Source organism: Rhinatrema bivittatum, chromosome 1, assembly GCF_901001135.1.
Source record: "Rhinatrema bivittatum chromosome 1, aRhiBiv1.1, whole genome shotgun sequence".
NCBI classification, from domain to species: Eukaryota; Metazoa; Chordata; class Amphibia; order Gymnophiona; family Rhinatrematidae; genus Rhinatrema; species Rhinatrema bivittatum.
In genome coordinates, this window is record NC_042615.1 from 511,341,501 (window position 1) to 511,485,679 (window position 144,179).

The 144,179-nt window shown below is 45.9% G+C and overlaps 1 protein-coding gene and 2 long non-coding RNA genes across 3 annotated transcripts; 1 reads left to right on the forward strand and 2 right to left on the reverse strand.

The window, feature by feature from the left end:
* Window positions 1-30,754: 30,754 nt before the first annotated feature.
* LOC115098463 (extracellular calcium-sensing receptor-like) lies at window positions 30,755-57,160 on the reverse strand. The gene is made up of 5 exons (XM_029614974.1): window positions 56,903-57,160; window positions 53,802-54,617; window positions 41,030-41,239; window positions 36,738-36,861; window positions 30,755-31,674 (listed from the first exon to the last, which is right to left on the reverse strand). The coding sequence occupies exons 1-5, from the start codon at window positions 57,158-57,160 to the stop codon at window positions 30,755-30,757; spliced, it is 2,328 nt and encodes a 775-aa protein (XP_029470834.1).
* A 48,139-nt stretch (window positions 57,161-105,299) lies between these two features.
* On the reverse strand, window positions 105,300-106,268 carry LOC115081247. The gene is made up of 2 exons (XR_003853761.1): window positions 106,185-106,268; window positions 105,300-106,101 (listed from the first exon to the last, which is right to left on the reverse strand). It is a non-coding gene; the product is annotated as an uncharacterized LOC115081247 (long non-coding RNA).
* A 518-nt stretch (window positions 106,269-106,786) lies between these two features.
* Window positions 106,787-108,015, forward strand: LOC115081258. Its single transcript, XR_003853764.1, has 3 exons — window positions 106,787-106,839; window positions 106,925-107,548; window positions 107,755-108,015. It is a non-coding gene; the product is annotated as an uncharacterized LOC115081258 (long non-coding RNA).
* The last annotated feature ends 36,164 nt before the right edge of the window (window positions 108,016-144,179 follow it).

The window sequence follows — 144,179 nt, forward strand, 5'->3', positions numbered from 1 at the left end:
TTTATTGTAGAGAGTTGTTCAGTCAACCACAAATACAAAACAGTAGTGTAAAATACAGTCCAATCATTTTTTTTAAAGCTTTTTTGCATCAATTTCAAAAACTCCATATTCTTTTTACACTCCTTTCTCTGTGGCCTACCCAGGCTCTGTTACTGTCCATACACCCAAACTTAGTTACTCACAGGGTCCTGATCAGCTCAAGGAAGAAATCCCTCTGTTTCTGCAGACAGGAATCAACCGAGCCCCATGGCAAGTTCCTGCTGGTTCAGTTTGCCTCCTGGTCCAGGCAAGTTCCCACCATAGCTACAATACACAAAATCATAGCTCTACTTTTACCCTCAGGCTTCCTGAGTATCTCTGCCTGACTCCTGCTTCTTCCTCCCTGTAACTCTTGGAGAGGATCACAGCCACATGCTCCTGTTTGCCTGTTCACTTTGGAGAAGCCACAGACTAAATGTAGTCAGGGTTTTTATAACCTTCCTAACCCCAAGCCCATAGGGAGTGGGACTGTACCAAGCTGTTTGTCAAAAAGTGTGCATAACACCCTCTGACCAAAAGATGACCTTCAGTCACTGGAACCTTCCCAGCTCCATTACCTCAACCCTATAGGATTTCCTTTAGGAGGAAAATCACCACCTTAACACAACACATTCACATTATGTGAACTTTACACACTTTCTGAAGCACACAGACGTTACACTAACAATTACCCTGACTTTATGTATCTGCCTCCATTTCCCTCAATGCCCCTCTATTGGTACGGTGTTAGTTCCCTAAATATGGTTGGAATGAAAGTTAGAGATGCAGCCTTAGGCAGAGGTGGGATGCTTACATTTGCAGTAGTGAATATGTGATGCAAGCTGCACATAAGTAGATAATGGTGAAACCTCCCAGATGTGACTTAGGTGTACTTACCTCTGACCTGCTCTTATCTGTTGCAGAACAGCTTCAGCCAGTCCTCTTAAAAGTACCAGAGGTCCCTGGCCTTCTTCAAGTCTTCAATCTGTGTAGATGGAAAGATTGGAAGATATGGAATTACATCAGACATGACGCGCAAAGGCCATCTACACTTGCCCATTTACTTTGCAGCCACCTAATCCTACACTCCCATTGTTGTGGGACTTTTCTGACCTTTAGGTATTTTTGAATGCTCCTTGCTTCTTGGAACTGATTTAGTATTTTTAAGTAGAGCTTTTTCCATGGAAACCCATTCCATACAGTTACCACCCTTTTCTTTGCCACAGTGACATAGCGACTTTATAGATGTTAGCAGAAAAAGACCTTCTTTCCCCCTGCAGGTTGTCCAGATATACAGCTCCCACCATTTTGGATATTGCCAGGCTGCCAAGCATGTTTGCTGTGGGGGTCCTTTGGACTAGGCCTGTTTGTGGTGCTCCAGGTTCAGAGTTGCCTACCCCAGGACTAAATGATCAGTTCTTCCAATGGAAAGAGGTAAATAGTGGAGTGCCTCAGGGATCTTGTCATAGTTCTAGCTGTTATGCAGCCTCCCCGCCAGCAGAGGTCATCATCAAGCCTCACTCACCACCTGCTCTAGCCATCTCCTCATTGATCATGTGACACAGCAGTTCCATCCCTACTTAACTCAGCCTGTCCATTCCCTCCTTGCATCTTCCTCGAGACACTTCGGCTCCTTGACCTGGTCATCCTTGTCTTGTATCCCTGCCTTGCCTTGTGGCCCACCTTGGCCTTCTGCCTTGCCCTGTGGCATTCCAGACCTTCCTGACTTTCTCTATGACCTTCCAGACTTATTTTGTGGCCTTCCAGGTCTTCCAAGCCTTGCTCTGTGGCCTTCAAACAAACTGGATAAAACTCTTTTAACTGCACACACAATTAAGCTCTGGAATTCATTGTCAGAGAATGTTGTTAAGGCAGTTAGTGTAGTAGGATTTAAAAACAGTTTTGACACATTCCTGGAGAAGTCAAAAAACTGTTATTTACCAAGTAGATTTAAGAAATAATTAGTAATTATCACTTTGCGATAGCAGCATAGGATCTACTTAGTGTTTGGGATCTTGCCAGGTACTTGTAACCTGAATTGGCCACTCTTGGAAACAGGATGCTGGGCTTGATGGACCGTTGGTCTGGCAAGTTCTTATATTTTAACCCACCCCAAACGGTTAGCAGGCAAAGGAGACAAGATGGATGGGAGGGCTGGAGGCGGTATGGATGAAAAAAAGGAGTCAGTAGACTCCAGGAGCCAATAGGAGCTGGAGAAACTCTGAACCAGTGAAAGAGGAGAAAAAGGATGGCTTAGGAGCTTTTGAGTTTTGAATCTCCAGTGCTGACTGAGAAGAGGAAGAGAAATCCAGCAAAGGGGTAAAACTCAGAGGGGAGCAGTTTCCTGTCTTGCAGGAACTAAAGAAGCAGTGCAGAAGCCGCTCTGCCAACTGGAGGGGAGTCTGCACGTCACTTACCCACAGCTTAGACTGGAAGAGGATCTGCCTGTTACTCCCTGCCCTTCTGGAAAACATTTAAGTGAACTGAGGTTTTGGAAGGTTGGACTAGAGAAGGGAGATCTTGTTTCCCCACCCTTTCCTACTTAAGAAAGAAAGAATTTCAGCTTGTGAAGAATAAAAAACAATAACGCTCACCAGCTCAACCGGGTCTAAGCACTGCTGCTTTGTCCTGTATTTCATTTCCAGGTCTGTGCATTGAACCAGGATTCATTGCCAGAGACTAAAGTGGGGTTTGAGAGCTTGGAACAAAGGAACATAAAATAAAACACCAGCTTGATCAATGCCCCATTTCAGACGCGCGCAACCCCCGAAAACCTACCTCTGCCTCCCCCTGCACATGCCAAGCCTATCTTGCATAGGCTCTGTGGCATGTGCAAGCCCCGGGATGCGCGTATGTCCCAGAGCTTGCAAAAAGGGGTGGGCGTGGGCGGTCCGGGGTGGTTCGGGTGGCTGGGTGAGGCATAGCCTGAGCCTCCAGGCACAGCAGCGATTTGCTGCTGTGCCCGGGATCGCGGGCCGGCCATTGGCTGGCGTGCGTAACTTTCTCAACAAAGGTAAGGGGGGGTTCTAGGTAGGGCTGGGGGGCGGGTTAGGTAGGGGAAGGAAAGGGGGCGGAAGGAAAGTTCCCTCCGAGGCCTTTCCGATTTCGGAGCGGCCTCGGAGGGAACGGAGGCAGACTGCGCGTGCTCGGCGCGCGCAGGTTGCACAATTGTGCATCCCCTTGCGCGTGCTGACCCTGGATTTTATAACATGTACGCGGCTGCGCACGCATGTTATAAAATCGGGCATAGATTTGTTCGCGACGCGTTGCGCGAACAAATCTGCACCCGCGCACAGGTTTTAAAATTTGCCCCATACAGAGAAAGTCCCCACAGTGTTTTGTGCACATTATTTGATTTTGGACTAATTTTCTGGGTACCCAGTTAGGCCATAAGTAGAGAGTTTTCAATTTTACTTTGGCTGGGAATTTCAACAGTATAACAAAAAAAAAATAATCAGTAGAAAAATGACTTTGATATAACATTCAGGAGAAAAATGAGTGAAAAAAGCCATTTTCCTACTGATTTCTTTTTGTTCCAACACTGAAATTCCAAGGCAAAATAAAATAAAAACTGAAAATGAAGGTCCCTAACCGTAAGATAGATAGATAGATAGATAGATAGATAGATAGATAGATAAACTGTCTAAAGTTTGACCAGTTGTTCAGCCAGTTGCTAAGTGTGATTTGAAAATATTGCATAGGTAAATAATTAAAAAATTGTATACCAGTGATTGTTTGACTTCTCTCTTAGTTTATGTTGTTTTGTTCCTCTCCTTTCCTTGTCTCAAAATATTTGCTTGCTTGCCAGTAAAAATCATAAACACTTAATCCAGGCACCAGTGTGTTTGGATCTTTTAAAGGGAGAGAGAAATACTACTCTTCAGAGAATCTGTGCAGAGAGACCTGACTAGTGGCACTGGGGAGGCATCTGGGAGACTGTTTTATCCCTTTCCAGGGGAGCAAACCTGCAAGAATTCTTCTATAGTAGCTCCTCCTCCCTTGGGCAACAGGTACTCCATACTGCCTGGGAGAGGGGCTATAGGTGTCACCACCCAGGAAAATGATCTTGGTGTCATTATGGACAATGCATTGAAATCCTTAGCTCAGTGCATGAAGGAGGTTCAAAAAGCAAATAAAATGTTGGGGATTATTTGGAAATGAAAGGATAACATAACTGAGAATATCATAAAGCCTCTGTGTGACCGCACCTTGAGTGTGGCATCCACTTATGGTCACACCAACTCAAAAGCGATATCGTGGAACTAGAAAGAGTTTAGAGAAGGGAAGCAAGGAGATGGAATAGCTGTCTTATGAAGAAAGGCTAAACAGGTTAGGGCTCTTCAGCTGGGAGAAAAGATGAATGAGAGGGGACATGAGAGAGGTTTATAAAATTATAAGTGGGGTGGAATAGATAAATGGGGAACGGTTATTTACATTTTCAGACAGTACGAGGACTAGAGGACACTCCATTAAACTAATGGATAGCAGATTTACAACATATCAGAGTAAGTATTTTTTCACTCAATGTACAAATAAGCTATGGAATTTGTTGCAGGAAGATGTGGTCAAAGCATGCAGCATAGTTGAGTTTAAAGAGGGTTTTGACAATTGCCTGGAAGAAAAGTTCATAAACAATTATTAGCTAGCTGGACTTGGAGAAACCTTCCACTTAGGCCTGAGAGGGAGCAACAAGAAATGGATCTACTCTTTGGGAATCTGCTGGGTACTTCCTAAAGATTTGGATTGGGCACTGTTGGAAATAGGATACTGAGCTCGATGGACCTTTGATCTGAATCAATTTTATGGCAAATCTTATGTTCTTATGATCTTATGTTACCATCTGCCTTATCCTTGATTACCTTTTTCCCTACCTTCTGTGTACTACAGGAAGTTGAATGGAAGAGCCTCCAAGTTGGCCACCTAGTTTGCTGCCAACCCCCACTTTTCTATTTCTACAGAGTAACTTTTGCATCTATTTCCCTCAGATCACTTACCTCCCAATGGTTCGAAGGTCTATGAATATCAGGCCTGTGTAGGGCCTGCCAAGCCTGTACCATCTTCTTGGCATTCCAGTGGACTCCAAGGAAGGGGATTAAAATGACAGGTGATGTTGTTCACATCCCTGTCATGTTAGGCTTTTGGGTCCTCGCTGCCATTTTGCTGATACGTTCACACTTGCAGAAGCAGAAACAGTAAACATGGCAAGTATGCTCATATTTTTTGCTGCATATGAAAAGTATGCACAGAATTTTTAACATACAACATAACTGCGGGGGTTGATATATGCATATCTTGTAGACAGTGTGACTGGAGCCCCACAGTTTATAAACCATGGCTGTAACTTTAGACGTACCAATTTATGCCTGTATATGCTGACTTAAGCACGCTATTGAAAATGACCCTCAATTCAATTTGTTTCCTACATTTTTATACTCTTTTTGAATAGAAAGTTTGCAACTTCTGTTATTGTTACACTTACTTAATTAAAAAAATCTCCTTTCAGGAGTCAGCTCAACTGCCAGGCTTGTGTACATGATCAGTACAACAGCTCTCTCCTATTTACTAAAATTCATATTAATAGGAGCTGCTAAGAAGGAGACACATGCAAAAATTATAAACTTAATATCTCCTTAAAATTAAAATTCAGAATGAAAATAATTGAAAAGTTAAGATCTTAACTATTTCATTTAGCTATTTGCTGAATTATGTAGAACATATTTTTGTTAGTGTAGTAAATTTTACAAAACTTACAATGGATGAAATAAAACAAACAATTCTTACTTGTGACAGGTTCTGGGAGTGGGAGATTCAGTGAAGCTGTGAGCAGGAGCCGATGTCTCCAAGTGCACTGGAACCGATCCTCCAAAAACAATATCCCCATTCCTGGAGTAATCCTGGAGATGCAGACTGGAAAGGGAACAGCCGTCTTGGGTGGGGAGGAGATGACACCACTGAAGGAGCAGCATTAAGATGAAAAAGATTTTCTGAGGTCTAGCTGTTCTGCTACAAAGAGTTGGTGATCCAACCAGGCCATAAGGTTTAGACAAAGTTAGGAAGTGCAGAGTGAACTGGATGCCGTCATGGGATGCACTGGTGACCTCTGTCCTAATTTGTTGGACATCCCAGTCTGGACTCTCCATAGAAGCTAAAGAGGACATGCCTTCTTGCAATTTGTGTCTCTCCTGTAAAGAAGGCATTTTATAGATCATCACCTGTGATTTTTTTAGGTATTCCGTAGGGGGTAGGATTTCAAGGTCTATCTTTGGACTTGTGAAGATGTGGCACAGGCTATATACTTTAATTATTTATGTCCTGTGAGAGGTACACTGCTGATGGGATAATCATCAGCTAGAGAGTATAATTCTTTTAATGATGGGTTATGCAAATTAAAGTGTTTGGAAACACTGTTATTAGGGAAGATAATGGTGTGGGAGTTTCAGTTAAGGACCCAATAGAGTTGCTAACCTTCCAGAATTTTCTGAGAGTCTCCAGGAATTAAAGATCAACTTCAAGCAATCCTGGACAAAAAAACCTAGAAGAGGCCAATATTCAATAGGCCGTTTAGTGTATAAGTTATCCAGCTAAAGTGGGATAAACATCCCGCTGAATATACTTGTTTAAAGTTATCCGGCTACATATAGCCAGATAAGTTTTACCCTAACCAGCCACTGATTGAATATGACTGGTTAGCCTTAAAGTTATCCAGCCTGATGCCCACCCCCTACCATTATGTCTCTATTCCCCCTCTCCCCCACTGTCCCAAAAAATGTGCCCCAATCAAAAAGACAAGCTAAAGTTAAGAAAGAGAGCCCCTGCCCTGGGCCTCCACCCCCACACACATTCACTACTATAACCCTTCTGCCCTCCCCTACCAAACAGCCATACAACCCCCCTCCCATGCAGATGCCCTCCAACCCACCAATTACCTTGAACGTCTATCCTTTCCTCCTGTTGGATGGTTGGCTGTTTGAGGTGAGGGTAACAGCGGTAAAATAGTGATTTTTTTTTTAGCTTGTCTTATAGATTAGGGCACATTTTTTTGGCACTGTGGAGGAGAAAGGGGGTAGAGACGTAATGGTAGGGAGGTGGGCATTGAGCTGGGAGGCCCGCGACTCAGAGCTTTCTTTTTTTTCTTAGATGCGCTATTTACCCAGATATTTCTAAAGATATCTGGGTAAGTAGTGAGTTATTCGGCCACACGAGGCTGGATAACGTTAGACCTTCTTCCTAGCAGGTCTAAAGTTATTCAGCTATCTTAGCCGGATATACCTAATATTAGACTAAGCTAGCCAGATAATGGAACCCCACCACAGAACGCCCCCAGAACATTGCTTTTATATCTGGCTAAATTATAGATGCATAACCACTTATCTGGCTATAATTTAGCTGGATAACTGGCTGAAATTGCCATGTTAGCCATTTACACAGATAACTTTTCAGTAGTCCGTTTAAATGGCTGTTGAATATCTGCCCCAGAGAAATCATAAAAGAATACTGAATGATGTATCATTTTTATCTGGATATCACTTTCTCATTAAATTCATATATTCATTTTGATTATAACTAAAGGAGTATTTTCATTGTTACATGTGAACACAGTAATATAGTAAATGAAAGCAGCAAAATAAGACTACTTGGTTCATTCATTCTGCCTGTTATTCCTGTCTACACTGTAAAGATATATACCATATGTCACCAGCTTGCTGGCTTTGTGGAGGAATTGAGGTGTTATGAATCCCAAAGCAATTGTCACACTCAGGATTAGTGAACCCTTGATTTGCTGTGTAGATGGCACTGCCCAATTCATGGACCAGGCCTGCAGAGGCAGACAAGCCACAGGCTGGAGTTGAGTAGGAAATCTTCACCTGTGCCAATCTCTTCCCCTGCGGGTTCTCCAGCAGAACTTACAGGAATGTCCACAGACCTGAGTAGCAGCCTGGAGTTGATTTCCACGCAAAGTGTCAGGATAGGTGGCGGTAAGGTAAGGTTGATATCCAGCTACACGGTCCAAGTTGGCAAAGAGATATCAAGCAGCAAAAGACAGAGAAGGTAAAGAAAGCAAGGAGGGAAGGCAAGCAGGACTGTGCTGGGAAAAACAGCAAACAGAAGCAAAGCAGAGGACTGGAAATATGGTACAGAGCAGGAATCAGGAATTGGCAACACACACCAGCAAGAGATGCAGGAGGACCTATTACAGAGGCATCTGAAGGGAGCAGCGCTGGCCTTTAAATGTCCCGGGTTGCATGATGTCATAGGGGTGCACCGGAGTGAAGTTTCCACCATGGGGTCTATAAGAAGAGAGCGCATGCGCCTAGGGAGCAGCAGCATCCTCGGCTGTGGCAGCGTGACGATGAGTGAACACCGGTGAGAACTTCGCTGAGGATGACTTCAGCTGAAGATTCTTCGTGCTGAGCCAGACTTTATCTACCGGCTTGAACTGGGGTGCTGGGCAGCACTTCCCTTCTCATACTACTCTGCAGCTGTATGGAGGAGCAGGCAAGTCTTTGACCAAACCTCACAGATATGGTGCAGATAAATGTACTAGTAATGGAATCTTGGGGTGTCACCCATATACTATGGGAAATGATGAAAATCCTGCCGATTTGTTTATATGATTATTGTGGCAGAACTCTGCCCAGGGTAGTAAGGAGACCCAGTTGTCCTGCCTATATTGATGTAGGCCCAGATGAATGCCTTCAAAATGCATTTAATCCTCTCACTTTGCCCATTGGACTGGGAGTGATAAGCAGGGGAGAAATCCAGGGTGAGGTCAAACTTCTTACACAAGTTTTTCCAGAACTTGGTGTTGCATTCGTGCCTGTTCTCGCCCTCGCTCCACCCTCTCTACCTTAGAGGCAACTCCCTTCGGGTCTGACAGTCAGACGGGATCTGGTACTCGCTCCTCGAGGGCCTATGTCTCTGAATGCTCAGAAGACTCCTTACTACCTGGAAGCGATCACAAACGTGAACACAGTGAGTTCTATTACAGATAGGAACCGGTACTCACTCCACGAGGGCCTATGTTCCTAATCTCCGAAGACTCTCTTCAGTCTAAGATGTTATCGCAGGTACGGAGATCGTGAGTCATTATTATAAATTGCAGATAGGAACCGGTACTCGCTCCACGAGGGCCCATGTTCCTAAATCCCTTCTCAACTCTCTTCTATATCAGAAGCTATCATATATCTATATCTGTGCATTGCTATTATAGATTGCAGATAGGAACTGGTACTCGCTCCACGAGGGCCTATGTTCCTAAAACCCTCCAAAGACTCTCTTCTATTGCATTTATCTGCACAGCAAAGGCTACATGCCAGAGAGCTGCAGAAAATCATCAAGAATCATTATTTCATCACCAGAAGAAAAAAAGCACAAGTCAGCCTGGGGGACTTAGAAAAATTAATAAGTGAAATAGCTTGCCGTTGCCCTTGGTATTCGGAGGCGGGAACTCTGAATATCCAGGACTGGATTTTAATAGGCAATAGTCTTCATATGGTCCCCAGAGCTCCTATAAAGCAATTATTAATCTGGCAAAAATGTACAGAGGCCATAGAATACATAGGAAAAAAAAGTTTCAAGACAGCATTTCCAAACCATGTGCTTTTAGAAGCAGGTAGACTCAATCAGAATACCCTTCCCCCATCTTATGCTCAATCTCCCTCAGAGACAGCAAATTCTTTGTATCAGCTCTCCATACCCACACCCAAGCCCATTCACACTTCTCCGCCTTCTTTAGAAAAGCAGTCCTTGAGCACAATTGAACCACAACCTGGCCTGGGTGGGGTGATTAGCATTGAATGTCAGCAGAAACAGCAGAAAGAAAACTTTACAGGAGAAGAATTATTAGAAGGACTTCGAGCCTTTCCCATCACAGAAAAGACCCATGAACTAGGGGGGACAGAATATGAAATAGAACATCTGGGGGGACACACTCACAAGGCACAGTCCCCTACCATGGCTCCTGTGGCTTCCTCTGCATCCACCTCAGAGAAAAGGCCCCAGGAAACTGAAAACACTGAGGTCAGAAAAACTAGCCTCCCTCCATCTTGCCTGCAAGCCCTTCCCCCACCAATCACCGACTCCCTGTACCCCCATTTGCCATTGCCTGAGACAGTTATTGATTCTGCATCACCAATTTGTCCAGGTAAATTACCATCTCAAACCGCTGCTCCCGGTAACAATTTATGTGCCGCGGTCAGCATGGGATTTCACCTGGAACATGGAAATCTCACAAGGGAGGAATTATTGAAAGGGATTCAAGCCTCTCCCATTACAAAAGGGATTAAAGAGCTGGGTGTGGCAGCAATAGAGTTGAGTGCCGCCCGGAGTGTCGTGGGCAGTGGCTATGCCCCCAGGTATTCAAAGAAATCAGCGTATAAGACCTTGGGCCAGGCAGCTGCACTCCTGCGTTACAAGCAAAGAAAATATCAATATGAAAAACATGATTTAATTAGACTCCTGCGTTACAAGCAAAGAAAAAATCACTATGAAAAAAATGATTTAATTATACACTTCAATGACCAGATTAAACAGAGTAATTGAACAAACAGGACAGATTTGGAAAAAATGGTTTCTCTTAGTCTTTTAATTCAGTTACAAAAAATCTGCATACTTTGAGAGTATTTCCCCCACAGAAAGTGTATGCACAGCCTTATGTTAAAACTGTACGGAAATTTGAACAATATACTGTGTAAATTTCATGTGAAATGTTCACTTTTTGCAAAGTTAATTTGACTCACATTTAAAATGACTCCATTTCTCTGAGATTTAAGTTTATAGCTTGAATTGCCAGTGCACAGAACTTGTATTCTTATTGTAATTTTCCCTATAGGAGAAAGATAGTATCTGTCTGCAAGAAATCAGCAAGTCCACAAGAAATCAGCAAATCCTTGCCAGCCATTGTCTCTGGATGATGCAATCTAGATTGTTAAACAATGCTGTCTCAACAGTCCCTATTGACTGAAGGATTGGTTCATTGAATGAAGTTCTCTGCTCTGTTTGTTTTCTTTTGAGAAACACCTCCCCCTCTTACTAACTCTTGGTAGCCATTCATGGGGGGGAGGGAGAACTTTTGAAAAGAAAAAAAATGGACTTAGTACTGCAGTTTCTCTCTCTAGTTTCTATATGTTATAACTCAGACAGATCAGATCTCCTGCTGATCCAAATCTTTTCCCTCAACCTTCAATGCATTCCTACCTCTGTCTTTCTGTTAATCTTTTTAATACTTTCAAACTTCTTTCTGAGGTTACTGACAAGGACATTTAATAGTAGTTACAGTCACTTTAGCGTGCAGCAGACAGAGCTGAGCGAACAGCATGTTTAATTTCCTATTCTAATAATTATAAGAAGAAATTGTATTCTGATATTGCACATTGAAAGTAAGCTCAGAGTATTATTGATTTCAACCTGGAACAATAGTTGCAATCTATAAAGTAATGATGGTGTCTCCACTAGGAGGCGCTATGCTATTCTACAAGTTATATTATATTATTATTTTAATAATTCTGTTGTATAATAGTTTTTATTTTTCAGATCTGCGGTCCTCATGTCTTACAGAAACTTCAGTTTTATTTTCTTTTTCACAAATTTTTACAGAATTCTGAACCTTAAAATTTTTACTGATAGAGGTTGCTACATCTAAAGCAATCCCTCCTCCCAAGCCTTTTCTTGCAATTCCAAATTGATTTTATCAAATTGAATGATGGAATTGATTTCTCCAAGGTTAAAAAAGTAAGAATTTCACTTTAATCCTTACGTTAGTAATTTTTTTGCTGTATGCCAGTTTTTAATATTTTCCAGATTGACACTGCCATGAGAGATGTGAAGATGAACACTTTGCAGCTTATTTTAACATTTTTCAAACATTTTTCTAACACCTTTTGACTTTTGATTTTTGATCCTTGATCTAATTTTGTTTTTGATACCTTTTTGATAAGATTTTTAGCTCATATTATGTGTTATCTGTTGTCTGTCTTGATGCCAAGAAGACTATGAATGAACATTTGCAGGATGGATGAATATGTGTCAGTTTTGTGTAAATGAATATTTGCAGGATGAATGAAAATGAATATGTGTCAGTCTTGTGTAACATATGTTTAATATAATGTTTAAAATACTTGTTATTTGTGATTCAGCTTACTACAAATGACTTTTCCTTTAAATGATTAATTTACATTTATGCTATTTTACTGAATGAAAATTGATCACTGCATAAAAACTTTCTTGATATTGGGGTTACCCTTTGTTCTGAAAACTGATAATGGCTCTATTTACTGCAGCCATTCCTTTGCATGAATTTTGTCAATAATTGAACATTAAATACGTATTTGGCATCCCCTACAACACCACAGGGCAAGCCATTGTGGAGAGAGCCAATCTTACCCTTAAGACAGCTTCCTGACAAAACAAAAACAAAAAGGAGGGAATGCCCCTGGACTTCCCCCTAAACAGGACTGGCTGAACAAATCATCTAAACATATCAAATTTAAGACCACAGCCATGAGTAATCATTATGGGACTAGGGTTAGTCACCCACAGCCATCAGTTTTGTATAGAATATTTAATGTCTGGTATGGTCCCATTCCCTTAAAATGGGGAACGAGGATATGCTTTTCTGCTTACTCCCACAGGTCCACTTTGGATGGGTTCCAAGCCATTATATCAAGCCGTGGAAAGATGGAAAGGTGTCCAGGTCTACAGGACCCACTCACCAACTTCTCCATGAGCCTCCACAGCCCTCAGAAGGACAGAGACCGAACTCCTCGCAAAAAGCAGCACCACATGACCTGGGGACAGATCAAGGCTCTATCCAACCAATCTGCACAACTCTTGGAACAGCAAGGCCTTGAGAAAACTCCAGAGAACTTATTAGCCGCCTTTTCTTGCCTGAATGCCAACTCATTAACAATTGTGTTCTGCACCCTTTTCCTTTGCCTTATTTCTCCAGCTATGGTGATTTCAGAACAAGGACTCTGACAGGACAACATGTACATCCTCGATGCACAGAACTTTTCACACCTGTTGAATCGACTGATACATGCTGTACCATTTAACCTTACAGTATGAACTAATTATCCTTTACAGAGAGGTGTTTTCATTAACTCTCCAGTTAATAATACCATACTACACATTGGTAGCTGTATTCAAGAGACTGCCGCTCTTTGTTGGGACTATGATACAGGGGATGGGAAGGAGATTCGGATGGGAAAATATCCATATTGTAGCCAAACCATTGTATTAGAAGAAGTCATGATCAGGTCGTACTCTAATGTAACAGCATACCCTGAATTCCAAGAAAATATCACAGAACACTTACATAATTATACCACATATGTATGCAATTGGCAGATTTCAGGATGTGCAGTGGGAGACCCAAGCAGGTGCAGAAAGTATAGAGGGGACGAAGGATTTACCCTTTGTAGTTATATAACCCAAATGATATGAATTACAGAGACTTACACATCCTAGCTAACTGGACTACTGCCCTATTCAATCAGACAGTCCATGAATTAAAACTACTCACAACAGAAGTTTCTCAGATTAGAGAAGTAGCATTACAGAACCGCTAGTCTTAGACACCATTTTAGCTTCAAAGGGTGGTGTTTGTGCATTAATTGGATCTCATTGCTGTGTGTACATATCAGACTATAAAGCAAACCCCACACATACCATAGAGCAGATAGAAACCATGGTTGCTGATGCACCACTTTCAGGCAGAATACCAACTTCTCCATGGGATTGGCTATGGTCCTGGCTCCCTGATATTTCTGGTCTCAAAACGGTGATTTCTATTATAATGACCATAATTGTCTTAATTATCTGCCTGTGATGCTGTATTCAGTGCATACCCAACCTCATATCCATATTGAAACCTTGCTCTCAGCCCGGATACAAAGATGTCTTGTAAGATGCCTAATAGGGAATCCTGAGCCCTGCAGCCATTGGCACACCACGCTGCACCAGCTCTGGGTGATATGGAGATTCAGGAGCTCATCGGCAGCTGGCACACCACGCCGAATCAGCTTTTTTCTCTCCATATCCTCCTTTTCCTATTTCCAGCCCATACCAAGACATAACAGAATTCCGTAGGGGTCTAAAAGCTTTATTGAGCTGCCTAAACAAAAACAGAAAGGGTGAGATGTGGGAAATATAAGCTTTGCCAGCAAGCCATTTCATCAGGGTTTTACACTATCTTCCCTTCTCCCTGGCCTATGCGCTGAATAAAAGCATCACTTGTGCTTAAGCCTCTCTGCCTAGGAAAGGATACCTGACTGTCATGTATTTCTCTAGCTTATAATTAATCCTGATTGCCTGAAATAAGGGCTGCGTGTTCCCTAGTCAGAGGCAGGACAAAGTCAGGAGGTATAGATTTCAGCAGCCAATGAAATGATCCGTATACACCCCCTGAACCAAGCCAATGGTGTAATGACTCGTCTGTTGCTATGGGGAAAGTAGCCAATCATGTAATGACACATCATCTGCCTTTGTATGAATGTACAATAAAGGAGGACTCTGAGGTGTGCTCAGTCCTTTTTCTGCCTGCCATGAAAGCTGCCTGATGCGTATTCATTGCCTCCATATTCTACAATTAATCAATTTTTTGTCCCATAAACGTCTTCTAAAAAATAGAGATACATTTGTTGGCGTCCCAACATACAATGCACTAATAGAGCTGTGAAGAATAGTGACTTACTCAGGCATCCAACACTTCAGCAAACATTCCTATGCTAAGTGAAATATGTCTGCTCTACATGGGTTTTTAAACATTTCACGTGACATCACGCAACTGAGCATGATGTCGTATGTTATTTATATCCACGGAAGCAGCGTGACTAAGCGCTAATTACAAAAAAGCAGTCCATTTGATTTCTTTATTGAGACCCCACGGATGCACGGTGTTGAGCCGATAGATCCATTTTTGTTCCTGTTGGGCCAATCTCAGAATGCAATCCCCACCCTGCCAATATGCTGCCACTTTTTCCAGAATGGTCCATCTGCAATCATGAAAATCATGATCCTTTTTAAGAAAATGGTCCACAGTGCCTCCTCTTTATGAGTTTTGAGGTGGCATTTGTGTTTAGTCATCCTGTCTTTAACAATTCATTGTGTCATACCTATGTATTTTAAATTGCATGGACAGATGATGTAGTACACTACAAACGTTGACCTGAAAGAAAGTTCCAAGGGAGATAATACTTGATAACCATCAAATAAGGATGGGTCAGCAGTAGAGAGTTTCATCTGACATAAATTATACTGGCACAAGTTGTTTTCAACCAGTGTTGGAACTGGGATGTAATCACTTGATCGAACTACTTGATCTCTTATGTTCCATCCAGGTGTATAGGCTATATGTAGACGAGAAGAAAATACTGAGTTTATATTCTGAAACATACACCAGTGTTTTCTAATGGCTTGGCTGATTAATGCAGCCATTGGCAAATGTTTTAATACTAGCGTCTGCTGGTTCAAATCCCCACTAGGTGCAGGTTGCAAAAATAAGTGTTCTCGATGGTTATATAAAGCTCTTGGGTATGCTGTCCGAATACATGAAGGAGGGTAGCCTCTGTCCAAAAAAACAATTAGCCCGTCTTTTGAATTCATCCTGTTCAGAGCATAGGGAACGAAATCGAAGGAATTGTCTGATGGGGAGACTGTGTTTAAAAGCTGTTGGGTAGGAACTACCAAAACGAAGTAAATTATTGCTTTTGGTTGGTTTACTATAAATGCTAGTCCTTACAGAAGTGGTGTGCTTGGTGATCAAAATGTCCAAAATGACAATCTCAGACTGATCATAGGTAATGGTAAATTTCAAACACGATGACAATGTATTCAACCATTAATAAAAGACCATTAGAGTGGATAGTGACCCGTTCCAAACAATAAAGATGTCAATGTATCACTTCCAGCAGGCCAAATGCAGTTTCCATTGCATGTCTGTCAGGTATGATTGCTCAAAATATGCCACAAAAACATTGGCAACTTTGGGGGCCATGGCCGCCCCCATATCCGTTCCACATGTTTGAAGATAAAATTGACCATTATACGCAAAATAATTTTTCCCCAGTGCTAATGTCAATAATTTGATGATGTACTCTGAAGGGATGCGTTGTGGAGGTGATCTTGAAAGTAATAGAGATGTGAATCGTGTCCTCGATCGTCTTAACAATCGATTTCGGCTGGGAGGGGGAGGGAATCGTATTGTTGCCGTTTGGGTGTGTAAAGTATCGTGAAAATCGTTAAAATTGTGAGCCGGCACACTAAAACCCCCTAAAACCCACCCCCGACCCTTTAAATTAAATCCCCCACCCTCACGAACCCCCCCCCCCAAATGCCTTAAATTACCTGGGGGTCCAGCGGCACACTAAAACACGGCACACTAAAACCCCCTAAAACCCACCCCGACCCTTTAAATTAAATCCCCCACCCTCCCCAAACCCCCCCCCCCCAAATGCCTTAAATTACCTGGGGGTCCGTAGCGGCGGTCCGTAGCTTAAATTACCTCCGTAGCCTTAAATTACCTCCGTAGCGGCGGTCCGTAGCTAAATCGGGGGAAGGGGGAGAGCAGGAAAACCGGCACACTAAATCGTGTAGTCTTCAGCCGGCGCCATTTTGCAAAATGGCCGCCGCAAAATGGCGGCAGCCATAGACCAAAACGATTCGACGCAGGAGGTCGTTCCGGACCCCCGCTGGACTTTTGGCAAATCTTGTGGGGGTCAGGAGGCCCCCCCCAAGCTGGCCAAAAGTTCCTGGGGGTCCAGCGGGGGTCCGGGAGCGATTTCCTGCCGCGAATCGTTTTCCGTACGGAAAATGGCGCTGGCAGGAGATCGACTGCAGGAGGTCGTTCAGCGGGGGTCCGGAACCCTCGCTGAACGACCTCCTGCAGTCGATCTCCTGCCGGCGCCATTTTCCGTACAGACAATGGCGCCGGCCATACGCGTATGGCCGGCGCCATTTTCCGTACGGAAAACGATTCGCGGCAGGAGATCGCTCCCGGACCCACGCTGGACCCCCAGGAACTTTTGGCCAGCTTGGGGGGGCCTCCTGACCCCCACAAGACTTGCCAAAAGTCCAGCGGGGGTCCGGAACGACCTCCTGTGTCGAATCGTTTTGGTCTATGGCCGCCGCCATTTTGCGGCGGCCATTTTGCAAAATGGCGCCGGCTGAAGACTACACGATTTAGCTACGGACCGCCGCTACGGAGGTAATTTAAGGCTACGGAGGTAATTTAAGCTACAGACCGCCGCTACGGACCCCCAGGTAATTTAAGGCATTTGGGGGGGGGTTCGGGAGGGTGGGGATTTAATTTAAAGGGTCAGGGGTGGGTTTTAGGGTGTTTTAGTGTGCCGGTTTTCCTGCCCTCCCCCTTCCCCCGATTTACGATTTTTTGACGATAAATCGGGGGAATTGGTATTGTATCGTGGCCCTAACGATTTTTGACGATTTAAAATATATCGGACGATATTTTAAATCGTCAAAAAACGATTCACATCCCTAGAAAGTAATACTTTATTAACTGCATTTATTGCCTGGTCCTGAGGTATAACAGTATATAATGATTGTATGTCAAAGGTGGCTAAAATAGAATTCGGTTCAATTTGCAAGGTTTGTAGAAATTACATCATGCTTGAAGTATCCTTTATGAACGATGGAGCCAAAGGACTATCGGTTGAAGAATTGTATCTAGAAATATTGAGACAAGTTCCAAAACCAAATCATTTGTTGACATTATGGGCCTCCCGGGAGGGTTACTAAGTGATTTATGAATCTTTGGAACAATATACAGCACTGGTATACGAGGATGCTTGTTAATGAGAAATTGGGATTCAGAACGAGTCAGATTGTTGTGGTCCGGACGTGGATCCTTGGGCAGATCGACATTGAAGGACGGTCGGGAGGCAGATGCACGCTGCTGGAGACGAGTCTTCACCTGGAAACCCGTGACTCCCCCAGAGGAGCTGTTGGAGCCCGGGTCGCTAGGGCTTAGGTGGCTTCACCCTGGAGATCCGCGGTCCCCCCAGGAGGAGCCCGTAGGGACCCGGACCACTGGGACTTAGGAGATAAGCCGGTGAGGAAGAAGACCTGGAGCGGAGCAGGAGCAGGAACAGGACGGACCACAAGAAGCAGCAGAGACAGACGGGCCGAGGTCAGGGCAGGCAGCAGAATACGGAAACGAGGAACCAAACCAGAGTCAGGGCAGGCAGCAGGAATCGAAGCGATGAGACAAACCGGAGTCAAGTCAGGCAGGCAGGCAGGCAGGGAGGCTGGCAGACAGGCAGGCAGGCAGGACGAGTAGGCAGGCAGGCAGGCAGGAAGGCAGGACGAGCAGGCAGGCAGGCAGGACGAGCAGGCAGGCAGGAACAGCAACTCGAAACTTCAAAGAAGCGACCGTGTTGCAAGGCAAGGAAGGACATCAGACGCCGGGTTTAAATCCCCCTCGGTGTCTGACGTCAAAAGGGAGCGTGTCCGGCTCTTCGCGCCAGAGGGCCTTCAAAAGGCCTCCCTCTGCGCGCGCGCGAGCCCTAGGGGCGGGGCCGAAGACTCCCGATGGCGTCTCCCTCGTGGGAGCGCTGCGGGTAGGCCGCAGCGGCGGACCTGCGGGGATGGCTTGTTCCCCTGAAGCGGCGCCGGAGGAAGGTAAGGGGCCGGTCGCAACGAGCACGGCCGGTACCGCAACAATACCCCCCCTCTTACGCCCCCTCCTCAGGGGTCCAGGTTTACTGGGGTTGTCGTGATGAAACTGGTGTAGCAAGGACTTGTCCAGTATATTCCGAGCAGGTTCCCAAATGTTCTCCTCAGATCCGCATCCTTCCCAAGCCAGGAGGTATTCCCAACGATGGTTGTGGAAGTGCACATCCAACACTTCTCGTACCTGGTACGTGGGTTCTTCGTTCGAGGAAGCTGGCACTGTATCAGCACTTGGTTGGTGGAAGCGGGAAACTACCACAGGTTTCAACAGGGACACATGAAATACATTGTGAATGCGGAAGGAGGAGGGCAGACGGAGCCTATAGGACACTAAGCCAATCCGTTCTGCCACCCGGAAAGGCCCACAGTATCTGGAGGCTAATTTCCGTGAGGATGCGGGCAGGTTGAGGTTCTTAGTGCTTAACCATAACTTGGTACCGGGCAGGAAAACCGGTGCCGGACGCCGATGGCGATTGGTGACCCTTCGTGCTTTGTTAGCCGCCTGTGAGAGTCGTTGCTGGATAACTCTCCACCACTGGTGAAGGTGGAGAGCCGATGTTTGCGCTGCAGGTGAGAGAATAGCAACAGGAAATGGTACTGGCGGTCTAAGGTTCCGACCGAAGACTGACTGGAAGGGTGATAGCCCAGTAACCGAATGTGTGTGATTATAGTACGCAAACTCGGCCCATGGTAGAAGGGAGACCCAGTTATCCATTTTTTTGGAAATGAAGCTGCGGAGGAACGTCTTGAGGGAGCGATTCATTCGCTCGGTCTGTCCATTGCTCTGAGGATGAAATGCTGTGGACAGATTTAGTTGTACTCGGAACCTTTTGCAAATGGCCCGCCAATACCGTGCCGTTAATTGTGGCCCCCGATCAGACACAATACTCTGAGGAGTCCGTGGGCCCGAAAGATGTGTTGCGTGAAGAGAAGAGCCAGCTCCGGTGCAGAGGGTAGTTTAGGCAAAGGGACTAGGTGGACCATCTTAGAAAAACGGTCTATGGTGACCCATATTACGGTGTTACCCTCAGAGGGTGGTAGATCAACCATGAAGTCCATGGCGATGTGGGTCCACGGCTCGGTAGGAATTGGTAGAGGCCGTAATAGGCCCCAAGGTCGACCGCCGACTGGTTTTTGTCGAGCACACACCGGGCAGGAATCAACGTACATACGCACATCTTGACGTACCCTGGGCCACCAGTAGTAACGATTCAGAAGGTCTAACGTCCTGTCTCTGCCGGTATGGCCTCCTGTGAGAGAGTCATGGGCCCACTTGAGTACTCTAGTGTGGTCCCTACGAGGAACCACCACTCTTCCCTGAGCGGAGACGTTGGTACTGGCTAGGTAGATTTTGGCTGGGTCGATGATATACTGAGGAGGATCCTCTTTTTCTTCAAGAATAGTGTTGCGGGACAAGGCGTCTGTCCGCACATTCTTCGATGCAGGCCGATATTTGAGGACGAAGTTAAATCGACTGAAGAATAAGGACCAGCGAGCCTGCCTGGGGTTGAGACGCTGGGCTTGAGTGAGGAATTCCAAATTTTTATGGTCAGTATAGGCAGTGACTGGGTGTTGAGCCCCCTCCAGCTACTGCCTCCACTCCTCGAAAACCAACTTGATGGCTAACAACTCTTTGTCGCCTATTCCATAGTTGGCCTCGGCAGGGGTGAATTTCTTTGAAAAATAAGAGCATGGTAGAAGGTGTCCGGTACTGGAGCATTGGAAGAGAACGGCTCCGACGTCCACTTCGACAATGAAGGGACGCGATGGATCGGGATGCCGCAAACAGGTGTCCAGTAGGAAGGCCTCCTTCAAGTCATTGAATGCTTTACAGGCCTCGGGGGGCCAGCGTCGAGCGTCTGCGCCCTTTTTAGTTAGAGCGGTCAGAGGAGCTACTAGTTGCGAATACTGTGGTATGAAGTGCCTGTAGAAATTTGCGAATCCTAGGAATCGCTGCAGTGCTTTTAAGCCCATGGGTTGGGGCCACTTTCTGATTGCAGATACCTTATCTGGGTCCATGGAAAACCCTGTGGCTGAGATAACATACCCCAGAAAGGGCAAGGTGTCCTGTTCAAATAAGCACTTCTCCAGTTTTGATTAGAGATGGTGATCGCGAAGAATCTGAAGTACTTGCCGGACGTGGTACCGGTGGGAGTTCAGATCTCGGGAAAAAATGAGGACGTCGTCCAAATATATAATTACACAGGAGTATAATAGTTCTCGAAGTATTTCGTTCATTAGATGTTGGAACACAGCAGGCGCATTACACAAGCCGAACGGCATGACCAAATACTCGTAGTGTCCGTCCCGGGTGTTGAAAGCGGTCTTCCATTCATCCCCGGGACGGATCCGGACCAGGTTGTAGGCACCTCTTAAATTCATTTTCTTAAAAAGGATCATGATTTTCATGATTGCAGATGGACCATTCTGGAAAAAGGGGCAGCACATTGGCGAGGTGGGGATCGCATTCTGAGATTGGCCCAACAGGAACAAAAATGGATCTATCGGCTCAACACCGTGGATTCGCGGGCTCTCGATAAAGAAATGGAATGAACTGCTTTTTTGTAATTAGCGCGTAGTCACGCTGCTTCCATGGATATAAATAACATACGACATCACGCTCAGTTGCGTGCTGTCATGTGAAATGTTTAAAAACCCATATAGAGTAGATGTTTTTCACTTGGAGTAGGAATGTTTGCTGAAGCGCTGGACACCTGAGTAAGTCACTGTACTTCACAGCTCTATTAGTGCATTGTATGTTGGGACGCTAATAAATGTATCTCTATTTTTTAGAAGACTTTTATGGGACAAAGAATTGATTAATCAGTGAGAATGGCAAAAGTATTCACTACAAATTGATGCCCCTGAAGCAGCTCTAGTGAAACATGATATCGTGTCGGGCTTGGCAAGATGACAGGATACAAAAGGGGAAGTAAAATTATTTCTTTTGCTTTGGTGAAAGTTATCATGTTTAAAATTGGTAGAAAAAAACAAACAAAAAAAAAAAGGACCGATGATTATACAAGACCCTACAGGTTGTTAATGTGAACAATACCAGGTTCCAAAAACCATAAGGGTGGTATGAAGGTCCCACAGATATATTCAAAGTCTCTTTCTCATTTATATTATTGCTATTTGCAATTCGTGTTTACCTGTTATTGTATGCCTTGGCATAGGTGGGATATAAATTAAATAAAAATAAAGAGGAGGGCTAATCAATCTGTATAGTGATTATTACTAGGTTAGATTTTTGTTTAAAAATGAGGTATAAGCCCATGTTTTAGAATGCCTATACCAGATGTAAAGCCTATTGTGATTGGTGTGCATAGTCATGATAGATTCTCTTTATGTCTATGTGGTGTTATGGTATACCTTGTTTGTGAGGTAAATTTGTGACTGCTTTCCAAAACACTGGGGAAGGGTATATGGAACCATAGGGGTAGATTTTTAAAAACTGCGCGATCGCGTACTTTTGTTTGCGCAGCAGGCGCAAACAAAAGTACGCTGGATTTTATAAGATACGCGCGTAGCCGCGTGTATCTTCTAAAATCCTGGATCGGCGCGTGCAAGGCTGCCGATTTTGGGCAGCTCGCGCACGCCGAGCCACGCAGCCTGCCTCCGTTCCCTTCGAGGCCGCTCCGAAATCGGAGCGGCCTCGGAGGGAACTCTCTTTCGCCCTCCCCTCACTTTCCCCTCCCTTCTTCTACCTAACCCACCCCCCCGGCCCTATCTAAACCCCCCCCCCACCTTTATCCATGGATTTATGCCTCCCGGAGGGAGACGTAAATCCACGCGCGCCAGCGGGCTGCCGGCGCACCGAGACCCGACCCGGGGGTGGTTCCGGAGGGTGCGGCCATGCCCCCGGAACGCCCACGGGCCGGCGCCACACCCCGGGCCCGCCCCCCAAACGCCGTGCCACGCCCCCAAACGCGGCATCACTCGGCGACGCCCCCGACACGCCCCTTTTCAGAAACCCCGGGACTTACGCGAGTCCCGGGGTTCTGCTCGCGCCGGTGGCCTATGGAAAATAGGCGCGCCGGCGCGCAAGGCCCTGCTCGCGTAAATCCGGGCGGATTTACACGAGCAGGGCTTTGAAAATCTGCCCGATAGGATTCCTTATCAGTAAGATTTGACCAAAATTCAGGGGAGGTAGAGAAAGATTTGTTCGGAATCCCGGCCGCAGCAACCTGCTGTTGGTCCCTCTTACCCGCAACGGCAGGCACTCGACCCAGACTCCCTCCTTGATGGCCCGGGGCGGCTAGGTCCCGAATCCAGCGACAGCGTCTCTCTCATGCGGCCCCGGATACCGCCGACTTCCTCTCAGTGTGCGCACCCCTAGGCGCGTGCACGTGGGGCTTGCCCCAACTTAAAGGGGCAATGGCAGGAAACCTTGGCCTGGCCCCCGAAGATGACATCACAGGTCAGGGCTATTTAAGGTCGCATCAGCTTCCTGTACCTTGCCTTGGCAACAGGTCCTACTCGTGAAAGTATGTTGTTGCTGCGTTCCTGAGATCCTACTTGTTTCTGATCATGAGTTCCTGCTTGTTCCTGATCCCAAGTTCCTGTGTGTTCCAGACCTCGAGCCACTGCTTCTTGGATTATCCTGCTGGTTCTGACCTCGGCTTGGCTTCCTGACTCTGCTTGTCCGCTGCCCGTCCTGATCTTTGGCTTGTCTCTTTGTACTGCTGGTTCATTGCCTGCCCTTACCCCCGTTCCATCCACGGCTTCCTCTGACTTCCGCCTGCCTCGAACCAGACCTCCAGATGCCACCTCTTAACCTCTTGGACCCTCGTTGAGAGAAGACCTGCACCTAAGTCCTGCTGGCTCCGGCACCCAAGGGCTCAACCTGAGGGGAACATGGTTTGGTGTAGGTGAAGCTCCAGCTGGGTCATCTTCTCCAGTACCGCTTCCTGGAGATGAGGACCACTGGAGGCCGTCTCTCAGTGATGGCTCCATGCCTCGTCCTGGTTCAAGGGTCCACACCACGAACAGTTTGCCAAGGCCATGGACCCGGCGGACCTGACTGGTCTCCAAGCCATTCCTGGCCTGGCTCAGCGACTCCATCAACAACAGCAGTGCCTAGATGCCCTGGCAGCTACGGTTGAACGTCTGGCCAATTGACTGGACTCAACTCCAATGCCCGGGATTTCCCCACCGTAACCCACAGCAGCACAAGCCCCTTCTGCTTCTCTCACCTCCAAGTGCCTCCTCGCTACTCAGGGGACCCGAAGCAGTGACGCAGGTCCCTGAACCACTGCTTCATGTACTTTTCCTTGCAACCGGCACAGTTTACCAGCGACCAGGTCAAAACCACCTTCATTCTGTTGTTGCTCGATGGCAAAGCTCTGGCCTGGGCTTCTGCCCTATGAGAGCATGGGAACTCCCTAATTGGGGACCTCTCCTGCTTTGTTCAGATTTTTAAACAGGTCTTTGGCGAACCTGGCTGGAAGTCGGGGGCCACCTCGGACCTCCTTCACCTCCGCCAGGGTTCTTGCTCCTTGATGTACTAAGCAGTGGAGTTCCGTACCCTGGCATCTGAGGTAGGCTAGCATTAGGAAAGCCTTCATAGTATTTTTCTAGAGGGCTTGGCCTCTAGAATTAAGGATGAGCTAGCTGCCCAGGAACTGCCGGAGGATCTGGAAGCCCTTATTGACCTGACCAGGTGAATTGATCGCCGCCTGCAGCAGCGCCTACAGGAGCTGAAGCCAGGGTGCAGAACCATACCCTTGGCTCAATCTTTCTTATGGCCCCTGGCCCCGCCTCCACCTCTGGAACCAGCTCCCATACGGAGTGAAGACACTATGCCACTCGGCCGTAGCCACCTCTCACTGGAAGAGATGCAGCGATGCAGGACACTAGCCCTCTTTCTCTATTGCGCCGGTAAGGGCCACATGTTAGCCCAGTGTCCCGAGAGGCCAGGAAACTCTAGAGCCTAGGCATCATGGGGGAGCTGACCCTAGGCTGTGTAAACCCCACTCCCCAGTGCACCACTCCAGTAACTCTCCATTACCCCGACGGCTCCTTTCCAACTTTGGCCTTCAATGACTCCACAGCTGGGCGAAACTTTATCCTGTCGGACCTTGTTAAGCAACTATAGTTCCCCGTTGTTCCCAGGATCCCACTGTTTGTGATCTCCTCGATTCAAGGAGACACATTACCAGGTAGAGTCACCCACGTCATCGCCCCGGTGAGACTCTGCACCCGAATGTTCTACAAAGAGGAGATCTCATTCTTTGTATTTGAGAAGGCCATTCACCTAATGGTGCTGGGACTCCCGTGGCCCCGGAGGCACACTCCCTGCATCAACTGGGAGACGCTGCAACTCATCTCCTGGGGGCCCAAATGCTATTCCACCTGTCTCCATGGCCTGCCCTGGCCCAGACTCCTGCTGGCCATGACCTCACCAGCCCTGCTGGCCAGGTACGCAGACTTCGCGAATGTATTCTCAAAGGAGAAGGCGGTGAAACTCCTAGAGCACCATCAGTTCAACTCTGCCATCGACCTCCTGCCAAATACCACACCCCCTTGGGGCTGGGTGTACCCGCTGTCTCTCCCTGAGACTCAGGCGATGTCGCAGTACTTCTGTGAGAACCTGGATAGGGCTTCATCCATCCTTCCACCTCTCCGGCAGTTGCCGGGTTCTTTTTCATGGCGAAGAAGGATGGCACCTTGACTCCTTGCATCGATTATTGAGGCCTTAACGCCATCACCCGGAACTGCTTGACCATCTTCAGGGAGCAAAGGTCTTCACTAAGTTGGACCTCTGAGGAACCTACAATCTGGTCCGCATTTGTTACGATTGTCGCTGCCCGTCGTCTCCACTCCGCCCACCTTACCTTTTTTGCGACTCCTCCCACGGTTGATGGACATCTGGCTGCCGCAGCGTCTGCCTGCCATCCTCTCCGGCATCCCCGGTCCAGCTTTGGCGTTGCATCCCGCCATGTTGTCCAGGTACCATAGGGCGCACCCGCTGCATGGCCCTGCTTCTTATTCTCTCTTTGGCGCGAACCTCAGGGGTGTCCCCCTGTGATGACGTCATGCATCCCGGATACAAAAGCCTACACTTTTTGCTAGCTAATTGAGTTAGCAAGGGAACTCCTTACGGATGGGATTTACTCTCCATACCTAGCTACTCCAGCTCTCCAACCTGGACCAAATTGGAAAAATGCCTTTTTGAACGTGAGTCTCTCCCCTTCCTGGGCTTCATTGTTTCCAATACAGGATTCCATATGGACCCCGAGAAGGTCGCAAGTATCCGGGACTGGCCACGACCCATGGGGGTCCATGCCCTCCCCCGTTTCCTTGGCTTCACCAACTTCTACTGACATTTTATTCCCCATTACTCACACCTAGTAGCACCCCTTACTGCTCTCACAAAGAAGGGGTCCGACGCCAGACATTGGCCTCCCGAGGTGCTCCAAGCATTCGAGGAATTAAAACAGGCCTTTCTCTGTGACCCCTGCCTCCGTCACCTCGACCCCTCACGTCCATTCGTGATGGAGGTAGATGCCTCTGATGTTGCGGTAGCAGCAGTATTCAGCCAGCATTCCAGCAACAGGGCCTTGTTACCATGTTGCTATTTTTCCCACAAGTTCACACCAGCGCAAAAGAACTATGGCATCGGGGACAAGGAGCTCTTGGCCATCAAGATGGGCGAGGGAGGAGTGGCAGCAATGGCTCGAGGGAGCCCAGTACCCCTTCACGGTTTATACTGATCCTAAGAACCTCAGTCAAACTCAATGCCTGAACCCCCGCCAGGCCCACTGGTTGCTGTTCTTCAGCCGTTTCAATTTCTCTCTGCGGTACCGACCAGCCTCTAAGAATGCTAGAGCCGTGGCCTGCCCTGGCCCAGACTCCTGCTGGCCATGACCTCACCAGCCCTGCCGGCCCAGTACGCTCTACAAAACAGGCTCTACGAAACAGAGGATGTGCAAATTGCGCCCCAATACATTTTGGATCCTGGCAAAGTTCTTCTAACCGCCACCTATACGGTGTCCCTGGGGAAAACAGTAGTCCTCTTTGCCTTCATCAGAAGATCCTTGCATGGGCGCATGACTCCCTCACCGCCGGTCATCCCGGCAGGGCTCGTATACTGAAGCTACTATCCCGCCACTACTGGTGGCCACAGATGGAACGTGATATCCGGGCCTACGTTGTCTCCTACCCAACCTGTGCCCAGCAGAAACCTCTGCCCGGATGCTCCTGGGGTCTTTTGCAACCATTGTAGGTGCCCAAAGAACAGTGGACCCACGTCTCCACGGACTTCGTGGTGTATCTACCCTCATCTAGTGGAACCAAGTCATTTGGGTGGTCATCAATAGATTTTCAAAAATGGCGCACTTCATCGCTCTTCCCAAGCTATCCTCAGTGCCCGAACTTGTCCAGCTGTTCACTCAGCACATCTTTCACCTCCATGGTCTCCCGTGACACATAGCTTCTGACCGTGGGCCCCAGTTTATGGCGAAATATTGGTGCTCCCTGTGTAAAAGGTTTGGGATACAGCTGGATTTCACATCAGCATTTCACCCTCAGGGGAACAAGCAGGCTGAACGAACCAACCAGACCCTGAAAACCTTCCTCCACTCTTTTGTCAGCAGCAGACAGTACGATTGAGCCGCCCTGTTTCCCTGGGCAGAATTCTCCCATAACATCCACATCCATTCCGTAACGGGAGCTTCTCCATTCCAACTGGTCTTTGGATGACAACCGGTGCCACCGCTGCCCATGCCACTCATGGTATCCTCTCCTGCGGCCCAGCTCACTGCCCAGCAACTCCACTCACTGTGGGACACCACCCAGGCTAATCTCCTGCGAGCTGTTGATGCAGCCAAGAGAGGGTCCTACAAACACCTCTGCCAGCTCCCCTCTTTAAGCCAGGAGTTTGAGTATGGGTGAGCACTCGCCATATCCATCTTCAAGTGTCCTTAATGAGGTTGGCACATAAATACATTGGTCCGTTTACAGTAAGCGAACGCCTGGGCCTGGTCTCCTACCATCTTTGCCTGCCCTCTAGTTTGAAAATACACAATGTGTTCCACATCTTCTTGTTGAAGCACTGGTGCTCTCCTTGTTCTACTGCAAGCCACCAGAACCCCCAGACATTGCCTCAGAAGAAGACCAGGTCTACCAGGTCAAGGACGTATTGGATGTGAGACGCAACCACAGATGCTGGGAGTACCTGATTTCCTGGGAGGGATTCAGAACAGAGGAGAACACCTGGGAACCCGCCTCGAATATCCTGGACAAATCCCTTCTCCAGCAGTTCCATCGGGCACACCCCGGCAAGCCTGGTCCTTCTGTGAGGGGGCATAAAGGGGGGGGGGGGTACTGTTGGGAATCCCAGCCGCGGCAACCCACGGTCGGTCCCCCTTACCCATACCGGCAGGCACCCAATCCAGACTCCCTCCTTGACGGTCCAGGGTGGCTGGGTCCCGAATCCAGTGAGAGTATCTCTCTCACGCAGCCCCGACTCCACCTACTTCCTCTCAGCATGCGCTCTCCTAGGCACATGCGCGCGGCGCTTGCTCCTACTTAAAGGAGCTGAAGAGGGAAACCCTGGCCCAGCCCCCGAAGATGACATCACAGGTCGGGGCTATTTAAGGTCGCATCAGCTTCCTGTACCTTGCCTTGGCATCAGGTCCTACTCATGAGAGTGTGTTGCTGCTGCGTTCCTGAGTTCCTGCTCATTCCTGATCCTGAGTTCCTGCTTCTTCCTGATCCCAAGTTCCTGCATGTTCCAGACCCTGAGCACCTGATCCTCCTGGTTCTGTCCTCGGCTTGGCTTCCTGACTCTGCTTGTTCCCTGCCCGTCCTGACCTTTGGCTTGTCTCCTCATACCGCTAGTTCGCTGCCTGCCCTGACCCCCGGTCTGTCCACGGATTCATCTGACTTCCGCCTGCCTCCACCCGGACCTCCTGACACCGCCTCTTCACCTCTTGGACCCTCATCAAGAGAAGACCCGCACCTAAGTCCTGCCAGCCCCAGCACCCAAGGGCTCAACCTGAAGGGAACGTGGGCTGGTATCGGTGAAGCTCCAGCCGGGTTTTCTTCGCCAGTACTGCCTCCTGGAGATGAGGACCACTGGGGGCCATCTTTCAGTGGTGGCTCTAAACCTCGTCCCGGTTCAAGGGTCCACACCGCTAACAAGATTAGAGAATAAAAGCTGGGATAGGTGTTCCCCTATGAGGAAGAAGTAGATGATGTGCTCTGATTGTATAAAGAAACCTTGTAACCATCTCAGTGTGTGGATATTTGAGTTGGATTTCCTGAGTTAATCTCCTATAGAGTATCATGGCATATGCTGTTCCATGTTTGTTATTTTTCTTGGGTTAGGAATCTGGGGTCTCTCTGAATTGAGATTGGTATGAGTAAGGAGCTAGAGCACCTTATCCCTACATTTTGTCCATGGTTTGTTGGAGACCTTTAGTTGATTGAGGAGGGAGTTTTTTTTCACCCTTTCTGCTTCTTATTTGGTTTCACATTTGAGTGACACCTTTTTGTCATTTTTATGTTTATGAGGACCAAAGGGCCTGGGGACTCAAAGTTTCAGATGACTGAAGAAGGAGGTACCTTTTTATCTAGAAAGGATATGAGAAAAAGAGGTGTCAGAGGTCAAGAATTGACTCTCTTCTATACTGGAGAAGTATGATTTGAGATCTTATGCTACGGCTGTGTTGGAATTCTGGTGCCCCAATGGTACTGCAGATTGTGAAGATAAATAAAGACGAATGCAAGAGAGGTATGAGGAATGGGTCTGTGTTTAGTAATGGAAGTAAATTTGGATACATTTCTACCTATTCCAATGAGGAAGAACTGGAAATGAAATGGTGATGTGAGAAAAGGTGAAAGGCCAAATTATCCACAGAACAGGCTGGGAGTAATGGGAGAATTTCTTGCTAATGTTCATTTCATGAAGATCAATTGGATTATTTTCAATTTCAGCTATAAGGGACCATCAATTTACTTTTACATCCTATTAGTAAAATTAATTAGAACCCATCCAGTTTGGTAATTGTGAAGTTATTTGGGGAGATCTTCATTCATTTATTTTATATTTTGCCTTTTCAGTCACATCAAAGTGGAAGATATTTCCCTATCCCCCCTGGGCTCACAATCTAAGTTTCTACCTGAGGCAATAAAGGATAAAATGACTCACAGAAGATGACAAGGAACAGTATTGGGATATGAACCTTGGTTATCCTAGTTTACAACACACTGCTCGACCCACTACGCTAGTCCGCCACTTTGTCAGTGATGTTGACAAAGGGACAGAAAGAGAGAGATTGGAGGTATTTATTTATTTATGTATTTAATGGTTTTATATACCGACATTTATCAATGATATCACATTGGTTAACAGTAAACAATAAACTATGCTTAAGTTGCGTTTGACAAGAAACAGGAAAACAAATATATGCAACACCATGAACAATATATATGTCAGAATGATTAACTATATATGGATATATGAAGGTTCAAGTTAACTATACATGGAAATATAAGGGTACAAGGAAACAGTCAGGAGGATTAATTAAAGCTGGAAATATGAATACATGAGGTGGGAAATATATACACAGCACAAAAATTACTTACAAGATTGCTTCAAGTATACTAAGATTCTTCAAGAATATTAAGGGGAAGGTTATCAAATACTTGCAAAGTTGCTTGCATTATACTGAGAATTTGGGAAACTTGAACATGTATCAAGGAAATAGAATCTAGGAAAGGAATGGGAATATTGAACAAAATGTAAAAAATGTAACAGGGTCTTGAAACTGAGCTTCCCCTGCAGGGGATCATGGACTGTCGGAAAGGTGTATTAAGTGTGTGAGAACTGTGCAATTAAGGTACACAACTAGGTGTGAGACTTTAGATCCAATATCTTGTTTTTCCCACCCAGGAATAACACTATCGTCACTATGACACTGCTTATTCTTTTTAGCCTCTTGGGAAAGTGGATTTCTGGAGGCTGCCAAATCTGGAAATATTTTGAATAATATAATATGAAAATTTTCTTTTCAAAATCCGTTCAGGTGATGCAAATGGTCTATCATATTTCTTTCCTGCTTAAGGCCTGTTTCTTACTAAATGTTGTCACATTGCCAGATCTCCATGTTAGCAAAATGATGTAGCACTTGGGCAGAAATATGCAGGCTAGGACACCAGTGCTGGAGGACAAAATCGCGAATATCTCCACAGCGGCCATGTATTTCCCATGAGTGCTCAGGTAGGCTGGTAGGAAGGAGGTCCAGACACTAAGAAACACCGTCATGCTGAAAGCAATCCACTTGGACTCATTGTAGCGGTCTGGAAGTTTCCGGGCTTGAAATGCTACCAGGAAACTGATGCCAGCCAGCAGGCTCAGGAATCCCAGCATGCAGTAGAAGGCGATCCGTGAGTTCTCATTGCACTCCAGGAGGATTTTGGCTGGAGAGTCCTTCCAGTTGAACTCTGGGAAAGGGGGATACATACATATCCAGGTGAAGCAGATGATGGCCTGAATTGACAAACAGCTTAGGATGACAGTGACTGGGGTTCTGTAACCTAACCACCTTCGGTACATGCTATCTGGGGACCTGGCCTTGAAAGCTACCACAACCACAGTGGTCTTGGCAAGAATACAGGCCACACAAAAGGAGAAGACTAGGCCAAATGCAGTCTGGCGTAGGACACAGCGGAGCTCTACAGGCTTCCCAATAAAAATGAGAGAGCAGAGGGGGCAAAAGATGAGGGAGGCTAGGAGAAGGTAGCTGACACCTCGGTTGTTGGCCCTCACAATAGGGCTGTTTCTGTGTTGGATAAATATCAACAGGAGCACAGCAGCAATCACTGAGAGGAAAATGGCAGCAGCTCCCAACCAAGCCCCCAAAGTGTCACTGAAAGAAAGGAACTCCACCACTCTCCTGATGCACCGATCTTGCTTCTGGTTGCTCCAATGGTCATCAGGACACTTGATGCACAAAATGGCATCTGTAAGAATATAAACAATAATTAGTGCTGTTTCAAATTATAGATTTCTAAAATCCATTCATGGATAAAAGACATGAAAAGTTAGAATCTAAAAGAATATATCTGGATTCTTAAATACGGGAACAAAACCAAACTAACCAAACAAGTTTCCTAACTTCAGAATGATTGATTTCAAGAAAATTAATGGTTATATACTAAGGAAGCCCTATGAGTGCTAGAAGGCTATAAAAGATACATCAACAGTCCCTGGTGGTCTAGCAGGGTGCACAGGAGCGCCGGCCACCTTTTGCCCCATCATGTGACAGGGATTATTGGTGCCACTGGACAGCCACTCTCACATGGTAGGGCAAAGGGTGGCTGGTGCCAGTTTGACTAATAGCAGCTGCCAAGTCCCCTGCTCGGTACAGCCAGAAACCCCCATGCCTCCAGAGAAATAAAGAAAAGGAAAAGAAGTTTGTTTGAAAGCCTGAGTGCTTTAAACGTTCTACAGAGCAATGCTCAAGCCTCCAGGGGAGGGAGAGAGAGGAGAAAAGAAGCCGAACATTTTTCTCCATTGTTTGTATTCTTCTGTTAATAAAAAAGATACGGCTGAGTTGTGCTAGAAAAGCACTAAGAGAAAAAGAAAAATTTCCCGGGCCTGGCTTCAGAGGTAGTTCAACGTTTTAAATGTAACAGACCAGCGAGTAGTGCTGCCTGTGTAGGAAGGGAAAAATTAATTCAGTTAGTGCTGGATAAGTCAGGATTTTATTTTGTATTTTCCCTGTGAAAGAAAAGTTCTGCTGCCAGTGGGACTATAACAGGGTGTGTCAAATGGCTATAGCTGGTGACTGAGAGAGAAGAGATTGCAACATGTGCATTAAATGACAGAGACGAGGAATGAACATCAGGGCCAGGAAGACCCAAAGCAAGGGAGCTCATGTCTGAGGGAGGCAGCGTGCACTGGCATGAAGGAGCCAGCACAGAATGGTCTGAAGGAGACAGCACAGTCTCACTAGAGAAAGAAGATAGAGAAAAGACTGATACAGAAGGGGTTTCCTGGCTTCGGGTTAACCAGCAGGCTGAGAGAGTCTGCACCAGGGGAAGAGCTGGTGGACATTCAGGAGGGAAAAGCATTGCTTCCAGCTGGAAAGCAGTGGCAATACCTTAGTGATCAGCAGCATGACCTTATCATGGCTGAATCACTCCCCATGGACTGCGCAAAAGGGGGAGCTGAGACACCGAGGCCAGAGATAGAAGGCAAGGAGCTCACTGGGACAGTGGTAGCTGCCTTGAGCCAGGATGACCAGTTGGCTGAAGAAGAGTTGGATTGTGTTCAGGAGCTTTGCCCCACTAACCCCCAAAAGGTGGCGGTGGCAGAAGAGGCCAAAGTTGAGGGCAAGAAAGGGACAAGTATTCTTGGAGCCCAAGCTAAGAAGGATGGGGAGAAAATGCAGGTCCCAGTGGTCCAACTTGGAGAGGACAAGCTGCAAGATGGGACTAATGAACTGGACATTATAAAGAGTGGGACTCTGAGACTAACCAAGGAGGGTTGTCCAGAGAAACAAAAGGACCCCAGTTGAAGTGGATTCCTTTGAGTTAAAAAGCGAGGTAGTCCCTGATTTAGGACCTTGTAAACTAATACTGGCAAGGAAGTAAAGAGAAAGCCCCAGGGTTAGCGCAACAGTGAAGTAAAGGAGTAGGGTGTTCCTACTGCGGATCTTGGCCCTGGTAGGAGTAGCCACTCAATTTGACATGATTGATCTGAGGGGGAGTGTAGGTGATGGAGTATGCCTGAGAAAACCCCTAGAACAGTGTGTAAAGGACCAGTCCCAGCCATCGCTAGTCCCGGTCCACCTTAAGACAGAGCATAATGAGTACCAGTGGTTCCGAGAGCAGGATATAATGTAGCCTCAGAGGAGAGCAGGGAGAAGCCTGGGAACCAGAGAAGAAGCCAGCTCCTTCCCAGAACAGTGAGTAAAGACAGGAAGCAGCCTAAATGTTTTGTGACTTCCAGTCCAGCCTCATCCAGCCTTGCCTTCTACTTCAGCCTTATCATGACTTGTCTCCCAGCCCAATCTGTCCAGCTTGTCTTCCGTATGACATAGTGAGGGCAAAGGTAGCGCCGGCGCCATTTTGAATATTGGCAATACAGCTCACGTGCAGGAAGTCGCTCCCGGACCCCCGCTGGACTTTTGGCAAGTCTTGTGGGGGTCAGGAGGCCCCCCCCCAAGCTGGCCAAAAGTCCCTGGGGGTCCAGCGGGGGTCCGGGAGCGATCTCCTGCACTCGTGATGGCGGGTGACAGGAACCAAAATGGCACCGGCGCTACCTTTGCCCTGTCATATGGTAAGGGCAAAGGGCCACCGGCGCCATTTCTATTAACTCAGCCGTGGCCCGAGAGCGGGAGATTGCGCCGGGACACCCCCACTGGACCCCAGGTAATTTAAAACATTTTGGGGAGGTTTGGGAAGGTGGGGGATTTGTTTTAAAGGGTCGGGGTGGGTTTTAGGGTTGTTTTGGTGTGCCGGTTTTTCCGCCCTCCCCCGATTTACGATTTTTTACGATTTAAAAAAAAACCCAAAAACCATGACGATCAGATTTCCCTTCCCCCCAGCCAAAATTGATCATTAAGACGATCGATCACATGATTCACATCCCTAATATTCTTAGCCATGAAGACATAAGAAAATGTTGATATCCCTGGAAGTGAGTACATAAGATCATAAGAATTTTCCATACTGGGTAAGACTGAGGGTCCATCCAGCCCAACATCCTATTTCCAACAGTGGCCACTTCAGATCACAAGTACCTGACAAGAACACAAACATTAAATGCTTCCCATGCTACTAATTCCAGTAATAGCAGTGGCTATTCCTTAAGTCAACCTAAGTTACTAAGCTGAAGACAGCAGACTTCTTTCATGGTTGGTTAGAATATTTTGGAATTGCTTGCACCACTACAGTTCTGGAAATGGGGAAAGAAAAATGGCAAGGCCAAGCAGTGCCCTGTACATGGTTGTAAAACCTTGGTCCCCATAGCCACAAAACATGGAAAATCTACATACTGTGAACACAGAACTCCCAGTCTGGAGTGGAAGAGTTACTGGGGAAATACTTGGAGCTATTCAACATAAAAATTTAACTTTGGTAAAATGTCCCTAACAAACCAAAGTACTTTTTAGCTAAAAAAAAAAAAAAAAGAAAAGAAATTGTAAACTTAAAATAAAATTGTCAACAAAACCAAAGTAATTGGAAACCAAATAAAACTAGTATATAACATTCTGAAGAAAAGGTGGGAGGCAAAGGGTAGGTGGGTGGGATTTAAAGGACAATCCAAAAAGGTGTCTTCTGTCTCTGACCCTGTCTCTATTGCCCTCCCCTGAAAGATAAATGAGCATTTATACTTCTCACATTGAAGTGATCACCCAGGCTCCCCTTCTGCAAGTCTTGTTACGAGAATTTCTAATCACTGGTCAGTGACAGGGATCATATGAGTCAGAAAGAAGAGGTTTTGCTGGTAAAAGTTTGTGTTTCTCAGATTACAAATCACACTGCTTGAGAGAACCAATTTTGGGAGATGAGGAAGAGGAAATAGACCTAATTTATTAGATATGCCAGGTATTTGCAACCTAGATTGGGCACTGTTAGAAACAGGAAGCTGGGCTTGATGGATCTTGACATAACACGGCATAGCAATTATGTTCTTATGTACTTATGAGAGACTTACAAGTGAAGGGCACCATTAAACTTATATAATGACCATCAGAAAAATGGTCACAGATGCACTGACAAAACTTTGGTCCCGAGAACACCGCTGGAAAGAATGAACACGAGGGACTGATTATTCAGCCATCGAGAAGGGTTATTGGACGCCCGATAGCAAAAAGATCACCCCCCTTGTTCAGACAGTAAGGGGTTTATATTCCCTGACTGGGTCACCAGTTCCCATATGGGAAGGGATGAAACTGTAAATGTTACCCAAATAGGATATAATCTTTATTAATAGCCTGTCTGAGTCTCCATCTTCCTCCTGCCTATTGTATCTGGTCACACCAGCTCAGTTCCTGTTTACAGAACCATATAACTGTGCATATAGGGCCAGATTTTCAAAGGGTTACGTGCGTAAATTCTCAGGATTTACGCACGTAACCGCTCCTGTGCGCCCCGAGCCTATTTTGCATAGGCCTGGCGATGTGCGCAAGCCCCGGCTCGCGCGTATGTCCCAGGGCTTTGTGAAAGGGATGGAGGCGGGGGAGGGGCGGGACCGAGGCCTCCAGCACAGCGGCCTCGGAGGGAACGGGGAAAGCCATCGGGGCTCCCCTAGGGCTCGACGTGCGCATGTTATAAAATTGGGCGTACATTTGTGCGCACCGGGTTGCGCGCACAAATATAGGCCCACGGTTACCACTTAAAATCTGGCCCATAATGTTTATTATTTTTCTATCCCCGTTTCCCAAGTAAAGAATCCTTGCATGCTGCTACAGAAGAAAACTCATTCATTTGTACTTCACAGTTAGTGTTTCTCTTGGAAACATGAGAGTCCCAGCTGCACATGCCCAATTCTGTTCCTGAACAAGATTGGGACAAACTGGTATCATAGGAAAAACCCATAAGCACCAACAGCATCCAACAGAGCTGGTGCCCATGCTCCAGAACTAATATGGTTACTCTATCTCTTAACTACTGGGAAACAAAAGCAGAAAAATTGAACACAATAATTATTTTCATCAATTAATATATTAAAATGATAATGATAAACATTTTCCCATTCCCTTTATCTCTCACTCATTCCTTCACTTTCTTTACCACTATTTATATCTCATTTGTTTCTCTGTATCTCTTTATTGTTCTTAATCTAATATTATGTTGGTATAAATATTTGCATTAACAAAATAGTATTTGGGAGCTACAAATCACAAAACGTTGTCCTGACAATAGGAAAGACAAGACCTGAAGTTTAAGAAAAGGTGACCTCCACAGTGACATCTCATGATTTTCATCACTGGTTAGGTGCATTTTGAGGTTTCCTTGAGGCCCCTCCCCTCCCCCTCCTCTTTTCTCTCTCCCGTCACTGAGGTAGGTCTCACCGGTTTGGTTGGAGATCTCTCCCTCGGGACAGGGGGTGCAGTGGAAGCAGCAGACAGGTCGTCCTTCCTGTGGAACTTTCCTGTACCCCGGGGGACAGCTCTCACTGCACACGGAGCGTGGGACCTGAGAAAGAAACGAAAGAGAGCATTAGTGCTGCCTAATGGTGAAGAGAAGATTATGGAGTCTATTAGTTAAGTGTAGTGAAAGCCGCATCAGCAAGTTACCCCCATGCTTATTTGTTTTCCTAGCCTATAAAAATTGGGGCCCTTGTTGGTTGCTTTCTGAAACCAATTCCCCTTTAGCTTTTGTCTCCCTGCCATTGAAGTAGAGAGCAATGATGAAGTTGCATCAACAGTATGAAGGTTTATTGGTTTCTTTATTTATTTATTTTATTTAGAGATTTTTATATACCGTCATTCTAACTCATAATCATAAAGGTTTACAATGTTAAAAAAGTTGAAGGGTAGTAACCACTAGAGATGTTATTCGGCCGAAACTTTTGGTTTGGCCTTCGTTATTGGCCTGCCAAGGGAAATTTCGTTTTCTTGCGGTTCGGGCCGAATTTATTTTGTCTGCCCCCCCCCCCCCCCCCAAAATGATGCCCGAAACCGCCCCAACACTTCAGATTAAAAAAAAAACAAACAAACCCCCAAACCCACCCAACCCTTCAAATTTAATTAATTGCAATCCCCCAACCTCCCGACCCCCCAAGACTTGCCAAAAGTTCCTGGTGGTCTAGCGGGGTCCCAGGAGTGATCTCCCCCTCTCGGGCCGTCGGCTGCCACTAATCAAAATGGTGCCAATGGTCCTTTACTCTTACCGTGTGACAGGGCTATTGGTGCCATTGGCCGGCCTCTGTCACATGGTAGGAGCAATGGATGGCCACTGCCATCTTAAAAATGTTTCCGGGCCATCTATTGCTCCTACCATATGACAGGGGCCAACCAATGGCACTGATAGCCCCTGCCACCTGGTAAGGGCAAAGGACCATTGGCGCCATTTTGATTAGTGGCAGCCGACGGCCCGACAGGGGGAGATCACTCCTGGGACCCCGCTGGACCATCAGGGACTTTCTGTAAGTCTTGGGGGGGGGGGGGGGTCGGGCAAGTCTTGAGGGGGTCGGGAGGGTGGAGGGTTGCAATTAATTAAATTTGAAGGGTTGGGGTAGGTTTGGGTTTTTTTTTTTTGTTTTAATGTGCCCTTTCTCCCCTCCCCAAAAACGATAAGCCACACGAAATTTCATGGGGTTTTTTTTATCATTTCATTCCCCCCCCCCCCCCCCAGAAATGCGATGAAATAGGAAATATTGTCTCTATTTTACATTTCGTCGCAAACAAATGCACATCCCTAGTAACCACCGCACCAGCAAGTTACCCCCATGAACTCTTTTCTTCATTCCATCCTCTAGCCTTTAGGGATCCACAGTGTATATCCCATACCACTTTGAATTCTTTCACTGTTTTTGTCTTCATCACCTCCTCCGGAAGAGCATTCCAAGCATTCAGCATCCTCTCCATGAAGAAATATTTCCTGACGTTGGTTCTGAGTTATCCTCCCTGGAGTTTCATTTTGTGACTCCTAGTTCTACTGATTTCTTTCCAATGGAAAAGTTTTGTCAATCGTGCATGATTAAAACCTTTCACTTATCTGAAGGTCTATATCATATCTTCGCTGCACCTCCTCTCTTCCAGGGTATACATATTCAGATCCTTCAGCCTCTCCTATAAGTCTTCTCATGCAGACCCCACACCATTTTGGTCGCTCTTCTCTGGACACCTCCCTCCTGTCTTTGTCCCTTTTGAGATACGGACTCCAGAACTGAGCATAGTACTCCAAGTGAGGCCTCACCAAGGACCTGTACAAGGGGATTATCATCTTCTTTTTCATACTGGTTATTCCTCTCTCTATGCAGCCCAGCATTCTTCTGGCTTTAGCTATTGCCTTGTCACATTACTTTGCTATCTTCAGATCGCTAGACACTATAACCCCAAGGTCCCTTTCTTGATCCATGCACAACAGTCTTTCACCGCCCATCACATACAGCTCTTTTGGATTGCTGCACCTCAGACGGATGACTCTGCACTTCTTGGCATTGAATCCTAGCTGCCAAATCTTCGATCACTATTCAAGCTTTCTTAAATCATGTTTCATTGTCCCTACTCCTGGTGTGCCCAATCTGTTGCAGATTTTAGTATCATCTGCAAATAGACATACTTTACCTTCTATCCCTTCCGCAATGTCGCTCACAAAGATATTGAACAGAACCGGTCCCAACATCGATCTTTATGGCACTCCACTTAACACTGTTCTCTCTTCAGAGTAGGTTCCATTTACCATTACATACTGTCTCCTATCAGTCAAGAAGTTTGTAATCCATGCCACCACCTTGCCACTCACTACCAAGCTTCTCATTTTATTCACAACCCTCCTATGCGGAACCATATCAAAAGCTTTGCTGAAATCCAAGTAGACCACATCAGGCACTCTTCCTTGATCCAATTCTTTAGTTACCCAATTAAAAAAATGAATCAGATCTGTCTGACAGGACCTGTCTCTGGTGAATACATGCTGCCTCGGGTCCAGTAATCCCCCTGACTGTAGATAATTCACTATCATTTACTTCAGCAGAGTCTCCATTAATTTTCCCACCCAGAAGTGAGGCTAACCAGCCTGTAGTTTCCAGCCTCCTCTCTGCTCCCACTCTTGTGAAGTGGGACCACCACCGCTCTTCTCCAATCCCGCAGCACCACTCCCAGTCCCGGGATCTATTGAACAAGTCCTTCAGCGGACCCGCCAGCACATCTCTGAGCTCCCTCAGTATCCTAGGATGAACCTCATCTGGCCCCATGGCCTTGCCCACTTTCAGTTTTCCTAGATTTTCCCATACATTCTCTTATGTAAACAAAGTTTCATCTACCTCATCTCTATCTGGTCTTGTCAACAAGTCCGGTCCTTCTCCAGGTTCTTCTTTAGTGAACACCAAACTGAAGTATTTGTTTTATATTTCTGCCATTTCTTTGTTACTCTCCACACATTGCTTCTCATCACCTTTCAATTTCATATACTACTTCGGACCTCCCTTCTTGCTCTGATATATCAGAAAAATATTTTGTCACCTCTCTTTATCTCTTTGGCAATTTTTGCTTTTGCTTGACGTTTTGCTTTCCTGATTTCTTTCTTCGTCTTCTCAGTTTTAACAGATATTCTTCCTTGTATTCCTTCTTTTGGGATCCTCTATACTTCTTGAATGCTGCTTTTTTTGCCTTAATTTTTTCATTCACCACCTTTGAGAACCAAATTGGTTTATTTATTCTCTTACTTTTGTTTACTTTCCTAACATATAGATTTGCTGCCTTTGTAATCGCTTCTTTTAATTTGCCCCACTGTTGTTCCACCTTGCCCATTTTCTCCCAGTCTTCCAGTTTTTCCTCCAGGTACATCCCCATTTTGACAAAGTCCATATTTGTGAAATTCAAAACTCAGGTTTTCGTGTGACCTTCTGTATCCTATTCACAATGGGGCAGATTTTAAAACGTATGCACGCGGTGAACATTTGTGCGTGCTAGCCGGCTATGAGCAGGTAGTACTTCTGAAAAGGCAATAGTCTTTGCCATGTGTCTAATTTTTCCCCTAGATTTTAGAAATCCTTCTGTACCCTTTGGCCATTGTTTTTTGGTCCCCAGATGGATGATGAAATTGATATAAAAATAACCAGATTCTATTCTTTTCTGTATTTCATTCTGCTCTAGTGAAGGATGATATTTAAAGCGATTTCACCTGGTCTGTCTAAAACTTGCCCTCTTCAGGACGTCTATAAAGCATGCGTGGAGTTCACAGTGAACACATTTAATGGGGTTAGAAAGAGGCATTCCTGGGGGCTGTGTTTAGATGGGAGGAGTAAAATATCCTGCACACACAGCATTTTCCCAAGTCTGCTCGCTATTTTACCCCCTTCTGCCACCCGTACAAGTGGCAATTGCAAAGTGCATGGCTGTTTTAGAGCACATCCTTTTTATTAGTTAATTTATAAAAAGAAACTACCCGGGCAGCTTCCCTTTGGAAATTACCTTCGAAGTGCAATAAAGGAGCCCTCAACTACTGGGCTTTACTTGTAAATTGCCCCCTTACTATTCTCTCTCTTCCTGTTTCTATTCTATTTTATTCCAGTCTACTCCATTCTGTCCTGTCCCGCTATCTATTTTCTTTTTTTTCTGTTCTATTCTTGTTTCTATTCTATTCTACCTCCCTAAATATAATTTGTTTTGGAGGGGATGGGAGGGTGGAATGTTACCTGGGAGTATCCCCTTCCCCATTGAATTTGGCTCTCATTTAGGCTCAGCTTCCTGTCTGTTGATGTCAGGGGATTATAGATGCCCACTGTCAGGTATCTGTTGCCACCATCAGGGGTCAGGTGCCAGTTCATGATGTCAAAGACAGAAGAGGTCTCCCCACGCTCATTGAAGTACAGCTCTTCTCCCACTGGGTTCCGAAAGCGGACTCGCTGTAAGTGATGGAGAATCTGGATCAGAGCAAGGTGAACAAAAAAAGGACAAGTGAATAAAATCAAGGACATCTGTCCAGTGACTCCTCCAGCACCCTTCCTAGCCTTATCATGCAGTGCTTTACAATGAAAACATCAGCCAATCAGAAGTCAGCATCCTTTTTGGTGGGGTACCCTCTTATTTTTATAAGTGTGTCTCTTATACTGGAGACTGATTTCAGACAGTGTCTGTGCTGTAAAACAAACTATTCCTTTTTTAAATTTAAAAATAAATGTTTACTCAATTTCAATTAATAGAATAACAATGAAATCTTACAACAAAGCATTTTCACACGACATTAAAACAAATTACTCACCTCTCTCCCCACTACACCCTCCCTTGCTACTGTAATTGTGTTGCAGAAATGAAATCACACTTGTCATTTGTCTGCAGTTTTTGGTTGGGAAGACTGGGTTAAATGGTGGTGGGAACAAAATGAAGTGATGGAGGGTCTAGGTGAACTGGTGGAAGTGTGGATGAACTGATAGAGGTGTCAGAGAACTGGTGTTTAAAAGTAAGCAAACACATTTTCATAAAGAGAGTATGTGCATAAAACATCTGCATCTGCTGTTGTGAATCCTGCCCACTGCCGCAGGCATTCTCCCCACATACCTCAAATGTGGCCAGCTGGGCTGCGGCTGACGCCATCCCTCGCAGCAATCCAAGCCGTGCCACTCCAGGCTCCTCCGCAGACCTGGAGCGGCCGGCAGGAATCTCTCTTCACAGCACGATGCCTCTCCTGCAGCCTGTCTCTTCTCCCAGCCTCTGCGGCTGAGGTTGCCGCTTCTGCTTTGTCTTCACGGCTGAAGCCGTTCCTGGGGTTCTCGGAGAGCAGGGAAGCCGTCCTTGCCACTGCCTGTGCTCTGCTCCATCTTCGTGGCAGGGAGCTGCTCCTCTTCGGGCCTCCCACGCAGCAGGGACACTGCCAATGTGTCTGCCTTCTCTTCCTGCTTTCCCTTAAGCAAGGACGCACGCCTCACCTCAGCATTTAAAGGGACAGTGGTGGGAAAAGCCCTGCAGCCCTCAAAGATGATGTCATCTATCAGGTTTGCTTCAGCCCTATCAAAGGGCCCTTTTGACAGTTCCTCATTGCCTTCGCAAGGAGCCAGTTCACTCCTGGATGTTCCAGTCCTTCAGTCCAGGAGTCTTCTGAGGTCCATCTCTTCTTCAAGGTCCTGTGTTTCCTGTTGGAACTCCTTTGTCTTCGTCTTAGCTTTCGTTCCTAAAGGTCCATGTCCAGATATCCCGCCGTCCTGTGAGTTTGTTCCTGAAAGCCTTGATGTTCCAATTCGCTTGATTTGTGATTCTGTCCTGAAAGTCCCTTAAAGCCCTGTTGTTCCACATCCTGATGTTCCAGGCGCTCCATGTTCTTGTTGCCTTGATCCTGTCGCCCCTGTTTTCTCTTCTTCATCCAGTTCCCAGGTTCCTTGTGCCCACCTTTCCTGGCGTGTCACGTCGTGGTTCGTGACCATCCAACAGGATGGCTGTGTAGGGCACTTCGTGGTACAAGACCTCCTTCTCTGCTGCAGCACAAAGCCTCCAGGAGACTTCTGTTCTAATGCCTGGTTCCAGTGACTCTTGTTCCCGGTCTATGGAGTTCCCTTGCTTCTGCTCCGTCCATGTCTAAAATGCTGACAGAACCTGCCCCGCTTCAGTGTGGTCCACGACCAGCCACAGGCGGCTGTGTAGGGCGCAACCCGGTGCAGGCCTCTTCTGTATCTTCGCCATGTTCCAGTCTCAGCTTCCATTTATCTCGTCTGGAGTCTGCTTCGAGTACAGCATGGTCTGCACCAAGCCCATGGGATGGCTGTGTAGGGCGCGCTGCATTGCAGTGCTCATCCAGTACCTTGCCTAACTCCTGAATCCTTGCTTGAAACTCCTGAGTAACCCGAACCCTTGCTTGAACACCTGATTAACCTGAGTCCTCACCTGAGTCTTCATCTGTGCATCCAAGTCCTTGCCTAGTATTCAAGTCTACGTCTGTGTCTTCATGTTCCTGCCCTCAGCCTCTGTCTGGCCTCACGCACTCGTCGTTCCCAAGCGGCGAGTCCGAAAGGGCTTTCAAGTGGCTGGAGGGTTACTCTCGTGACCAGCATTGCATTGCTGGGTCACACTGGTGCGTGCAGGACCAGCGGAAGCCGGGTCCAGTCCAGTTCCTGTTCCAGATTCCATTGCTTGTCTTCAGTCCTGCCTTGCTCCTGTCCTGTCCATGCTCGTGCATGCCTTGCCTGCTCGGCACCTCTTCGGAGTTCCTCTGGGGTCGAGCCGTGGCCCAGGAACACACATTCTCCTCAGAAGTGGAACCGCTCTCCTAGCGTTTCCCAACATCTGCGGTAAATACGCACACATTATATTTCCTTTGCATGTACAATGTGCGGGTACTTTCACAAAATAGATATAGAAAATATATGGCTCCCTGCATCAAAATAATATGCGCATTATCAAACATCCATGTGTACATTTGAGGCAGAGATGTGCAGTATTTTATAAACACTCAGGCTCACACCACACATTTTATAAAATACAGGCATAACTTTGTGTGCACATATGTATTCATATATATGCTGACTTACACACACTGTTGAAAATTACCTTTTAAGTGATCAATTTTAAAGAAATTTACCTGGCTAGAATCCAGTTTTAGGCAAATAAATATGCCCAGTATAAAATTTGGCCTCTTAACTGACTAAATAAAACTCCCAGACCAGTGAGACCACAGGCAAGCTGGAGGCATTCTCAGGGTTCAATACTGAGCGATAACCAGCTAAATTCCCTAAATTTGATTGGTTGCTGCTCTGCTACCCTCCCCTGAGCCCTGATATATTTTTTTTAATTCCTGGGCCATGATTTACTCCCTCCCTCTTCCTTCCTGGCACCTGACAACTTACAAAAAGCCCTCCCCAAGGCAAATTGTAGACAGAGCAATATTGAGAGCTGACTCACTCTTCCCTTCTGCCAGCTTGGCTTGAGTTTATTTAGGATGTTTGTAGGGGTTGGGAGAAGGAATGGGGGAACAAGACCTTAGAGATGGGAAGGAGGAATCGTTCTTTGGAGAAAGTTTTTCATGAGATGTTGGGTATCTGGAGGGAGGGAGTGGGTGAAGATCATACCAGAGGGAGGACTGAATACTGACTTTTTTTTTTTTAAGAGGGCTTAGTCAGTTTGTGCTGATTTTCAGCATTATCTGGCTAACAGTGTCATTTAGCAAAATGTGTTATGGCATTAACGCCTGCAATAACAGCATAACACGTGCATTAATGCCATAACACACACAATAATCCCGGTACCACATGGCGTGAATGCAAATTTTTGAAAGGGGCGGGATCAGGGAGGGGTTTGGGCAGGATTAATGAAAATGAGGGGCGCTATCACATGTTTTTAACACCCGAAATGCAATAAGGATTACAAATTGCATTTCAGGACTTGGGGTGAGGGGGAGAGAGAGAGAGAGAGAGCACCTCTGGGGAGGCCTTCACAGTATTCAACTATTTATTTCACTATAGGAGGGTCTTCTAGTAACTCTAGGTGAGGTTTTGGTGGTGGTTTAGCGTTTTGGGGTCTGTTTGACATGCAGAGTGAGATGTACGAACAGCATAGTACACCTTGGTGAAGATGTGAAATCCCATCTTGTGAGACTTTCCTCACTCCATATGACATCAAATCTTCACCAAGTTGTACTGTGTTGTTCGTACGTTTGACTCTGCATGTCAAACCCCACATAAGAAAGCAAAATCACACTCAAGTTGCACCAATTTTCAAAGTAGATTTATGTACACAAGTCCATTATGAAAATTACCCCACAAAATGTATCCATTAGAAGTTGCACATGCTATTTGGTTTGTAAAATAATGTTCCTGAAAATTACATTTTTGAGAGAGTTTTTTATACAAACTCATGGAGAGAGAAAGAGAGATTCAAAAAAATTTAATTACTTATACCACTGTAAAGGGGGGAACTAGTAACTAGGGGTGAGTTAGGTTTTAGGGGGCAATATAACATGCACAGTCATACGTACAAATGGCACAGTTACCTTCAGTGAAGATTTAATATGATTTGGAGGGATGAAAGGTGAAAGAAGAGTAGGTTTTCATCATGTTCTCTCTAATTAGCTTTATGCACTATCTACTAGGGGTGTGCATTCGGATTGACCGCATTAGTAAAACGCAACTCATATTTTTTTTTTACTTAAAAAATTGATTCGACATAAACGATCGGATTTCCCACATATCGAACATAGATATGTTCGATATGTGGGAAATCGCGATTGTTGAGCCAAAATAAAAATATAAACCCCCTCACCCTCCTTAATCCCCCCCCCCCCCCCGACTTACCACAACTCCCTGGTGATGGAGCGAGGAGTGAGGACGCCATTTCTGCAATCCTTGGCGAGAAGCATGTGACGTCGGCGGCACGTCGAGTGACGCCGGCGTCACGTGATTCCCGGCTCGTTCGCGCCGGACGGCTCGTTCGGCCCAAAAAGAACTTTTGGCCAGCTTGAGGGGTTCAGGAGGCCCCCCCAAGCTGGCCAAAAGTTCTTTTTGGGCCGAACGAGCCGTCCGGCGCGAACTTGCCGGGAATCACGTGACGTCGCGTCCTGACCCCCCCAAGCTGGCCAAAAGTTCTTTTTGGGCCGAACGAGCCGTCCGGCGCGAACTCGCCGGGAATCACGTGACGCCGCGTCACTCGACGTGCCACCGACGTCACATGCTTCTCGCCAAGGCTTGCAGAAATGACGTCCTCACTCCTCGCTCCATCACCAGGGAGTTGTGGTAAGTCGGGGGGGGGGGGGGATTAAGGAGGGTGAGAGATTCTAATTCAGGAAACTTGACTGGCATGACAACTTGTACATGCATTGCTAAATTAATAAACAGTGTTTTAAATTAAAGGAATATTTGCAGAAAAAATATTTAATATTGATTAGGAGGTCGATATTCAAACACTAGATAGCTGGATAAACAGGAATTATCCGACTATCTAATGGCTGCTGAATATCAGGTTAAGTCATTTATCGGGCTATCTAGTTAGCCAGATAAGTTGTGGGAGCGAAATGTGTACATTGGGGTGGCGCTACCTAGCTAGATAAGTTATCCAGTTGAGTAGTGATATTCAGCCTTAGTTGTAAAGTTATCCAGCTAAGTTAGACCTGCTCTATTTCTACAATGTTCTCTCGCCCCAGCTTGATAGTACCCTGGTAGAGAGTCCATCAAGCTAGGTTGACAGAACATTGTAGAAATCTCATCTTTGTGTGACTTTCTTCACTCAAATTTACATCAAATCTTCATTGATATGAACTGTGCTGTTCGTACATCTCACTGTGCATGTAAAACTGTCCCCAAAACCCTAGACCACCACCAAAACCTCACTTTGAGTTTCTAGATGACCCTTCTATAGTGGTATATATAGATGACAATTATATATGCTACCCCAGAGTCTCTCTCTCTCTCTCTTCCTCCCCACTCCACTCCATTCCACTCTCTCTCTCCCATCTCCCCTGCCTGAAAAGGAATTTGCGATAAATATCGCGAATTCGGTTTCGGGCATATTGTTTAGCTTAAAGTCAGGAAAAAAGGTGTAGTTATTTCCAGGGTAAAAATGTGCATTACACTATTACACAATGCTTAATGCCCCTCATTTTCATAGATCCCACTCCAACTCCTCCCCTTTGAATACATTTTGAAAATTTGCATTCACATTGCGATAAATATCGCATGTGTTATGGCGTTATTGCAGGCGTTAGGGCCCTAACACCCACAATAATGGCCTAATGCATTTTGATGAATGACCCTATAAGTTAGCCAGATATGGTTATCTGACTAACTTAGCTGTAACCTTTTTTCAGTAGATTTGACTGTCATCCTAGGGGCACACAAATTAATTTCTTTTGAGGCTACCTTCTCTGCCATTTCCCCAACTCTTCTGTCTTCAAGGGGTGGATTATTTTCTGTGGGGAAAGGTTAACCTTCTTGGCCCAGGCAGTAGTGATCTCCCATGTATGTATATTACTAAAGCTCTTTGGGACAGATACACTTACAAACCAGGCTAGTCTCTCTGGATGGGTGTTCAAATTAAAGTTTGCTGTCATTGATTTCAAAAGAATTAATAGGTTCAATAGTGTCCAAGTACCTCCAGGGTCCTCAGATTTAGAGGAGTCAGATTTTAAAGAATCTCTGACTCTGTGTATGTGTCCTTCCAGGCAGGGGCTTGAAACTTGCTTATCTTCCATGGAAAGTGATAATAAGTGTCCCAAGTGGGCTGGATTGTCCTAAATATGACTGGATCCCCTACTATAGTACTTGAGGTCCACAAAGAATCCAGCACTCCAACCTGGTAGTGTCCTCTGTCCCAGGGGAGGAAACTTCATTGGGTGTCTCCAGGTGTCCTTCTCCTCTTCTCTCCCTTCAACTCCTCTTCAAAAGATAACTTCAGGCCTTCCTGGAGAAAAGGCCAAATACAGAAAGAAGTCCTTCCAGCTTCCAGCTCTGGGCAAGGAAGGCTGATAGAAAACAACTCCATTCCCTCTGCAATAGGAAAAAAACTCAAACTGGGAAAACCTCTCTCTCCATTAACTAGTCACTGTAACCTTCTCTTGAGTTGGGCGAAGAGGTACACAGTTACCTCCTGACTATCCTGAGCAGGGGATAAAGCCTGCCAGGAATGGTACAGGTCAAAGACTGCAAAAGCCAGAAAAAATGCAAAAATCCTTTTCTCACACGCTCTCCCCATTTAGTCCTAATAGAGGAACTGGCAGAGTAATGTCTTTCCCTTTCTGTGCTAGTCTGGAGGCCTAACTTGGAGAGCACATTGAATCAGCTTCTTCTCCCTCAAAATCAAAACTACACTGCCACACTAGATACTGGGCTAGCCCCACCCCCTCACCCCCCACCCCTTGTGCCTACCAGGGCTCACCAATCCAGATATCCTCTGGGGGAGGAGCTATATCTAATTGTATGCCCCTGTGCTGCTGTCTAACCAAGGACTAAGAACTAGAGCCATCTAGTTTACGTAGATAAATGGATAGCTTTTCAATATTGACCCCAAAGAGTATAATACAATTACAGGTTAAAGAAAGGACAATAATTCCAAGTTTCTGATGCTGATCCGTATTTAGGGGTCTTCATTTTCAGTTTTTATTTTATTTTTTCTGAGCATATCAAAACAAAACAATGAGTATAAAAATGGCTTTTCCACCGATTTTTCTCCTGTGTGTTAGAACAAAGTCATTGTCATATTGGGCTTTTTTTTTTTCATTATAACATTGAAATTCCCAGACAAAAATAAAATAAAAACTGAAAACGAAGATCTTTATCTATATCCCACTTAGGTACTTTGTGAGCCTATACAGAATATTTTGTTGTTAAAACTGCTGTTTGTCTTATTTTTTTATTTGTAGCAAAGGATGGATGCACTTTTGGAATAAAGATGTTATTTTGGTAGATTAGTTTCTTCTGATGTATTTGAAGTATTGTATGCTTATTATTAATCTTATGCTTTTGCTATAAACTGCCTAGTGTCTCCTTTGGTGTTAAGGCAGTATATAAATATGAATGTTATGTTCTCCCAAGAGTTTTTTCCTGCTTATTTGTTTGTGTGAGAAGCATTTCATTTTCTTCTGACAGTTCTGAGAAAAGTGCATCTCTGGTATCTTTGTATTTTGCACAATTAACATAGAAACATAGAAATTACGGCAGAAGAAGACCAAACGGCCCATCTAGTCTGCCCAGTAAGCTTTGCACTTCTTATTTATTTATTTATCTATTTATTTTCATACTTCTGTTAGTCTTGGCTCTTAGTGAATATCTAGCTTAATTAGTTAGGGGTAGTAACTGCCGCAATAAGCAAGCTACACCCATGCTTATTTGTTTACCCAGAATATGTTATTCAGTCCTTGTTGGTTGTTGTCTGTATATAGATCCACTTTTCTTCATTCCCCCTGCCGTTGAAGCAGAGAGCTATGCTGGATATGCATGAAGTATCAGACTTTCTCCCCTGCTATTGAAGCAGAGAGCTATGTTGGATATGCGTGAAATATCGGTCTTTCTCCCTTGCCGTTGAAACAGAGAGCTATGCTGGGTATGCGTGAAGTATCGGTCTTTCTCCCCTGCCGTTGAACAGAGAGCTATGCTGGATATGTATTGAAAGTGAAGTATCAGGCTTATTTGGTTTGGGGTAGTAACCACCGTAACAAGCAAGCTACTCCCCGCTTTTTTGTGAATGCAAACCTTTTTTCTACATTTCCTCTTGCCATTGAAGCTTAGAGCATTGTTGGAGTCGCATTAACCGTGTGTATGTTTTTTGAATAAGGGTATTATCTCCAGGCAGTAGCCATCATTCCCGCGAGCCACCCACTCTTCATTCACGTCCTCTAGACTTTATGGATCCACAGTGTTTATCCCACACCCCTTTGAAGTCCTTCACAGTTCTGGTCTTCACCACTTCCTCCGGAAGGGCATTCCAGGCATCCACCACCCTCTCCATGAAGAAATACTTCCTGACATTCGTTCTGAGTCTTCCTCCCTGGAGTTTCAGATTGTGACCCCTGGTTCTGCTGATTTTTTTCCGACAGAAAAGGTTTGTCGTTGTCTTTGGATCATTAAAACCTTTCAAGTATCTGAAAGTCTGTATCATATAACCTCTGCTCCTCCTTTCCTTCAGGGTATACATATTTAGATTCTTCAATCTCTCCTCATAAGTCATTCGATGAAGACCCTCCACCTTTCTGGTCACCCTTCTCTGGACCACCTCCATCTTGTCTCTGTCTCTTTGGAGATACGGTCTCCAGAACTGAACACAGTACTCCAGGAGAGGCCTCACCAAGGACCTGTACAAGGGTCCTCTTTAGTGAACACAGAACTGAAGTATTCGTTTAATATTTCTGCCATTTCTTCATCTCTCTCCACACATTGATCCTTTCCACCTTTCAATTTCACTATACCACTTTGAACTTTTCTCTTTTCAGGGACTGAGGTAGATTATGGCGAAGGGTTGGCAGCAAACAAAAACTCAACCCAGGATTTTTATGGCCTCAGCAAGATTCAGCCCTTACCCTAAATTGATGTCACATTATTTATTTTTTTATTTTGAGATGTAAAGGTAGTATATCAAAGCTGTTGAAGCACATGCTGCAGGAAAAGTGCACAAGGGAATCAGCCCTGTGGGTTGAGTTTGAAAAACTCCCTCAGGCTATTATTTATCCACAGTCCGCCCTGGTAAATTCTCATTTGGAAGAGATTTATAGATGATATTTTCTTCATATGGATAAGTCCCAGAGAGGATTTACATCAGTTCATAGAGTGGATCAATTCCCTGGAAAGTAATTTACAATTTACCATGGCATGTAGTGAAAGTGTAATCTCAATCTTGGCCATTCAGAGTAAAAAGAATCAGGAATAAGATCAGCACATCAGTCCATCTGCAGTGGCTTGAGTCAATGATGGGTTGCACTGCCCTGACCACCTCCCTCCCTCCATCCCTTCATAGTGCCTCTTTTCCCCCTAATCCATGTTTCGAATAGCGCAGGGGAGGGAGAGAGAGACCCAGGAGCTGGCAGTGGGAGCATCATTCAATCACTATACACAACTCACCTCTTAGGCTGCCTCTCACACGGAACAAAGAGCTTATAGCAGTTACAGCTTTACTGCTCACCTCTTCTGCTTCTTGCATCTGCAGCCGGTAGCTTGGCTTTACTCTGCCCACCCCATCAGTTGATCACATACACTTCAGGGTTTGCATCCCAAGACTTCTCCACTTACCCTCCAGCTCCAAAGTTTATTTGTAACATGTAGCTAAAGAGAGCTGGCAGGACCCTGTGTCCACATGGCTGCTGGTTCTTAAAGGGTCACCATCCCAAAAAAACAGATAAAAATTATATTTAATTTTGAATGCTAGTCCCTGGCTACAGTACTTGTGGGGGATTGGGGTTTCACAAATTCAGTAGAGGGATATGGAAGAGTGAGGTTGCAGGGATTGAATTGGTTAAGTGGGAAAGGGACTTAGACTGGATATAGGTAGGAAAACCACCTCACCATGTGTGAGTCTTTCTCCTCCTGCCTGTGTCTGGATGGAAAGTGACACAGCCACCACAGGGGTGTTTTGGGAGGCACTTGCTGCTGCCCCTGAATTTTGCCACCTGAGGCAACATTCTCACCCTCATGATAGAACTGCCCCTGAGGTTTCTGTTCATACCTCAGATCAGCCCAAATGCATAGGTTTTGCTCCCCTACCAGCAGATGGAGTCAGAGAAGAAAAGCTTTACTAACACTGATACTTTGACTAGTGGCAAAGAGATGGTAACAGAACAGAACTTAATAACGTGAAGTTCTGTACATTAAAGTGCATCTGTTCTCTGGGAGGTAGAAATTATGAATGTGTAAGCTGGAGTGCGGGGTTGCTGTCTGTAGTGATACGTTATTATCAGGAAAGGTATTTGGAGGTTGGTTTGGTAAGTTTGACTGTCATCTCTGTGCTACTGCGATCAGGTAACAGCAGGACATTGGCTTGGTTTTGTTTCTGATTGTTTTACATTTTTATGTATGTTTCATTGTAAACCGCTTTTATAGTTTACATTGGTTATGCAGTATACAAATTTATTAAATAAATACAAAATTAAAGAAGCACTGAAGTAACCTGCATGGAGCAGCAGATCAGCTGCAAACAGCAATGGTATGACTGCACTGTGCTTCAAAAAAGGGCAATGGAGTAACCTCCATGAAGTAGCACTTACAACCCTAAACAATGGTAAAACCCCTAAATATCAGTGACATGATTACATCAGGGCTCTAAGAAAGCATTTGGGTAGGCTCTCACTGTGCCAGATTTTAGGAATGCTTGGGACAAATATGGGAGGAGAGCTGAGAGATTGGGTGAAAGATGTGAGTTGGGGGGGGGGGGGATTGGTGCTGGATTACATTTGGGAACTTACATGTGCATCCAGCTAAGGTGGGTAGATCTTACTGCGCAGACTGAAAGCTCCTAGGATCATGGTAGGAGCATACTGCAATCCCAGTAGATGAAAGGGATCTGCAAAGGAATCAGGTGGGTGGGACGTTTGCACCTTGGGGCAGGAGGAAGGGGAGAATGGGACATCGATTTTTCATTTTTGCTAAACCTGGGAGGGGAACAGGGAGAGGGGAGAGGCTGCCAAGAGATTGTGTCACCTTTATTTTTAAAGTCTACTTGGAAGGCTTTGGGGGAGTGAGGCAGCAGGGCTGGTGGTCTCATTAGATGGTCTAGGTGGTCGCCTAGGGCACAGGAAGTGGTGGGGCATTATAGTCAGATGTGAGGGGGCGTTTGAAAGCATCGAACGAGGGTGGAGAGGCAGTGCTGTGATGGAGATGCAGGTGAGGTATGGAGATGGGAAAGGTTGCGGAGTATGGAAGGAGGTTTGGAGGTTGGTTGTGTGCGATTTGTGGAGTTTGAGTTGGACAGAGATAGAGAGAGAGGTCACATGATGCCATTATGTCATCATCACCTACAGCAGCTGCAAACCCTTGCACTAGAACTAAACCTGGCAGGGTCCATATTTTATACATTGAGTGGTGGTATGGAATCGGGCCATAGGCTCGGGTGTTACTTTTTTTTTCCAGTGTGTCATTTAACCAGTTATATTCTTTTGAATGTAGCTATATTCTTTTGAATATAGCAGGTTAAATTCAAAGTTATCTGCTCAGAGGGAGGCCTAAAGTTATCTGGCTAATTTAGTCAGATACAGCTTAATATTGGCTAAATTAGTCAGATAATATAGCTCCGCCCTCTAACACTCCTGGAATGTCTCTTTTTTATCCAACTAAATTTTAGCCAGATAAGTGCCCTAGATATTCAAAAATAGGTATTTAACCAGATAACTCACAAGTCATCCAGCTAAATATCTTTGAATATTTATATCTTAGGACCCTAAGTTCAGCCGATATTAGGAGTTTAACTTAGCTCCCTATATTTAGGGACTCTGCTTTTTTTTTTTTTTATCCGTCTCTATGTTACCATGATAAACTGAGATCTTCTCCTGCATGATGCAAATCATTACCTCACTCCCCTTTACATCAAAGTATATATTGCAGAGTCCATGCTGAGAATAAAGTGTTTTTATCATTCTATTATCACAACATCAAAATCAGTGCGTTCATCATGGCAGCTCTAGAATGGAACAGCTGATTATTCTTACTCTTCTGTTCTGCAAGAAAGCACCACAATTCCAGAATAATGTAGACTTTATACAAATAGTTTTGATATTTTGTTATCAACTGTCACTTTTGTGCCCAGACCATTTCCTATTGTTTGAGGAAATCGTAACCAGTCCTTTCCAACATAACTACTCATGACCTCTTTTAACCCCAGTTTACTCAACTGCCATTGAGTCATAATATTAATAATGATTTCTCCCTTCCTCATGAAGTACACAATATGTAAATTAATTAGTACTATGATTATTATATGTGTTCGCTTGTAGCTCTATAAATACACTTGCATACACTATCATAGCTATAGTAGTTTAGTGAAAGCAGTCAGATGTGCTTTTCCATTTCTCACCTGCCAAGGCTGAACATCTCTAAAGCTGGAGCAGTTTCCTCTATCAGGGTTACAGGACAGCAGATTGTGCAGTGCATGAGCCAGTGCATAGACAGCATTGTAGGCATAGTAACTGTTCCGCATGCTATTCATATCATAGATGGAGCTTGGCAGGTCTTCCAGCCTCTCTGAGCCCATGCAGGGTTTCTTCTCCCCATTTGGACTCTTACCAGTTGTATTAGGGCTCTCTTTCCATTCACACTCAAACACATGTTCCCAGAAGGGCCTGAGGAAGATGTCAGGAGAAGAGTCACTGGGACGATTCTTATATTGGAAGTTGCTGAAAGAGGGGATGTACATGGAGTGGATTGTGACCCCAATGGTACCATTCAGCACCTCCCATATGCGCCTGTTGAAGAACAATGGGGATATAATGAGACCTAGACTGAAGATCCAGATCTTCCTCACCTGCCTCAGGGCCATCTCTTCTAAGACTGGACCAATCTCTGTTGGGTATCCATACACAATGATAACCTCTGCACTTGATGTACTTAAGATTTTCACCAGATTCCGAATCCTCATTAGGCTCCCATCTTTGCCAAAAGTTTCAGAGAAGGCCACACAGACCTCCAAGCTGGCAAACTCTGTCATCAGGACCTGGGCTCCATGCAAACCATAGTCAGTAGAGGAGAACAGGATGCCCACCCAGGTCCAACCAAAATGAACCACTAATTGGACTATTAAGTAGATAATAGACTCAATGCTACTAATTGTCCTCAGGAAGGAAGGGAACTGGAGTTTCTCTCCCAGGACTGGCAGTGCTGATCCATAGCTGATCTGGACAAGAGCAAACAAAAGTTGAAATGATGACTTCTAATATTTACAGAGGGAATACCAGATTTAAAAAATCTTCTAAATAGTTCTGAATGATTCTAAAGATTCTGCAGAAAGAGAGGCAAGGAGAGAGCTAAGGTGGCTCATAGCACACTTACACAGAACTGAAGGGAAAAGCAGCATAGCAAGATTAAAGTGTTTAGGCTCTTCTGAAACTTATGGGTAATGGAGCACAAATGATTGTTAAGAGGTTTAGGGTAGCAGCAGTAAAGCTCCTTGCATACACAATATCACTCCAGTTACTGGTCTTTTCTTTCCCACTTTTAATCTCTCTACATATACAATATCTATTAGAGGTTGATATTCAAAAGATCTAGATGCCTATCTTAAGAGGTTAATCACTAGGGATGTGCAGAGCAAAATTTTATGTTCATATTTTTTATGTCCGAAAGGGGGTCCCACTTGCGGCCAATATGGACATAAAAAAAATCCAATGAGTTGAGTATATGTACATATGTGCAAAAAAAAAATTTAAACCCCCTCACCCTCCTTAATCCCCCCCCAGACTTACCACAACTCCCTGGTGATTGAGCGAGGAGTGAGGACGTCATTTCTGCAATCCTTGGCGAGAAGCATGTGACGTCGGTGGCACGTCGAGTGACGCGGCGTCACGTGATTCCCGGCGAGTTCGCGCCGGACGGCTCGTTCGGCCCAAAAAGAACTTTTGGCCAGCTTGGGGGGGTCAGGACGCGACGTCACGTGATTCCCGGCAAGTTCGCGCCGGACGGCTCGTTCGGCCCAAAAAGAACTTTTGGCCAGCTTGGGGGGGCCTCCTGAACCCCTCAAGCTGGCCAAAAGTTCTTTTTGGGCCGAACGAGCCGTCCGGCGCGAACGAGCCGGGAATCATGTGACGCCGGCGTCACTCGACGTGCCGCCGACGTCACATGCTTCTCGCCAAGGATTGCAGAAATGGCGTCCTCACTCCTCGCTCCATCACCAGGGAGTTGTGGTAAGTCGGGGGGGGATTAAGGAGGGTGAGGGGGTTTATATTTTTATTTTGGCTCAACAATCGCGATTTCCCACATATCGAACATATCTATGTTCGATATGTGGGAAATCCGATCGTTTATGTCGAATCAATTTTTTAAGTAAAAAAAAAATATGAGTTGCGTTTTACTAATGCGGTCAATCCGAATGCACACCCCTATTAATCACCTAGATCTGGCAAAAAGAAAACTTTTGCTATCTGAAATGCTAAATTTAGGTCCCTAAAAGTGGGTAGGGCCAGAGGTGGGATCAGGTTAGGGAAATGAATTTAGGTACTTAGCACTGACTGCCAGCTCCAAGCACCTAACGTACCCCTGGATTCATCAAGCTGTGATAAATGTTTGTGGGAGAAAACCCATTATCTCGGGGTGTGTCACTGTAATAGTGGGGCCTCTCTCCTGAAAAAATATTGTGGCTCTATGGAGCACAGTTTTGTCTCGCGGCCAAACACCGCGGGACAAAAGAACATGGCGAGCGGCCCTTTAATGTGATAGTGGCACCAACCTTAAGGGAGCTGGCTGATGACATCATAGCATGCATGAGTATATAAGGAAATCTCCTGCGACCAGACAGAGCCTCAGCAAGACGTCTTCCTGCTTGTCGCAGTATGTATTGCTAGCATTCCTGCCTTGTGCCTGACACTGCCTTGTCCAGGTCCTGCTCCTGCCTTGTCCATTTCCTACTTCTGTCCTGCCCTGTTCCAGCCTGACCTTGCCTTGCCTCTGTAATTTCCTTACCTCCCTTCCTTGTCTCTGCTTCCTGCCTTCCTTCTATTCCCTTGCTCTTTGACCTGATTCCTTATGCTTGCCCCTGCTTGTTTTTTGGACTTCGTTTCTTCACTGCCTGCCCTGTCTTCAGCCTGGAACTCCATTTATGCTTGTACGCTGCATGCCTCAACCCTTGCCTGGTAACTGCCTCTGCTTGAACACTTCCTGTCCCTTGACTTTTGCCTGCACCATGTCTTTGCCATCATGCTGCCTGCTCTGACTCTTGGCCTGCCACTGGACTTCTGCTCATTGGGACCTCGCCTAAATCTTTCTGGCCCACAAACCTAACGGCTTATCCTGTGGGGATGGGGTTGGTAAAGGTGAAGTCTAGCTCCTCTTCTTGAGTATGTCTGCCTACTGATGGTGTGCAGTTAGCAGCAGGTTCACTTTCTAAGCAGTCCCAATCATGTCTCAATGCAAGGGCTCACCGACCATGACATTGGCATTCTCTCTCTCTGTTTCAATATCCAATACCTGAGGTATCCTCTGTAGTCCCAAAATCCTCGCTATTTGAATGGACACGGAAGAAGGGATATCTCCCAGGATGGCTGCCATCTTGATTGCTGGCTGACACCTGTAATTGGGCACAGTGGTTTTCTGTCCTGACAGCATCCACAGGACTCCTTGGGTAGCCATGGCTTCTGTGTAACAGGAGTCAAATATCCTAAAGCCCAGGGTCACATTGGGTAATATCTTTCGATCTTTATTGATCTCCTCTGTGGCAAAGACCATGGCAAGGGCACATTGATATCTCTCTGGATGGAATCTGGGGAAAAAATGATTCTCAACTGTAGAAACTTCATCAAACATTAAGTAATAAGTTATTTGGTAGAAATGATACTTTTATTAGTTCAGTGACTATTCTATTATATAAACTTTATGCCCTTCAACGGCAGGGGAGAAAGTTTGACACTTCATGCATATCCAGCATAGCTCTCTGCTTCAACGGCAGGAGAGCAAGACTGATACTTCACTTTCAATACATAGCCAGCATGGCTCTCTGCTTCAACGGCAGAGGGGAATGAAGAAAGGTGGATCTATATTCAGGCAACAACCAACAAGGTCTGAATTCATAGTCTGGATAAACAGATAAGCATGGGTGTAGATATTTCACTTAGATGCAGTTCCTACACTGCTCTCTACATTAATGGCGGGGGTGGAAGGGAAATTGAATAAAAAAGGTTACTAAGAGCCAAGAGAAACAGATAAGTATGTGAGAGAAAAAAAAAGTGCGAAAGCTTGCTGGGCAGACTGGATGGGCGGTTTGGTCTTCTTCTGCCGTCATTTCTATGTTTCTATGTTTCTATATTGCTAAGGTCATTTCCTCAGGCCTTGCTTGAATTAATGGTCCTTAATAGAGCCAAAAGATTTCATCCTAAGACATTTTCTGAAAGCTGCATACCCTGCAAAAACTTAAATCATAACCGAAAATATTTTACCTTTACTCCGTCAATGTATTTGTATTCTTTAAACATGTATTGTTCACAGGATAAAATACTCCTTCTGTCTTCTGAAATATTATGTACTACACACTAGGGGTGGACCGACAAAACAGGAGGGTAGGCCATCTAAGAAAGCCGTTAGGAAAAGTAGATTAGACGCCACGGATTAGTCCAATCTCTGAGCTTTATTGAAATGGAGACGCGATCTTTTAAATGTATGCCCAACTCAGGCCGAGTTTCGCCCAACACAGGGGCTGCCTCAGGGGCTAAAACAAATAAATGACAATTATAACTTAACATACAAAACAAGTAACATAAAATAATTAAAATAAAAATAAATAACAGAAGGTAACACATATAATCTGAAGACATTTCATGATTAAATAAAATGAAGAAACAATGGACATTGAAAACCTTACAAAATTGAGAGAAAAAATAAAAAATGTAACCAGGAAACTCAGTACAGTCTGCTCTAAGGTATTCTTTTAGAACCAGTTTAAGTCATACTCCCGTGGTGCTAAACTTTTCAGTTTCACTTATGTAGGTTTTTTTAAGGTTTCGTCACTGCATGTTATGACGGCAATCATGTTCCAGTTTTGTTTACTGGATACTGTTTGTGCTTTTAAAGTAGTTTTTGGGTTCAGTATACCCCAAAAAAATGTTTTATTTCTTTTATGATATACACAGCTATGTGCATGTTTTAAGTATTTGGTTTGTTTACTCAGAAGCGATATTTAAAAGAGTTGTTAGACAATTGCCTTAGTCACTCTTGCATTTACATTCCCTCATTTTTTATTTTTTATTTAATTTCTAAGTTAATATTTTTGCTCAAACATGGTTCAATTATGTTTTTTCTAAGGTACATATTAATAGACCATTAGACTTTCGATCATTTAATGCTTACACATTTATACATAATAAGACTAATTAGATACAGGTATATCATATACTGTACTGAGTTTCCTGGTTACATTTACATTTTCTCATTTTTTACTTTTTTATTTTTTTTAATTTTTAAGTTAATATTTTTGCTCAAACATGGTTTAATCCTGATTTTTCTAAGGCACATATTAATAGATCACTAGACTTTCAATCACTTAATGCTTGCACATTTATACATAATGGGGTAGGTTTTATGAATTTGCGCCCGCACGTACTTTTGTTCGCACACCAGGCGCAAACAAGAGTATGCGGGATTTTAATGGATACGCGCATAGCCATGCGTATCCATTAAAATCCGGGGTCAGCGCGCACAAGGCTGCCCAAAATCAGCAGCCTGCCTCCGTTCCCTCCGAGGCTGCTCCGAAATTGGCCGCCGGCGCGCTATTCCCAGGCCCCGAAGCCATTTCAGAGGCCTTGGCCACGCCCACGAAATGCCCCGGGGTGGAACCACGCCCGCCGCCCCGCCCCCAAATGACGCGCCACCACATCACGCCCCCTGACACGCCCTCCCAGGAAAGCCCCGGGACTTACGCGCATCCTGAGGCTTGCTCGAGCCGCCAAGCCTACTCAACATAGGCTCGGCGCGCACAGGGGGTACTTCGGCCAGGTTTTCGGGGGGTAGGTGCGTATCTTACGCGTGTACCCCTTGGAAAATCTGGCCCAATAAGACTAATTAGATAAAGGTAAATCATATACTGTACTGAGTTTCCTGGTTACATTTTTTATTTTTTTCTCTCAATTTCGTAAAGTTTTCAATGTCCATTGTTTTCTTCATTTTATTTAATCATGAAAGGTCTTCAGTTTCTATGTGTTACCTTCTGTTATTTATTTTGATTTTAATTATTTTATGTTACTTGTTTTGTATGTTGTTATAATTTATATAAGTTATATTGGCAGCTACTCACTCAGTACCTGCAGGAAAGACCATCATACCCAAGAACCTCAGAAAGAGGTTATTGGCTTGGGCACATGAATATAAATTTCAGGACACCCTGGCCAACGTAGAACGCTGTCCAAACTTCAATCCTTTTACTGGTGGCCCACCATGAAGGAAGACACATTCTCCTACGTCGCTTCCTGCGCAAACTGCACTAAACAGAAGATGCCGCCAGGCCGACCATGGGGTTTACTCCAACACTTGCCAGTGCCAGAAGAACCATGGACACATATTGCCACAGACTTCATGGTAGACTTACCATCTTCAGGAGGAAACAACACGATTTGGGTAACCGTAGACAGGTTCTCGAAGATGGCTCATTTTGTGGCTCTCCCAGGCTTACCCACCGCCATGGAGCTCACCAAGCTATTATCTCACACATCTTCTGCCTGCATGGCTTGCCTAAGCACATAGTCTCCAATCGAGGAGCCCAATTCACAGCTAACTTCTGGAAGGCACTATGTAAGAAGTTCGATATTTCTCTTGACTTCACCTCAGCATACCATCCACAATCCAACGGGCAAACAGAGAGAATGAACAGGACACTCAAGCAGTTCATTCGTGCCTACGTGAACACTCGCCAGAATGATTGGAGTTTACTGTTGCCCTGGGCAGAATTTGCCATTAATTCCCATCCAGCAACATCCACTGGAGTAACACTTTTCAAAGTGGTCTATGGACGACTACCACTACCACCACTGCCAATTCTGTTATCAGTGTAATCCCCGGCAGCTCAATCTACTGCCAAAGATATTCATCAACTTTTGACTCAGACCAAAGAGATGCTTGTTAAAGCAGGACTTCAAGCAAAGAAAGGATATGATGCTCATCACTGCAAGGCTCCAGACTTCAAGCCTGGTGATAAAGTCTGGCTATCCACTAAGCATTTAAGACTTAAACTTCCTTCAGCTCATTTTGCTCCTCGCTTCGTTGGACCTTTCCCCATCCTCCGACAATTGGGCAATCTCACCTACAGTCTGAAGCTACCATCTACTTTAAAGATCCACAATGCATTCCACGACTCACTATTGAAGCCATTGATCCTTAGTGAATTCTCCAACAAGATACCTGAAGTGTTACCTATAGATGCAGAAGAAGACATCGAATACAAGGTAGATGAAGTTCTCAATGTGAGAAAACGAGGCAGATTTTGGGAATACCTCCTGTCATGGGAGGGTTATGGTCCTGAGGAAAACTCTTGGACACCACTGAACAACATCCTGGATAAGGAGATGCTACAGGACTTCCATAAATTGCATCCGCAAAAACCAAGACCTGGTAGGAAACAGTGAAGGGGGTACTGTTACATCCGTTGGTGCTAGATGGCTTCGCCCCGTTTGCCTCACCTTATTCATGGCTCCTCCCACTTACCTGGGCAAGATGTCTACCACAGCGTCTACAAACCGACCTCTCCAGCGTCCCGGAATGGCTATGATGCAGCCTCCCACCATTGCTCCTCCCAGGTACCTACTAGGGTACGCGTGCGCAACCCACGTCTTTATTTCCACCTTGGCGCGAACCTCAAGGGCGTTCCCTCACTCTGACATCACGCCATCCGGGTATATAATCTTCACTCATTTGCTAGCTCACCGAGTTAGCAAGGACTTGAATCCTTTCTTGTCTACGCTACTCTGCCGCTTCCGTGCTGCCGCTGGAAACTCTCTACTGCCCTTCGGGGAGACTGCTAACCTGGGTACCCGCTCCTCAGGGGCCCTCTGCTTTCTTTCAGGTGCCTTACAGGGAACAGGTACTCACTCCTTGAGGGCCTGCTCTCCCTGCCTCAGTGCCTGTACCTTCTTCAACAATCCTGGTGGAATCACATATCAACAGCAAACTCCTAGTGAGTACTCTAACTCTCATTGTGTGTGGTGGGGGCTGGAAGAGAGGGGGAGCAAGGCTCTATCTGCACCAACCTGTAGAGAGAGTGCACCACTCACCTTTCACCCATCTCCCATTTCTCCAGGAGGCAAATTCTGGGGAAACGTGGGAGGCAGGTCCTAGGCTTCCCGGGAGTATGGCAGGGTTGTCAGCTTCCTAGAAACATTATCATTGACACTAGATGCCACTCCTCTAGGAACTCTGACCCCTGCTTTCCTCCATCTGCAGCATTTGAAATCAGGGAAAGGGCCAGACTCCAAGGTGACACCCCCCTCCCCACCCTTGATGATTTGACCTATGCTGTGTCTTCGGGGGCGAGGAGGGGAGGGAAGGACCATCTCATCCCTCGCCTCAGGCAGCAGTTTTTCAAGAACAAACTGTTTACTTTTTAGCAATATCCTAGTCCCTGTGCCCTTGGCTTTACTGAAAGGAAAGACGCTCTAGAGCTTGGAGGAGCAAAGACCTACCAGGGGGTCCACTTCATAGGAAGAATATGGGCAGAAAAGAAAACAAACTCATGGGTTTTTGTTTTTTTGCATTTGCTGCACTTCCTTACAGCCTGCTGCTCACGAAAGTGCTGGTGTACTGTGCTGAACTAAGGGTGCAAATGGGTATTAGTCAGGAGGAAATAGTTAGAGGACTCACAATTATGATGCTGCAGCTCCATTCTGTTGTAAGAGAGATAGAATTGACAACTTCTACTGAACACTTTCTTGTATCTGTTTGTGCATAATAAAGTTGAAAATCTGTATCCTCTTTCCTTCCCACACACACACACAAATGACTTGTCCAGACTTTATTTGGTGGGAGTGAGAATCAATGAGGCTCCCACTTCAGGAAGACAGTTTCAGTTAACTCTGTTTCCTGGCAGCGGCTGTGGGTGTCAGAGAGCATTTGAGGCCTGGAAGATCAGCTGGCAACAGAGGGCAATTGATAGACCATGCAGCCTCACACTTTATATACACTTCCCTGATACAAATGTTCTGTGCTGCCAAGGACTGATTTGGGAAGGAGGACCTTGCTAACAATGATCTTAATGCACACCTCCTGCTTGATGTTTGGCCATGTGTTTCATACTGAAGCTCCTTTGTATATATATATATATATATATATATATGTGTGGGTATATATGTGTGTGTGTGTGTGTGTGTGTATGTGTGAGTGTTTGTAGTACTGACCCTAAAAGTGGTTGAGTAAGGATCTATTCTACATCGCAATCAAACGAAAAAACAACACACAAGATATTTTCCAAATTATAACTTTTGAGGTAATTTTCAGAGTTGAGCGTGTAAAAATGAGCAAATATATGCATCAGTATCCTGTGCTCATGTAATCACTGTTTTATAAAAGGAGACAGTACATAGATTTCACATTTTGTGTATACATAGGTGCGTAAAAAGGCAGCAGTGTAAGAGCATTCTGGGACTAGACCGACAGTTAAGTGCGTAAGTTGCTATTGTAAAAGACACTTATGCACGTACATTTGGCAGCTTACACCTGCCAGATGTTGATGATTATTTATGTTTTCAATAAAAAAATTAAAACATAAAGGGGCGGATTTTAAGAGCCCTGCGTGCCGGTGCGCCTATTTTACATAGGCCTACCGGCGCGCGCAGAGCCCCGGGACTCGCGTAAGTCCCGGGGTTTAATGAGGGGGGCGTGTCGGGGCATGTCGGGGGGCGGGCCCAGTCGGCACGGCGTTTTGGGGGCGTGTCGGCAGCGTTTTGGGGGCGGGCCCGGGGGCGTGGTTACGGCCCGGGGCGGTCCGTGGGCGTGGCCGCGCCCTCCGAACCCGCCCCAGGTCGCATTCCGGCGTGCCAGCGGCCCGCTGGCACGCGGGAATTTACGTCTCCCTCCGGGAGGCGTAAATCCCCCGACAAAGGTAAGGGGGGGGGTTTAGACAGGGCCGGGCGGGTGGGTTAGGTAGGGGAAGGGAGGGGAAGGTGAGGGGAGGGCAAAATAAAGTTCCCTCCGAGGCCGCTCCGATTTCAGAGCGGCCTCGGAGGGAACGGGGGTAGGCTGCGCGGTCCGGCGCGCGCTGGCTATACGGAATCGATAGCCTTGCGCGCGCTGATCCAGGATTTTAGCGGATACGCGCGACTACGCGCGTATCTACTAAAATCCCACGTACTTTTGCTTGCGCCTGATGCGCCAGCAAAAGTACGCCAAATCGCGCGGTTTGAAAATCTACCCCGATATGTGTAGGTTATAAAATAGCAGCACAGATCTCCATGTGGCCATATATGCGCATATATGCCATCGCTCGGAGTTGTTTGAATGTTATCCTCTATATGTATTGAACATAACATTTTAAAACTATGTACAACGATTGTTTTGTAACTGTAGAAGGAAAAGGAAGCACTAGGGGATCAGGAGCCTGAGAAGGAGCGGTCCTGGAGGGCTCGGGGGATATGGTGCTCAGGTGGCGGATGCAGGGCTACCAGTTCAAGAGCAGTTGCTGGTCATTCCTGAATGGCAACCATGTGCTCCGCCAGGGCAGCTGAACCCCTGAGGTCAGCACATATCCCAGCCACATTTTGGCACAGCCATTCCAGAGCTATACCACAGCGCCATGAGAGCTGAGCTATGGCAGAGAAGCAGGTGCTCCTTGCACAGAGCCAGCCTCAGGAGCTGCAGGTGGCTCCAGAGTGTCAGTGCCAACTTGTAACACAGCATGCTGGCCTTCCTCCTCCTCCTCTAATGGAGGCCTCCAACTGGACCTTCATCTTCAGGTCCTGGGGCAAAAAGAGATGTGGCCCCTATGGGAAGGAACAACTGAAAGGGGTGCTGGATGGTGACTTGTGCTGCAGTGGAGCCAGGAGATAGCAGGACTGGGTGAAGGCAGCTGGTTGCGGTGATGCCGGTGCAGCAGCTGAAGCAGCAGGAAGGACCTGGTCCTCCTCCTCCTTTTCAGATTAGCTGCTGGTATCTGCAGAAAGAGAAAGATGTGAGGGTTAAGTAAGCAAATGGTGTGAAAGGCAGTGTGAACTGGAGGTGGATGAAAGTTGTGTTTGTGGGCTAAGTGTGTGTTAGATTTAAGAGGAGGGTTTGTGGCAAGGAGTGTAAAGGAAGTAGTTGGATATTGCTCAATTATCTTGGATAGCAGGCTGTACCTAAGTCAGGGCTTCCCAAACATGTGCTGTGAGACTCAGTATATGCAAATTTATCTCATGCATATTCATTGTGGGTATCCTGAAAACCTGACTGGCTGTGGGGTACCCAGGACTGGTTTGGGAAGCCCTGACCTAAGTAGTACAAGAGAATGAGGTTTCTATAATGCCGGCATGATCAGCATGGTCTGTGGAGGGCAGATTTGGGGAAGCTGGCTCCAATTCCTTTGTTTCTGGTGATGATTAGGCCACTTAGCAAAGTGACTTTGAGAGAGTGGGGAAAATGTGTTACAATGGTCAAAGTGCTGAGAGTCCCTGTAGAAAATAACAATAAGCAATGAGTTGGATATTTGAGCCCTGCCCATCTGAAAGCCTAATGTAAGTCCTGGTCCATCGGGGCCACCTTCTCAGCTCTGGGGTGCATGGGGTGAACCCACCCTGAGGGAGGAAAAACAAAATCTCTCTTGGGCCATAGGCTGGACACAGGATAACTTGCAGGGCCAAGGACACACAAGCCTGCCTTCGCTACCAAATAAGTCCATTTTCTACCCTGAACAACTGTGCTCCAAATCAGAAAAAAATATTTATTGTAGAGAGTTGTTCAATAAACCACAAATACAAAACAGTAATGTAAAATACAGTCCAATATTTTTTAAAGATTTTTTGCATCAATTTCAAAAACTCCATATTCTTTTTACACTCCTTTCTCTTTGGCCTACCCAGGCTCTGTTACTGTCCATACACCCAAACTTAGTTACTCACAGGGTCCTGATCAGCTCAGGGAAGAAATCCCTCTGTTTCTGCAGACAGGAATCAACCGAGCCCCATGGCAAGTTCCTGCTGGTTCAGTTTGCCTCCTGGTCCAGGCAAGTTCCCAGCATAGTTACAATATACAAAATCATAGCTCTACTTTTACCCTCAGGCTTCCTGAGTATCTCTGCCTGACTCCTGCTTCTTCCTCCCTGTAACTCTTGGAGAGGATCACAGCCACATCCTCCTGTTTGCCTGTTCACTTTGGAGAAGCCACAGACTAAATGTAGTCAGGGTTTTTATAACCTTCCTAACCCAAAGCCCACAGGGACTGTACCAAACCATCTGTCCAAAAGTGTATGTAACACCCTCTGACCAAAAGATGACCTTCAGTCACTGGAACCTTCTTAGCTCCATTACGTCAACTGTATAGGATTTCCTTAGGAGGAAAATCGCCACCTTAACACAACACATTCACATTATGTGAACTTTACACACTTTCTGTAGCACACAGGTGTTACACTAACAATTACCCTGACTTTATGTATCTACCTCCATTTCCCTCAATGCCCATCTCTTGGTACGGTGTTAGTTCCCTAAATATGGTTGGAATGAAAGTTAGAGATGCAGCCTTAGGCAGAAGTGGGATGCTTACTTTTGCTGTAGTGAATATGTGATGCAGGCTGCACATAAGTAGATAATGGTGAAACCTCCCAGATGTGACTTAGGTGTACTTAACTCTGACCTGCTCTTATCTGTTGCAGAACAGCTGCAGCCAGTCCTCTTAAAAACACCAGAGCTCCCTGGCCTTCTTCAAGTCGTCAATCTGTGTAGATGGAAAGATTGGAAGATATGGAATTACATTAGACATGGCACGTAAAGGCCATCTACACTTGCCCATTTACTTTGCAGCCACCTAACCCTACACTCCCATAGTTGTGGGACTTTTCTGACCTTTAGGCATTTTTGAATGCTGTGTGCTTCTCCTTGATTCTTGGAACTGATTTAGTATTTTTAAGTAGAGCTTTTTCCATGGAAACCCATTCCATACAGTTACCACCCTTTCCTTCGCCAGTAAAAATCATAAACACTTAATCTAGGCACCAGTGTGTTTGGATCTTTTAAAGGGAGAGAGAAATATTACTCTTCAGAGAATCTGTGCAGAGAGACCTGACTAGTGGCACTGGGGAGGTATCTGGGAGACTGTTTTATCCCTTTCCAGGTGAGCAAACCTACAAGAATTATTCTATAGTAGCTCCCCCTCCCTTGGGCAACAGGTACTCCCATACTGCCTCAGAGAGGGGCTACAGGTGTCACCACCCAGGAAAATGATTTTGGTGTCATTATGGACAATGCATTGAAATCCTTAGCTCAGTGCATGGAGGAAGTTCAAAAAGCAAATAAAATGTTGGGGATTATTTGGAAATGAAAGGATAGCATAACTGAGAATATCATAAAGCCTCTGTCTGTTTGACCGCACCTTGAGTGCGGCATTCACTTATGGTCACACCAACTCAAAAGCGATATCGTGGAACTAGAAAGAGTTTAGAGAAGGGAAGCAAGGAGATGGAATAGCTCTCTAATGAAGAAAGGCTAAACAGGTTAGGGCTCTTTAGCTGGGAGAAAATATGAATGAGAGGGGACATGAGAGAGGTTTATAAAATTATAAGTGGGGTGGAATAGATAAATGGGGAATGGTTATTTACATTTTCAGATAGTACGAGGACTAGGGGACACTCCATAAAACTAATGGATAGCAGATTACAACACAATATTTTTTCATTGAATGTACAATTAAGCTATGAAATTTGTTGCAGGAAAATGTGGTCAAAGCATGCAGCATAGTTGAGTTTAAAGAGGGTTTTGACAATTGCCTGGAAGAAAAGTTCATAAACAATTATTAGCTAGCTGCCGGACTTGGAGAAACCTTCCACTTAGGCCTGAGAGGGAGCAACAAGAAATGGATCTACTCTTTGTGAATCTGCTGGGTACTTCCTAAAGATTTGGATTGGGCACTGTTGGAAATAAGAAACTGAGCTCGATGGACCAGTTTTATGGCAAACCTTATGTTCTTAGTGATCTGACCTAGCACAGCACTTCTTATGATCTTATGTTACCATCTGCCTTATCCTTGATTACTTTTTTCCCTACCTTCTGTGTACTACAGGAAGTTGAATGGAAGAGCCTCCAAGTTGGCCACCTAGTTTGCTGCCAACCCTCACCTTTCTCTTTGTACAGAGTAATTTTTGCATCTACTTCCCTCAGGTCACTTACCTCCCAATGGTTCGAAGCTCTATGAATATCAGGCCTGTGTGGGGCCTGCCAAGCCTGTACCATCTTCTTGGCATTCCAGTGGAGTCCAAGGAAGGGGATTAAAATGACAGGTGAAGGGGTTCACATCCCTGTCAAGTTAGGCTTTTGGGCCTTTGCTGCCATTTTGCTGATAAGTTCACACTTGCAGAAGCAGAAACAGTAAACATGGCAAGTATGCTCATATTGTTTCCTGCATATGAAAAGTATGCACAGAATTTTTAACATACAACATAACTGCGGGGGTTGAGATACGCATATTTTGTAGACAGTGTGACTGGAGCCCCACAGTTTATAAAACATGGCTGTAACTTTAGACGTACCAATTTATGCCAGTATATGCTGACTTGAGCAGCTATTGAAAATGACCCTCAATTCAATTTGTTTCCTACATTTTTATACTCTTTGGGGGTAATTTTCAAAGGAGTTACGCACATAAATGTAACTACTATTGTAGCAATTTTCAAAAGCCATTTACTCACGTAAAGTGCACTTATGCGAATAAATCCTATGGACGATTCAATGGCATATATTGTAGCAATTTTCAAAAGCCCACTTACTCGAGTAAAGTGCATTTACATGCGTAAAACCCAGATTTACGCATGTAAATGCTTTTTAAAATCCGCCCCTTTTTGAATAGAAAGTTTGCAACTTCTGTTATTGTTACAATTACTTAATTAAAAAAAATATCCTTCCATCATTCAGCTCAACTGCCAGGCTTGTGTACATGATTAGCACAACAGCTCTTTCCAATTTTCTAAAATTCAGAATAATAGGAGCTGCTAAGAAGGAGACACATGCAAAAATTACAAACTTAATATCTCCTTAAAATTAAAATTCAGAATGAAAATAAATGAAAAGTTAAGATCTTAACTATTTTATTTAGCTATTTGCTGAATTATGTAGAACATATTTTTCTAAGGTAGTAAAATTTACAACACATCATGGAGGAAGTATAACAAATATTCTTACTTGTGACAGGTTCTGGAGGTGGGAGATTCAGTGAAGCTGTGAGCAGGAGCCGATGTCTCCAAGTGCACTGGAACCGATCCCCCAAAAACAATATCTCCATTCCTGGAGTAATCCTGGAGATGCAAACTGGAAAGGGAACAGCCGTCTTGGGTGGGGAGGAGATGACACCACTGAAGGAGCAGCATTAAGATAAAAGAGATTATCTGAGGTCTAGCTGTTCTGCTACAAAGAGCTGATGATCCAACCAGGCCATAAGGTTTAGACAAAGTTAGGAAGCGCAGAGTGAACTGGATGCAGTCATGGGATGCACTGGTTACCTCTGTCCTAATTTGTTGGACATCCCAGTCTGGACTCTCCATAGAAGCTAAAGAGGACATGCCTTCTTGCAATTTGTGTCTCTCCTGTAAAGAAGGCATTTTATAGATCATCACCTGTGATTTTTTTTTAGATATTCCATGGAGGGTAGGATTTCAAGGTCTATCTTTGAACTTGTGAAGATGTGGCACAGGCTATATACTTTAATTATGTAAGTCCTGTGAGAGGTACACTGCTGATGGGATAATCATCAGCTAGAGAGTATAATTCTTTTAATAATGGGTTATGAAATTGAAGTGCTTGGAAACACTGTTATTAGGGAAGATAATGGTGTGGGAGTTTCAATTAAGGACCCAATAGAGTCTCCAGGAATTAAAGATCAACTTCAAAAAATCCTGGACAAAAAAACATAGAAGTGGCCAATATTCAATAGGCCGTTTAGTGGATACGTTATCCAGCTAAAGTTATTTAGTGGGATAATCATCCCGCTGAATATACTTGTTTAAAGTTATCCGGCTACATATAGCCAGATACGTTTTACCCTAACCAGCCACTGATTGAATATGACTGGTTAGGCTTAAAGTTATCCAGACTGATGCCCACCCCCTACCATTACGACTCTATTCCCCCTCTCCCCCACTGTCCCAAAAAATGTCCCCCAATCAAAAAGACAAGCTAAAGTTAAAAAAAGAGAGCCCCTGCCCTGGGCCTCCACCCCCACACACATTCACTACTATAACCCTTCTGCCCTCCCCTACCAAACAGCCATACAACCTCCTCCCATGCAGATTCCCTCCAACCCACCCATTACCTTGAACGTCTATCCTTTCCTCCTGTTGGATGGTTGGCTGTTTGAGGTGAGAGTAACAGGGGTAAAATAGTGATTTTTTTTTTTAGCTTGTCTTATTGATTAGGGCACATTTTTTTGGCACTATGGAGGAGAAAGGGGGTAGAGACGTAATGGTAGGGAGGTGGGCATTGAGCTGGGAGGCCCGCGACTCAGAGCTTTCTTTTTTTTTCTTAGATGCGCTACTTACCCAGATATTTCTAAAGATATCCGGGTAAGTAGTGAGTTATTCGGCCACACGAGGCTGGATAACATTAGACCTTCTTCCTAGCAGATCTAAAGTTATTCAGCTATCTTAGCCGGATATAGCTAATATTAGACTAAGCTAGCCAGATAATGGAACCCCACCACAGAATGCCCCCAGAACATTGCTTTTATATCTGGCTAAATTATAGATGCATAACCACTTATCTGGCTATAATTTAGCTGGATAACTGGCTGAAATTGCCATGTTAGCCATTTACACAGATAACTTTTCAGTAATCCGTTTAAATGGCTGTTGAATATCTACCCCAGAGAAATCTTAAAAGAATACTGAATGATGTATCATTTTTATCTGGATATCACTTTCTCATTAAATTCATATATTCATTTTGTTTATAAATAAAGGAGTATTGTCGTTGTTACATGTGAACATAGTAATATAGTAAATGACAGCAGCAAAATAAAACTACTTGGTTCATTCATTCTGCCTGTTATTCCTGTCTACACTGTAAAGATATATACCATATGGACAGTATACCTAGCTGTCACCAGCTTGCTGACTTTGTGTAGGAATTGAGGTGTTATGAATCCCAAAGCAATTGTCACACTCGGGATTAGTGAACCCTTGATCTGCTGTGTAGATGGTACTGCCCAATTCATAGAACACAAACCAGGCCTGCACGGGCAGAGGCAGACAAGCCTGGAGTTGAGTAGGAAATCTTCACCTGTGCCAATCTCTTCTCCTGCAGGTTGAGCCTTTGGGTTTTGAGGCTAGCAGAACTTACAGGAATGTCCACAGACCGAGTAGCAGTCTGGAGGTCAAGGCAGACGGCAATCAGGCAAGGTTGATTTTCAGGCAAAGTGTCAGGATAGGTGGCAGTCAAGTAAGGTTGATATCCAGGAAGGCGGTCCAAGTTGGCAAAGAGACATCAAGCAGCAAAAGATAGAGAAGGTAATGAAAGCAAGGAGAGAAGGCAAGCAGGACTGGCCTGGGCAAAACAGCAAACAGAAGCAAAGCAGGGGACTGGAAGGCATGACACACAGCAGGAATCAGGAATTGGCAACACACACCGGCGAGAGATGCAGGAGGACCAATTACAGAGGTATCTGAAGGCAGCAGCACTGGCCTTTAAATGTCCTGGGTTGCATGATGTCATAGGGGTGCACCAGAGTGAAGTTCCCACCATGGGGTCTATAAGAAGGGAGTGCATGCGCCTAGGGAGCAGCAGCATCCTTGGCTGTGGCAGCGTGATGATGAGTGAACACCGGTGAGAACTTAGCTGAGGATGACTTCAGCTGAAGATTCTTCATGCTGAGCCAGACTTTATCTACTGGCTTGAACTGGGGTGCTGGGCAGCACTTCCCTTCTCATACTACTCTGCAGCTATATGGAGGAGCAGGCAAGTCTTCGTCCAAACCTCACAGATATGGTGCAGATAAATGATCTAGTAATGGAATCTTGGAGTGTCCCCCATATACTATGGGAAATGACGAAAATCCTGCCAATTCGTTTACATGATTATTGTGGCAGAACTTTGCCCAGGGTAGTAAGGAGACCCAGTTTCCCTGCCTTAATTGATGTAGGCCCAGATGAATGCCTTCAAAATGCATTTAATCCTCTCACTTTGCCCATTGGACTGGGAGTGATAAGTAGAGAAGTCCAGAGTGAGGTCAAACTTCTTACACAAGTTTTTCCAGAACTTGGACATGAATTGGACTCCCTTTCTCTAATGATATGTTCGTGCAGTCCATGCTGTCAAAAGATATATATTAAAAACTGTTGGGTGAGTTCAGAGGCTGTAGATAGGCTGGGGAGGTGCACAAAATGCACCATCTTAGAGATGCAGTCTATGGTGACCCAGATCATGGTGAATCCTGTTGGGGGAGCACTAGGGAGTGCTCCCGGTTCCAAGGAGATGTGTGCCCATGGACCACAACGTGACTGTAGAGAGGAGCCCCGTGGAAGCGCCGCAGCAGGCAAGATGTATCCAAGCATGGGATGAGAAGGCTGAACACCGCCCTAACCTCTGCCAAACCTGCACGCACTGGTAGAGACCCAGCAACACAATGTTGGTCTTTGGGGTAGCCCTCCGGCCATTCGATAGCCTTTTCGGACCTGCCACTGGGGAGCATCAGATGTGGCAGGATGGACAGAGGTCGAGGATAGCAATAGTACTGGCACTTGGAACAAAACGGTCAGACTTGGACTAGGCTGAAGACTTGAACAAGACGAGGAAGCTTGGAGGCTCAGATGAGACATAGATATGTGGAGCTTGGGACTCAGATGAGACGAGGACACTTGAAGACTCAGGTGAGATGAGGATGCTTGGTACTCAGAGACTCAGACGACATGAGGATGTGTGAAGCTTGGGACTCAGATGAGATGAGGATGCTTGAAGACTTGGACGAGATGAAGACATATGGAGCTTGGGATTCAGATGAGACGAGGATGCTTGGTACTTAAAGACTCAGACGAGACGAGGATGAGTGAAGCTTGGAACTCAGATGAGACGAAGACGCTTGGAACTTGGAGACTCAGACGAGATGAAGACATGTGAAGCTTGGGTCTCAGATAAGACGAGACGCTTGAAGACTCAGACGGGATTAGGATGCTTGGTTGTTACCTCGTGGCGTCCTCGGGCTGGGAGGGCCGTCACCTCCAATTCTCTGCGACTGCTGGCGGCGGCACGGACCGACGCGATTCGCGCGCAAGCTCCGCCCACCAGCCGACATCAGACGCCCTCCCGGGAATTGAAGCATTTGTGCGTGAAAAAGTACTATTTAAAGAGCTGAGCCCAGCACAGCATTGCCTCGGCTACAGGTTTGCTGTGCTGGTGCTCAGTGGTGTTCGTTTCTTGTCTGCCTGCCCTTCTGATTCGGATTGTACCTTGGACTTGCCTGCTTGATGCCTGCCTGCTGACCTGGACTGGTATTGGACTTGCCTTCCTGCTGCCTGCCTTCTGACCTGGATTGGATATTGGTCTTGTCTACCTGCTGCCTGCCGTCTGACCTGGACTGGGTTTTGGACTTGCCTGTCTGCTGCCTGCCTTCTGATCTGGACTGGAGATTGGATTTGTCTGCCCGCTGCCTGCCCTCTGACCTGGACTGGATTTCGGATTGGCCTGCCTGCTGCCCATCTGTCGACCAGGATTGAAACAGGACCTCGGGATCGGCAGATCACTTAGAGGCAGTACTGATCAACTGTCCTTACTTCAGGACCCGGGAACGACCATGGCTAGGTAAGACTGGGGGCTATTCTGGGATCCACTATCTATAAGTCATAACACTGGTACTTGGAAGCTCAGAAGCGACGAGGACAAGAGGAAATTTGGAGCTCAGACGAGACGAGGACACTTGGAACTTGGAACTCGGAACTTAGAACTCAGATGAGACGAGGACATAAGGTAGCTTGGAACTCAGACACAAGACGCTCAGACATGGATGAAAATCAGAGGTGGATTCTAGGGATGTGAATCGTTTTACGACGATTAAAATTATCGTCCGATAATTTTAATATCGTCTTAAACTGTTATGAAACACAATACAATAGAGATTCTAACGATTTATCGTTATAAGTCGTTAGAATCGTGAGCCGGCACACTAAAACCCGCTAAAACCCACCCCCGACCCTTTAAATTAAATCCCCCACCCTCCCGAACCCCCCCCCAAATAACTTAAATTACCTGGTGGTCCAGCGGTGGTCCGGAACGGCAGCGGTCCGGAACGGGCTCCTGCTATTGAATCTTGTTGTCTTCAGCCGGCGCCATTTTCCAAAATGGCGCCGAAAAATGGCGGCGGCCATAGACCAACAGGATTCGACGGCAGGAGGTCCTTCCGGACCCCCGCTGGACTTTTGGCAAGTCTTGTGGGGGTCAGGAGGCCCCCCCAAGCTGGCCAAAAGTTCCTGGAGGTCCAGCGGGGGTCAGGGAGCGATTTCCCGCCGCGAATCGTTTTCCGTACGGAAAATGGCGCCGGCAGGAGATCCACTGCAGGAGGTCGTTCAGCGAGGCGCCAGAACCCTCGCTGAACGACCTCCTGCAGACATCTGGACATCTGGAGACAAGGGGATGTCAGGACGTTTGAAGACAGGAAGATATCTGGACATCTGAAGACACGGGGACATCTGGACATCTGGAGACATGGAAGCATCAGGACATCTGGAGACAAGGGAACTGGATCCGTCGAGAGACCAGAACATGGAATGAAGATGAAGACAAAGGTTCAGGAACCATGGACGAAGATGAGAGGTATCAATGAGGAACAGAGTGCCTTGAAGAAGTGAAGAGAGATCATGGAGGACGCCTGGAACAAAGAGCTGGAACTGAAGATCCAGGAGAGGTCTGATTCAATGACCAACTCCTTGCGAAGGCGAAGACTGAGTGAAGGAAGGCCCCCTTTATAGGGCTGAAGAGGAAACGCCTAGAGGATGTCAGCAGGAGGAGCCTAAGAAGACAGCACACTACTGGCCCTTTAAATGAAGAAAGGAGGCACAGTCACGCGCCTAGGAAGAGGTAGGACCTTGGAGAGTGACGTCCTGCTGCACAGGAAGAAGTAGGCCTGACGGTGGCTCCCTACTGCGAAGAAGGCTGAAGATGATGGCGGCTTCCTGCCCCAAGAAAAGGAGCTTCAGGGCAGCCTCTGGGCTGCAGAAGAGGACGTTGGCAGCAGCTTCCAGGCCTAGAAGTGTACCCAGCGATTGCAGCCTCTGGCCACATAGTGAGAAGCTTCAAGGCAGCCTCCTGGTTGCGAAGAGATGACAATGGCTGCAGCCTCCTGGCTGCAAAGGAGAAGCCTGGTCGGTGGCGGCTTGAGCCGCGAAGAATGGGACATTCGGTGGGTATCTCAGTGCTTTAATCAGGAGGCAGGAGGGGGTCACGTGATGTGCTGAGCGGGTGAGACGTGTTCTCGCAAGCTCCGGGACCCACTCTACCCACCGCGCTAATTTTCACCGCGTCTAACCGGCTCCATTTGGTTTGTGACACAGCCAGAGAAACCGCCTATGTTGGGCACCCGATCGCTGCAAAAACCGAGCTTGGGGATGTCCGTGAGGGGAGGCAAGAGGGAAAAAGAGAAGACCAGAGCGCCCGATTCCAAAATGGCGTCTGCCGGAGAGACTGAGGCCCCTGCTTCCCCAACGGCGGCCACACTCGCGGATATTAAAGCGGTGATCCATGAGGCGCTGGACGAGAAGTTGGCGTTTATTACCGAGCAACTTGGGGAGGTGAGGGAGCAACTTTCTACCCTACCACCCCGGCTTGAGCAGGCGGAGGCGCGCATCTCGGGGCTGGAAGATGGTGCAGCCGCGTGTTTGACAAGCATGGCTGCCCGAGACAAAAGCATTCAAGCCTTGCAGAGCAAAGTGGATGAGCTCGAAAATCGTGCTCGGCGGGATAACCTGAGATTCCTGGGGTTCCCCGAGGATGTTGCAGAGCAGTCTCTTTGCCGATTACTGTCGGATTGGCTCCCGGAGGAGTTGGCCCTCCCCCACCTACAGGGAAAGCTCGTTGTTGAACGGGCCCACCGGCTAGGGACAAGAAACGCGGGCTCAGGGCGTCCCAGACTTGTGATCGCCAAGATCCTCAATTCGGCACACAAGGCGGAAATTTGGCGGGCTACTCGGACCAAATCGGACCTGCAGTATCAGGGTAAGCCCATACGGGTGTTTCAGGACTTCTCTGCTGCCGTTTCAAGTGCCCGACGCAGCTTCACCCCCCTCTGCACTACGCTACATAATAAGGGTATAAAGTTCTCCCTGGTGTTTCCGGCTCGCCTGCGGATATGGCAGGGGGACAAACCGCATGTCTTCGAATCCCCGGAGCAGGCGCAAGCCTTTATGGACAAGTTGGACAAGTGAGTGCTCGCGCACGTGCTGTGGAGGTTTTTTTTTGCGCCCCTTGGGCCTTGTGAGCAGCGATTGGAAGTTATTTGTCTTGCCTGTCCAGGCCGAGGGGAGAGGGCCTGCTCCTAGTGTAGGGCCCTGGCTGCCACTTTTCTGTTTGTTCCGGTGATGTATACCTCTCGGGGACTGTTTTTGGGACCTAGTTGCTCTTTCAGCTGGTATTATGAGTGGCACAGCCGACACCGACCAAGTGGGGCGCAGATCCGGATGGCTATGCAACTATCACAGCGGCCTCTGCTTTTGTTTTTTTTCCTTTCTTTTTTCGCTTTTTCCCAGGTTTTGCCCCGGTTTGCTTCGTACTCGCATAACTAGACTCTTTACGTGGGACTAACTGCGAAGATAAACTCTACATTTTGTTGGTCCGCAATGTTTATTTTTTGTCTCTCCCGAATGGGGCCGAACCACGTTGTAGGTTGTTTTGTTTTAATAACGCCTCCGTTTTGCATAATTTCAGAGTGGGATCCTTGACACATCTATACTGGATCCCCATGGCCTCCTTAGGTGGAGGACCTAGTCAATTGATCGAGATGGGGGAGGGGAGATGGGGGAGAGGGTTAGTTACTAACTTTCAGGGGACGGGGGGGGAGAGGGCAGGGGGGGAGGGGGGGTGGGGTGGGAGTTTGGGGACGGTGGGTGGGAGGGTGAGTGATTGTATGGGACAACAGTGGATGGATGGATGGGTCAGACCCACAGGCACCAGCATCAGTAGGGTTAGCTTGGTTTGGGATACGGGGTGGATGTGGGGGCCTCAGCTGGGAGGGTCGCCACTGCCAACATTAGTTTCCTTTGTGGCATTGTCTTACTTCACCCTGAGCTATGAGTAATACCACACGGCTCGTGTCGTGGAATGTATGTGGCCTTAATTCTCCGATTAAACGTGCTAAAGTGCTTTCTTTTTTGAATAAGCAATTGCCAGCGGTGGTGTTCTTACAGGAGACACACCTTACTGATAAAGAACACGAGAAGCTTAGGCGCACCTGGGTGGGGGAAGTGCGATATGCGTCGGCGAATTCAAAGTCGGCGGGGGTGGCAATCTTGCTTCGCAAACAACTTCCTATCACTGTAAGTAGGGAAATAAAAGATCCACAGGGGAGATATTTAATCTTGGTTACCACGCTGTTTAATCAAACAGTAGTATTTTGCAATGTGTATGCCCCTAATGTCTATAACCCTCGTTTTTATCAGAGTTTGTACTCCCACTTGTTGCCCTACATGTCGGAGATTTTAATTGTGGGGGGTGACTTTAACACTATCAGGGACCAACACTTGGATGCCTCCCGCAGCCGGGCCTGGGAGGCGGGCAGGGGCAAGGGCCCGCAAATGTTGGAAACACAACTTCACTTATTGGATGTATGGAGGACGTTGCACCCCACAGAGTGTGACTTCACCCATCTCTCTAGAGCTCATGCTTCCTTTTCGCGGATCGATTACTTTCTTGTGAGTGCACATGCTTTTTCCCAGGTTCTGGATGCGGGTATTGACAACATTGTCATCTCCGACCACGCTCCGGTGTGGTTGGACATGGGGTTGTCCCCCTCCTCATTTGCCCCTAAAATCTGGCGTTACCCATATTTCTTGGTCCAAGATGAAAAGTTTAAAGAATTTCTTACGGTCAAATGGAAAGAATATCGAACCCACAATCAGAATCACGTTTCACAACCGATTTTATTTTGGAATACTGCTAAGGCGGTCCTGCGGGGCGAAATAATTTCCTACGTTTCCCATCGGCGGAAAGCGTTGGACCGCAGGATCCTTTTGCTAAGCTCCCAGTTGACCCAAGCCCGTGGTCGCTTATCTCGGTTGCGTACGCAGGAAGCACGAGCCTCTTACATGTCTCATCAACACGCTCTCAACTCCCTCATACATCAAAGGGCGAAAAAAAGCTATCTTTATTACAAGTTCAAACTCTACCTGTACAGTAACAGGGCGGGGAAGATGCTGTCCAACCTAATTAAATCGTCCCAGTCCAGTAGGTTTATTCCGGCGGTGCGTAGGTCTCCCACGACACTGGTTAAAGACACGCCATCTATTCTTAAAAGTTTCCGGGAATACTACTCTTCTCTATATGCCTCCGGGGGGTGGGACCCGGAGAGCTGCCAGAGGTTTTGCGGGTCCTTGTCCCTCCCCTGTTTGACACATGCCCAGAGGGAACAGCTCAATGCTCCTATTTCAGAATCGGAGGTGCGCCTTGCCATTCTCCACTCTAAAAACCATAAAGCCCCAGGTCCCGATGGTTTTACCGCGGAATTTTTTAAGACATTGGTGGACCAGGTGACGCCACCTTTGGCCTCTATGTTTTCCGCGTTGGTGACCCAGGGGTCCTTCCCCGATCATTCTAATTTGGCACACATTATTTTAATCCCCAAAGCTGGTCGGGACCCGCTCCTGCCGGAGTCATACCGCCCTATTTCTCTCCTCAATTATGACCATAAGCTGCTGGCCAAAATACTGGCGGATAGGCTGGCGTCTCAGTTGCCAACACTGATAGGGGCCCACCAGGCGGGTTTCGTCCGCCAGCGCTATGCACTCGCCAATATCCGAAAAATTCTGACGGCCATGACTATCAGCCGCCAGATGTCTCAATCTTACTTGGCCATTAGTTTTGATGCGGAGAAGGCGTTTGATAGGGTGGAGTGGGGGTACCTTTTCTTTGTGTTGGGCCGCATGGGATTTGAGGGTTTCTTTCTCCAGGCTCTCCAGCTTCTTTATTCCGCACCAAAGGCGCGCATCGTTGCTAATGGAGCCCTGTCCGAGTCCTTCCCCGTAGAACGTGGTACCCGTCAGGGCTGTCCTCTCTCCCCCATATTGTTTTTACTACAGTTGGAGCCCCTATTGCACGCCATAAATGACACTCGGAGATTCGGGGTGTTCGTATGGACCCGGACATCTTTAAGTATGTTGCCTTTGCGGATGACTTGCTAGTTTTTCTCACCAAGCCCCATTCTTCATTACCCCCTCTCCTCCGCTTAATTGGTTCTTTTGGGGCATTTTCCGGGCTGAAATTGAATGAATCCAAGTCTTCGGTGCTGGCCCATCCCCCAGACTTGCGGGACTCCTGGCCTACCCCGTTCCCCTTACAGTGGGCGGGTGACAGCCTTCGATATTTGGGGGTTTATATTCCTGCAGACCCGGAAGAGGTGTATCAAGCCAATATTCCCCGCTTACTGCGTCAGACTCGGGAGGCCCTGGCCCGTTGGAGGTCCTTGCCGCTTTTGGTGGCGGGGAGGGTAGCGCTATTTAAGATGATTTTGCTCCCAAAATGGCTATATCTTTTGCAAAACCTCCCTTTATTGCTCAAACGGAGGGACCTAGCTGCCCTGGACAGCGCATTGCGCAGGTTTTTGTGGAGAGGCGGGAGAGCTCGTCTTCCCTTAAAATGGTTGCAAAACGACTGGAGGGCGGGGGGCATGGGAGTCCCGGACCTGGCTCGTTATAATCTGGCTTGTAATATGCGGCTCCTGCGTAACTGGCTCTTGGATACCTCACACTACGCTCCGATCTCAGTAGACCAGGCTCTCATGTTTCCTAGGACCCCCTCTTATGTAGTGCAAGCGGGCTCCAGTCACCTTCCTTCGTTTCTCACTCAAACAGCTCTTATTAAACCCCTGCGACAGACTTGGGTGCGCCTTACGAAACTCCTGCGGATCCCTTCAATCTGCGCCTATTTGCTTCCACTCCGAGGGAATGATGAATTTCCATCGGGTTCCCAATCTGTCATGTTTCAGCAATGGGAGGCCAGGGGTGTCACTCGCGTGGGCCATTTGTGGACTCAGGAGGGGACCTTTATGCCTTTCTCTGAATTTCGGAGTCTTTACCATTTGGGGGGCAATCAGGTTTTCCCATACCTGCAAGTGCGCCACTACATGCAAACCGTGCCGGAGGCCTCCAAGTGTATAACCCAGTTTCAAGCGTTGGACAGCATATTCCACTTTGCCAGTGCTCGTACCCCCTCCCTTTCCAGCTATCACAGGACATTGCAACGCCTGACGGAGGTGGATGTCCATTCTTGCCTTGTGGCTAGATGGAATAGGGACGGGGATTTTTGCCTAACGGTTCTTATTTTGCGTACATGTTTCAGGCGTATAGCTAGGATCTCGACCAACTTGTACTTTCGGGAGATGCAACTTAAGTTTTTGAGTCGGGCATATGTGTCTCCTCAGGTGGCTTTTCAATTGACTATTGCCTCATCGCCAATGTGCACCCGATGTCAGGGTACTATGGGCACTCTTTCCCACGTTTTTTGGACGTGTCCCACAGTGCATAGTTTTTGGCGTAAGGTGATCGCCTATATGGAAGACATACTCGACGTAGTGCTGCCTGTCTCTCCCCTGTGGTTCTTGTTTGGTTGCATATCCCCGATTCGAGTCCGGGATCCTGGTTCACGCCTGTTGTTACAGAAGGCGAGCCTGGTGGGGAAGAAATCCATATTACTGGTTTGGCGTTCCCCGGATGCCCCGTCCTTTTGGGTTTGGAGAAACCAGATGCACTCCTTGATGACGATGGAAAGCATGGCGGCGCGCGGCTCTCCTCAACGACGACGACTCTTCCTCAATATTTGGAATCCGTATCTTCAACAACTATCCCACCGGGCACGGAGTCTTGTGCTGAACGATTAAAAGGCCACACGACTTAACGGACTGGGCTACCCTTGCTATTTGGTAGAACTGGCCATTATCCTCCATCCATCCTAGATGTGACTCAACTACTGGGGGGGAGGGGGGTGGGGGGAAGAAGGGGAGGAGGGGGGGAGACGGTGGGCATTGTTTGGTATTGTGGTAGGGGAGGGATCTGAAACCACCCTCCTCTATAATTGTTGTTTGTTCTGGAAAACCCAATAAAATTGTTTAAACATAATCAGGAGGCAGCCATAAAGGCTGACCTGAGTTGCTGGAATGCTTGGATAGCTGCTTCTGGCCACTTCCAGGTGCTGGAACCCTTCTTAGTCAAGGCTATAAGAGGTGCTGCCACTGAGGAGTAATTAGGAATGAACTGTCGGTAATAGTTCGTAAAGCCCAGAAAGCACCGGAGGGTTTCAGTCCTACCGTTTGGGGCCACTCCTGAATAGCAGAGACTTTGTCTGGGTCCATCTTCAGCCCCTGATCTTAGATGATGTATACCAGGAAAGGTAATTTGGATTGCTCAAAAGAGCATTTTTCCAGATTGGTGTAGAGTCCATTTTCCCTTAAGCATTTAAGGATGGCTTTTACTTGCTCCCAGTGGTTGACCAGGTAATGAGAAGAAATGAGAATAAATGAGAATGTTGTCCTTATAGACAAGGACACAGGATTGCAGAAGGTCTCAGAATATCTCATTAAGTATGTTCTGGAATATGCCTATGGCATTGTACAGTCCAAAGAAAATGACCAGATATTCCTAGTGGCAATCCCGGCTTTTGAATGTGGTTTTCCACTCATTCCCTTTGTGAATTCTTATGAGGTTGTTGTTGTAGTCAGCGATCCGTGGGATGGGACCGTGGACTGCCGTTCTTACCTCCAGACCCGACCCATGCAAGAGCTCACCCAGTGCCGCAGCAGGCCTCCCGGTGAAATACGCAGCCATCTGCCACACCTGATCAGGTCCAATGCATGCTGCAAAAAGATGCCGTTGACTTCAGCATGCGCACCTGAACTGCTGCACATAAAGGGCCTGTGGTGGGAAATCACCTGAGGCAATTCCTGATGTCATGGGAGGCTCCTGCCTATATAAGACCTCTGCGGTAGTACTCCCACACCTTGGCAATAGGTCAACTTCACTGAAGTGTGCATTGCATCAGTGTTCCTGCTTTCCTGTGATCCAGCTCTTCATTTTTGTGTTCCAGTTCATTGTTCCTGTGCTCTAGTCTTTGTTCCTGAGTTCCTGGTCTTGGTCTTCAGTTCTCATCTTCTTCTGAGGTCATACTTCAGCTCCTGTTTTGTCACCCGTGGTCAGTGTTCAGTTCCTGGCTTCCTCATGTTCTGGTCTTCTGTTCTTCAGTGTCCTCCCTTCCTGCCTTCCATCCTGCCTGCCCTTGGACAGATCTCTCTGGTTTGACCTTGGCCTGATTCTCGATCCTGATTGAACTCTGCCTGCCACTAACCACTGCCTGCAATACAACTCTGATTGCCTTCCACCTGTCACTGACTATTACCTGGATATTGACTCTGCTGAACTCCATCTGCCGCTGACCACTGCCTGGATACTGACCCTGTTGAATTCTGTTTACCACTGACAGCAGGTTGGATACCATCTCTGCCTGTATTTCTCCTGTGCTAGACCCTGGCCTTCAACTTCATCTATTTGTTGGATCTCCACCTCCACAGAGCCCTGCTCTTAAACCCAGCCAGCCCCAGCACCTGAAAGCTCAACCTAAGGAAAACGTGAGCTGGTATTGATAAAGCTCCAGTTGGCCTCTGCTTCTGTCAATTCTGCAGGTCAACATGGAAACCCGCAGGGCTCCTCCCTGCATGTTGCGAAAAATGCACCTCGGTCCAAGAGTCCACGCCCACAATAGATTGCCGAGGCCATGGACTCAAAGGATGTTACTGCTCTTCAGACCATTCCAGGTCTAGCCCACAGGTTCCAGGAGCAACAGTGGTTCCTTGAAATCCTGGCAGCTTCCATGGAAAACCCTAATACTCGTTTGGATGCTACCATAGCTCCTGCTGGTCCAACACATCTGGTGACTGCCTCCCCAGCACTGATGCAGTCGAGTCATCCCATGCTGCATCTACCTGCTCCTCCCTGGTACACCAGAGACCCAAACAGTTCCATGGTTTCATCAACCAGTGTTATTTACATTTCTCCCTGAAACCAGCACTGTTCACTGAGGCTTCAATCAAACAAATTTTCATCCTTTCTCTTGACAGCCTCCCCACTATGGGAACGCTGTGACCCACTACTCCAGGACCTGCATCAGTTCATCGCAGCTTTCAGAACAGCCTTTGATGAGCCTGGCCGGCTGGAAACCTCACACTCAGACCTCCTCCATTTATGCCAGGGTACCTGGACCCTAATGGACTATGTCATAGAGTTCTGGACCTTGGACTTCGAGCTTAGTTGGAGAGAAGATTGCCTTTGCACCATTTTCTTGAAGGGGTTATCCTCCAGGATGAAAGATGAGTGTTACTATTTGCAAATCGACTGGTGTAGACTCTTACCTGAGGAGCAGCAGCATAGAAGATTAAATAATCTTTGTCTATACTGTGCCAGAACAGGACATTTTGTGAACAGATGCCCTAACAAGTCGGAAAACTCACGAACCTAGGATGGGTAGGAGAGGCCTCCCTGGGTCCCACTGTTCCCTCTCCACAAATATTAATTCCAGTTACTATATCCAACGGGAAAAGAGCCTGCCGCCTGCCCCGACCCGGACTGCCTTTTGGACTTGTTGTTTGCTGCCTGCCCCGACCCGGATTGTGACCTGGACTTGCTTACTCTCTACTTGCCTCTTGGATTGGATCATCTGGTCTGGCCCTGGGTGCACATCCTCCTGTGTCCAGGATCAACCCTAATCATCTTACAGAGTAAGTTAAGGCATCCTCTACTTTGGGTCCACTAGCAGATCCGTAGCAGTTAGCCGAGGCCATGGATCCTGTAGATCTGACTGCCTTACAGACTATTCCCGGATTAGCCTCCTGCATCCAACAACAGCAAGGAATACTTGATCAGGTGACAGGAGTTCTGGAATGTTTAGCTGCTCGCATGGATGCTTTGGCACTGGCTCCACCTGGGACTCCACCTGTCGCCACACCGCCGTCTGCCATCTTACATCGTCTACCTCCACCTCGTTTTAATGGAGCTCCTCTGCAGTGTCGGGGCTTCATAAATCAGTGCCGCATGCACTTTTCACTCCATGCCTCACTATTTCCCTCAGACAAAACTAAATTCACCTTTATTTTGTCCTTACTGGAAGGTCCAGCCTTAGCCTGGGCATCCCCGTTATGGGAGAGAGACGATCCCATTTTGAATAATCTGGACCAATTTTTGAAAGATATCTGCCTTACCTTCGATGAGCCAGGATGTTCGATTTTGGCAGCCTCTGACCTACTTCACATCCGGCAGGGTTCCCGCTTGGTAGGGGATTATGCCATTCAATTCCAGACTCTGGCAGTCAAACTTTGTTGGGGTGAGGATAGCCTTACTGCTATCTTTCGCCAGGGATTATCTGAGCCCATCAAGGATGAGTTAGCAAGCCAGGAACCACCTGAATCCCTGGAGAAACTGATACGTTTGACAATTCACTTGGACCTACGATTCCAGGAGAGGGCTCTGGAATGCGCAACTGTCCAATGACCCTTTCGCCTAGCACCCACATTTCAACGTCCACTTGAGACACCCAAGTCCTTGGAACCTTAGCCTAGCCTTGAAGAACTCATGCAAATCGACCAGTGTAGACTCTTACCTGAGGAGCAGCAGCATAGAAGATTAAATAATCTTTGTCTATACTGTGCCAGAACAGGACATTTTGTGAACAGATGCCCTAACAAGTCGGAAAACTCTCGGACCTAGGATGGGTAGGAGAGGCCTCCCTGGGTCTCACAATTCCCTCTCCACAAATATTAATTCCAGTTACTATATCCAGCGGGAAAAGAGCCTTCTTAGATTCCGGGGTGGCCAGCAATTTCATAGAGGAAAATCTAGTCCAGCTTCATCACATTCCCACCTAACCAATAAAAATTTCTTTCTCCATTTCTTCAGTGTTGGGGCAACCCTTGGGGATCCGAATCTTCTTTATCACTAAACCGGTCCAAATGATTTCAGGAGTGTTACAACAGGAATCCATTCAGTTCTATGTATTCCCTTTCTCTGTTAACCGGGTGATCCTAGGTCTGCCCTGGCTAAGATTACATCAACCCCATTTGGATTGGAAATCCCTACAGTTAGCCAATTGGAGCCTGTACTGTCATCAAAATTGCTTAATACAAGTTAAACCTTGCCAGGTCAGTTCTGTGATAATTTGCTCTGGCATACCACATCAGTACACCGAGTTCACAGATATGTTTAGTCAGCAGCAAGCAGAGACGTTACCACCCTACCAGCCCTACGATTGTGGAATAGATCTACTCCCCGGTCAGTCTCCTCCCAGAGGGAGAGTTTATATTCTTTCACAGCCTGAGTCTGAAACATGACACAGTATATCCAAGAGAATTTGGCTTGGGAATTCACCAAACCGTCCTCTTCTCCAGCTGGTGCCGAGTTCTTTTTTTCAAGAAAAAAGATGGGTCTCTACGATCGTGCATTGATTACAGAGGGTTAAATAATAATACCAAGAAAAACCGGTACCCTATACCACTTATTTCTGAACTGCCTTTGATCTCGGAGCTATTTGATTGCCTGCAAGGGGTGAGGATCTTTACAAAGCTTGACCTCTGGGGTGCTTATAATCTAATCTGAATCTGCTCTGGAGATGAATGGAAGACAGCATTTAAAACGTGAGATGGGCATTATGAGTACCTAATAATGCCCTTTAGGCTATGTAATACCCCAGCAATGCTCCAAAAGATGATGAACAAGATCTTCAGGGACATCCTCTATGTCTGCTGAGTACTTCAGCATCTCCTTAACAATCAATTGTATGCCAAACTAGAGAAGTGTCTTTTTTAAAAAGAGAGCCTTCCCTTCATAAGGTACATTGTTTCCAGTAAAGGGTTCAGCATGGATCTGGACAAACTTAAAAGTATTCAGGATTGGCCCCAGCCAAGTAGATTAAGTGTGTTGCAAAGGTTCTTGGGCTTCACCAACTATTACAGACAATTTTGACAGTTAATTTGATTTTGACAGTTAAAATCAAATTAACTGTCAAAATCAAAATTAACTGTCAAAATCAAATTAACTGTCAAAATCAAAATTGACAGTTAATTTGTTCCCATGTAATACTTAATTATTAATATTCAATAGTTTCATAGTTAATGAAGTCAGCATATTCTGTAAAGTCTTTTCGGTTAATTGTTTTTACTGTTTTAAACTGTTATATGTAAAGCTGGTTGCTAAATTATTGTTTCACTGTAAACCGAGGTGATGTATTCCTTTACGTACCTCGGTATAAAAGAACCTATAAATAAAAATAAATAAATAAATAAATTCAAAACTAAGTACTCCAAAATCGACACTCCTCTCACCACCCTCACGTGAAAGGGGGTTAATACCAAGCTTTGGCCACCCGAAACCATGGCTGCCTACCAAAAACTGAAAGACACTTTTCTACTGAAAACATGTCTTCAGCACCTGGATCCTACATGTCCCTTGATCTTTGAAGTTGTTGCCTCCTCTGTGGGAGTAGGGGCCAAATTAAGGCATCACTTCTCCAATGGCATTCTGTACTCATGCTCCTCCTTCTCAAGGAAATTCTCTCCGATTGAACATAACAATGGGATCGGTGATAGAGAGCTCCTGGTGATCAAGTTAGCTCTGGAAGAATGGCACCATTGGATAGAGGGTGTACAGCACTCTATAACCATTTACACTGATCAGAAAAATCTAGAGCATCTCCATCACGCTGTTATGGTTATTGATGTTTGGGTGGATCCTTGGACACTGTAGCAGCTGATCACGCCCATGGGGAGAAGTCCTGTGAGGGACCACGGTGTCAGGCTAGACTCTGGACATACAAACACAGATTGAATCTTTATTTAAACAGTTTTGAAAACCACCAGAGGTGGCAGTAGTGAATAGTAAATGTTAAGCCTGCCTGGGCAAGTATCCCACAGGATGCTGGAACAGCAAATCCTCTGCTTGGCTGTGCTGTAGTGGAAAGAGACTGAGAGTTATGAGTACATAGTGAAAAACATACAGAGTCCCAGGTAGAATTGGAGAAGGTCCAGGATAGGGAGAGCAGGCCCTCGAGGAGCGAGTACCTGATCCCTTAGAGCAGGGAGACTCAGTGGTATTGTACTCACACAGCGATTCCACTAGACGAGAGGTCTGGCACTGGAACAGAGGGCAGGCCCTCGAGGAGCAAGTACCTGGTTCCAGGGAAGCAGTACTGTGGAATAGATGGTAGTTGTACTCACAGATGGAAACTGTTAATGAAGTCGTCGAAGTAGAAAGGGTTGTAGATGCAGACAGCAACTCAAGGAACATGGGCCCTCGAGGAGCGAGTACCGGTTTCCTGATAGCACCTGAAAGAAGCAGAAGAGGCCCCCGAGGAGCGGATACCTCATTAGCTGTAAGAGTTCCAGATAATGCTGGAGTAGCAGAGTAGCTTCGGTACAGAGAGCGAATCCCATCCGTAATAATCCGAGAGAGTTGCTAACTCGATTAGCTAGCAAAAGTGGTAGGCTTCAATATCCGGGCAACGTGACATCATCTCAGGGGGATGCCCCTGAAGTTTGTGCCAACGAGGAAATAAAGATGAGGGCAGCGTGCGCGCTTGCCCTATGGTACCTTGGAGGAGCATGGCGGGAAGCAGCACCAAAGCCGGTCCAGGGATGCCGGAGAGGTCGGCAGACAGACGCCACAGCAGCCAGTAGTCCGAGGTGAACGGGAGGAGCCACAAGAAGAGTAAAGTAGGCGGGACGAAGCCGTCACAGACCAATGGTCGCAACAGTACCCCCCTTCAAAGGGCAGACTCCAACTCTTGTACCAGGTCTTGGTTTCCGAGGATGCATCTGGTGAAACTGATGAAGTATTTCTTTATCAAGGATATTAGCCATCGGCTCCTAAGAATTTTTTTCGGGGCCGTAACCTTCCCAAGACAGAAGGTATTCCCAAGTTTTGACATATCTTCTTACATCTTGAATGGCTTTGACCTTGTAATCTAGGTCTTCTTCTGCATTGATAGAAGATGGTTCAAGAGGCTTGGTTGAGAACTCACTGAGAATGAGTGGTTTCAGAAGTGAAACGTGGAATGTGTTGTGGATTTTCAATTCAGGCGGTAGCTTCAGACTGTATGTAATGTTGCCAAGACGTCGGAGGATTGGAAATGGTCCAACATAGCGAGGAACAAATCGAGTGGAGGGTAACTTTAATCTCAAATACTTAGTTGATAGCCAGACTTTGTCACCAATTTGAAACACAGGCGCTTTAGAATGGTGAGCGTCGTAGGACTTCTTAGCTCGATCACCCACTTTAATTAGCATTTCTTTAGTCTGAGTCCATAGTTGATGGATATCATCAGCAGTGGATTGAGCTGCTGGGGACGACACTGAGAGCTTCAGTGGAAGTGGCAGTGAAGGTAAACGTCCATATACCACTTCAAAAGGTGTTGATCCAGTGGATGATAATGGATGTGAATTAATGGCGAATTCAGCCCATGGTAACAGCTCGGCCCAGTTATTCTGACGGCAACTCACATAGGCCCAAATGAACTGTTTCAGGGTCCTATTCATCCTTTCAGTTTGGCCATTTGATTGTGGATGATAGGCAGATGTATAATCGAGAGAGATGTCAAATAGCTTGCACAAAGCCTTCCAGAATCTTGCCGTGAATTGAGATCTTCTATCCGAGACTATGTGCTTCGGTAGGCCGTGAAGGCGAAAGATGTGTACGATGAAGAGCTTCGCAAGCTCCAAGGCTGAGGGTAAGCCAGGCAGCAGCACGAAATGAGCCATCTTGCTGAAACGGTCAACTGTGACCCAGATGGTAGTCATTCCTCCAGAAAGAGGTAGATCAACTACAAAGTCAGTAGTGATGTGAGTCCATGGCTGTTCCAGAGCTGGCAGCTGTTGTAGCAATCCCCATGGCTGACCAGAAGTAGGCTTATGTTTGGCACAGTTGGAGCATGACGCTACATAGGAGTATGTGTCTTCCTTGATAGTAGGCCACTAATAGTACTTCTGTAAGTTCAGCAGGGTATGGCATTGACCAGAATGGCCAGCCAACTTGGAATCATGAGCACAGAATAGAAGTTTCTTTCTGAGGTGTTTTGGAACAATTGTTTTACCCTCAGGCACAGAATGGGTAGCCGCCAAGATGACTTTCTTCGGGTTGATGATGTGCTGAGGTTCTTCAGGAATATCCTCAGAGAGGAAAGAGCGTGACAGGGCATCAGCTCTGGTATTCTTGTCTCCAGGACGATATTTGAGCACGAAGTCAAAACGATTAAAAAACAAGGACCATTTGGCTTGTCTGTGGTTAAGACGTTGCGCATGACGGAGATACTCTAGATTCTTGTGGTCCGTGAATATGGTAATTTGATGTTGGCGTCTTCGAGCCAAGGCCGCCATTCCTCCAATGCCAGTTTAATAGCCAGGAGCTCTTTATCTCTGATCCCATAGTTCTTCTCTGCAGGAGAAAAGCATCACGAGAAAAAAGAGCAGAGATGTAAGGCCTTAGAATCTCCGGTTTGGCTTAATACTGCCCTTACTCCAACATCTGAAGCATCAACCTCCACGATGAAAGATCTATTGGGGTCCGGGTGACATAGACATGGCTCAGTGTAAAAGACAGTCTTTAATTCCTTGAATGTGGAAATGGCCTCTGCAGACCATTTAGAAGCGTTGGCCCCTTTCCGTGTCATTGCAGTTAAGGGCACAGTTAAAGTAGAGTAGTTCTTTATAAAGCTTCTATAGTAATTTGTGAACCTCAAAAATCGTCTCAGGGCCTTCAGACTGGTAGGTTGAGACCAATTCTTAATACTGTCTAATTTTTGGGGATCCATCCGGAAGCTTTGTTTTGATACGATATAGCCAAGGAAAGGCTCTGAATCTTTATGAAATTCGCACTTTGACAGCTTGGCATAGAGGCGGTGTCCTCGAATTCTCAGTAATACTTGCTTGACATATCCTGTGAGAATATCAGGATATCATCTAGGTAAACAACGACACTTTTATACAACAGGTCCCGCAGAATGTCGTTCATCATGTTCTGAAACACAGCAGGAGTCTTGCACAGGCCGAAGGGCATCACCAAATATTCGAAATGGCCATCTCAAGTGTTGAAGGCTGTTTTCCACTCGTCGCCATCACGGATGCGAACCAAGTTATAGATTCCCTTTAGGTCAAGTTTCGAGACTATCTTGGCTCCTTGAAGTCGATCAAACAGCTCTGAGATCAGAGGTAAGGGGTATTGGTCTTTAATCGTGATCTCGTTCAGACCTCGATAGTCGATACAAGGATGCAGAGTACCATCCTTCTTCCCCATGAAGAAGAAACCTGCGCCCGCAGGAGACTTAGATGGTCTAATTAAACCTTTTTGCAAGTTTTCCTCAATGTACTCAGACATGACCTTATTCTCTACCACTGACAGTGGGTAGACCTGTCCCTTAGGAGGTTCAGCATTAGGTTTCAGTCTTATGGCACATTCATAAGTCCTATGTGGCGGAAGGATGTCAGCAGCTTCTTTGGAGAAAACATCATGGAATGATGCATACTGAGTCGGTAGCCCTGGCATCACTGGAGTTGTAGGCATGCAGAGAATAGGAGAGACCTCCTTTAGGCATTTGCCATGACATTCTGGGCCCCAACGGGAGAGTTCCAATGTAGCCCAGTTAAATTGTGGCATGTGCAGCTGCAACCAGGGTAACCCCAGAATGATAGGGTGCATGGCCTTCTCTAACACAAAGAAGGAAATTGACTCAGTATGGAGGGCTCCGGTGCGGAGGTCTATTGGTTCAGTACAACTGGTAACATTGCTCGGTAACGGCTCTCCGAGAATAGATGATAGGAGTAGTGGAATCTTCAAACTGGTGAGGGGAATCCTCAAATGTTCCACAAGTCATCATAGAATAAAATTACCTCCTGCTCCTGAGTCCACCAGGGCAAGGGTTTGGAATTCCAATGGCCCACAGATCAGAGAGACAGGGAGAGAGAGCGGAGGAGAGGGCGTAGTAAGGCCTAAGAAAAGTCCTTCCGCAGGACTTAGGCCCATCCGTTTCCCAGACAGATGAGGCATGTTTGGACTGCATGACCAGCTTGTCCACAATACATGCACAAACCATTCCTCTTCCGAAGTCTTCGCTCTTTGGATGTCAGGTGACTGCGACCAAGTTGCATTGGTTTTTCACTACTGGCAACAGGCATTACAGGAACCATCCTGAGTGCAGGCTTAGCACGAACTTCTCTCTGAACAGGTCCTTTACCAGGCTTGAGTTCTTGCACCTTTATCACGAAGCCGGTAGTCAATTCTAGTAGCTAAGGCCACTAGCTCATCCAGTGAGTCAGGTGTTTCATGAGCGGCCAGCTCGTCCTTCAAGTGGGAATTCAAACCTCTGAAGAAGAGAGTTTTCAGCATCTAGGGTCCCAAAATACTTCAGTAGCAAGAGTTTTGAACTCTATAGCAAAATCAGCTAGTGGTCTGTTGCCTTGCTTCAGGTCCACCAAGGCAGAACCAGCAGCAGTGTGTCGGGCAGGATCATCAAAAACTGATTTGAACAAATCCATAAATCCGTCAATATCCTGGAGTATAGGATTTTTGCGTTCCTACAGTGCGGATGCCCATGACAAGGCCCTTCCATCAAGATAAGATAGAATGTAAGTAGTCTTGGCATAGGCTGTAGGGAAGTGAGAGGGTTGTAATGCAAAATGCATGCAGCACTAGTTTAAGAAGCCTCTAGTTCTTTGAATCTCTCCAGAGAAACGAACTGGAGCAGCAAGAGGCACAGTAGTCTTTACAGTTACTTCAGGTAACTGACCTTCATTACTAGAAGTAGAGCCTTCATTCTTCTGTGCGTGCAGCTGATGAAACGTAGTACTGAGTTTCTCCATTGCGTCTTGTTGTTCAGCAATGTGCAGGGCCAGGCCTGGAATGGCCTGCAAGGCATTGAGCTGAGCCGGATCCATAGAGTTAGCAAACTGATATGGTTAGTGATGTTTGGGTGGATCCTTGGACACTGTGGCAGCTGACCACGCCCAAGGGGGGGGGGGGGGAGAGTCCCGTAAGGGACCACGGTGTCAGGCTAGACTCTGGACACAAAAACACAGATTGAATCTTTATTTAAACAGTTTTGAAAACCAGCAGAGGTGGCAGTAGTGAGTAGTAGATGTTGAGCCCGCCTGGGCAAGTATCCCACAGGACACTGGAACAGCAAATCCTCTGCTTGGCTGTGCTGTAGTGGAAAGAGACTGAGAGTTATGAGTACACAGTGAGACACATACAGAGTCCCAGGTAGAATTGGAGAAGCTCCAAGATAGGGAGAGCAGGCCCTCGAGGAGCGAGTACCTGATCCCTTAGAGTAGAGAGACTCAGTGGTATTGTACTCACACAGCGATTCCACTAGACGAGAGGTCTGGCACCGGAACAGAGGGCAGGCCCTCGAGGAGCAAGTACCTGGTTCCAGGGAAGCAGTACTGTGGAATAGATGGTAGATGTACTCACAGATGGAAACTGTTAGTGAAGTCTTCCAAGTAGAAAGGGTTGTAGATGCAGGCAGCAATTCAGGGAACATGGGCCCTCGAGGAGCGAGTACCGGTTTCCTGATAGCACCTGAAAGAAGCAGAAGAGGCCCCCGAGGAGCGGGAACCCCATTAGCAATAAGAGTTCCAGATAACGCTGGAGTGGCAGAGTAGCTTCGGTACGGAGAGCGAATCCCATCCATAATAATCCGAGAGAGTTGCTAACTCGATTAGCTAGCAAAAGTGGTAGGCTTAAATATCCGGGCAGCGTGACGTCATCTCAGGGGGATGCCCCAGAAGTTCGTGCCAACGGGGAAATAAAGATGAGGGCGGCGCGCGCGCGTGTGTCCTATGGTACCTTGGAGGAGCATGGCGGGAAGCAGTACCAAAGCCGGTCCGGGGACGCCGGAGAAATCAGCAGACAGACACCGCAGCAGCCAGTAGTCCGAGGTGAGCGGGAGGAGCCGCAAGAAGAGTAAGGAAGGTGGGGCGAAGCCGTCGCAGACCGACGGTCGCAACACACGCTCAATGCTTGAATGTCTGGCAGACCTGCTGGTCCTTATCTTTTGCATGTTTTGATTTCAAGCTCAGATATCGGCCTGTACTCAAAAATGTCCAGGTGGATTCACCTTCATGCTTCTTTCAGACAGAGGACATTCTGGAAACACCAAACCCCCCCAGATATATCATTAATCTGGCTAGGGGCATCCTAGCTACCAAGATGACCATTCCACCAGGGAATATGGTTGATTCATGGAAACTCAGAGAAAAGGTACTGAAATTTTATTGAAATGTTACCACGACTCCTGTGTCATAGGACACCCTGGTCGACCCTCACCAAATGCAGAATAGAGCAACAAAAAAGTAGAAATACAATTGTGACAAAAACCTCAACTGGAAACCAGAGAAGTCAGACTATATATGCAGTACAACAATAAAAAAACAGACCCATCACCATTCCTCAAAATTCAAACATTAAAATCAAGAAATATAATAAATGCATAATCATAATAGTAAATTATACTAAAAATAATATTTCAAAAACAGATGACAAATAAGAATAATTATGAATCCACATACAATTTTTTTTTAATGTTCCAAACACCAATAAAATTAAAAAAAGGCAGACACATAAATAACACCTGAAAAATAAAACTAAAAAGGATTTTAAAAATTCATGCTCTCCAAGTCTCCATACCTGGGAATTTTTTATTTCCAGTCACCCTGAGATTGTCGTTGATAAGTAGGAGTGGGAGTGCACAAACTTTCTCCTTTCTTTCTTATATTTACACACACACACAAGCTCATACACACATACGCTCCCTCTCAGACAAACCTCTAGGCTCTTCTTTGGTTGGCATCTGCCAGCTGCCCTGGGCCCTACTCTTCATTTCAACTGCTGGCAGGGTGAGATCCACCTGCAGCCCCATTCTCTCTCTTTCTCTCTCTCTCTCTCACACACACACACAACCCTGCAGCCCCATTCTCTCTCTCTCTCTCACACACACACACACACACACACACACACACAAAACCCAGACAGCTCCCATTCTGTCTCTCTGCCTCTCTCACACACACACGCAACCCAGGCAAGCTCCCATTCGCTCTCACACACACCCCAGACAAGCTTCCATTCACACCCACTCATCCCTGGCAGGCTCCCAGTCACATCCACCCTAATCCCAGGCAGGTCCCCATTTTCACACACACACACCCTACCCTAGGGATGTGCATTCATTTGCAGCATATTGGCAATCCGCAACGTATATGCCATATTTGTTGTATTCGTGGGGGTCACGAAACGGATGGCGAACCCCACGAATACAATGTATCACTAATGAATAAACCCCCACCCTCCTGACCCCCCCAAGACTTGCCAAAAGTCCCTGGTGGTCCAGCAGGGGTCCTGGAGCGATCTCCTGCACTCGGGCTGTCAACTGCCGGTATTCAAAATTGCGCCGATAGCCTTTGCCCTAACTATGTCACAGGGGCTACCGGTGCCATTGGTCGGCCCCTGTCACATGGTAGGAGCAATGGACAGCTGGCACCATCTTGTGCTCCTACCATGTGACAGGGGCCGACCAATGGCACCGGTAGCCCCTGTGACATAGCAAGGGCAAAGGCTATCGGCGCCATTTTGAATACCGGCAGCCGACAGCCCGAGTGCAGGAGATCGCTCCAGGACCCCTGCTGGAACACCAGGGACTTTTGGCAAGTCTTGGGGGGGTCAGGAGGGTGGGGGGTTGTAGTTAATTAAATTTTAGCCGGGAAACGAATAAGAATGAACGCATGAATGTATTGGGGGCCCCCCTTGCCGAATGCAACGTATCTGCCCCCCGACGAATACGAATACCGAATCCAATGTATGCGGTCCCTCTGCACATCCCTATGCATACACACACACCCATCCCAGGTAGGCTCTCATTCACATACACACACTACCCATCTCAGGCATGCTTTCATTCACTCAGAAAATGGGGACCTGCCTGGGATTTGAGTGGATGTGACTGGGTTCAGGATTCTCCAGGGGCTAGTAACAGCTGTAACAGTCCCCAGGGTCATCCCAACAAAAGTTTCTGCTGTGCACAGATAGAACAGAAGTCCACGTAAGCCCAAATGTCTCTTTGCATTCGTGGCCATTAATAATACTGTTGAAGTAGGAACGTCAGTTTTTAAAGTTTGTATCACTGGAGGGAGCTGGGCCTTTTTTTGGGTGGGCCTGGGGAGGGGCAGACACTGAATGAACGGGGGGGGGGAGGGGGGATGGCAGCAAAGTAATTGTTTGCACAGGGCAGCAAAAAAGCTAACACTGGCCTGGTGCCTGTTCTGGAGTGGAAGGAATCACCTCTGGAGGTGCAGCCAGTGGGGCTGTGGGCTGCAGGGCATCCATCCATGTGGGCAGGTCTTGGAGTAGCCCTGCCATCAGAGTGAGTTGCTTCTGCTGCTGTAGTCTGCTGTACTCTGTAGGCCAAGCCTTGCAAAAACTGAGGTGAAGGCGTATCTGCCAAACTCATGGCCTCCGCAAACTGTCACAGTCAGGATAAGTGAGCCCTTGATCTACTGTTTAGTTGGTACTGCCCAGCTCGTGGAACACAGACCAGTCCTGCACAAGCAAAGGCAGACACACCATAAGCTGAAGTGTAGTAGGAAGTCTTGAACCTGTTTCAATTTCTTCCCCCAGAGGTTGAGTCTTTGGGATCTGAGGCTGGCAGGACTTACAGGAATGTACACAGACCTGAGTAGCAGTCCAAAGGTCAAGGCAGGCGGCGATCAGGCAAGGTTGATATTTAGGCAGGCGGTCCAAGTCGGCAAATAGAAATCAAGCAGCAAAGGAAAGAGGAGGGAAGGAAGGCAAAAAGGGAAGGCAAGCAGGACCAAGCTGGGCAAGACAGCAAACAGAAGCAAGGCAGGGACTGGCAGGCAAGGTACAGAGCAGGAAGGCAAGGCAAGGACTTGGAAGGCAGGGACTGGAAGGCAAGGCATGGAGCAGGTATCAGGGACGTGGCAACACACACCAGCGAGAGACGCAAAAGGACCTGCTGTGGAGGCACTGGAAGGCAGGAGTGCTGGCATTTAAATGTCCTGGGTTCACTGACATCATTGGACTGCGCTGGAGTGAGGTGCAGGTCATGGGCCTTTAAGAAAGGAGCGCTTGGGCCCAGAGAGTGGTGGCATCCTCGATTGTGGCCACCTTGGCGGTGAGTGAATGCTGGCCGTAGTATGGCTACCGTGGTCTATAGTGCATTACAGCAATAAGTATGGGTTGTGATGTTAAACGTAAGTAACAAGTTTGGCTGGGGAGATACTGGATTGGCCACTGTTGGAAACAGGATGCTGGGCTTGATGGACCTCACTCTGACCCAGTATGGCATGTTCTTATATTCTTATGTTCTTATGGTTAATAAGAATAAATATAGTATGTGTTGGTGTAGTACTATTATAGAAACAGTCTGAACAATTCCATATTCTGAGCATACACTTAGTACCTTTAGGGCATACCATAACAGTTTTATTACATCAGAGTCCTGTGCTGGACATATGCACTTATGTCCCCACTCACTAAATACATAGGCTTGCATCAGATGCACGGTGTTGCAATGGGAAATACCAGCACTGGGTGGCATTCTTAACAGCAAAAGTAGTTTTGTTTATTGTCTCAAGGAGTTGAATAAAATGGCCAGCAGCTCTCTGCCTAAAATGAATACCTACCCAACATTTACTTAAGTTGAAGGAGTTGGCCCAGTTCATAATTAAAATAATATAATAAGTGTTTGTGAAGAACGGGTATGCTTCCAATATTAACCCCCGAATGAGAAGAACAATAAACAGAAATGCCATGGTGGAGCTCTAAACCACAGTACAAGGCAACAGGATGAGGAGGGGGATTAAAATGCCTGAACACAACCAGGGGCCCTACTCCAAGTATCACTCCTCACCTCAGTTATTTGTCTACTTCTCAACCTCATCTACGCTAGGGATGTGAATCGTTTTAGGACGATTAAAATTATCGTCCGATAATTTTAATATCGTCTTAAACCGTTATGGAACACAATACAATACAGATTCTAACGATTTATCGTTATAAATCGTTAGAATCGTGAGCCGGCACACTAAAACCCCCTAAACCCCCCCCCGACCCTTTAAATTAAATCCCCCACCCTCCCGAACCCCCCCCCCCAATAACTTAAATAACCTGCGGGTCCAGCGGCGGTCCGGAACGGCAGCGGTCCGGAACGGGCTCCTGCTCCTGAATCTTGTCGTCTTCAGCCGGCGCCATTTTCCAAAATGGCGCCGAAAAATGGCGGCGGCCATAGACGAAAAAGATTGGACGGCAGGAGGTCCTTCCGGACCCCCGCTGGACTTTTGGCAAGTCTCGTGGGGGTCAGGAGGCCCCCCACAAGCTGGCCAAAAGTTCCTGGAGGTCCAGCGGGGGTCAGGGAGCGATTTCCCGCCGCGAATCGTTTTCGTACGGAAAATGGCGCCGGCAGGAGATCGACTGCAGGAGGTCGTTCAGCGAGGCGCCGGAACCCTCGCTGAACGACCTCCTGCAGTCGATCTCCTGCCGGCGCCATTTTCCATACGGAAAATGGCGCCGGCCATACGCGTATGGCCGGCGCCATTTTCCGTACGAAAACGATTCGCGGCGGGAAATCGCTCCCTGACCCCCGCTGGACCTCCAGGAACTTTTGGCCAGCTTGTGGGGGGCCTCCTGACCCCCACGAGACTTGCCAAAAGTCCAGCGGGGGTCCGGAAGGACCTCCTGCCGTCCAATCTTTTTCGTCTATGGCCGCCGCCATTTTTCGGCGCCATTTTGTAAAATGGCACCGGCTGAAGATGACAAGATTCAGGAGCAGGAGCCCGTTCCGGACCGCTGCCGTTCCGGACCGCCGCTGGACCCGCAGGTTATTTAAGTTATTTGGGGGGGGGGTTCGGGAGGGTGGGGGATTTAATTTAAAGGGTCGGGGGTGGGTTTTAGGGGGTTTTAATGTGCCGGTTTTTCGATTTTTCGATTTTTAACGATTTTTCACGATTTTTCACGATATTTTACCCCCCCAAACGGCAACAATACGATTCCCTCCCCCTCCCAGCCGAAATCGATCGTTAAGACGATCGAGGACACGATTCACATCCCTAATCTACGCTATTGCCTTCTTCCCTTCATGGTCGTCTGATGTCTTCCTCTTCTCTTCCAGGTCCACTGTCACCTGCTTCTCAACCTAAGGCAGGATTGCAGGTCTTTACATGATATAAGTGGATCCAGGATTTTTTTTCCTTCAACTTTCACTGCTGACTGCGTGGTGAGCAGAATTTGATAAAGTATTTTCCAACATGGTTCAAGAATGGTTGCCTGGAGGATATTTCAGATCAAAACAGCATCAACTAGCTGTGTCCTATGAGTGATGTCAGCTTGCGGTCTTGATAGTGCAGCATTCACCCTGCTGAGATGTCTTGGAAAAAGCTTTGGTTAATATCTTGCAAAAAGAAGTCTATTAGTCAAGACAAATCACATTCAATCAAGTTTAAAACTGGAGCTGACGGTATTGACACGGGGAGCCCAGAAACCATTTTAAATGGGCTCAGATTGATGGTTCTGGTTGATGTACCCCTAATACTGAACAGGACTGCCAGCAGCCCCTCTGGCCAGGGCAACTCAGTTTCTTCTACAGGCTTAGCCACTCTGGTTTTAATAGTTTGGTTCATCCTTTCGACTTGATCGGAAGATAGGGAGTGGTACGGGCAGTGAAGTCTTTGTTTCATACCTGATGTTCAATTGCCTTATTATGAAATGCAGGTCCTTTTTCACTGTCAATACATTCAGGTATACCACACTGAGGTATATATACTGTCAACAAAAGTTTTGCCACTGTGGCACCTGTAGTTGTATGTGTAGGGTAAGCTTGAATCCGTTTATTGAATCAATCTATAAGAATCAGATGATAGTGATATCCCTGAGCTTTTGGCATATGTATAGTTGATCTGCAATTGCACAAATAGGCCCCATGGTGGTAGTGCAATTTGCTGAGGAATATTAGCTACAAAAGCAATATTGTGTTTTGCATAAATGATACAGTTATGCAGTATGCACCTATTTTGCTGCAATTGGGAGAAGCAAAGGGGTAATTTGTAAAGGGTCGGGTGGGGGTTTTTTTATCGGGCCATCGGCGCCATTTTTATCAGTGGTAGCCAAAATGGCGCCAATGGCCCGAGAGCGGGAGATCGCACCGGGACCCCCCCCCCCCCCACTGGGACCCCCCCCCCTCCCACTGGACCACCAGGTAATTTCACATTTTGGGGGGGGTTCGGGAGGGTGGGGGAGGGTAAAGGATTGGTTTTAAAGGGTCGGGGTGGGTTTAGGGGTAGTTTTGGTGTGCCGGTTTTCCCGCCCTCCCCCCAAATAATTCCCGTACTCGATTTAACGATTTTTCATGATAAATCGAGGGAATTCCTATTGTATCGAGTCCCTTACTGATTAATGACGATTTTAAAATTATCGGATGATAATTTAAATCGTTAAAAAACGATTCACATCCCTACTAACAATTAATTATTTTTAGAAGGCGTAAGAGCAGTTCGAAAGTGACCTAGAGTTACAGGGAGAACTAAGAAGTCTGGAGAAGTTTGGTGTTCCCACTGAGGGGAATCCCATGTAGTAATGGGTTTTGTTTCTTTTAATATAAGGAAGTATTTCTTATTGATGTCTACAGTGAGAAGTGCTCTTCAGTTTTTCAGTGTTGTAATATTTATTTCCAGGAAGAGAATGTTGGAGGAGTTGGAGATGGATGTGTCAGCATAATTCTGTTTTGTTGTTCAGATGTCAGACTCTGAAGGCCCTGCAGCACACTCCCACAGGAATTATGCCTTAATAGTGGTTTTATTTGGAATTGGTGACAACATAGCAGTTCCTGACCATGCACTACAGATTAACTTAACAGAAAGTTCACAATTGGATAAGGCTTACGTCCAGTCCAGGTACTCAGTCTGGGTCTTTTCATAGCATACAACATTATTGAAAACAAGACTTTTGCTTACAAACAATGTACAGGACTTTTAGACAACAATGCAAAATAACATGAATACACATCAGAGGAAGATTTAACGGGTCTGCTCCAGGATCACACACCTTCCTTTGGCCTCTGTGTTGCCTAACTGGATCAGTGTTTGCTGAAACAAAACATCTCAGTTAATTAAGATTGCTGGGAAAACTTTCAGCATCTCAACTTGTCCAATGTCTCTAAACCCATGTCTCCAATTACATGGGTCAGATCTGGATCCAACAGCACTTCATAGTCTGATGTGGAGTTGGAATCTGAAAGGATAGACACTACATCTATTTCAAGATCCAGTTTTGTAGGCAAAGAAATGCTTCATTTAGGCACAGGGTTCAGCAAATTTGGAGCGCCAGCTAAAACACCATCTTCAAGAGTCTGGAGTGTACTTATTTATTTATTATATTTATATGCTGTCATTCTGTTAACAATCACAATGGTTTATAATACAAAATAAGACATAGTAAAAATATTAGAATCAAAAATCATAAAATTACATTTAAAAAAGTGATGACATAAAATCATAAAATAAAACCAATTCGATACATTTTATAATAATAATAAAACAACTAAGAATGGCCTCAATCGTTTGTTCTTTTCCAATTCTATTTTATCTCCTTACATTAACATAATTCCAATGGCTCACTTAATTTGTTAGTGCTCTCATAAGTCTGCTTAAACAGCCATGTTTTCAAATGTTTCTTAAAACCCAAAAGGTCTCTTTGCAGTCTTAGTTCAGAAGGTAGAGAATTCCATAATTTGGGTCCTGCAATCAATATGGCTCTTTCCCTTACCTTAGTTGGATCAGTCTTGGCCAATATGGCTCCAGCACTGGCTTCAGTAAGGGCAGAAGTACCCATTTTGTTCACATTTCACAAGAATCTGGACCTTCTCTGTATTCCACTTTATATCTTCTATAATCCCTATTAAGTCAGGGGTATCCTGTTTCAGCATGGCTTGATCCCTTGCTGGCAGTTCACATGGAGCATGCACAGGATCTGAAATTGAATTCTTAGCAGGCTGCCAGAAGTGTGCATCAAAGATTGGTATGGTCACCTCTTCTGGTTTTCCAAACCTCCAGACTAAGGCAGCAAAATACCCCTTAAAATTATGTAGAGCGGGCAATCTTTCAGGGGCAACCGCCATTTAGAGCTTCTCCACTGAGCAAGAAGTTCACTGACATCACTTTGATGGCCTCATTTCTAAAAGTAGGGGGGGGGGGGTGACAAATCCCTTTCAGTCTGAAAACAAAAAGGACAGAAAGATTGCAACTTTCATTGGGAAAGAACATTCAAAGATTTGTTTGAACACTTTTCCTCTGGCCAGCTGGCTGCAAAACCTGGAGGCAGAGTAAGAGGTTCCCAGCATGTTCTCAGGCTCTGAAGGCCCCTGCAGCACACTCACACAGGAATTATGCTTTAATAGTGGCTTTATATAGAAATTGTGACAACAAAAAAGTTCATGACTGTGCACTGCAGGATAAATTAACCAAAAGTTCACAATTGGGTAAGGTTTATGTAAGGAAATATCCCATGTTTAACCACTGAAAGCACCCAATATGAATCATAAGAGCCAAGAGGGATACTGATAAGTATGCTGACAGGCCAAAAACACTGTCACAGCTAAAGAAAAGAAATTGTGCCCAGATGAGAATTTTAAACCAGAACTGACGGATACTTATCAAGATCTGCTTGTATGTAAGCACCTGTGTAAATAAAAGCAAGGCAGAGGGACAATGCAGCAACTTTGGCTCATAAGCAGAAGTCACAGACCAGGCAAGAGAAGTCCAGAGGTCAGCAGGGCCCCCAACCTTGGATGAAGGGGGAGCCCTCTGAAATGGAGAAAACGCTGATGGTGGCAGACAGCCTTGGTCCCAGAGGCCCCCCCCCCCCAAATAAATGAGGGGGAAGGACCTGCAATGCAGCAAAGACCTCCACCCACTACATGATTATGCATGAGCTTATGCATATTTATCAGCTGGATAGTCTAAGACAGGGGACAAATAAGGAGAAAGGGAGCACACCTGAAGCAGCCCCAGCACCCCCCTGTTATCAAGGAGGGAGAATACCAGGTGTGGCCAGGAGACTGCATAGAGGAAACGCGCTGCCTGGGGTTGGACGGTGGCGTAGAGCTGAGGTATTGAGAAGCTGAGAAAAGACTGGCAGCTCTGTCAGTACCAGACCCAGAAGCAAGCCTCTTTCCCAGACTACCCTGCAGCTCTGCCAGTACCAGATCTGAAAGCAAGCCCCCTCCTCTGCCAACATTTTCCAGACCTCCAGCCAGAGCCTGCTTTAGAGGTAAAGAGAGGAAAATCACCTGAAGTTGGGACTTGGGATAAGTAAGTTAGCCATAAGAATTAATATATTAGGCAGGCTAACGTTTATGGCATATTTTAAACCACCCATGATACAGAACTTTCTTTAGGGTAAACTGCTGCTTATTAGCCAGGATGTTAAAGACATATATTGTTATCTTCTAAATTCTAATTCTGCCAAATCTGATAAATCAAAGTCTAATTCTGTGGTGAGCATTTTGCCTTTTCCTAAACTTAGGATCATGAGATGAAGTGGGAGAGGAACTGGAAGTGTCCTGTAGCAGACAGGTCCCTGCACCCCTAAAACATACTTACAGTCACTTCCAGTTCAAGTATTCGGACTGGGTCTTTTCACAGTGGATTCTCTTCAAGAGCAGCACACAACATGATTGGAGACAAGACTTCTGCATTACAGACAAGGTACAGGACTTTGAGACTTAACAATATAATATAACATGAATACACATCGGAGGAAGAACGTGCAGGTCTACTCTGGGATCTCACACCTTTTTTTGGCCTTGATGCTGTCTAAATGCTGGGAATATCTTCTAAGTGCTTCAGGGGAGCCTCAGGGGAGGGGCCATACAACAAGCTCTCTGCCATCTGAACGTAGCTCTCTTTAGGAAATCTGTAGTTCTATACACAATGCACTGGTCCCAAACTGAGCAAACCCCAGTTCAAGATCAAGAACTATACTTTTTTTTTTCCTGACACCAGGCTACAGTGGGATGTGGATTTTTGTGCCCAAGGTCATAAGGAGAGGCAGTAGGATTTGGAGCCTGGTTACCTGGGTTCATAGCCCACTGTGCTAACTGCTAGGCTAGGCCTCCTCTCCAGCAATGCTGTTGACAAAGGGACTGAAAGAGAGATTGGGAAGTAAACATCATAAAAGGGTTGTGAAGCGGAGCTTCCCCCACAGGGGATCCTGAACTGTCAAAGAGGTGTATTAAGTGCATTTAGGGTCTAAAACTGAGATGTGAGCCTTCAGATCCAGTATCTAGGTTTTCCTGCCCAGGGGTAACACTATTATCACTGTGAGATTGCTTATTCTTTTTAGCCTCATGGGAAAGGAAATTTGTGGAGGCTGCCAAATCTGTAAATATTTTGAATAATATAACATGAAAATTTTCTTTTCAAAATCCATCAAGTGATGCAAACAGCCTATCACATTTTCCTCTTGCTTATGGCCTGTTTCTTACTAAATGTTGTCACATTGCCAGATCCCCGTGTTAGCAAAATAATATAACACTTGGGCAGAAATATGCAGGCTAGGACACCAGTGCTGGAAGACAGAATGGCGAATATCTCCACGGCGACCATGTATTTCCCACGTGTGCTCTGGTAGGCTGGTAGGAAGGAGGTCCAGACACTAAGAAACACAGTCATGCTGAAAGCAATCCACTTGGACTCATTGTAGCGGTCTGGAAGTTTCCGGGCTTGGAATGCTACCAGGAAACTGATGCCAGCCAGCAGGCTCAGGAATCCCAGCATGCAGTAGAAGGCGATTCGTGAGTTCTCATTGCACTCCAGGAGGATTTTAGCTGGTGAGTCCTTCCAGTTGAACTCTGGGAAAGGAGGATATATACATATCCAGGTGAGGCAGATGATGGCCTGAATTGACAAACAGCTCAGGATGATAGTGACTGGGGTTCTATAACCCAACCACCTTCGATACATACTGTCTGGGGACCTGGCCTTGAAAGCCACCACAACCACAGTGGTCTTGGCAAGAATACAGGCCACACAGAAAGAGAAAACTAGGCCGAAGGCAGTCTGGCGTAGGACACAGCGGAGCTCTATTGGCTTCCCAATAAAAATGAGAGAGCAGAGGAAGCAAAAGATGAGGGAGGTTAGGAGAAGGTAACTGAGTCCTCGGTTGTTGGCCCTCACAATGGGGCTGTGTCTGTGTTGGATGAATATCACCAGGAGCAAAGCAGCAATCACTGAGAGGAAAATGGAAGCGGCTCCCAACCAAGCCCCCAAGGTGTCACTGAAAGAAAGGAACTCCACCACTCTCTTGATGCACCGATCTCGCTTCTGGTTGCTCCAGTGGTCCTCAGGACACTTGATGCACAAAATGGCATCTGTAAGATTATAAACAATAATTAGTGCTGTTTCAAATAATAGATTTCTAAAATCAATTCATGGATAAAAGAGGTGGATAGATAAAAGAATCTGAAAGAATATATCTGGACTTTTAAATACTGGATGAAAACCAAACTATCCAAAGCAAGATTCCTAGACTTCAGAATAATTGACTTCAAGAAAATTAATGGTTATGCTAAGGAAGCCTTATGAGGGCTAGGAGGCTGTAAGAGTTACAGAGGAAATATGGACAGCATAAAATGTACTGAAATTGCAAAAGTGTATAATATCTCCACAAAGTGATTTCTTAAAAAAATGTTTTTGAAACATTTTTAAGATATATTGCAATATAGAGGAAAAGACCTCAGCACTGGTGATTGTCTGAAAAATTTTCAATCAGAATTTCTGCCAGTTGTTACAATCATAGGTCAAAAACCTCTAATTAGAATTGTATCGTTTTATTAATTATCCAAAAGATTTTTTTTTAACTTTTTTGTAATTTTTAATAAAAATGATCTAAATTTACAATGGGTTTTTAATATTCCCAATTTCTTCTCAAAGAAAAATGTTTGTCTTCTTCTGGGGAAAATATATATACAATTCTTCCCCTTTCATATCCAAGTTATTTTTCCATGTTTTTTGTAACTTTCTCACATCCAAAATATTGTTATAATATTTGTTAAGTTTCATACTATATTTGTTCTTGAATTGGGAAATGTTCTTTACTTTGTTACTCTCTGCCTTTACTCACATTGTTAATTGTAAACCGGGTTGATGTGATTCCTATCATGAAACTCGGTATAATAAAAATAACAAATAAATAAATAAAAATAAATAAAATATAATTTCCACTAATGTGTGTGAAGTACTGGTATTTAGATCAAAATCACTCGTAGAGATTTCAAGTACACTGCCCATGCATTGATGTTTAAATTCAAATTGTCTCAATAATGTCCAGGCAAGCTGGACTATAGATTATTGCCTTCTCTATAATGCCTAATTAGGCTGTAGTAAGTGTAAGATGCATTAAATTACTTAGTACTACACAGAGTTACAACAGGGACAGCTTCAGATATATTAAAAAGTACAAATTGTCATGTATTCACTTATCTACGTACTTCAATGAGTTACAGCAAAATCAGCTTCAGACTCCTGTACAGTGCATTTGTTTATGAATTGTTATATAATATTCCCAGAGTTAAAGAAGTTCCAATTCCAATTCTTGCAATGACATGCATTAAACTCTGTCTCTGTTGATAAGACACCAAGAACGTTTATTTTTGCGCTGAAAAACATCTTGTGCTGCAAAGAATTGCAGCGAAACCCGCTTCACATTCTTGTGTGGTATACTTAGTTCGAACTTCAAATGCAAGAGTTATGATTGAGAAAAAACTTCAAACTTTAAACTCATTTGATAATGTGCACTTAGCTTGGTCTGTGCTGATAAAACACCAAAAATCACAAAAGGTATCGCCAAGTATATTTTGAAAACAATACTTCACTTGTCACCACACTAATGTTATAGGTCCATTTTTGTTAGATAAAAATTATTTTGTTGAAAAAAATTTTAGTAGAAAGACGGGACTGCATCAGCAAGCCTTTGACGACGTGCTCAGTACCTTACCGAGCCGTCCGGTCTTTTCAATCATTTGCATCCCATCTGAACCAATATGTTGTTGTAAATAATGCACCATCCGGTGTTCTTCAATAAAGGTGCTGATGCAAATTAATGCAATATTGTTTAAATATGCCCTTTCAATGAATCATATGGTAAGAATGACTCTTATGATTAGAAATACAGATGACTCGACATCGGCCGTGTTTTGCAGCCCTACGGCTGCTTCATCAGGAGTCAATGGTGTCACAAAAAGAGTCTAAGAAAAAACAAAACTGTTTTACAATGTGTACTTATTCAACACAAAAAAATTTTGTACTTAGCTTATACCAGTGTAGCAACCTGTTCCCATCAGGACGCACGGTCTCCATATCGATTCCTTTCACTTTAACGCCGGGCTAGAGACCGCATCGAACTAGAATCTCAGATTAAATAGCCCGCTCTTTTTCGGGCGTCATGACGTACAACGTCATTTCTCACCATGGTAACAGGACACTCAGACAGCGTCAATGTTACAACGAAATCACAAAATTTTTTTGGAAAAAACAAAAGCATCAAAGCGGACTAGTAAATCCAAAAGGCTACAACAGCATTATAGAAAAACATTCAGCTCTAATATCGTGTTGAGGCCCATCGGGTGTACAGTATCTAGATAGTGAATCCAGCGTTGTTCTGGATACTGTACACCCGATGGGCCTCAACACGATGGGCCTCAACACGATGTTAGAGCTGAATGTATTTCTATAATGCTGTTGTAGTCTTTTGGATTTACTAGCCTACTTTGATGCTTTTGTTTTTTCAAAAAAAATTTTGTGATTTCGTTGTAACATTGACGCTGTCTGAGCGTCCTGTTACCATGGTGAGAAATGACGTTGTACGTCATGACGCCCGAAAAAGAGCGGGCTATTTAATCTGAGATTCTAGTTCGATGCGGTCTCTAGCCCGGCGTTAAAGTGAAAGGAATCGATATGGAGACCGTGCGTCCTGATAGGAACAGGTTGCTACACTGGTATAAGCTAAGTACAAAATTTTTTTGTGTGTTGAATAAGTACACATTGTAAAACAGTTTTGTTTTTTCTTAGACTCTTTTTGTGACACCATTGACTCCTGATGAAGCAGCCGTAGGGCTGCGAAACACGGCCGATGTCGAATCATCTGTATTTCTAATCATAAGAGTCATTCTTACCATATGATTCATTGAAAGGGCATATTTAAACAATATTGCATTAATTTGCATCAACACCTTTATTGAAGATCACCGGATTGTGCATTATTTACAAAAGCATATTGGTTCAGATGGGCTGCAAATGATTGAAAAGACCGGACGGCTCGGTAAGGTACTGAGCACGTCGTCAAAGGCTTGCTGATGCAGTCCCGCCTTTCTACTAAAAATTTTTTCAACAAAATAATTTTTATCTAACAAAAATGGACCTATAACATTAGTGTGGTGACAAGTGAAGGATTGTTTTCAAAATATACTTGGCGATACCTTTTGTGATTTTTGGCGTTTTGAGCGAACAGGTTTGCAATACTGCTCTTTGTGATTTGTTACTGATAAAACACCAAACACACTTTGTGCACTGAAAGGACGCAGTACACTTTGTCTGCGTTGAGAAGACGCCGGGAACATTTTTGTTTGCGCTGAAGAAACGCCAACATACGTTTTGCAAAAGCCCTGAGATCATGAACTGATCGGGACAGAACAAGTAAGTAAGAAACAAATGTCTTTCGTCAAATCAAGTTTATTGGGATATGTGTCTATAGAACATGTCTTGTGTTTTTTTGAAGATGACTTGTCCAGATGCACTAAATACCCTGAAGCAGCAATTTTGCGAAACGTACGTCGGCTCTGGTAATTTGGACTTTATATTTGAGATATATTAATACAAGTTTTATATTTGTTTTGTCGCAGAAACAAGCCCTTGATAAAGGACTCCGTAGTCCAAAACACGGCCCCGTGTCGGGCATTGGCACCATTAACTATTATATTTATGGGCGAAGAACATATGCTTCAAAGATAAGATAAGTCTACAGACAAGAAATCTTGATGAAATACAATGAATATATGAAGTTTTAATATAATTGGTGGTGGGCGTCACACTAAGCAACAAAAATTAAAAAATTATTTAAGATTGATCTATGATTACAGCTAAGGCAGAGTAATAAAGTGAACCCTTATTGTACGATGATGCCTATTATAATGGTCAAAACTCGCCTCCAAATATAAATTGTGGAAATTGGGGGAATACAGTTGGTATTATTAGCACATTCCATAGAACTTTGCCAGCTTTGTCACGAATACGAGGTATGGAAGCGGATTTTGAAACACGCTCGCGGCAAGGGACATTCCCAGTTTTTCCACTTAGTCCATCAGTTTGCCCAGTCAATCTTGAGGTTATTCTCTGGTTCTTCATCCTGCACGCTGCCCAGCTGACCCGGCCCCCTCACCCAAATACACAAAATCAGAAGACTTGCTCCTCATCAGGAACAGCAGTAAAGTTACGCTGCTAACAACATAACATACATAGTAACATAGTATTGCCAACAGAAAAAGAGCAAATGTCCATCCAGTCTGCCAGCAAGTTTCTTATGGCAGAAACTCCGGCTCCGTGCAGGTTACACCGATGCCTTATGTTAAAGGTAGTAATGCTTACAATCAAAACCAAGCAACTGTCAAACCCATAACAAAATTACTGCTAGCAACATTTTCACGTGGTGCTTGAACATGCTTTGCTTTTCAACATTTGGTGCTGCGGCAGCCAGTTTTAAAATATGGCTTTATGCGCATTAACTATTGTGCCCTGGAGTGCCCATGCGGCGCACAAGTCCTACCTCTTTTCCATCCACTTTTTTTCTGCTCATGCAAATGCATATACCCGCATGATTAGCAGCACATATATTATATTTATATGCACAGCTGTGGTGTCAACCAGAAAACTCTGCATAAAAGCCAAAACGACCCTTGTAACACATATGGTATTAAGACCAGTGGCGTAGCCAGAATTGATTTTTTGGGTGGGCACAAGGTTAACATGGGTGGGCTGTAGGCATGCAGGTCTACTAGTTGTTTTTTTACTGATAAATAATGCCAAATTATGCAGCATAGCATTCACATCTACGCCTAAGTATGAGGTTTACTTAATGATACAAACATAATTCACGGTGATTTGTGGTACTTTAGCCTTCTTATTATTACGATTTTATACACGGCTCCTACCTGTCCATAAATTTTGAGAGAGCGGTTGTGTTGCTTATATTTAAATTGCTAACATCTCAAAATATAGATATATATTTTTACCTTTGTTGTCTGATCTTTGTATTTTTCTAATCAGTTGGTCCTGGTCTCTTTTTCCCATTTTTTCCCTTATAGCTCATTTCCTAATTCCTTTTCAGTGTCTTTCTTCTATTACTGTCTTCTTCCCTTCCACACACACACACATACACGCTTTCTCTCACAGACTCCCTCTCACACACTCAAGCTGTCACTCTCATATGCTCTCCCCCACCCCCCCACAAGCTCACATTCAAGTTCTCACTTTCTCACCCCTCCCCAGGCTTATATTCTTATGCACACACAGACGCACATCCAGGCACCCATTCTCACCCACACACATAAACCCAGACTCCCATTCTCACCCACAAACCCATGCTCCCAGTCTCACCCACACATATTCAAGCTCCCATTCTCATCCATACATATACACATTTAAGGTACAATTCTCACCCACACATACACACATTCAAGCACCCATTCTTATCCACATATTCAAGCTTCCATTCTCACCCACCCACACAAACCCAGGCTCTCATTCTCACCCATATATACACACATTCAAGCTCCCATTCTCACCCACCCACAAACCCAGGCTCCCATTCTCAACCACACATACACACATTCGAGCTCCCATTCACCCACATATTCAAGCTTCCATTCTCACCCACATACACACCCAGGCTCCAGTTTTCACCCACACACACTCCCATTCTCATCCACACATACACATTCAAGCACGTGCACAGCTTCCGCTTTCTCCCCCAGAGCAGGAAGATCAGCTGCCTCTCCTGCTGCCACCCGTTCTCCTGCTATCTTCGGACCAAACGGCCCGCCGAACTTCCTGTTTGGGGGAGCGGAAGCGCCGCGCACAGCTTCCGCTTTCTCCCCCAGAGCAGGAAGATCAGCTGCCTCTCCTGCTGCCACCGGACTCCTGCTATCTTCGGGCGTCGGGCCCGCAGAACTTCCTGTCGGGGGGGGGAGCGGAAGCGCAGCGCACAACGTCCGCTTCCTCCCCCCCCCCCAGCAGGAAGATCGGCGGGCAGTACGGCCCGACGCCCGAAGATAGCAGGAGTCCGGTGGCAGCAGGAGAGGCAGCTGATCTTCCTGCTTTGGGGGAGAAAGCGGAAGCTGTGCGCGGCGCTTCCGCTCCCCCAAACAGGAAGTTCGGCGGGCCGTTTGGTCCGAAGATAGCAGGAGAACGGGTGGCAGCAGGAGAGGCAGCTGATCTTCCTGCATTGGGGGGAGGAAGCGGAAGCTGCGCGCGGCGCTTCCGCTCCCCCCCGGAACAGGAAGACCGGTTGGCCATATGGCCGCAGCAGCGCTTCCCCATGTGTGCCGTGATGGCGCGCGAGGTGTGGGTTCTCTTGTTCGCTGTCGCGGGGATGGGATCCCGCGACAGCCTTGCAGTTCCGGTGCCAGTTGGGTGGGCCTGGGTCTAAGTTGGGTGGGCACCTGCCCACCCAGGCCCATCCGTGGCTACGCCACTGATTAAGACCATTGTAAAGCATGTTGGGTGTAGGCTTGGTCGTCAGAAAGCCAGGAGCAAACTAAATTGCAATTACAATATAATAAATCTCCCATTCCAAAATAGCACTAACTGCCAATTATGCATGCAACCCATATACAAATGCATATGGGTCTCTTAGCACGAGCAACACTTTTAAAATCAACTTCTAGGTGTTTCTCCTGGAAGTGTGGGAGTCCCCTGCTGCACACCCCCAGTTCTGACCCTGAACAAGTTTGAATGTTATCAACTGATTAATAAGGACGCACCGAACAAAAAGTTGTTGTTTTTTAAACCTACAAATGCACTTTAATGTTAAAGTTGAACCAATTATACAAATTCCTACTAAACAGATAAAGCTCAACTGAAACAATTAGCTTAATGTACTATATTGTTACCGTACCATGATGGCACATGTTTAATTTGTAATCTATACCACTCATATTTTTAGCGTGCCTATATGTAAACCGTTGTGATGGTTATTTAACTTAACGATGGTATAGAAGAGTTTTTAAATAAATAAAATAAATAAATAAATAAATAGATCATAAGAAAAACACATAAGCACCAACAGAGCTGATGCCCATGCTCCAGAACCAATATGGCTACTACAACTCTTCACTTCTGGGAAACAAAAAGGAAAAGGCAGAAAGATTCAACCCAATAATTATTTTCATCAATTAATACATAAAAATGAAAATGATAAACATTTTCTGCTCCCTTTGTATCTCCCTCGTTCCTTTACTTTCTTTACCACTATTTTTATCTAATCCCTTTCAGTGTATCTCTATACTGCTCTTTAAAATACCAATACTATGTGCGGTATAAAATATTTGCATTAATAAAACAATATTTGGGAGCTACAAAGCACAAAACTCTGTCCTGACAATAGGAAAGCAAAGACCTGAAGGTTAAGAAAAGGTGACCTCCAGTGACATCTCATGATTTTCATCACTGGTTAGGTGCATTCCAAGGTTTCCTTGAGGCCTCTCTCCTCCCCCTCCTCTTTTCTCTCTCCCTTCACTGAGGTAGGTCTCACCGGTTTGGTTGGAGATCTCTCCCTCGGGACAGGGGGTGCAGTGGAAGCAGCAGACAGGTCGTCCTTCCTGTGGAACTTTCCTGTACCCCGGGGGACAGCTCTCACTGCACACGGAGCGTGGGATCTAGGGGGCAACAGAAGGGAACATTAGTGCTGCCTAATGGTGAAGAGTGAGTTACAGAGCCTGACGATTCTCCCAGACATTCCTGAAAACAGAGAACAGATTCTCATGAAAATAGCCAGATTCTATTCTTTTCCTGTAATTCATTATGCTCTACTGGAAGGTGATATTCAGAACCATACCTGGCCTATCTAAAACTTGTTCTCTTCAGGACATCTATAAATCACGTATGTGGGGTTCACAATACACACGTTTAACCAGGTTATAGAGAGTCATTCCTGGGGGCTGTGTCTAGATGGGAGGAGAAAACAGCCTGCACACACAGCATTTTCACAAGCCTGCTCGCTATTTTATCCCTCTTCTGTCCCCCGTACAAGTGGCAGTTGCAAAGTAAGTACATGGCTGCTTTTAGTGCACATCCATTCTGATAGCTAATTTATAAAGAGAAACTATCCAGGCAGCTTCCCTTTGGAAATTACATTCGAAGTGCAATAAAAGAACCCTCAGCTTTAGTTGTAAATTGCCCTCTTACTATTCTCTCTCTTCCTGTTTTTATTCTATTTTATTCCAGTCTACTCCATTCTGTCCTGTCCCTCTATCTATTCTATTCTATTCTTTTTCTGTTCTGTTCTTGTATCTATTCTGTTATGAATTTGTAGTTCCCTACCTATAATTTGTTTTGGAGGGGGTAGGAGGGTGGAATGTTACCTGGGAGTATCCCCTTCCCCACTGAATGAGGCTCTCATTCAGGCTCAGCTTGCTGTCTGTTGATGCCAGGGGATCATAGAAGCCTACTGTCAGGTATCTGTTGTCACCATCAGGGTTGAGCTGCCAGTTTATGATGTCAAAGGCAGAAGAAATCTCCCCACGCTCATTGAAGTACAGCTCTTCTCCCATTGGGTTCTGGAAGTGGACTTGTTTCAAGTGCTGGAGAACCTGGATCCCAGCAAGGTGAACAAAAAAGGACAACTGAATAAAATCAAAGACTGTCTGGTTCATCTCTGACTCCTCCAACACCCTTCCTGGCCTTATCATGCAATGCTTTGCAATGAAAACATCAGCCAAACAGTGGTCAGCATCCTTGTTGGTGGGGTACCTTCTTATTTCTGTAAGAGTGTCTCTTACACTGGATCAGTATTTGTACTATAGAATAGACTATTCCTTTTTTTAAATTTAAAAAGAAATGTTTATTGAATTTTAAATACTACAATAACAATGAAACCTTACAGCAAAGCATTTACACAATACATTAATGTTGCACGCCCCGTCTGCATCCGGCCCGTGCACGGGCCTGCTCACCTCTCTGGCTCCTCTGCAGGTCCCGGGTCGGCCTCCCCAGTGGCAGCCGCGAGCACCTCCAGGTCTCGGCGTCCTGCGGCGGCGGTCACCGGGCCTTCCACTGCGCACCAGACTTCACACCGGAGTTCGGCATCTCCCGCAGTGTTGGCCATGCCTCTACGCGCGCGCGCAGACCGCCCGGCCTCCTGTAGGGCCAGGGGTGGGTCCTAGTTCCGTGGCGCACCCTTATTGAAGGAACTACTTAAGGAAGTTCCTGCCTGCACTTCCTTGCCTTGGCAATCAGGTCGGCACTGCATGGTGTGCTAGATTGTCACTGCATCCTAAGCCTTGTTCTAGTCTCGTTCCAGCCTCATTCCAGCCTTGTTCTAGGATCCTACTGTTCCAGCCTTGTTCCTGCATCTTACTGTTCCAGTGTCCCTCTGTTCCTGCATCTGTCTGTTCGTCTCCCAGGTAGTACCCTCGGACTGTCTCTCTGGTTCTGACCTCGGCCTGTTCCTTGACCTTCCTGTCTGCTGACTGCATCCTGACCTCTGTCTGCCTTGTGACCTCGTCTGACCTCCGGAACCTGACCTCTGCCTCATTGACTACTCCTCGGACTGACCCTCGGATTCTGACCTCTGCCTGATTGACCATGTCTCCTGATTCTGGCTCTGTCCTTTGCCTTGTCATCGCCTACGCTGTTCTGGTCCTCCTTGCTCCATCTGACCTATAGTCTCGAGTCTGACCGTGCTCCCTTGCTGTCCATGGGCACGCCTGTCTACTACCTCTCCAGGAGACCCTGCGAGGCCCACCTAAGTCCAAGTGGCCCGGGTCCCTATGGGCTCCACCCGGGGGGACCATGGACTTCCAGTGGTAGTAGCCTCTGTCTCCTCTAAGTGCTCCGCCCCCTGGCGCAGGTGCTTCCTGGTTTATTTATTTATTTATTTAAAAGTGTTTACATACCGCTTTATAAAAAATAAATTTTTGTCAAAACGGTTTACATTAATTAAAATAAAAAATTTAAAAAAGAACAATCAAGTTAAATTAAATTAAAATATACATAAATTAATTAATAGCTAGAAAAAGTTCTGGCTTGAAAATAAATCAAATTAATTACTCAAAATAAATAAAGGATTTGTTGCCATGGGACTTACTATTGCAGGGAAATGGGAGGAAGGGGAGGGAGGGGCATGAGAAGAAAATTGATGACGTAACTAATTGAAAAGGAATAAAAAAGTGGTGGAGGGAATGGAGGGGGAGAGAGTGGAATGAGTAAGGTGAATGAGGCGATAGAATGAGATGAGTATTATGTTTGATCTTGAGTAAGTGTTTGAAATTCGAGTTGGAACAAATGGGTTTTGAGTGATTTTTTTGAAATGAGAAGGATTTGATATTGACCAGAGAGGGTTTGGAAGTGAATTCCATAGGATAGGACCGGCTACCGAGAAAGCTCTCTTTCTGGTAACATCTAGTCTGGCTTGTTTGGGTGAGGGAATATCTAGGAGATTTTGAATAAGTGATCTTAAATGTCGTGTAGGTTTGTAGATCCGTAATAATGAACAGAGCCAAGTGGAAGTTGGATTGTGAATTAAACCATGGATAGTGGAAAGAATTTTGTATTTTATCCTAAACTTTATGGGGAGCCAGTGTAATGATTGGAGAATTGGAGTGATGTGGTAGTGTAAAGGAATCCTAGTTAGTATTCGGGCTGCACTATTTTGGATTAGTTGAAGAGGGTATAGTGAGGAATCTGGTACTCCTAGATAAAGAGCATTGCAATAATCGAGTCCGGAAAAGACTAGGGATTGAAGAATAGTTCTGTAATCACGGTAGAAAAGTAATGGTCAAAGATGTTTTAAAAGCCGTAGTTTGTAAAATGATTTTTTAGTGAGTGAGGAGATATGTTGTTTCATGTAAAGATCTGAGTTTATGATTATTCCTAGGTTTGTGGCTTGACGTGTTATGGGTATAGTGGTGTTGTTTATTGACAGATGTGGTGGTGGACCTATTGAAGAATCTGAGATAGAGGATAAATGTATAATTTCAGTTTTTGAAGAGTTTAATTTTAGCCGGTTATGGGAAAGCCAGGAGTTTATAGTGGATAAGTAGAGAGAGACCAAGGATAGTGTTGCTGACCAAGATGTTTTATATGGGACATAGAACTGGATATCGTCTGCGTAGATTTTGAATTGTAGATTGAGAGAAGATAGAATGTTACATAACGGAAGGAGGTATATATTAAATAGAATGGGGGATAATGATGAACGGCTCCCTGGTTCCTACCAGGGAGCCGTTCTCCACTGCTCCAGGACAAGGGTCCACCCCCGAGTGCAACAGGTTGCCAAGGCCATGGACTCGGTGGAGTCTCCCGCCTCCAGGGCCCTACTGGGTTTGGCTGCCACAGTCAAAGAACATCACCAAGCTTTGGAAGCATTAGTCTCCTTGGTGGAAGAGCTTCATTCCCAGCTGCGAGATACAGCTCTAGCCAATCCCGTGGACCTATCAGCTTCTATGCTACCCAAAGCATCCTTGGCACTCCTTGCACTGCAACCCTCCTTGTTCCTGAAGGAAATCACTAAAGTGACCTTCATCCTTTCCCACCTGGAAGGGAGGCTCTGGCATGGGCCTCTCCCTTATGGGAACGCTCTGATCCCATACTTTCCCAGTTATTCGAATTTGTTGCTCTCTTCAAGCAGACCTTCGGAGACCCAGCCCACCAGGCTATAGCCAGCCATAGTCTACTCCACCTCTGTCAAGGGTCACGGACCCTCTCTGAGTATACGGTGGAGTTCACGACCCTGGCTACTGAGCTCGGGTGGCAAGAAGATTGTCTGCAAGCCATCTTCCTAGATGGACTCTCCAGCACTCTCAAAGATGAACTCTCCATCCGTGAGACTCCCATGTCTCTAGAGGACCTGATTTCCTTCACAGAGAAGATTGACCATCATCTCCAGCAAAGACACCTAGAAGTAAAGGCCTCCTGCTCTCCTACATCGCATCCCACACATGTCCAGAGCCCTCCAGCCAAGATTCCGGCACCACTGCCTTCTTCCGTGGTGGAACCTATGGAGGTGAATCGTGGGTGACTGTCTCCAACCGAACATCTCCATCAGAGGAAGGAGGGTCTTTGCCTTTACTGTGGCACTTCCGGACATCTTCGTCAGTTCTGTCCGGTCCACCAGAAAACTGCAATGCCTGAGCCCGGCGGGGGTCCCGAGCTTAGGCGCTACTGTCACCGGCCCCCAACTCCTGCTTTCCATCTCTCTGGGCATCAAGGCCCACTCCTTCGCCACTACTGCTCTTGACGATACCAGAGCAAGTGTCAAGCTTCTGAACATTCCACTTCAGCCATTAGATGTGAGCTTCTGCATCGCTTCTATTCAAGGAGAACCTCTCCCAGGGCTCATCACCCATTGAACAGTGGCTGCTCGTCTTACCATGGGCACTCTCCACGAGGAGGGGGAGATGCCCTTCTATATATTAAATTGTTCTACACATCCAGTTATCCTAGGGCTGCCCTGGCTCCAGGTCCACGAGCCCCAATTCAACTGGCAGTCCCTGCAGTTGGTGCAGTGGGGTTCCAAATGCCAGAAGATATATCTATGCCCAGAATCTCCAGTAGTCCCTGTACTGAAGTCCACCACTTTATCTGGGTTGCCTACTCAGTATTCTGATTTCGAAGACATCTTCTTGAAGCAGAAGGCGGATCCCTTGCCTCCGTTACACAAGTTCAATTGTCCCATAGAACTTCTGTCCCCCAAGGGCAGAACTTATCCCCTGTATCACCCAGAAACCCTAGCCATGTCTGAGTATATCAAAGAGAACCTAGAAAAAGGGTTCATTCGTCCCTCTGACTCTCCTGCTGGAGCAGGCTTTTTCTTCGTTAAGAAAAAGGACAGCGGTTTATGCCCATGCATTGATTACAGAGGACTTAATGCCATAACCCACAAAGACCAATACCCCCTGCCCCTTATCAGAGAACTATTCGACTGCCTTCAAGGGGCACAGATCTTCATCAAGTTGGATCTAAGGGGTTCGTACAATCTGGTACACATCCGACCTGAAGACATCTGGAAAACCGCATTCAACACTATGAATATACCGTGATGCCCTTTGGGCTATGCAATGCCCCAGTGGTCTTTCAATGCCGTATGAAAGAAATCCTCCGAGACCTCTTGTACTCTTTCGTAGTCGTATATCTTGACGACATCCTGATCTTTTCCAAAGCCTTGAATCTTATTGAGATCATGTCCGGATTGTTCTCCAACGTTTAAGAGAAAACCATCTTTATGCCAAGTTAGAGAAGTGCCTCTTCGAGCTTACCCTTCTTAGGGTACATTATATCTGATCAAGGTTTCTCCATTGATCCAGACGAAGTCCAGGGGATCCGAGACAGACCGCAGCCAGTGGGCCTAAGGGCCTTACAACATTTCCTTGGCTTTACTAATTATTACTGGAGCTTCATTAACAATTATTCTACCATAGCTGCTCCGCTTACCGCCATGACCAAGAAAGGGGCTAACACTTGTGTGTGGACTCCCAAAGCACAAGCCGCCTTTCAGATGCTTAAAGACCCAAGATGTTCTTTCGTCGTCAAAGTTGACGCCTCTGCAATTGGGGCAGGAGCCGTTTTAAGCCAGTTCTCCCTCAAGGGTAAATTGATACCTTGTTCATTCTACTCACACAAATTCTCTCCTACAGAGCAGCGTTACACTGTTGGTGACCGAGAACTTCTCGCAGTCAAGTTGGCACTCCAAGAGTGGCGCCCCTGGTTGGAAGGGGCACAATACAAGTTTACCATCTTCACCGACCATAAGAATCTTGAGCACCTTAAGGAAGCTCAACTCCTGAATCCTCGACAAGCCCAATGGGCGCTCTTCTTTGAACGGTTCCACTTCGTTGTATGTTATCACCCAGCTTCCAAGAACCTCTGTACGGATGCACTCTCAAGATCCTTTCAACTTGAGGATGTCCCCAACATTCCTAGATATATCATAGATACGTCCTGCGAATCCCTTGCTGTGACCACTACAGTTCCAGCTGGGAAAACCGTCGTTCCACGTAGATTACGTGAACGAGTTCTGAAATGGGCTCATGATTCCAAGTTGGCAGTACACCTGGGTCGTACCAGGACCCTAGAGATGTTGCGGAGATATTACTGGTGGTCCAACATGGTGCAAGACTCTCGTAACTATGTAGATTCATGTCCCATCTGTGCCCAACAGAAACCACCTACCGGATGGCCTTGGGGCCTACTCCAACCACTTCCAGCACCTACCGAGCAATGGTCCATGCACCTATCGAGCTATGGTCCATGCCTCCGACCCATGCCTCCGACCCAGAACAATACTGTAATCTGGGTCATCATCGACCGTTTTTCGAAAATGGGTCACTTCATTCCCCTGACAGGCCTCCCATCGGCCCCAGAGTTAGCCAAAGTATGGGTGAACTGGAAAAGGTGTTAGAAAACTGTGATTAAAAGTATGCAAACATGAATTTTCAAAAGCAGAGTATGCACATACTTTATAAAACACCTGCATCTAAGCATAAACCAAGGTAAATATGCACGCATTACATGTCCTTTGTGTGTACAATGTGTGCATACTTTCACAAAGCAGACACTCAAATGTACATGTGTATTTTTGGGGCAGATATATATGGTATATTATAAACTCTCTGGCTCACGCCTCACGTTTTATAAAATACAGGCATAACTTTATGTGCACATACTGTATGTATACATGTATATGCTGACTTACGCACACCATTGAATATTACCCTCTAAGGCAGCGCTTCTCAACTGGTGTGTCGCGACACACTAGTGTGTCGCCAAACACTGGCAGGTGTGTCGCGTCTCCCGGTGTCCCACTGCCCCGTTGTACTTTCCTTCTCCCTTTTTCCAGCCCCCGCGGTCCAATTGAAAGCCTCCTTTCTTCCTACCCCCACTGCCCAATGGGAAGCCTCCTTCATTTTGCCTTCCCCCGCGCAGGCCAATCGGAAGCCTCCTCCCTGCCACCTGCCCGTGGGAGTAGGAAGAAGGGAGGAAGCCTTCGATTGGCCGGTGAGGCAGGCATGGCACTGCCCGGGAGTGGGGTGGGAGGAATAGCAGTGTAGAACCCCGACGGTGCAAGGCCACTACGGGAGCCCATCCCCGTAGCGGTGAAGAGGAAAACCCAACCGCGACGGTGCAAGGCCACTACGGGAGCCCATCCCCATAGCGGTGAAGAGGAAAACCCGACCGTGACGGTGCAAGGCCGCTACGGGAGCCCATCCCCGTAGCGGTGACGAGAAAACGCGACCCCGATGGTGCAAGGCCGCTACGGGAGCCCATCCCCCCTAGCGGTGAAGAGAAAACCCGACCCCGACGGTGCAAGGCCGCTACGGGAGCCCATCCCCCCTAGCGGTGAAGAGGAAAACCCGACCCCGACGGTGCAAGGCCACTACGGGAGCCCATCCCCGTAGCAGTGAAGAGGAAAACCCGACCCCGACGGTGCAAGGCCGCTACGGGAGCCCATCCCCCCTAGCGGTGAAGAGGAAAACCCGACCCCTAGCGACAAAGAGGAAACCCGACCTCTGACTGAGGTGCCCATCCCTGTGGCGCCGAAAAAAGAAGGCCCGCCGGATTAAAGCCACGGCGGAACCAGAGCCCATCCCTGCAATGAAGGAAGAAGTTATTTTTGGTGAGAGCTGGTGTGTCTGTGTGTGAATGGGGGCCTGGATGAGAGCTTGTGTGTGAATGGGGGCCTGGGTGAGAGCTTGTGTCTGTGGGTGTGAATGGATGCCTGGGTGAGAGCTTGTGTGTGAATGGGGGCCTGGGTGAGAACTTGTGTGTGAATGGGGGCCTGGGTGAGAGCTTGTGTCTGAGGGTGTGAATGGATGCCTGGGTGAGAGCTTGTGTGTGAATAGGGGCCTGGGTGAGAGCTTGTGTGTGAATGGGGGCCTGGGTTGAGAGCTTGTGTCTGAGGGTGTGAATGGATGCCTGGGTGAGAGCTTGTGTGTGAATGGGGGCCTGTGTGAGAGCTTGTGTGTGAGGGTGTGAATGGATGCCTGGGTGAGAGCTTGTGTGTGAATGGGTGCCTGGGTGAGAGCTTGTGTGTGAATGGGGGCCTGGGTGAGAGCTTGTGTCTGAGGGTGTGAATGAATGCCTGGGTGAGAGCTTGTGTCTGTGGGTGTGATTGGATGCATGGGTGAAAGCTTGTGTCTGTGGGTGTGAATGGGTACCTGAGTGAGAGCTTGTGTCTGTGGGTGTGAATGGGTGCCTGGGTGAGAGCTTGTGTCTGTGGGTGTGAATGGGTGCCTGGGTGAGAGCTTGTCTGAGGGTGTGAATGGGTGCCTGGGTAAGAGCTTGTGTCTGTGGGTGTGAATGGGTACCTGGGTGAGAGCTTGTGTCTGTGGGTGTGAATGGATGTCTGGGTGAGAGCTTGTGTCTGTGGGTGTGAATGGATGCCTGGGTGAGAGCTTGTGTGTGAATGGGGGCCTGGGTGAGAGCTTGTGTCTGAGGGTGTGAATGGATGCCTGGGTGAGAGCTTGTGTGTGAATGGGGGCCTGGGTGAGAGCTTGTGTGTGAATGAGTGCCTGGGTGAGAGCTTGTGTCTGAGGGTGTGAATGGATGCCTGGGTGAGAGCTTGTGTGTGAATGGGGGCCTGTATGAGAGCTTGTGTCTGTGGGTGTGATTGGATGCATGGGTGAAAGCTTGTGTCTGTGGGTGTGAATGGATGTCTGGGTGAGAGCTTGTGTCTGTGGGTGTGAATGGGTGCCTGGGTGAGAGCTTGTGTCTGAGGGTGTGAATGGGTACCTGGGTGAGAGCTTGTGTCTGTGGGTGTGAATGGGTACCTGGGTGAGAGCTTGTGTCATTGGGTGTGAATGGGTGCTTGGGTGAGAGCTTGTGTGTAGGGGTGTGAATGGAAGCCTGGGTGAGAGCTGGTGTGAATGGGTGTAAGAGCTTTTGTGTGTGATTGAGAGCTTGTATATAAGAGAACATGAGTGTGATTGAGAGAGCGAGACTGGTCAGGGAGGTGATGTGTTTCTGTGTGAGAGAGAGAAACTGGTCAGGAAGATGACTGGTGTGAAAGAGACCGAGACTGGTTGTGGGGTCTAATTGGGGGTGTGTGTGTTGTGAGTGACTGGTTGTGGGTGCTAAGGAAGAAGATTGAGGACAGAGCTTCAGCAGCCCTTGCTGCTTCTGGTTAGTGCTATTGGCCTGGAAGGGAAAGGAGTAGGAGAGTTGCTGGAGAGGGTAAGTAAAGGTGGCTTTTAAAATTTATTTTTCTTGATTGAATGCCATTTTAATTATTGGGTATTATGCAATGTCTGCTGTTTTGCAATATTTTATTGATATTTGGACATGTTTTAATAATTTTTATGAGTATTTAATTGAATATTATTCTGTTCAGCAGCTGTTTTGTAACATTTTTGGTATAACTTTACAATGATTTCTGTGAGGGGCTCTATAGCAGCTTGGCTTATTCTGTTTTCCCAATAGGAAATGTTTTAGTGTTTAGGGCCTGGTTTAATAGTTGTATTTCTTAGATAGGGTTGTTACTGTTTGCGTGTGTTCCGTAATACAGGTGTAACTTTGTGCAGGTTAGTTTGTGTGCATTATTGCAAATCCTGAGTCTGTTAGGTGCTATATTTCTCTTTCCATTTCTCCAGGTTCGCACTGTATGCAGAGTGGCTTTTTTGGTTTTCCGTTCCAGTTTCTGTCTCCATATTTATAATTTGTGTTTTTTCTGTACTTGGTGAAGGTCAATTCTGGGTGTGTGACCAAAGTGAGGTATTTTACTAGCATGTAGGCATTTGTATCAATCTTATTTGATGTGTTTTCTCAATAGGATATGCATTAGTGGTAAATTACTGTCTTTTCATAAGGAAGGCTATTGTGCCTGGTAGTAAAGGGAGTTTGTTTTGCTTTTACTGAGATGTCATCAGAACCAGAATATCTTTTTTTTGTATGGTGAGTTGTACGGGTTATGCCCTAGATCTGCTCTGCACTCATTGCTGAGGGTTGAGGGGATTCCTGTGGATGCAGAGTGCATGTTTACATTTAGCCCCGTGATGGTCACATGTACAGTGTGTCACGCATGTGAGAACCATTTGTCAGGTGTGTCCCGGCCAAAAAAAGGTTGAGAACCACTGCTCTAAGGGATCAATTTTCAAAAGATTTATCTGGCTAAAATCTGGTTTTAGCCCAGTAGCCGCGTACCTACTGGGAGCTGGCAACTGGGTATTGGGTACGGTGCCTGATACCGGTGACCTTTGGTGAGTAGAAGCCTCCAGGCGGGAGGCCAGTTGATCCACGGAGGCAGCAAGTGTGTCAATGCAGAGTTGCTGCTGTTGCAGGCGGTGTGCCATCCCAGGGATCGCCTGCAAGCTGGGGGACTCCGCCGAGTCCATGGTCTTGCAATCTGTTGCGGCCTGGAAGCCGCGGCTGGGGAGTGGACCCTTGAGCCGAACCACCCTGGGTAGAGTAGCTCGGGAGGCAGAGCCACAAGCACAGGAGTTTGCCCGGGAACCAGGAACCCCCCAGGAGGAGCCCGTAGGGTCCTGGAGCCTTGGGACTTAAGAGACACGTAGGGGTCTTCACCCGAGAACTGGGAATCCCCCAGGAGGAGCCCGTAGGGTCCCAGAACCTCGGGACTTGGGAATGCAGCTAAGCTCTTCACCCGGGAACCAGGACCCCCCAGGAGGAGTCCGTAGGGTCCCAGTCCCTTGGGACTTCTGCACAGTGATAGTCTCTCTGGGAAGGCTTGGGCAAGGGTGAGCACAGAGTCCAGTAGCAAGAGCCAATAGGCCAGGGAGCACAGGGCAAGCGGAAGCAGGATCAGAGTCAGTAATGTCTGGACTGGGGCTTGCAGGGTGCAAGCTGGGAGCCAGCAGCGAGTAGGCCAGAGCCTGGCAGGTAGTAGAAGGTATCCGGACCCAAGACAGTCTGGCAGTGGTTCCAGTCCAGGCCTGCAGGAGGCAATGTCCACGAGCGAGGCAGCTGTGGCAGACAGAGGTCGAGTCAGGAACGAGCAGAGGTCGGTGGCTGGCGGCAGGCAGAAGCAGAGTCAGGAACGAGCAGAGGTCGGTGGCTGGCGGCAGGCAAAAGCAGAGTCAGGAACGAGCAGAGGTCGGTGGCTGGCGGCAGGCAGAAGCAGAGTCAGGAACGAGCAGAGGTCGGTGGCTGGCGGCAGGCAGAAGCAGAGTCAGGAACGAGCACAAGTCGGTAGCTGAGGCAGGACAACGGAAGTGCAACTAAGAACTACTCACGGTAGCGACCCTCGTTGCAAGGCCATGAGAGGACTGCGGGACGCCGGTTATATCGGGCTTGGGGCGTGGCACAACTGGCTCAGGCGGGGTCAGGCTTCCGGCAAGCGTATGTCCATAACGCGCGTCCCCGCGCGCGCGGGGCGGCCGCGAGACGGCCCAGCAATGGCGGACGCCCAGCATGCTCAGCAGAGCTGCGGAGGCAGCGTTCCTGGCCTCGGAGGTGAGCCCTGAACACAGCTAGCAAGGGGGAAGCGGTGGAGACCGCAACATATTGTGCATGTATATTGTACCGGCAGCGGGATAAAACGGACGCTTGTATTGAGCATCTGTTTTTCTTACCCGCATACAGCCACATTTCCTGGGTGCCCGATGCCAAGGATGCACTAGGAAGGCACAATTTTTCCTAGTGTGTCCTTTTTAGCTTGACAGCTCATTTACCTATTGCATCGTGCGTCCAGGGGCTGTGAATTGTGTGCATTAGGAAAACGGGCACTCAACACGAGCGCCTGATTTACCATGCGCTTTTATTGCATCGACCACTACATTTTTGGAAGATAAGTGCCCTAACACATTAAAAAATAGGCATTTAGCCAAAGAACTCACAAGTTATCCAGCTAAATACCTTTGAAAATGGACATCTTAGCCCCTAAATTCAGCTGATATTAGGAGTTTAACTAAGCTCCCTAAATTGAAGGAACTCAGCTTTATTTTTTTTAATCAGCCTTTATGTTATTAATATGATAAACTGAGATCTTCTTCTGTATGGTGCAATCATTACCTCACTCCCCTTTACATCAAAGTATTTATCACATTTTTTCAAACATCAAAATCAGTGCATTCATCATGGCAGTTCTAGAATGGAATGGCTGATCATTCTCACTCTTTTGTTGTGCAAGAAAGCACCACAATTCCAGAAAAATGTAGACCTTATTCAAAATTTTTGAGATTTTACTATCAACTGCCACATTTGTGCCTAAACCATTACCTATTTTTGGAGGAATCCAGTAGGGATGTGCAGGCAAAAAGTTTTCGTTGAAACGTTGATACGTTGAAGGTGAGGGTCGATTCCATTCAATATGGAAGTATGGAGAAATCCATAAGTTGTGGATCTGTCCATACGTTTCCCGGTTCCCTAAATAAAAATTTAATCCCCCCACCCTCCTTAATCCCCCCCAAGACTTACCAAAACTCCCTGGTGGTCCAGCGGGGAGTCAGGAAGCCATCCCTGCACTCCTTTGCAATTTCCTCACGGCGCCGATAGCCTGTGTCACAGGGCTGCCCGTGCCATTGGTCAGCCCCTGTCACATGGTCACGGCACCATCTTGTGCTTCTACCACGTGACAGGTAGGTCATGTGGCAGGAGGTCGCTCCGGGACCCCCGCTGGACCGAACCGGAACTTTTGGCCAGCTTGGGGGGGCCTCCTGACCCCCCCAAGCTGGCCAAAAGTTCCGGTTGGGTCCAACGGGGGTCCGGGAGCGGAGGTGCGGAGGAGCACGTGACGTCGGCGTGACGTCGGCGTCATGTGCTCCTCCGCGCCTCCGCTCCCGGACCCCCGTTGGACCCAACCGGAACTTTTGACCAGCTTGGGGGGGTCATGAGGCCCCCCCAAGCTGGCCAAAAGTTCTGGTTCGGTCCAGCGGGGGTCCCGGAGCGACCTCCTGCCACATGACCAACCTGTCACATGGTAGAAGCACAAGATGGCGCCGTGACCATGTGACAGGGACTGACCAATGGCACGGGCAGCCCCTGTGACACAGGCTATCGGCGCCATGAGGAAATCGCAAAGGAATGCAGGGATGGCTTCCTGACTCCCCGCTGGACCACCAGGGAGTTTTGGTAAGTCTTGGGGGGGTCAGGAAGGTGGGGGGTTTAAGTGTTTATTTAGATTCAACGTATTCAACATAGCTATGTTGAATAAGTTGGAAGTCGCGATGCGTTGCGTATCAAACCTTTTTTTTCTCTTTTAAAAATATGTTGCGTTTTACATATGCGTTCAAAACGAATGCACACCCCTAGAATCCAGTAATCAGTTCTTACCAAGCAGACTACTCATGCCCTCCATGTAGCCTCAACTGCTATTGAGTAATAAATGAATAATTATTGCTCTCTTCCTCATGAGGTACATGCATCCCAGAGTTATTGACATGTATATGTCAAAAATATTTAGTTGTAACCACAATATGTAAATTAATTAGTACTATGGGGGCCGATATTCAGCCATGGAGTGGCCAGATAAAGCTATCCAGCTAACTTAATGGAGATATCTTAAAGTTAGCTGGATAAGTATATCTGGCCTACTTTAGGTCAGTCCTATGGCGCGACCAGAGTTAGCCACATAAGTTAAGTGGCTATATCCAAATATCAGAGTTAGCCACATAACTTATGCGGCTAACTCTGCTCGCCCAGAAACACCTCCCACCTGCCACTGGAACGCCTCCAACTTAAGACTTTTGAATATCGACTTCATGATTATTATGTTTTTTTCACTTGTAGCACTATAAATTAGAGATGTGAATCGTGTGCCCGATCGTTTTAACGATCAGGTTCGGATGGTGGGAGAAAAAAATCAGATCGTTAGAGATGTGAATTAGAATCGGTTCCGATTCCAATTCACATTGTTAATTTTTTAGTGAGGCCTGAGCAGATAAAAAAAACCCCACCCCGACCCTTTACAAATGACCCCTTTGCTCTCCCACCCTCCCGAACCCCCCCAAATGTTAAATTACCTGGTGGTCCAGTGGGGGGGGGGGGGGGTCCCGGCGTGATCTCCCGCTCTCGGGCCATCGGCGCCATTTTGGCTACCACTGATAAAAATGGCGCCGATGGCCCGATAAAAAAAAACCCACCCCGACCCTTTACAAATTACCCCTTTGCTTCTCCCACCCTCCCTCCCGACCCCCCCGAAAACCTTTTACATGTACCTGGTGGTCTAGCGGGGGGTCCGGGAGCCATCCCTTCAATCATACCCTCGGTGCCGGTGTCGGCGCGATTTTTATCAGTGGTAGCCAAAATGGCGCCGATGGCCCGAGAGCGGGAGATTGCGCCGGGACACCCCCCCCCCCCCTCCCCACTCGACCACCAGGTAACTTAACATTTTGGGGGGGTTCGGGAGGGTGGGGGAGGGTAAGGAATTGGTTTTAAAGGGTCGGGGTGGTTTTAGGGGTTGTTTTGGTGTGCCGGTTTTCCCGCCCTCCCCCAAATAATTCCCGTGCCCTAATTAACGATACAATACAAATGTCCCTGATGATAAATCGGGGGCATTTGTATTGTATCATGCACTCTAACGATTTAGAACGATTCTAAAATTATCTGACGATAATTTTAATCGTTCAAAAACGATTCACATCCCTACTATAAATACACTTGCATACATGATCATAGCTACAGTAGTTTAGTAAAAGCAGCCAGTCAGATGTGCTTTTCCATTTCTCACCTGCCAAGGTTGAACATCTCTAAAGCTGGAGCAGTTTCCTCTGTCAGGGTTACAGGACAGCAGATTGTGCAATGCATGAGTCAGTGCATAGACAGCATTGTAGGCAGAGTAACTGAACCGCATGTTCTTCACATCATAGGTGGAGCTTGGCAGGTCTTCCAGTCTCTCTGTGCCCATGCAGGGCTTCTTCTCCTCACTTGGAGCCTTACCAGTCTTATTAAGGCCCTCTTTCCATTCACACTCAAACACATGTTCCCAGAAGGGCCTGAGGAAGATGTCAGGAGAAGAGTCAGTGGGACGATTCTTATACTGGAAGTCCCTGAAAGAGGGGATGTACATGGAGTGGATTGTGACCCCAATGGTACCATTCAGCACCTCCCATAAGCGCTTGTTGAAGAACAATGGGGATACAATGAGACCTGGGCTGAAGATCCAAACCTTCCTTGTCTCCCCCAGTGCCATCTCTTCTAAGACTGGTCCAATCTCTGTTGGGTATCCATACACAATGATAACCTCTGCACTTGATGTACTTAAGATTTTCAGCAGATTCCAAATCTTCATTAGGCTTCCATCTTTGCCAAGAGTTTCAGAAAAGGCCACGCAGACCTCCAAGCGAGCAAGCTCTGTCTTCAGGACCTGGGCTCCATGCAAGCCATAGTCAGTAGACGAGAACAGAATACCCACCCAGGTCCAACTGAAATGAGTCACTAATTGAACAATTAAGTAGATCATGGACTCAATGCTACTAATTGTCCTCAGGAAGGAAGGGAACTGGAGTTTCTCCCCCAAGACTGGGAGTGCTGATCCATAGCTGATCTGGACAAGAACAAGAACAAAAACTGTAATGATAACCTCTAATATTTGCAGCGAGAATACCAGAGAAAAAGGAAGCTTGTAAATAGTGTTGACTCTGCAGAAAGAATGGAAAGGAGAGAGCAAGGTGGCTCATAGATAAGGATGTGCATTTGTTTTAAATGAATTTTCAAAACGCAATGAATAAGGGGCAATTCTTTTCAGGGGGCCCCGAAATTAGTTTAAAACTCCTGGTCAAGTGTAGGCCTAGGCTTGAAGCTGGGCCTTCGCTTAGGGCATAGTCCGAAGCCCAAAGCAAGGGCTGTGGCCAAGCCCTGAGCGCAACACCGGGGTCTTGGCCAAGGCCCAGGCCAATGCTGGGGACTCGGCTGAGACCCAAGCAAAGCCTCAGAGCCCCACGAAAGATTACTTACATGATCAGTCGAATATCCAAAGCACAGTACAACCAGGTCCCGATGCTTGGGTCTCAGCATAGGACTGGGCCTTGGCTAAGGCTCATTGCTGTAGCCTGGCCCAGAGGCTAGGTCCCAACACCTAGGCCCAGGCTGATGTTGTGGCCCAGCCTGGAGACCGGATCCCAACACTGAGACCTCGGCCCACACCCAAGCCCAACACCAGGGCCTTGCCTGGAGTCTGGGTCCCAAAGCCTGGGCTTCTGCCTAGGGTCAAGCCCAGGCCCAGGATCTAGGCCTCAGAAGTCCTCTTCTTTATTCTTTATTTCAGTGGAGGATGTGCCAGTGTTAATTTACTGTGGCACAGCCTCATTGGATGACGTCATTAGAAAAAAGAAAAGAGAAGACCTAGGAAGAGGGCTTCTGAGGCTTGGACTCAGAGCTTGGACATTACCCTAGGCCAAGGCCCAAGCGCTAGGACCTGGCCTCCAGGTCAGGCCCAGGTGTTGGGCCTGGTTCCAGGCTGAACCCCAAACTTCTGGACCCGGCCTCTGGGCCGGACCACAGCACCAGGGCTGAGCTCAGGTCATGGCCAAGGCCAAGGAATCAGGACCTGACCTCCCATTTAGGCTCCACTATCTGGCTTAAGTTGAAGCAATGGGACCAGGTCTCCAGGCCTCAGCCTTGCATAGAACCTAGGCGAGGGGTCGTAGCAACCTAATGTGGCCTCAGCTTATGCAATGCCGAGGCTTTGGCCTTGGCCTAGGCCTTGCCAGCAGATCCCCATGAGACCAGGTAAGTGTGGGCCGAGGGAGGGGGGGGATCATGTCCCCCAGCATTTTTCAGAGTGGATGAGATGGGTAGTTGGATCAGGAGGTCAAGTTTCCTTTTTTATTTCCTTCTTGGGGTTTTTTTAATGTTTGATTTGTTTTCTTTAAATAAAAAAAACAAACATTAAATGAATGGAAATTTGTGGGGAAAAAACTTTCCGAAAACGAACCAAAAAACTAACCAAATTCTTTTACCCCTGCACATCCCTACTCATAGCACATTTACAAAGAGCTTAATGGAAATTCAGCACAGCAAGATTAAAGTGTTTAGGCTGTTCTGAGACTTCTGGATAATGGAGCACAAATGATAGTTAAGAGGTTTGATGTAGCAGCTGTAAAGCTCCTTGCACACTAAGTACCACTTCAGTTACTAATCTCCTTTTCCCACCTTTCATCTTCCTACATATACAATATGGGGCGGATTTTAAAACGAGCGCGAACAGCCTACTTTTGTTTGCGCTCCAGGCGCAAACAAAAGTACGCTGGATTTTAGTAGATACGCGCGGAGCCGCGCGTATCCACTAAAATCCTGGATCGGCGCGCGCAAGGCTATGAATTTTGTATAGCCGGCGCGCGCCGAGCCGCGCAGCCTACCCCGTTTCCTCCAAGGCCGCTCCGAAATCGGAGCGGCCTCGGAGGGAACTTTCCTTTGCCCTCCCCTCACCTTCCCCTCCCTTCCCCTACCTAACCCACCCGCCCGGCCCTGTCTAAACCCCCCCCTTACCTTTGTCGGGGGATTTACGCCTCCCGGAGGGAGGCGTAAATCCCCGCGCGCCAGCGGGCCTCCTGCGCACCGGGCTGCGACCTGGGGGCGGGTACGGAGGGCGCGGCCACGCCCCCGGGCCGTAGCCATGCCCCCGTACCCGCCCCCAAAACGCTGCCGACACGCCCCCGAAACGCCGCAACGACCGGGCCCGGCCCCCGACACGCCCCCCTCCGAGAACCCCGGGACTTACGTGAGTCCCGGGGCTCTGCGCGCGCCGGGAGGCCTATGTAAAATAGGCTTCCCGGCGCGCAGGGCCCTGCTCGCGTAAATCCGCCCGGTTTTGGGCGGATTTACGCGAGCAGGGCTCTGAAAATCCGCCCCTATCTATTAGAGGCTGATATTCAAAAGATATTGGGGCAAGGGGGCGGGATCAGGTTGGAGAAATGAAGTTAGGGACTTAGGACTGATTGCCAGCTCTAGGCACCTAATTTAGGAAAATGAATAGCGGGCCTAAAAGTCTCTGTTTTAGCATACTAAAGTTTCCTATTTTTTGCTAATTAAGCTCCTATGTTCAGCTGAAATCAGAGATATAACAGATGCCCAAATTTAGGGACTCAGCTTTTTTGATTATTGACCTCTAACACTTTTAACTCAGAAAGGAGATGTGCAATTCTACCTGCTACCAATGAGGTTTCTCCTTCCGTTGCCAGAGGAAATTTGGGGGGAGCATGGCCCCTGCAGCCCCCTCTTTCTGAAGTCTATGATGTATCTGCCTATCTATACAGTATGGGGATAATTTTTAACAGCCTAAATTTTGAATCAAATATACACATCAATTTTGAAAGAGAAAGTACGTGCATACTTTCCCTTTGAAAATTACCTCACCAAAACTCCCCGTGCAGATTTACACCTGACAATTTGTATGTAGAATTTTTTCCAAAAAATTTGCATGCAAGTTTATGAAAGTAAAAACCTCTCCCAAACTCTGACCCCATTTATTTATTTATTTATTTATTGTTTTTGTTATACCGAGTTTCATGATAGGCATCACATCAACCCGGTTTACAAATAACAAGGAGTGTAAAGCATAACGTAACGTAAAAAACAATATTTTCAATAAGAACCTTGAACTTTAAATACAGTGAATCAGAAAAAGGGAGAGGGAAAGTTACAAAAAACAAGGAAAATAAACTTGGGATGGAAGGGGAGAAATTGAACAGCACAATATTTACATTTCAGCCTATTGATACATTAGAATAGCAAGTGAAAAAATAAGACTATGAAACGGTACATAGGTAATCAAATGAATAAATATGACACAGTTGTGAATGGTAATAGTATGATAAATATTCAGCAGGAATTAGTGAGAGAGGGTTTGAGGTTGGTTGATTCGTGTTTACATTCCATTATTGCATACGAGTTAGTGCTAGTGAGAGGAGGTTTTATTCAAGGCTTGGAAATGCTTTTTTGAAAAGCCAAGTTTTTAGTCTTTTCCTAAATGTTAAAGAGCATGGCTCTTGTCTCAAATCAGGTGGGATCGAGTTCCAGAGAGCTGGACCTGCTGATGAGAAGGCTCTGAGACTCAAGGATTTATGTTGGTAGGTTTTGGCCTTTGGAATTTGGAGTGACCCATGAATGCCTCTGCTCCACAGAGGCATTCAAACACTGCACGGAGCGGCAGTAGCCACAGAGGCATTCACGGAGCGGGATGTCAGTGGCCAGTAGTTGGTGTTCTACCTTCACGGAGCGGAAGGATGGAGGGCTGCTATCTCCAAAAAAAAAACAAAAACCAAAAACCAAAAAAAACAAACAAAAAAATAAAAACAGGGGTGGGTAAGAGTATGGGGTAAGGGTGTGGCCTGCTTGTTACAGCAGTTGCTACCCCTAATTGAGCTGGACGTTCACTTGGATGCAGATACGGCGCTGTTCTCTAAATTGGTGGTGGGGTGGAGGGGAATTAGGGCTGGAGGGTACTGGAAGCCAATAGCAACAGGTGGGAGAGAAAAAAAGGGGGAAAAAATGGATAAAGTGCGTAGCTTGCTGGGCAGAATAGATGGGCCGTTTGGTCTTCTTCTGCCATCATTTCTATGTTTCTATGTTTCTATATGTTTCTATGTAAGTGTACGCATATGCAGAGCATAATTGCATAAATTTACTCACATTATCGAGTGGGAAATTTTTATAACAGGCCAGTTCAACAAGTTACACACTGTTATACACCTGGAAGTAGCTTTAAAAATTATCCTCATTATGGGCCATTTTATAACTCCCCACATAGCGGTAAAGTCTAGGGATGTGAATCGTTTTTCAACGATTAAAATTATTGTCCGATAATTTTAAAATCGTCTTAAATCGTTAAAGAACACGATACAATAGGAATTCTAACGATTTATCATTAAAAAATCGTTAATCGGGTTAGTGCGCACTAACCGGGAGTTAGTGCGCACTAACCATTGTTAGTGCGCACTAACAGAAAATGATACAAATTGACACTTTTCAGGTCAGTTAAGGTCAGTTTAGGAATGACTATGTATTCCTATTGGCTGGCTGCCCTCTTATTTATTGATGTTACCAAGGTTCCCACTGAGTGCAGGAAGATCACAACACTCCCTGTATCAGGGATAGGGCACTGTGTGCAGGAAGATCACAACACTCCCAGTATCAGGGATAGGGCACTGTGTGCAGGAAGATCACAACACTCCTGGTATTAGGGATAGGGCACTGCATGCAGGAAGATCACAACACCAGTGGTATTAGGGATAGGGTACTAGATGCAGGAAGATCACAACACCCCTGGTATCAGGGATAAGGCACTGCGTACAGGAAGATCACAACACTCCCAGTATCAGGGATACGGCACTGCATGCAGGAAGATCACAACACTCCCGGTATCAGGGATAGGGCACTGTGTGCAGGAAGATCACAATACTCCTGGTATTAGGGATAGGGCACTGCATGCAGGAAGATCACAACACTCCCGGTATCAGGGTTAGGGCACTGTGTGCAGGAAGATCACAACACTCCCAGTATCAGGGATATGGCACTGAGTGCAGGAAGATCACAACACGCCTGGTATTAGGGATAGGGCACTGCATGCAGGAAGATCACAACACCCCTGGTATCAGGGATAGGGCATTGTGTGCAGGAAGATCACAACACTCCCAGTATCAGGGATACGGCACTGCATGCAGGAAGATCACAACACTCCCGGTATCAGAGTTAGGGCACTGTGTGCAGGAAGATCACAACACTCCCAGTATCAGGGATATGGCTCTGAGTGCAGGAAGATCACAACACTCCCGGTATCAGGGATAGGGCACTGTGTGCAGGAAGATCACAACACCCCTGGTATCAGGGTTAGGGCACTGCGTGCAGGAAGATCACAACACTCCCAGTATCAGGGATATGGCACTGCATGCAGGAAGATCACAACACTCCCGGTATCAGGGATAGGGCACAAGTTCTAGTCACATTGACTGATCACATTACCTTTTTTGTCAAGCTACCAACTGTTTCCATTTCCCATCCCCCATATATTGTCAGTGGGAACCTTGGTAACATCAATAAATAAGAGGGCAGCCAATAGGAATACATATTCATTCCTAAACTGACCTTAACTGACCTGAAAAGTGTCAAATTGTATCATTTTCTGTTAGTGCGCACTAACAATGGTTAGTGCGCACTAACTCCTGTTAGTGCGCACTAATCGGAAAAACCGATTTTTTAACTAAAAAATCGTGCCAAACATGATTTTCTTCTCCTGCCAGACGATTTTGATCGTTAAGACGATCGGGCACACGATTCGCATCCCTAGTAAAGTCTGCTTATACAATGCACATCAGAACATAAGAACATAAGAACATACCATACTCGGTCAGACCACGGGTCCATCAAGCCCAGCATCCTATTTCCAACAGTGGCCAATCCAGGCCATAAGAACCTGGCAAGTACCCAAAAACTAAGTCTATTCCATGTTACCATTGCTAGTAATAGCAGTGGCTATTTTCTAAGTCAGCTTAATTAATAGCAGGTAACGGATTTCTCCTCCAAGAACTTATCCAATCCTTTTTTAAACACAGCTATACTAACTGCACCAACCACATCCTCTGGCAACAAATTCCAGAGTTTAATTGTGCGTTGAGTAAAAAAGAACTTTCTCCGATTAGTTTTAAATGTGCCACATGCTAACTTCATGAAGTGAGCCCTAGTCTTTCTATTATCCGAAAGAGTAAATAACCCATTCACATCTATCCATTCTAGACCTCGCATGATTTTAAACACCTCTATCAAATCCCCCCTCAGCCGTCTCTTCTCCAAGCTGAAGAGTCCTAACCTCTTCAGTCTTTCCTCATAGGGGAGCTGTTCCATTCCCCTTATCATTTTGGTAGCCCTTCTCTGTACCTTCTCCATCGCAATTATATCTTTTTTGAGAAGCGGCGACTAGAATTGTACACAGTATACAAGGTGCGGTCTCAACATGGAGCGATACAGAGGCATTATGACATTTTCTGTTTTATTCACCATTCCCTTTCTAATAATTCCCAACATTCTGTTTGCTTTTTTGACTGCCACAGCACACTGAACCGACGATTTCAATGTGTTATCCACTATGACGTCTAGATCTCTTTCTTGGGTTGTAGCACCTAATATGGAACCTAACATTGTGTAACTATAGCATGTGTTATTTTTCCCTATATGCATCACCTTGCACTTATCCACATTAAATTTTATCTGACATTTTGATGCCCAATTTTCCAGTCTCACAAGGTCTTCCTGCAATTTATCACAATCTGTTTGTGATTTAACTACTCTGAACAATTTTGTGTCATCTGCAAATTTGATTATCTCATTCGTCGTATTTCTTTCCAATCATTTATAAATATATTGAAAAGTAAGGGTCCCAATACAGATCCCTGTGGCACTCCACTGCCCATTCCCTTCCACTGAGAAAATTGTCCATTTAATCCTACTCTCTGTTTCCTGTCTTTTATCCAGTTTGCAATCCATAAAAGGACATCGCCACCTATCCCAAGACTTTTTACTTTTCCTAGAAGCCTATCATGAGGAATTTTGTCAAACGCCTTCTGAAAATCCAAGTATACTACATCTACAGGTTCACCTTTATCCACATGTTTATTAACTCCTTCAAAAAAGTGAAGCAGATTTGTGAGGCAAGACTTGCCTTGGGTAAAGCCATACTGACTTTGTTCCATTAAACCATGTCTTTCTATATGTTCTGTGATTTTGATGTTTAGAAGACTTTCCACTATTTTTCCTGGCACTGAAGTCAGGCTAACTGGTCAGTAGTTTCCCGGACCGACCCTGGAGCCCTTTTTAAATATTGGAGTTACATTTGCTATCCTCCAGTCTTCAGGTACAATGGATGATTTTAATGATAGGTTACAAATTTTTACCAATAGGTCTGAAATTTCATTTTTTATAGAGATGTGAATCGTGTCCTCGATCGTCTTAACGATCGATTTCGGCGCCATTTTCCGTACGGAAAACGATTCGCGGCGGGAAATCGCTCCCTGACCCCCGCTGGACCTCCAGGAACTTTTGGCCAGCTTGGGGGGGGCCTCCTGACCCCCACAAGACTTGCCAAAAGTCCAGCGGGGGTCCGGAAGGACCTCCTGTCGTGGAATCGTGTTGTTCTATGGCCGCCGCCATTTTTCGGCGCCATTTTGGAAAATGGCGCCGGCTGAAGACAACAAGATTCAATAGCAGGAGCCCGTTCCGGACCGCTGCCGTTCCGGACCGCCGCTGGACACCCAGGTTATTTAAGTCATTTGGGGGGGGTTCGGGAGGGTGGGAGATTTAATTTAAATGGTCGGGGGTGGGTTTTAGGGGGTTTTAGTGTGCCGGCTCACGATTCTAACGATTTATAACGATAAATCGTTAGAATCTCTATTGTATTGTGTTCCATAACGGTTTAAGACGATATTAAAATTATCGGACGATAATTTTAATCGTCGAAAAACGATTCACATCCCTAATTTTTTAGTTCCTGCAGAACTCTGGGGTGTATATCATCCGGTCCAAGTGATTTACTACTCTTCAGTTTGTCAATCAGGTCTACCACATCTTCTAGGTTCACCGTGATTTGGTTCAGTCCATCTGAACTGTGAGTTTTTGCCTCTACAGCCAACTTCTTTTCAAATTCTCTCTTAGCCTGTCTTATCAATGTCTTACATTTAACTTGCCAATGTTTATGCATTATCCTATTTTCTTCTGTTGGATCCTTCTTCCAATTTTTGAATGAAGATCTTTTGGCTAAAATAGCTTCTTTCACCTCCCCTTTTAACCATGCCGGTAATCGTTTTGCCTTCTTTCCACCTTTCTTAATGTGTGGAATACATCTGGACTGTGCTTCTAGAATGGTATTTTTTAACAATGACCACGCCTCTTGCACACGTTTTACTTTTGTAGCTGCTCCTTTCAGTTTTTTTCTAACAATTTTTCTCATTTTATCAAAGTTTCCCTTTTGAAAGGTTAGCACGAGAGCCGTGGATTTGCATACTGTTCCTCTTTCAGTCATTAATTCAAATTTGATCATATTATGATCACTATTGCCAAGCGGCCCCACCACCGTTACCTCTCTCACCAAATCCTGTGCTCCACTGAAAATTAGATCTAAAATTGCTCCCTCTCATGTCGGTTCCTGAACCAATTGCTCCATTAAGCTATCATTTATTCCTTACAGGAACGTTATCTCTCTAGCTTGTCCCGATGATACATTTACCCAGTCAATATTGGGGTAATTGAAGTCTCCCATTATTACTGCACTACCAATTTGGTTAGCTTCCCTAATTTCTCTTAGCATTTCACTATCCGTCTCACCATCTTGACCAGGTGGACGGTAGTATACTCCTATCACTATAGTCTACCCCGACATATAAGGGATTTCTACCCATAAAGATTCAATTTTGCATTTAGTCTCATGCAGGATGTTTATCCTGTTGGACTCTATGCCATCCCGGACATAAAGCACCACACCACCTCCCGGGTGCTCCTCTCTGTCATTGCGATATAATTTGTACCCCGGTATAGCGCTGTCTCCTTCCACAATGTCTCTGAGATGCCAATTAAGTCTATGTCATCATTCACTGCTATACATTCTAATTCTCCCATCTTACTTCTTAGACTTCTGGCATTAGCATACAATCATTTCAAAGTCTGTTTTTTGTTTGTATTTTCAATCTGCTTTTTAATTGATAGGGAAATATTAGAATTTTTTAGCTCAGGTGAGTTTTTAGTTACAGGTACTTGGACTACTTTTCTTATTATTGGAACCTCATTGTCGGGATGCCCTAATTCTAATGCATCATTGGTATCCTTTGAAGATACCTCTCTCTGAACCATGCGCTGCTAAGTGACTGTCGCCTTTCCCCTTTGTTCTATAGAGATGTGAATCGGAACCAGAATCGGTTTGGATTCCGGTTCTGATTCACATGTGGTTTTTTTTTCATCGGGCCCGATCAAGTTGGTGGGAGTATAGTACTTTATGTCTGGGAGGGTATAGAGTCCAACAGGATAAAGATCATACAGTAGAATCTATATGGGTAGAAATCCCATGTGTGGGGTAAGAGTATAGTGATAGGAGTATACTACCATCCTCCTGGAAGGAACATTGGATTCTCTCCAATGCATTAAAATTAGGTTTTTTTCCAATGCACAAGCTTTTTTGCCTGGTCCACGTACAACCAATGCTGGGAAGCTATCAAAAACCATTTTTATTGGATTTAAAGGAATGTGTATCTCCAGTAGGTCCTTCAGCTAAGCCATGGGCTTGCCCCCAAAACATTTAATAGGTGTGCATGTCTAGAAAGCATGGGATAAATTATCAATACTTTGATCCTCCCTATCAATGCAATATAATATATAACCTTAAATAGCACTATCCCATTGGTTATCCTCCTTCCACCAGGTCTCCGTGATGCCAGTTATGTCAATGTCATCATTTACTGCTATAACTCTAACTCTCCCATTTTACTTCTTAGACTTCTGACACCTGTAAGTTACCTGCATATAAGAAGGGCAATTAACAGACATCCAATTTCTGCATGTTAAGCATTGTGTTACCCATAGAAATAGCTTTGATAATTGCCCTCATAGGACCTGATTTTCAAAAGCATTTCTGCACATAAACCCTGGTTTTATGTGCATAAGTGCCTCTTTGAAAATAGCCCTGGGGCCAGTGTGTAGAAAATGCATGTAACCTGGTTTTGCCTGTACTTTTATGCAAAACAGGAGTAGGTGTTCTGGAGGGATTCAATTTACATGCATAAGTTTGTATTTTTTAAAGTACGTGTGTAAGTTACCACACAAAAGTTATGCCCTGCTTGGAGCACATGTAGAATAATTATGCAAATACCCGGTCTCAATCATGGAAGAATTTTCTACGTTAACTTATGTGTAAAAGTTCATTTAGATTTTCAAAACCTGAGCGGAGAGGATCACCTTGCTGGTGGCTGAAAGGAATCAGTTTTGCTTGGGACATTGTCTTTTTCAAACGTATTGGGGCAAAGTTAACTATTTGGGAATATTATTTAGTGTGTTTGTGTGTTTGTGCTTTTAATAGTCAGTAAGGCAACGAATAAACAAGTTAGACTATTAGTATTTTTAAATGGTCAATCAGTAAGGCAGCTAGTAAGCAGTAGTTAGTGTGTTTATTTTTAAAAGTCTGTAAGGCAACTAGTAAGCAGAACTGAGTGTATTTAAAAAAATAAAAAACAATGGTCAGAAGCTAGAAATAAGCTAGGAGCAGTGTATACCTAAGTAAAAAGGTTGAAAAGTTCAGTTCAGATACTAACCTTGGAAAGGTGTTGAGGTAATGTGATTTGGTTTGATTAGGTACTAACTACCATGTGACAGGAGCCGGCCAATGGCACGGATACCCTGCCATATGGTAAGGGCAAAGGGCCATCGGCGCCATCTTTATGAGTGGCAGCCGACGGCCTGAGAATGGGAGATCGCTCCAGGGACCACCACTAGACCACCAGGTATGTTTTGGGGGGCTCGGGAGGGTGGGGGAAGCTAAGGGGTCGTTTTTAAAGGGTCGGTGGGTTTTTTTTTTATCGGGCCATCGGCGCCATTTTTGAGTGGCAGCCAAAATAGCGCCGATAGCCCGAGAGCAGGAGATTGGTCCCCGCGCCCCCACTGGACCACCAGGTAATCGTAAAAAGTTTTGGCATTGGAGGAACTTATTACATAAAATGATGCAGTGGGAAAATATGTTGGCCTGCAATCCCTTTAACAGTCAGAGAATGTTTATGTCTACCTGGGAGATATATATTCAAACTTTGTCCCATCAAGCTCGTAGTCTTGTTCTAAATAACTAGATATCTTTGTTTAACGGAGCTCAACAACTTAGGCTGGATCTTTTCTACATCATCTCCTTGTTTTGACTATTTTGCTTATAGTACTACTGGGGGCTCAACTATTTATTTGTTGATTCCATTGTACAATTTCTATTTCTTGGGGGGGGGGGATGTTAGAAAGAATATAATATAACCTATTGTACGATGACTAGCTTTAAATTTTTGAATGTTATTAGATTCTGGTGCTTTTCATAATCAGGATGTACTATATAATATATGAGGTAACTATTTCTTTTATTCCACTTCTTTATTTGTGTATCTATAGTACATTGTATTATATTTGAAAAAAACTAACAGAATCATTCGTTTTGCTTGGTGTACTGCAGAGTCCAAGGTACACAAAGTGTAATAAGAGATGTAAACATAAACATAAAGCCTTTCAGGTATCTGAAGATCTGTATCCTATCTCCCCTGCAACTCCTCTCATCCAGGATATACATATTCAGATCCTTCAGCCTCTCCTCATAAGTTTTCTGCTATAGACCACACATGTTGAATTTGTGGACTCTTAGGCTGAGGCAGGGTTGGCACTACCTGCAGGGAAGAGCCCTGCAGGTTCACACTGTCAACAGACATACCCATACAAAGCAGAGACCCAGCGGAAGCTTTGCCTATACCATCCCTGATTCCCTTCAAGTTGAGCCTTTGGGTGCCGCAGCCAGCAGGCTTTAGCTGGGGTCTCTACTGATGGCTGAAGAGTAGGTCATTGGATAGCAGGGTCATAGGCAGGCGAAGGTCAGGCATATCTGGGAGCAGACAGTGGTCAGTGGTAGTGGTCAAGCATAATCCAGGAGCAGGCAGTAGTCAGTAGCAGACAGCGGTCAAGAGAAATCCAAGGTCAGGCAGTGGTCAGTGGCAGGCAGCAGTCAAACATAATCCAAGGTCAACCCATGGTTAATCCAGGTATCCATCTGAAGGAAAAAAGGGACAGATAGGAAGGACGGGTCAGGCAAGGAGAAGCACAGACGGCAAGGAACACTGAAGACCACACAGGACTTGAAGAGAAGACACCAAAGACAAGGCTGGGCTTAAGATGAGACACTGTAGCAACATGCTTTGCACAGGAGAGGTAGGACCTGTTACTGAGGCATGTTGCTGCTGGGAAGCTGCCCTTTTATAGGACAGCCCCGGTGATGTCATCTCTAGGCACCACGGGGGCTTTCCTGCCACAGTCCCTTCATATTCAGCAGCGTGGTGCACGTGCGCACTTAGGGAGAAGTGCAATGTGTTGGAGTCAGCAGTGTCCACCGCATGAAGGCCCAGAGGCTCCATACCACGTCTGAGAGTGGCATCCTGCTGCATGAAGGGACAGTGTGGCTTCTCTGCCTTGGAGGCCAGCCTGGGGGCTGGAGGAGAGATTGGCAGTTCACAGGATTAGCTTGTGGATCACTGAACGTAAAACCATACCATTTTGGTTGCCTTTCTCCAGATAGCCTCTATACTATCTCTATCCTTTTTGAAATACAGGCTCCAGAACTGAATACAGTACTCCAGGTGAGGTCTCACCAAGGACCTGTACAAGGGCATTCTCACTTCATTTTTCTTACTGGTTATTCCTCTTTCTATGCAGCCCAGCATTCTTCTGGCTTTATCTATCACCTTGTCACAGTGCTTCGCTGCCTTCAGAACTCCAGACACTATCACACCAAGATGCCTTTTCCAGTCCATGCACATTAGTTTTTCACTGCCCCCATTACATACAACTCTTTTGGATTTCTGCACCCCAGATGCATGATTCTGCACTTCTTGGCATTGAATCCCAGCAGCCAAATCTTCAACCACTTTTCAAGCTTTCTTAAATAATTTTTCATTCTCCCTATCCCTTCAGGTATGCCTACTCTGTAAGGAACACTCCAGCATGAAACTATTGAACTGGAACTCCATCAAAAATTTAACACCAGCACCTTAGGTGTGAAAAGAGAAAACGGCTTCATGACACTATCTATGAACTTAACTGTTTTCAGATTATTCTGTCTTTTCACACTTATCTCAGTTGTCAGTAGACTGGATTATAATGCTATTAATATTCTGTTTCCACAGCCTGCCTGTCTAATTACAAAGAGACATCAAAACTTTTAGAAAAAGTTTAAAAACATGGCTCTTTAAACAAACTTATTACAAAGAGAATGGAGAATAGAATCTAGGGAAGTGTAGGGTGTGGATAGTAGAACATCCACACACATCATCGTAATCAATATGTGTGGATTTTATTTTTATTTTTCGTTCACCACTAAAGGATAAGTTACAATTATAAAACTATTCTTGTATTCAAAACTGATACAGATAGAATTGGACATGATTTATCACATTTACCAAATAATATTTATTATAAAACTATGTTACCGTACCATTATGGCACCTGTTTAATTGATATAATTTAATACATTTAGCAACATTATGTGCCTTACTGTAAACCGGTGTGACAGTATCTATCTTAACGACGGTATAGAAAAGATTTTAAATAAATAAATAATTCAATGCTTTCTCTTTGTTCTGATACTACACCCGCCACATCCCTGTATATATTATCCACTGCCTGTTCATGCATCTGACAAAGAGGCCTGTGTCCTCAAAAACTCATGTCTCAATAAATTGGTTAGTCCATAAAGTGTCACCCATCTCTTGTCATAGAGTTTACAGGCATTAGCTCTACTGAGGTGGCTGACATCACTCGGAATTTTTCCATCAGGTCACTAAAGTTCTCAAACAAGAGAAAACTAAGCCATAATAGACTTCTTTGAATCAGTTTTATTAACAGAAAACCATAGTTAATAGTGGCCAGATCAAGCTTCTGTACCACATTTCCTGAGGTAGGGTATCTAGCAAGTCAATGAAGTTGTTTTTTCTCCTTTCGCAAATCTTCAAACATCTCAGCATTGTTGGGCTTCAGAATCAGTACAACCCAAAAGGAGCAATAGAAATCAGCCCAGATATCCTTTCCTCATTTAACTTCTGGACCCCAAACTCCACACAGGTTAAAACTGTTTAATGTCTCTCAATCAGTACCCCACTTCTCAGAAAACCAAATTGATCAAGGATATGAGAGAAAAAGCATCCATGTTCTTTAAATTGGGCTGCATTACATAAGAACGTAAGAACTTAAGATATGCCATACTGGGTCAGACCAAGGGTCCATCAACCCAGCATCCTGTTTTCAACAGTGGCCAACAGTGGCCAAGGTGAAATCAAGGAATGCCCATGCATCGCCCAGACCATGTACACACCCTGTTCCTTTTGTGGAACTTTTCATTTGTGTGCATATACTTGGGCAGCGTTTAAAATCTGCTCTGGGTATGCTGACCCGACATATTCGGTTATCTCCTAGTTTTGGGTGCGCATCAGGCTTTTAAAATTCACCTTTATAATTGTACATGCTTGCACTGAATCCAGTTATGACCTGATGTTGGCTTCTTAGTACAACAGCATGATTGTATGTAATCTGATTTGTGTTCTTTACCTTTAAGAGGATTATCCAGGAAATCATCAATTGCTCCTTGATGAACATGATGATAGCATTGATGAGGCACTCATGGCTGAATATTATGACGGTTATGTCGATTTTTTGACAGAAGATGTCATTGTACTTCATATTAACTTTGGATGTAGGACTTTGCATGGTCCACAGCTGCAAGATATGATTTTATTGTACCTGGACTACTGATGGGAACTTCTGATTTAAAATAGAAATTACATTAGGAAGGAAGGAATAAAGAAGAGCCAGGAATCACAAGGAAAAAAAGAATGTGTTGTTTTCACATCATCTTTGGGGTATTTGATTTTATTATTTTGAAGCACAGAACATGACAACAATAATAAAGACCATTTTAATAGCTGTCCCCTGGATCAATTCTATTTGGTCTCAATTCTATTTGGTTTATATACTTTTGAAGTTGCAATCTCCAGAAATGTACACAATACTACAAATGAGCTCTCACCAGAGACTTATCCAGAGGTAATGTCACCTCATTTTTCTTGCTGGCTATTCCCTTCCCTTGTACTCAAGCATCCTTTTGATTTTTGCCATCATCTGGTCTATCTATTTGGCCATCTTAGGATCATCATATATGATCACTGCAAGAACCAGCTTGTTTTGTGCACACAACTTCATTCCCTATACTATGCAGCTTCCCTGGGATTTTGCAACCCGGATGTATGACCATGCAGTTTTTAACATTTTAAATATTAAATATTTTTAAATATTAGCTGCCAGACTTTAGACCATTCCTCAATTTTCACTAGATCCATTGTCATGTTTTCCACACTTTCTAGTGTGTCTACCCTAATTTTATTTTGGCATTATGCACAAATGGGCAATCATCTCCTGATTACTAACAGAAATGTTGAACCAGACCAAGGTCTGATCCCTACAGCAAACTACTGGTAACCCCCATTTCTTTGACGTGAACTTCAATTAATGCTACACTTTGTCACCTCCCTCTCATTCAATTTATAACCCCATCAGCAACTTTGCCTAGGTTGCTCCATTTGTTTATGTCACTGCTGTGAAACTTTATCAAAGGCATTGCTGAAATCCAAGTATAGCATTCCCACTGATCTCAGGTAACCCGGCCAAAGAAACTAATTAAATTCATCAGACAAGACCTACTTCTTTTAAAAACATGCTGCCTGAAATCCTGTAATCCATTGGATTCCAGAAACTGCACTATCCCATGTTATAAGAACATAAATGTTGCCATGTTGGCTCAAATGAAAGCTCCATCAAGCCCAGCATCCTGTTTCCAACAGTGGCCAATCCAGATCACAAGTACTTGACAGGATTCCTAAATTTAATAGATCCCATGGATAAGCAGTGGATTTCCCCAAGTCCATCTTAATAATGGTTTAGGGACTTTTCTTCCAGGAACTTGTCCAAACCTTTTTTAAACCCAGGTACCCCAACATCTTTTTTCACATCCCCCAACAACAAATTCCAGAGTTTAATTATCCATTAAGTGAAAACGTATTTTCTCCTATTTCTCTTAAATTTATCACCTAATAATTTCTTTGCATGTCCCCTAGTTTGTACTTTTTAAAAGCACAAACAACTCATTTGCGTTTACCCTTTCCAATCCACTCATTATTTTATAGACCTCTATCATATCTCCCCTCAGTCGTCTCTTTTCCAAGCTGAAGAATCCTAACTTTTTTAGCCTTTTCTCATAGAGGAATCATTCCATCTTCTTTATGATTTTGGTCACCTTTCTCTGTACCTTTTCTAATTTCACTATATCTTTTTTGAGATGCATCGAACAGAACTGCACATAGAATTCAAGGTGTGTTTGAAAAATGGCGCATGACAGAGGCATTATGATATT

Bases quoted from the DNA above. Each gene is read 5' to 3' on its own strand.
- LOC115098463 (XM_029614974.1), bottom strand. From the start codon at position 57,160: ATGGTCTTTGCCACAGAGGAGATCAATAAAGATCGAAAGATATTACCC. The intron at 54,618-56,902 runs GTATTGGATATT...GCTCTTGTCCAG, and splicing joins GACTACAGAGGATACCTCAG to ATCAGCTATGGATCAGCACT. The intron at 31,675-36,737 runs GTGAGACCTACC...ATATTCTTACAG, and splicing joins AGAGATCTCCAACCAAACCG to ATGCCATTTTGTGCATCAAG.